Source organism: Cibotium barometz, chromosome 16, assembly GCF_041138505.1.
Source record: "Cibotium barometz isolate CiBa-2024 chromosome 16, ASM4113850v1, whole genome shotgun sequence".
NCBI classification, from domain to species: Eukaryota; Viridiplantae; Streptophyta; class Polypodiopsida; order Cyatheales; family Cibotiaceae; genus Cibotium; species Cibotium barometz.
The window spans coordinates 8,533,192-8,677,370 of NC_141061.1; the positions used below are offsets into that span (position 1 = coordinate 8,533,192).

Consider the following 144,179-nt stretch of genomic DNA (forward strand, 5'->3'; position numbering starts at 1 on the left):
AACAGATCTGTTATGCGAGTTGGTGAGGACCAAGCTTTTGTTGCCAATCAGAAAGACAAAGGTAAAGCTTCTTCGCATAGTGGCTATAAGCCAAATCACAATCCTTAGGTAAGGATGCAGAGAAAGAAGGTGATAAGCCTAAAAAGAAGGGCAAGTGTCACTATTGCAGGAAACCACGGCACTATATAAATGAGTGTAAGAAAAGGCTAGAGAAGGAGAAAAAGAAAGAATCAGCAGGCATGGCTGGTTGATGCATCTGCACCAAGTGCAGAGAAGAAGGAATCTACAAGTTTTGCTCAAGATGATTGGGCATGGACTGTACATTGCATTTATGACCCTTATGTTCATGATGTATGCATGTCAGTGGCATAATCAGATGCTTGGTACTTTGACAATGGTGCTAGTAAGCACATTACTTCACAAAAAAATTTGTTCTCATCTCTAGAATCTGTCCCAACTCCAGGAGCCATCACATGTGCAAATGGTTCCTCGTATCTTGTCAAAGGAGTTGGTAGAATTGTGCTCACTGCTGCAGATGGGGGCGCATTTACTCTTTCTAAAGTTTTATATGTGCCAGGCATTAAGAAGAACTTGCTGTCTGTTTCAGCCTTAGCCTTGTCAGGCTTGACGATGAAATTTGTGGATGACAGATGTACAATTCAGGATAGAAATTATGGTTATTCTATCATTGTCTTAGGTACCTTGTTTTATGGCCTATACAAGATGGATGCATTTGAGAAGTTGCAGCATGATGCTTGCTCAGTCTTTACGACTCGTATTATGAGTGATGCAAAATTATGGCATACACGATTTGGCCATCTAAATTATGGTAGTTTGTTATGCCTTCAAAGGCATGATATGGTGTCTCAGTTTGCCAACTCTTGAGACCCCTACTAGATATGTATGTAGAGTGTATTCTTGGTAAAATGCATCGGGCATCATTTCCAAAGGATGGATCTGTGAGAGCTGATAAGAAATCACAGCTTATACATAGTGATGTATGTGGTCCTATGAGGACACCATATATTGGGAGATATCTCTACTTCGTCACTTTTATTGATGATTACTCCAAATATAGCTGGGTGTATCCATTAAAGCAAAAGTCTGAGGTTTTTATATGCTTTAGACACTTCTTATCCATGGCTAAAAATGCATGTGAATGTAAAGTTGGCACCCTATGTTCAGATCGAGGGGGGGAATATATGTCCAAGAAATTTCATGCATATATGGCTAAAAAAGGCATAAGGCATCAATGTACAGTGCCATCCACACCTTAGCAAAATGGTGTGGCTGAGAGGAAAAATAGGTCTCTCATATGGAGATGGCACGATGTATGGTGAAAGCCCAAGATTTACCTCATGGTTTTTGGTTAGAGGCAACTATGTGCGAAAACTATGTGTTAAACAAATGCCCTACCAAGGCCTTGAAGTCTAAAACTCCTTATGAAGCTTGGCATGGCAGGAAGCCTTCTGGGCTCATTTGCGTGTTTTTGGTTGTCTTGCTTATGCTCTTGTGCATGAGCAACAATGCAGTAAGCTTGATGATGAGGCTGTTAAATGCATATTTGTGGGATACAGTTCAGAAAGCAAGGGATATAGACTCTACCATCCAGCCTCAAAGCGGATTTTGGTAAGTAGAGATGATATTTTTGTCGAAAAGTCAGTTCAGCCCATGCTTTCAGGCAAAAAAACAGTAGAATGTATGCTCACAGGACATGTTTGATTCATTTCTACCTTTTTTAATGGAGGGCAACCATATGTAGAGCAATTGAATGCTCAACCAAGTGCTTAAATTCAGCCTTTGTTGTAGGTGCAAAATCATCCCGCAAAACAACCTTTTGATAAGGAAATTATTGAGGATGTAGTGGATGAGGAGAGAGCAGCCATAGAAGAATCAAGGGATATGCCAAAATGGCTTGTGGTGCAGACATTGAGGGATAGCAAGTTGGGAGCTCCTTTACCTAGCACAGAACTCGTGCAAGTTCTCATCATGCAAATTATTCTCATGTGGATCATGTTCTCATTTCTACTTTATGTAACGAGAAGGAACCTATTTCCTTCGAGGAAGCATAGGATGATGATCATTGGATGCAGGCTATGCAGGATCTCTTCAACTAGCTCACGTCTGTCCCTCTCTTCTCTCTCTCCTACACTCTCTTCTCTCTCTCTCTCCTACCATCTCTCTCCCTCTCTTCCCTTCTCTCTCTCCTACCATCTCTCTCCTTCTCTTCTTCTTCTTCTTCTTCTTCTCTCTCTCTCTCTCTCTCTCTCTCTCTTCTAACACACTCCAAGAGAAGTTAGAAGCCTTTCACAAAGCTTTGGGATTATTGCCATTTGGGGATTGATTAGCTCCATGATCCTTGCACATGTTCACATCATCACTATAGGGGGGATTTGTAACCATTTATATGGTAGGCAATGTGTGGACGTAGGCTAATAATGGGCTGGGCACTTTTTCCCTCATGAGTTTTTTTCCTTGAGTGTGTATTCACACTCTTATAAGTGAGTGTATAAGTGACCTTATCATATCAACCTTATCATGTCACTTCACTTATACTTCACTAATTTTATTATCAATCTACTTTGAGTATTGTGCTTCCCTGTATCTGTCCTTACTTGCTGCATATCTATGTGGCTACCTTTGTCTCCACTCTAACTATCGCTCATTATTATTATGTATAAGCTTGGTGATCCTTAGCTTCCATATATTTCCTATTTCTTTTCAAAACCCCCCTCCCAAAAAAGAGAAGCAAGCATGTTTAAGGGGGAGTGTTAAGCATTCTAGTTTGGACACTAGACGGGATCATTATAATAAGCATGATAGTATATGTCTCCTTAATCAAAAGATGGTTGGGTTGAATACATTGTTGGACAAGTTTCATAATCAAGTCTTATTCATGGTTAGAGGGGTGCAACCCTCTAACACTGGGTGGATTGAATACATTGTTGGACAAGTTTTATAATTGAGTGTGCCTCGTTCACAGCGGTTAGAGCCTTGCCCAGGCATTGCAGGGCCGTTTGCAAGTCCAAATGATATTGCATGTTGGAGGACTTGCCTACGGGCCGTTTGCAAGTCCAAATTATATTGCATGTTGGAGGAATCGCCTACGTTGTTGTTGTTTGCATAAGGAGACTCTCTCTCTCTCTCTCTCTCTCACACACACACACACACAAGACAAAGTACAAGAGTTCTCATAGCATAAAGGGACATTGTGTATTTCTATTATGGGAAATTACCTTATATACAAGTGGCCCTTATTCATATGTGGTACCAAATCCAAAAATTAAGGATCCGGAATCTAGATATTTAGAAAAAACCAGATAGGGTGGGGCGGGCCAAAGTGTGGGGTGAAGTGCAAAATGGGATTCTGACAAGGAGGTAGTGGCCGAGGTGGACTTGAGAATTTATATATTAATATACGAACGATAGAGTAACGCCAACAATGGAGGGAGCCTCATGCTACGTAAAAGAAGAACAATATCAACTCCTGCGTCGCCCATGGAAGATTAGTTTTTATCTCCAAGAAGGCAGAGCATATACCTATTTGGGAGAGCACAGCAGAAGGCTACTGCCCTCGTGTACAAGATGAAGGGCTCCGATGCCCCTCTCCTGCAGAGCCAGTTCTACAAAGAAGGATGCCCTGGTTGCCTGCTGGAGCTCAGAAAGGTTGCTGCCAAAGACGCCCCCCTCAAAAAAGAGCTCTGCTTCGTTGCCTTCCTGGTCCTCTGCAATGGTGAGTACTATCATCACCTTACCCTATGCATTCACGCAGTCTGCATGCTAGCCAGTTATCTTTAATTCTTTCCTTTTTTCACTATGTAGATAATGCTATGCTAATCATACATCTTTGTGTGCTTCTCACTGCTCAAAGCTTCCTTGATACGCATCCAAGCAAGGCATACATCTGTGCCCCATACAAGCAAAGCATACATCCATGTCCATTACAAGCAAGACATACAATCATGTGGATACGTCGATGTGACCGAACTGTTCTTAATGCTTTCGAGTCAGCTTACCTTAGTACACAATCATTCTGAATCTTTTTAGTATGTAATATGCACACCCCCCCCCCCCCACCCCCCCCCCCCCCCAACCTTTTGAATGGGACATGCTCGAGGAGCACTGCTATCATCAAATGGCCAAGGTGACATGCCAGAGTTTGATTCTGTTTTCCATTCCCACATCCCACCAGGCTGGACATGTATGGTCACCGGAAAAAGGCTTTCAGGGCAAATTACCCATTTCCATCACCCATGCAGAACACCATGTCCTACGTCTTGTAGCTCTTTCTGCACACAATGCCGATTATCAACACCTACCCTAAAACACAAATTTTGTCAACGGATGCATGATGCAAGGTCTTCAAAAATAATTTCTAGAAGCATGCCTAGCCACCTATAGCTGATTATCCAATAGGGTTTTAGGATGTGATGTTGCTACAATTCAGAGACTTGAGTCCATCAGTCAGTTATTTGTTTCCTCTTTGAGGACTTTGTTGTTTCCTTAGTCTTCAAAATATAAAGATTTTCATCTTTGAGCCGTGAGGACAGTACCCTGTTATCCACTTTCCTAGATGCCACTAAAAGTTGACCCGCATGCATGCATAGTATCCATGATGCAGTGTTAACCAAGTTGTTCATAGTGAACAATAGACAAACATTAGCAAATTTTGCATTTTCAGTAATCTTTTGGTGTGGCAATCAGTGACGCCCCCAATGATATTCCACCAAGTTAAACACCTTCCCTTCTGCCCCAAATACCAACCGCACGCAGAGGGGCATTGAGTTTGTCAGAAAAGCACCCACCGATCTGAGAGTCAAGACTCTTATCTCCAACTTATATACCTTCATAAGATTGGATTATATCCAACCTTGTATTCAAGATTTTTACTACTTAGGTGCATAAAGGTCATCAGCACACGTTTCTAATGGCAGATTTGTGTTTGATTGTTGACAGTACTACCGATTGCGTTGATATTCCCATTTATATATTTCATGGTGAGTGGGTTGGCAGGTATTTTTTGATGTTAGACATGAAAGGATAGTCAAGGTGGTTGGCCTTACTATTATCTGTCTGCAATGTGTTTGCCTTGCACATGAGAATTTGTGGAGGAGTTATTGGTCATTTCTCTAAGAAAGGCTGCAACATTGATCACAAGTTGTTTCTTATTAAGATGTGGGTGAGAACTGCTGTGCATTTTTCGAACAGGTGAGAGATTTTGGGATTGCAAAGTCAGACACAACCATTGGTACATTTGCTGGCTATATAGGTGAATTTATACCTACCATGCACATAAAGTCTTGTATAGAATTGCATATACAGTGCACATTCTTATGTAAAGGAGTTAGGAGACTTCTAGTATAAGTGCGTGCAAGATTTGGGCTTCCAAGGTACTGGCTGTGTTTGTGTTTGTGTGCCTTAAGTGTTGTTTTGTGTGTATTCATTTTGTCCATTTTCTCTCTCATATCTCATTTCACCCTTCTTTTTGGACTAGTTTTATTAAAGTATAACGAGGATTTGTTTCTTAAAGAAAAGAGACTTCTATTAAGTAATATAAAATCATACAGCTTGCTTCTTTGTTTTTCAATCATTGGAACATTAAATTCGAAGAAGTTTTGTTAAATTTGCGGAGGTGATGATGTATGCAGGGGCAGCAATTATGCTTGGGCGCTTCTTGAGCTCATCACCATGGGGCATAGTGGCTGATAGATATGGTCGTAAACCTGTCATTATTTTGGGCACTGCATCAATGTAAATAATGAAACTTTGAATCCTTTGTTTTGATGGAATGCTCTTCTTAGACCTCAATTTGGTGATTCAATATAGTTTTATGGTTTTTTTTTTTTGTGCGAAAAAGAGACTTCTATTAAGTTTGAAAAAAATTTACAAAGAGGGATGGTTTCACTTTTCCGAACAAGAGTTCTATTAAGTTTGAAAAAAATTTAGAAAGAGGGATGGTTTCACTTTTCCGAACAAGAGACTTCTATTAAGTATGAATTTTTTTTACCAAGAGGGAGATTTCAAACCAAGCAAGGAGGAAATCTCAACCAATTGGGTGCCTTGTGCTGCCAGCGAGGCCCCATATGAGAGAGAGTGAAAAAAATGTGATGATCCCATTCTCTCATAAATTGGTCACATTTTCTCTCTGTGGCCCTCGAAGATCCCTGAATCCTGGCCCAAATGGCCATGAGCGTGTGGATAATATCACACCAAATCCTGCAAATGCTGTAAATCATAAACCAAAGTGCCCTCCATGGCCTCAGTGCATCTAGCCTTCCAGATGGCCTCCACTCGTTTCCCTATACGAGTGCCACATCTCCACCAAAAAGCTCCCCGAATGTCAAGGGTGATCCCACTTCCTTGGAGGAACCCATTTTGTGTATCATGAATAACTCTCTAAAGAGCAGGCTGAAGCTTCATACTCACTGCCTTCGCTAAGATTTTGTAAGCAGACCCAAGCAGTGTTATGGGCCTCCACTGTCTAATATTGGTCTTGCCCCCACCTTTCGGGACAAGGTGGATAAGACCCTCCATGATAAAAGGGGGCATCATACCAGTACACCACCTCTCCTGCAGAGAAGTAGTAACATCATCATTAATGTAATCCCAAAACTGCAAAAAGAAGGATGGAGAGAGGTCATCATGCCTGGGCATTTTCCTTTCAAAAGGGCGTGCAAAGCATGTCTCAGTTCTTTCTCCGAAAAGGGGGCATCCAAAGAGGCACACATATCATTTGCAATAATAAGCTTGGGCATGCGCTCCCAAACTTTCTGCAACATCTCTATCCAAAGAGTGGACCTCTATAGAGAGCAAGGTCTAATAAAAATCTGAGGCAATACTCCTCACCTTATTTGGATCAGTATGAAATTCTCCCTGAGAATCTTGCAAGCATCTCAAACTGTCCCTATTGTGCATAGGTCCATGTGCTAAGAAAAACGGTTTGTTGCATTTGCCACCCATATGTGTCCAAAATGCTTGATTAGCATGAAATGCAAACTCAGCCCGCCTATCCATGGCCACTTGTAACTCAGCTCTAACAATGGACAAGAGGTCGGGGATCCAAGAGGATGCAGGATGCTTCTCGTGTTCCCTCTGAAGCGCAACCAACCTGTGTCTGATAGTTCGCTCCTTGTCCAAAGCCTCTTCTGTCTTGGCCAAGGAAACATAATAATAGTGCTGGCTAGTACTCTCCAGGGCCAAAGCAAGCCTCTCCCGGGCATCAGGTTGATCACAAAGTCTCTAAATCTCTCTGACCTGTAGGAAGGTCTCTCCATCTTGATAGAGAGAGTTTGGGATGTGGGCATGGGGTACACCCTTCTGGCTCCCAAGTTCCCTAATGCACAAGACAACCGGGCAATGATTTGATTTGGTAGTACCTGGCAAGATGGCAATAGAGCCTCCTCTATCCAAGCCCCAGGCATCCACATAAAATTTGTCCAATTGTGCAAAGATGCACGCTTCTACAGTTATGCCATGAGTAAGATAAAGAGTTAGGTCTCCTTTGGAAATCTTCTTCTGTCCAACAATCCCTGCCATAGAAGGAAAGTATAAATCTCTCCCAAGAGGCTCTCTTGAAGGGGTGTGTTCTATCCTCACGGCCACCCTTTTTGTCCAATGGCTGCTCAACCATGTTGAAGTCTCCTCCAACACACCCCTTAAAGAGGCTCTCTTGAAGGGGTGTGTTCTATCCTCACGGCCACCCTTTTTGTCCAATGGCTGCTCAACCATGTTGAAGTCTCCTCCAACAATCCAATGATCAGCCAGGGGTAGTAGTTCTGTGATGGTGCCCCAAAGGGCTACCCTCTCCCCACACATTAGGCACATAGATATTCAAGATACCCAGCTTCAACCATGGCCAATAACATGAGGCAAAAGTGATACTGATACTAAAATGCATACCCCACCTTTGGTCCTTTGTGCACAGGTTCAGAAAGTGTGTCCAGAGAGGATCTTACCAGTTTTACCACATTGGAACATATCCAATTTGTGCACCTGTCATGGCAATGTGGAGTTGATCCTTAATAGGGCGCTTCCTACTACACGCGGGAAGTCTCCCTAGACCCTACACATTTCATGAGATAATCCTCGTGGTAAAGATAGGGTTTTGATTCCGGACCTAAGCAACCGCTTGGCCGGAGTCTGGACCCGCCTATTGTAATGTTGAGAAGGGGGAAATCCTTGGAGCAAAGTCCAATGTCAGCATGTTCACTCTGTCTTGGACTTTGCACAGTCTCTACATACGTGCACAATGCATGGGTGTCTTGCGGGACACTGTGACATTAATCTTGTTGCACATCCTGCAAGGCCTCATAAGATGGCAACATGCCCTTTGCATCCATACCAAGTGCATCCTGCATATTGTCCATCCCAAGCAAGGAGGACTCAACATATTCATTCTGCCCTGATGCAACATCCTTCAATGAGGATGACTCTACAAACTCATCACTGTGACACAAAACATCATCACTATGTACATTGTCTTTGGGAAGGGCCTCATCTTGTGCCCCAGCGTTCCCACTTGGAGGGCGGCTGTGAGAGGCGACCCACAACTCCTGGTGAATAGCTGGCCGAGGTGGAGCAATACGCTGTGTCGCTTGGGAAGCACGTTTGTGCTGCCTCCTACGACCCCTAGCCCTAGGGAAATCCCGCACAAAGTGGCCCGCCTGGTGACAGACCTGGCAGTGGTCAGGTCTGTTGGACGTCTCCATAAGTTGCTTCAAGGGAAATAGGTTGCGGAAGCAGCACAAAATCCTCAAAGGGCTCACTGTCACGAGCCAACACCATAACCCTGGGAACGGCATTAGACGAGGCAGTGACTGTCTGGGCAGAAGAAGTGGGAAAACCTGGGATGGTGGGCACCTAGGACCAGCCCAAAGGCTGCCCCAATGGCCTCCAACAATGGCCAATAAGCATGAGGAAGGCCCAGGAATCTGAGTGTGATAGGGTAGCAGTTCCGGTCTTCTTCAACAGGGTCGAAGTAGCTAGCGTAGGGTAGGAAGAAAATCTTCCTTGGGTCCAAAGGGAAGGGACTGCCCTTACTTCTGAGGCTGCCTCCTTTGCATCAAAGTCCACGTGGAAGAATCCTCTCCCAAGTAGCCTTACATCTTTAAAGTGGAGTGCGGAGTCGGAAGGCAGCACCGCTAGTACCCAGTCCCGGGCTTGGATACAGGAGGGGTGAGAGCCAAAGATTTTCCCAATGAGTGTCATCTTGGAAACTTTCTCAATTTCGGCAAAGAGGGTCTCAAGCTCATCTATGAAAAATGGATGGTTTGCCCAGACAGAGGGGGTTGATTAGCCATGATGCTAATCAGAAAGAAAAGCCGACTAGAAACCTGTTAAAGAATATTCCATTCTTGAGCGAGGCAGAGGAAGGGCAGTGAGGAGAAGGTGGGCGGAGGGGAGAGCAGGAAGGACAGGAAATGGCAGCGAAGAGGGCGGGGGTTGAAGAGGAGGCCAGGCAGCGTGGGCAACAGGGGAAAGCGGGGGCAGCAAGAAGACGGAGGCAGCAGGGAAGTGGGGGCAGCAGATGCAGGGAGGAGGTGAGTGCAGCAGGGGCAAGGGCAACTAAACGGGGAGGAGGGGAGGGGGGTGGGGGGGGGAGAGGAGCAGCAGGGAAGCGGGGGCAGAAGGAAGGTGGGGGCAGCTAACCTGCAGGAGGGCAGGCTCGCTGCAGGAGGGCAGAGGACAGCGGAAAGGGTGTGAGGTGGGTAGTGAAGGCGGGGGGCACAGTGCTTCTTAAATAGTGTTATGGTTTTGACTTAACGGTGTGACTCTTCCTCCTCATGATTTCAGGGTTATCTTCAACACACTGTTTGGTTTTAGCACAAACTTCTGGTTGGCACTAACATCAAGATTCCTTCTTGGCATTGGCAACGGAATGCTAGGGACAATAAGGGTATGCTACTTTTCACTGCTGGTGGAGTTAGTAAGGAATGCTCTCAAGATATGAGAATAAGCAATGCAATCCTTTATCATACTCTTAGTTACCACAAATGCGATGTTGAATGGTCTATAATGGTGTGGTGATTTTCCCATAAATGCCATGCTGAATATTTTTTAATGTTGCAGTGATTTGGACAATAGGGGCCTGCATCTATTACTGATAATGTAACTTTGATAGACAACACCTTTAGAAACTTCACAGGCTAAAAGAACATCAAAATATCATCCTTACAAATTTCAAGCTTGTTTGGTTTTTGTACTGAAAAAATCAATTGAACTTTTTCAGGCCTATGCTTCTGAAATTTGTAGTGTGGACCATCAAGCGTTGGGGCTATCACTGGTTTCACTCTTTCCATAGACTCTTATTTTTTCTCTTCAAGTCGGTTTACCTTGTGTAATTCAAAAGCCTAGATTTGTCTTCACAGGTGGGAACACTGTGGGGCGTTGGTCTGATTGTGGGTCCAGCCATTGGAGGATACTTGGCTCAGGTGTGGACATCTACTTTTGAAGCATACTTGCAAAACTCTTTTCATGTTTTGTTGATTTAGAAGAACGGTGTAGGGGTAGTAAAAATGTGCTGGAAAAATTAGCTCAGCCGTACAGACTGCACTCATCATCAGGGCCTCTAGATTTTCTTGCACTCAGCAAATCAGTAGTCTTTTTCCAGAGTTGTAAGATTGCAATGGCTTCCTACACAGTGGCCAAGGAGATATAATTGATTTGCACTGTTCCTAGATTACAACAAGAACACAGAGCTGGTGTGTTGTGTGCAAATTCATCTTATTTTTGGCCGATTTGTACATAATCTTCTTTTTTCATTGTGCCTTTTAATTCTGGCATGCAAGGAATGAGGACAAAAGGCCCTCCTTTTTTTTCCTTTTTCTAGGAAGCTTAATGTTCTGCAAATGCCAAGTTGTTGATTTGGTTGAGTCTTTTATACATGTACCTTTTGATGCAGCCCTCAGACAAGTACTCTACAATTTTTCCAAGCGGTTCATTGTTTGACAAGTAAGTCTTAATCTTGCAAATGCCTCATTCTAACCAAATGTCTTAGAGTTTTCTGGTACTGTTTGCTTGTTGAACCTGAGTATTTATTGTAGGTTTCCATATGCCCTACCTTGTGTATTCACATCTGCATTTGCAGTAGTGGGACTTTTGACAACCTTTTGGCTTCCGGTAAGTGTGGTTTGAGTCAGCTTACACATGAAGCTGATTTGTATACTGTCTTCCACAAATACTTGGTAAAATGCATGGTTTAGTATGTGCAAGTGGGGTTCATTAAACTAGAAAGATTAACTATTTATATACCTTCTACATGTTTTTGAACACAAAATCTTGGTATTAATTTCTTTTTCCAGCTCTTTAACGAGACTAGTAACATGCTTTTCATCAAAGTTGCACCTCAAACTACAACACAGGACAAATGTATACTTCCCTTAGTGCTAGGCTTCATGATGGCTGAGTCTACCCTGCTTCTCCGGAGGTTTGATAGAAACTCAGTACGAAGGGCTTTGTGTGAATATATGCTCTTATGTGTGTGTGTGGAGTGTGTGTGTGAGAGCATATCTTGATACAGAGTTCTACACCCACTATTGGGCACTGATGACGTTAGTGGGGATGTCGTAGTATCTAGTCCATACTATGCATAATGGAGTTGATAGTTATAGTTATATAGTCTTGTGGGTTGACTACCATGAGTATATAACATGCACGGTCCTAAAAGGTGAATTTGGGCTTGTTCCTGGATTCATCTAGGTATATATATGTATATGATAGGATTTTGTCCTAATACAATCAAGGTACTACCTCAAGAATAGGTCTACCAGCACATATGTGATGGGATTTTGTGCCTGAAGAGCCTCTTGATAGATTCATCACTCTTCAGAATTAGGTGCCTCGAACAGGTCTACCAGCACATATGTTTTGCTATACACAAGAAAATTTAAGTTGTAGAGTCTTGAGTGAACCGGATTTCCTTGTGCATAGTGTTGTTAGGTACTTTCGCTACAATATCTACTGGTCCATATTTGTTCATTATTTTTGTCCCATTAGCTCTCATGTGGATGCTGTAGGAAACTCCCACTCTGTAATTTTTGAAATGATGTAGTAAGTTGTACGTTTTTTTTTAAAATGTATAGATCTTTCTACTAGTACAAAGACAGGTACACCATAGAGATACACCATAGAAATTTGATTGCAATTCTCATTTGAACTGATTACATCCCTTATCTTAGGCATGTGATGAGAAGAAGTGGAAAGGAGGATGGGTAATATCACCGTCTGAGCCTTCGGTAAATAAGGTACCTACCCTTGTGGGTTGACTACCATGAGTATATAACATGCATGTTCCTAAAAGGTGAATTTGGGTATGTTCCTGGATTCATCTAGGTATATATAAGGTACCTGCCCTCCAAATACAAAGAAGAATTCCCTAAAGGCATTCCCAATGGCTATGTAATGTGTAGAAGGGCATGCACCGGAGGGTAGTGGGTGTGCAGGCCGGCTGGTCCCAGATTTGCCATGGTGTTAGGATGCTTATAATCTCCCACCTGAAAACCTGCAGCATGGAAGGGTTCCCAGGGTGTTGGGATCCAGGTGTAGGGCCATGCTTGTGTCGTCATCCTCATAGTGTGGGATGGGGTGCATCTCCATGGCCCAGGCTACAGTCCCAATGTGATGAAACAAGTGTAGGTGCGACCTTGAGTGAACATGGTTGCCTTGAAACAAGGCGAGGTGAAGCTATACCTCATGAGCGGATTACTGGCACATTCTACGATCAACATCATCTTAGGTGGCCGGGAGTTTTCTCCAGGAAAGTAGTGCCATTACTGGTGTTAGCCTTGTTGGATCAGGATGAGGAGGGAGATCATGATGAGGAGGAGATAAAGACAAAGAAAGATATTTTAAACATCTACTAAAGACCCAATGGGCCTATGAGACCAAAGTGTTTCAGTAATGTCCATGGCCTATCTCATCATGGAATGGAAAATAAAATAGAAACAAAACAAAACTATCTCACTGGAGTGATACAAAACTGTCCATGGAAATCTCATCATGGAGAGAGAAAGAAAGAAAGAAAGATATATTAACGTCTTCAAAAGGCCAAAGTGACCTAGGAGACCAAAATAATTACATCAAGTCCATGTGATACAATGTCTGAGTTACATAAAAAAAATGGAAATGCTAGGAACTAAAAATGAAAAGCTAAAGTTGGTACTAGAATTGAGAGCATGTAACTCTCTACCCTCAATCGGGTTGTGGAAGAGGCCCCCGTGGGCGAGGGCTGCAAAGCGTAGTGGCTTTGTCTAGTCACACTCCTCTGGATCGGGCTCGAACTGCTGCCCTTGAGAGAGAGAGAGAGAGAGAGAGAGAGAGAGAGAGAGAGATTTTATTAACGTCTTCCAAAAGACCGAACTCGGCCTATGAGACAAATCAGTGTACCTGTGTGGGGTATCCTCTGTCATCCCAACAAAATGAAAAAGTACTGAACTAAAAGCTGAATCAAAGAGAGAGAGAGAGAGAGAAAGAAAGAAAGAAAGAAAGAAAGATTTTATTAACGTCTTCCAAAAGACCGAACTCGGCCTATGAGACAAATCGGAGTACCTGTATGGGGTTATCCTCTGTCATCCCAACAAAATGAAAAAGTACTGAATAAAAAAGCTGAATCTGGGTGTGCAGGGGATGGAGCTCTATTACTAGGAGAATGCAAAGCTATATGCATGGAGTATACAATCATGATATGCAACCTAGCTAGCTCCATCCTGTACCATACTGGGGGTATAAAATGGTATACATCAGTGAAGGGGGTGTCCACAGCTCCCTGAAGAACATGCCTGGGTGTGCTCTGAAGCGAGCCAGTCGCTCCGCACCCTCTCTGTGAAACTGAGCTCTGATCTCTGTCATCTCTCTCTGGTATAGGCGTGGTGTCCGAAAGCCAGGTGTCCTCTGTCTCCTGCGGGCTCTAAGTGTCTCTGCTCTCTGGAGAGTAATTCCCTGCCGTGTAGGGGCTGGGAGGGGTATGGATCTCTGAAAAAATGTAGTAATCTGTGTCTGTCGCCCCCCCTCTGGAGCTGTCTGAGCCTGTAATAATGTCTCTCTGTGGCGCTGTATGTCTAGAATGTATCTCCCCAGTATGCGCTGGTCTGCTGTCTCAAAGATCTGGCGTAGGGAATGTGGCTCTCTGAATAAAATGGGATATCTCTCTCTGATGGCTGTATATGCTCTGCATCTGCATACATAATGCTCCTCACTCTCCACCTCCTCTCTGCACAATCTGCATACCCTCTCCTCTCGGGGGATCCGTGCTGCTCTGCCAGTCTCAATCTCCAATCGGTGTGATGAAACTCTGAGCTGACCAATAGCCACTCGGGAGCCGTGTGGTAAAAAGCCCTCCATGTATCTAGGCCTCTCTATAAATCCATCATCAGTGATACTCATGAAGTGATCTCTGTAGTATAGCATCTTCGGTGGAAGAGGCTGTGTAGGCGATATCCATGTCTCTCGTGTATAGAGCTGCCATAGATCCTGTCTCAATACTCTGTTCCTCTCACTATGAGAGAGACGGATATGTGGTGCATCCCTGTCATACTGGAATGGTGGTAGATGATCCATGTCTAGGCCATGCTGTGAGAACCAATGTGTGACCTGTGCATACCATGATCCTCTGTCTCCTGCCTCAGCCAACTGTCTAGATGCCTGAAAAGCTCTGTATGATAATCTGTCCTGTGGCATCTCTCTGAATCTGTCTAGCAGGCATATAGTCTGAAATATGGCCTCTACCATCATAGGAGGCGTAGCAAACTCTGCTCGGATAATGTCATGAGGTACTGACGGTTTGCTGCGTATCATGCGTGCCATCATGAGAGCCTGTGGTCTCTCTATCTGTGTCCACCAATGGGTAGCAAGGCCTGGCGCCCATACTGCTGCTCCATACATCAATGCCGGTGTGACTAATGTGTCAAATAGCCACCCCTTCGTCCGGGGCTCCTGAAAATGCGCCTGGTGGCACTGTCTCTCTAGCATAGCCAATGCTGCATATCCCCGTGTCAATCTAGCTCTGGCTGCTGAACCCATGGTAAAGCGTGTGGCTGCTGCAGAGAAGGTAACCCCTAGGTACACGTATGATGTCACCACCTCCACCTGGCATCCGGCGAGAGTGAATGTCAGCTGACTCCTGCCCTGTCTCGATGTATGAAAGACCATAACCTTGGTTTTCCCAAGGTTCACAGTAAGACCCCTCTGTGTGCAGAAATCATGGAGTGCATGTAGATGCTGCTGTAGACCACCTGGGGACTCAGACACTAATACAATATCATCAGCATAGAGCATAATATGTACTGAGGTACCTGCTAAATCAACTCCATCTCCGCCTCCCCGTGTAATGAAGTCAGCCACCTCATCAATGTATAACCCAAATAGCGTGGGGGAAAGTGGGCATCCTTGCTTCACACCAATGGTGCTAGCAATAGTCTCGGACATACCTCCTGGACATCTGACTCGCCCAAAAACCTGCTCATATAATGCATAGATGCCCCATGTCATATCTGCTGGTATGCCAAGAGACTGCAGGCGCTAAAAGAGCCTCTCTCGTGGTACTGTGTCAAATGCCTTGCGGAAATCCACAAAGCAGCAATAGAGCTTTCTCTTCCTCACTCTGGCCTGATCAATCATACATCTCAAAGTGAATACATGGTCAGTGGTAGAGAAAGCTCTCCTGAAGCCTGCCTGCCCTGATGAGCGTAAACCTGCTCGCTCAGCATATAAGCTAAGCTCCTGCTCCAGCACTGCACCATAGAGTTTGGCCAGCACGTGGCCAACCATAACCGTCCTGTAGTTGCTCGGATCGAGCATATCCCCTGTTTTGTGAATCGGCACAATGGTGTGCATCGTCCACTCCGCAGGCAAACCCTCTGCTAGTGCCCTGTTAAACAGGTGTGCAAGAAAAGGAGCTAAAGAATCTACTGCATATATGAGATGCTCACCCTGCAGGCCCATATGGTCGGCGGCCCGTCCATGCTGTAGGCGGCGGATAGCTTCCTGTACCATCGAGTGGGTAAAGAAGCTAGCTGTGGTAGGTCGAGGCTCCTGTGGCTGAGGTATAGGTGGCTGCTGTGGGGCATGGTATAGACCCTCTGCATATGTGTGCCATGTCTGTGGGTCTGCAATAGGTGTCGGGGTCCGGGGCTCTCTAAAGTGCCGCCATGAGACAGGGCTATCTCTACTCATGAAGAAATGAAAGATCTCTAGCTCCTGTATCTCTGCGAAGGCCCGCCTTTTGCGGCGAGTAAGTCTCCTCATCTCTCTCCTCGACTCCTGCTCTGTGATGGCTCCCAAAGCTCTCTGTATGCGGAGTCGTGAGTATAGGGCTCTGCACTCGTCATCATACCATCTGTTCTGGGGCATAGTCCCAGGTCTCACAGGCTCTCCTGAGTGTACACGATGTGGGAAGCTCTGTAATGCAGCCGTGTGTAGGAGTGATGCGAGCTGGGCTGTAATGGTATCCATAGATGCCAGGGGATCCATGAGTAGGAGCCCATCCTCTACTCTGCCAGTGTATATGTCTGCCATGTCATGTGTGAAGTAGATGGTAGTGTGTGGCGTCGGTATGTGGGGGACTGGTGATACTGGTGATCCGGCTAGTGAAAATGCCAAGTATGTATGATCTGCCCCAATAGGACGAGGTGGAATGGAGAATGAGGTGACAAGCTGTGATGCCTCCAAAGACCCCATAATGTAGTCTACCACCGTGCCTCCGGTCCGTGTATGACCCCCATGTGGGAAGCATGTCAGCCCTCCTGATCCCGGCCACTGTAGCATCCCGTTATAAATAACGAGACGATGCCTGGCTCCCAACTCTAGTAAGTGGTCCCCATAATGTCCTCTGTCTGGTCCAGTGTCCTCTGATGCCCGACTAGCCCCTATCTCCTCTGGATCCACAGGGTGGAGGATCTCCATGTCATCATAGTCATACACCTCACACTGTCTACTCTGTGTGTGGGCATTGAAGTCGCCCGTAAGAAATACTTCCCCTAGTGTAGAATAATGCATAATCTCCTCTGACAGACAAGTGTATGGCGAGGCTCCTATCTCCTCCTCCTGTGGCATGTCCTCTGTAATGACATAGGAGGATCCTGATGGAGAAAAGTAACATAGAGCTATGTATATAACCCTGTCCTGTGAGAGCTGTAAGCTGATCCACATGTATCTGGCTTCTGGATCCTGTGCTACCACTCTCAGTCTCCCCTGTAGCTCCCGTCTGAATAGGACTGCTACTCCCCCCGACCCTCTCGAGGTACCCTGGCGTGTGGTCCTCCTGTATGCTGACTCCCACTGGAATCCCTCTACTCGAGGTAGCCCTCTCTCTGGGCTCTGATGTGTCTCTGTCAGAAGTATGATGTCTCTCCCCACCATAACATGCTCCAGTCGTCCAGGCTGCACCCATAATGAACCATTACAGTTCCATACTGCTATGTGTATCTCTGTCAATGGCCTGGTCTGTGTCCCATAGGCCCCAAACCGCTAATCCATGGGCCGGCCATCAATGATGACCCGACCATCTCGATAGAAGGCCTTCTTGCCTTCTCTCCTCGCGTGTAAGACTCGTGGCATGCAAGTTCTCCTATGCTCAAGCTGCATCCTCGTGAGATCATCATCCAAGAAAATAGGAGCACCCTCTAAACCCCGTAGTATGACCCTCTTCCTCATGAAGGTGACCCTCTCCGTCTCTCCTGCAAACTGTAGGATGAGGGCTCGCTTGCGTGTTGAGTCTTTCCCGGCTCTCCATGCTTTGGTGAAGGGGAGAGGGTGCTCTTCCTTGTAGCCGAGCTTCATGCATAGAAGCTGTCCATCTTTCTCGGGAGTGGAGTCGGGTGTCTCGGCTATACCTGTGACTCGAATGTTGAGGCGGCGGGCATGCCTCATCTTCTCCTCCTCAATGGTGGTGTGAATGATTTGGTTTTCTTCCCTTTGAGTTTCCTCCCTCACTTCTTTACGGATGTTCTTCTTCACCACCTCGACCCATCCTGACTGCTTGGCTTCGAGCTTTACCAAAAAAAAAAGAGAGTCTACTAAGGCCTATGTACATTACCTTTGCATAACATTATGTTCTTACCTTTACCAAAAAAAAAAGAGAGTCTCTACTAAAGACCCAATGGGCCTACGAGACCAAAGTGATACAATAATGTCCATGGCATGTATGGAATGGAAAATAAAACAGAAGCAAAACATAGCTATCTCATTCGGGTGATACAAAACTGTCCATGGAAACTCATCATGGAATACCAGGAACATGAAACGTGAGAGGAGCATCAGCCCAAAATAGATGATATACCACTCTCCAAAATATCAAGCATGGGGCTAATGAGTATGGCCAAGAGGCCTCCCTTAGCTACGTCACGTGGAAAGGTAGCTCGGTGGCAGTGGAGCATGTCTTGGATCTGGAGCTGATGAGGGGATTGTGGCCGACGTCTAGGGGGCCAAGGGCATCGGGCACGCTGAAATGCAGAGGCCCGGGGTCCAAGGTAACTCCTCTCGGGCAAGGTGGGTCCACAAGATCCACTGTATGGGTGTCCTCCACCTCCCAGGTCCAGAAGAAACTGGTGATGGTTGGCTGGCGAGGGAGGGGTCAGGGTGGTTGGGGCTGAAGCTCTCTCAAGAAAGTGTCCCTGTGTCTATAGAGCTCAAGCAAGAAGAGGCCTAGGCAACGTTGGTTCGGGAAGTCAATGATCCTGGAAAGTTATATGAGAACAAAGTCGTACAATAATGTCCATGGCATATCTCATCATGTAACGGAAAATAGAATAGAAACAGAAGCAAACTATTGTCCATGGAAATCTCATCATGGAATACTAGGAACATGAAACAAGAGAGAGAGAGAGAGAGAGAGAGAGAGAGAGAGAGAGAGAGAGAGAGAGAGAAATGAAAATGAAATGATATATTAACGTCTGCAGAAGGCCAAAATGACCTATGAGACCAAAAAGGTTACAACAATTGGTGGATCTGATACAGTGTCTGTGTAAGAAAAGCTAAAAACAACTAAACAACTAACTGAAACTGAAACAACTATGAGGAAAAGTAAGGTACTAGGAGCTCCTAATGGATAACATCTAGGAGGAAAACTCTAGCAACAAAGGTAAGCATCATACACATCACTATCCAAAGATGTCTCTCATCGGTCGATGGCGGATATCCTCAATGTCCTCCATGGTGAGTACTCTGACTGGACGTCTCCCATGCCGTGCTAGTATGGTCCTGATCCTCTGTTGTAGACTCCGCCGATGTCGAGATGGGCCTCTCATCTTGGGGCGCCTGGACCGCCCCAGCTCTATAGCCCGATCAATCAGTGTACCTCTGGTGTGGCTATACTCTGGGGCTATGCCTGCTGGCGTGAGTTCTCAATCTCTGGTCGAAAGAAGTCTGTAATCTGCCTCTGTAGGTGTCTCTCCCTCTCTGATCCCCTCCCTCTCAAGAGACCCTGTCTATGTCTACGTAGCTCCAGCAAGTATAATCCGAGGCATCTCTGATCCTGGTATCTCATGACTCTAGAAAGTGGTCCAAAACCCTCTCTGAAGAGGCAGTGAAAACGGCCTCGTATCTCATAATATAGTGGACAGTGACATATGTAATGTAACTCTATCTCTGGCTCCATCTGGCACAGTTGACAAATCTTGGCCTCAGTTGGTACTCTTCTGAATTTGCCAGTGTCAATCTCTAGCTGGTGTGAGGATGTGCACATCTGACCAATAGCACACCGTACCCCATGAGAAAGATGAGTATCCATGTAGCTGGGTCTAATCACAAACCCATCCTCCGTGAGCTCGAGAAGATGATCTCTATAGAAAGAGAGAGAGAGAGAGAGAGAGAGAGATTTTATTAACGTCTTCCAAAAGACTGAACTCGGCCTAATTGAGACAAATCAGTGTACCTGTGTGGGGTATCCTCTGTCATCCCAACAAAATGAAAAAGTACTGAACTAAAAAGCTGAATCTGAGTGTGCAATAAGTACAATGAGTGGGGGAGGGGATGGAGCTGTACTACTAGGAGAATGCAAAGCTATATGCATGGAGTACACAATCATGATATGCAACCTGGCTAGCTCCATCCTGTACCATACTGGGGGTATAAAATGGTATACATCAATGAAGGAGGTGTCCACAACTCCCTGAAGAACATGCCTGGGTCTGCTCTGAAGCGAGCCAGTCGCTCCGCACCCTCTCTGTGAAACTGAGCTCTGATCTTTGTCATCTCTCTCTGGTATAGGCGTGGTGTCCGAAAGCCAGGTGTCCTCTGTCTCCTGCGGGCTCTGAGTGTCTCTGCTCTCTGGAGAGTAATTCCTTGCTGTGTAGGGGATGGGAGTGGGGTGGATCTCTGAAAAAATGTAGTAATCTGTGTCTGTTGTCTCCCCTCTGGAGCTGTCTGAGCCTGTAATGATGTCTCTCTGTGACGCTGTATGTCTAGAATAAATCTCCCCAGTATGCGCTGGTCTGTTGCCTCAAAGATCCGGCGTAGGGAATGTGGCTCTCTGAATAAAATGGGATATCTCTCTCTCATGGCTGTATATGCTCTGCATTTGCATACATAATGCTCCTCACTCTCCACCTCCTCTCTGCACAATCTGCATACCCTCTCCTCTCGGGGGATCCGTGCTGCTCTGCCAGTCTCGATCTCCAATCGATGTGATGAGACTCTAAGCTGACCAATAGCTACTCGGGAGCCGTGTGGTAAAAAGCCCTCCATGTATCTAGGCCTCTCTATAAATCCATCATCAGTGATACTCATGAAGTGAGAGAGAGAGAGAGAGAGAGAGAGAGAGAGAGAGAGAGAGAGAGAGAAATGAAGTGATATATCAATGACTCTAAGAGGCCATAATGGTCTTGGAGACCAAAACTGAGAGTACATCTGAAGTTAAGTGTCTCATCAAAGAGAATAAGCAAATGAAACTGAAAAGTACAATAAACTGACTATCTTACAGCTATAAGAACTGTAAGTAAGACTCCTAGATGATACTGCGTAGAAAATACTTGAAAATGTATATCAAGTAGATCCATGTATGCTGATCAGTTGAAGTACTACCCTCTCCTCAGATCAAGTATCTCCGCCATGGGACTGTCTAGAATGGAGAGGTCGTAGAAGCAAGGTAGGCGCCTCCGATGTCGAGCAATAATGGCTCTGATGTGGCGATGGTGAGGATGCCGTGGTCGAGATCTTGGTGGGCGTGGCCGACGAGCATGACATAAGACGACCGCTCTATCAGTGGTGACTCCCTGGGAGCGTGGCTGGTGCCTTGATGGCCCGATGGAGGAGGTATCAGGAGGTGTGTGGGTTGGGGTGCTGGTGCTGGTGCTGGTGCTGAAGAAATTTGTCAAGATCCTCTGTCTAGGTACATCATGGCTCTGTCTCCTATCTGCCAAGAGGGTCTCTTTGTGTCTCCTGAGCTCAAGTAGGAACAATCCCAGGCATCTTTGATCCTCAAACTCCATGACCCTACGTAACGGCCCAAAACCCTCTCGAAAGAGGCAGTGATCTCCCTCGGATCTCATAATAGACTCTACAACGGCAAATGTAGTGCTCCTGTAATATGCGGAAGCTTCGGAGAAGAATCGGTAACTTCAATACTCAGAATTCAGCACTCTTTTCGCGACGGAAATTAACGCACAAACTGAAAGGAGAAGTGCAGAAAATAGAGCGAGAGAGGGAGAGATGGAGAGGACACAGTATTGGGTCCCAATTACCCTCTGTAGGGCCCCCACCACGGATGGTGTATTTTCTTTATTAGAATGATGTGAATCTAAAAAGAAAATACAGAATTCTTGACCTTTCTTGGCTGGAAAATCCCTGCCCTTGACCTTCAGTTCTCCACCCCTTTGCTTGGCTACTCCCTTGGCTTGTCTAGCCCTTGATTTGCTTGAGCTCTTGGTGAATAATGAGATGATTGAATGGGATTGTGGCCTCCACTATTTATACTACTTCCCAACAGCAGTCGGCCAGTAGATAAACAGGCGGCCAGTTCTAAATGTCTCCCACGACTGAGATAACAGCATTAAATGCTGGAAAAATCATCTAAAATGCTGCATATTATTCCCTAGATGAGTGGGCATCATGCGCTTGCTTCCAGAGGGCTGGGCACAGCCTTTGCCCACATTCCAAGGGCTGGGCAGCCTGTATGGGCTGCCCCATACCTGCCCTACAGCCATGTAAAGGCTGTAAACTCTTGGAATTTGCCTTATTCTTGCCCTAGGGCTATCCCACAGCCCCTCCATGGCTGGTGGGTTCAGCCTAGGCCTTCCTGGCCCTCATGGGGGTGGTTCCACACCATTCCCATGCCCATGCTAAGATCCGGGGTAGCCCTATGAGCTGGCCCCTTGTCCTAAACACTAACTACTCAGTGATCTGGCATCCGGTACCATACCAGATACACAGAATCACTGACATCATTCTAGAGGGAGACTCAGAGCACAGATTGGCACTGTTTCATGTGCAGGACAGTGCACACCTGACCTTGGACTCCTGTGTAGGACAGTGCACACCTGACCTCGGACACTGACCTCGGACAACTGAGATGGATCCCTGGCTGACTCGTCCTGGACTGGGCTCACATGGGACCAGTTCACCATCCCAGGTCCTGCACCTTCTATACAGAAATGTCTACGTGGCATCCAAGTGCGGGATGCACGTGACATCCCCTTCTGCTTAACTTGACGGAAGCTGCATAGCCTCCAAATAATCCGTCAATAACGCCAGATAGTCTTCGAAAAACTCTTTGTCGAGCCATACCGCTTCATGGGTTCCTCGGTCCTGAAACTTTGTGAGGAACTGTCGTAGTCTTCGGCCTGAGCCATGCTTGAAACGGTGCAGAAGGATGTGTTCTGGAACCATAACTTCTGCTTCATCAACAATGTCTGGTTCCGTTTCGTCTTTGACCTCTGAAGGGGGTGGACCTGCATATGGCTTTAACCAACTGACATGAAATACATCGTGCATAGTCCAGCTCGGAGGTAGCTTTAACTGCATAGACACCTCATTAATCTTTTTCCTGATGGGAAAAGGTCCGAAGCTCGTGAAAGACAACTTTGGGCATCGCTTGCCCACCTGTTTCAATCTTTGCTTCATAATCTGAAGATAAACCCAATCCCCTTCCGAAAACTTCATATCCCTTCGGTCTTTATTGGCATGTCGAGTGTAGGCCTCTTGCGCTTTAGTGAATCTGTCTTTTACTGACTCTAAAATCTCCTGGTAAGACTTCGTCACTCTGTTCGCCTCCGGTACTGAAGACGAAGTCCTGGTCAACAACGACTGGAAAGGTCTTCCAAACGCTGCCTCATATGGAGTCCTGCCAATAGCTGAAGAAAAAGAATCATTCAAAACAACTTGAACTAAAGGCAAATACGATTCCCACTTACCTTGCTAATCGTGGACATAACACTTTAGCACATCAAAGGCCAACTGGTTGTATATCTCTATCTGGCCATCTATCTGTGGGTGGAATGCTCTGGAAAAATTCAACTTAGTACCAAAATTATCAAACAATGCCCTCCAAAAATGACTGGTAAACTTGGCATCTCGGTCAGACACTATGGTCCTAGGAATCCCGCCAATCGGGTACCAATGCCGAATGAACAACTGGGCAACATCCTCGGCGGTCACATTGGCCCTGCAAGGAATAAGCATAACAAATTTGCTAAACCTATGTTAAGCACTGCGTATTACGCTTACTCGGACTGGGCTGAACGACTTCATGACACATAGTCGGTCTTTGTAGAAAAGCCAACCATCGCGTATCAGAAAGTGGCAAACAAGGCGCTTCTGATAAAGCCACCTTGAGGTTCTGGAATGCCTCCAACGCTCGTGGAGTTATTCGAATCTTTTCTCTTCTTGCTTTCACTCTCTTTAGCAAGTTGGTGAGATCTGCTGCGAGAGGTCAGAAAACTTGTCGATGTGAGTGGAATATGCCTGGCATATACCCACAAATGATCTGATGTCATAGGCTGTCTAAGGTACTTCCCAGTTGACAATCTCGGCCACTTTAGCCGGATCAAGTCGAATGCCTTCAGCACTAATTATATATCCCAAGTAATGCACCTGGAACAGATAAAATTCCGACTTCTTTTCATTGACATAGAGCTCGTTGCTTTCCAACAACTTAAGGACTTTCTCCACATCAACGTCATGCTGCTCAATCGTAGCTGAAAATACCAGTATGTCGTCCAAAAATATGAACACACACTTTCCAATCAAATCCCGAAAAACACGCATCATCATGTGGTTAAATGTAGCTGGGGCGTTCGTCAAGCCAAATGGCATGACCACAAATTCATAGTGGGCCCGTTCCGTACGGAAGGCTGTCTTGGGGATGTCCCCCTCTACAATCCGTACCTGGTGGTACCCACTCTTTAAATCCAGTTTTGAGAACACCTTTGCTCCATTCAGCCTCTCGAGAATATAGTCAATTTGAGGCATCGAGAATCTGCTCTTGATAGTCAGCTTGTTGAGTGCACGATAATCAACACATAAACGGGAAGACCTATCTTTCTTCTTGACAAATAAGATCGGTGCTGCAAATGGCGACACATTGGGGCGGATGAAGCCAGATTGCAACAATTCTTGGAGTTGGCGGTCCAACTCCGATTCCATTGCCTTGGAAAGGCGATACGGAAACTTGCTCGGGGGTTCCGAGCCTGGGAGGAGGTCAATCTTGCGGTCCTCCGGTCTGGACGGGGAGAGCTGGGGAGGGAGGCTGTCCCGAAGAAAAATCTTTTGGAACTTTTCATGGAGAACCGAGTACTTCTCGGAAGCAGTGGCCATCGTTTGGGCTATCTGGATGTAAATCATCGCACACTGTACGCCTTTCTTGACTGCTCACTTAGCCTGCAACAAGTGGCTTATGAGCGGAAAGTTCGGAATTCTTGGCTCACACTTAATGGTCTCTGGGCCGTTTGACACATTCCGATTGATCTGGAACATGTGCTTGTCCCACTTGACATCAGGAAGAAACTTGTAAAACCACTGAATACCCAAAATTATGTCTGCTCCTACAAGAGGGGCAACCATAAAATCACGCACAAACTCTATGCCCTGAATCACTAATTTAGCACCTAGAGCGTCATACTTGACGCTCGTTGTCATGCCTGTGCTAAAAGCCTCAACCTGTTTGTCCACCGAAGTCAGATCGAAACGGGCATGCCTAGTGGCTTGTTCAAGCGGGCCTCCTCTCCGTAATGATGACTCGGCCATCTATGTATAGCGCCCATTTCCCCTCTTTCCTTGCCTCAAGGACACGCGGCATGTGTTCCTTCCGGTGTGCTATCTGTGCCGGTGTAAGGTCCTCATCCAAATAAATCTTTTCTCCCTTAAGGGCCATCCTTTTGGAGAGGAAGGCCTTCTTCTTCTCCAAGTCACCAAACGTGATGATCAATATCTTCGGCCTGGTTTCATCTCTGCCTACTCGCCATGCTCCGGTAATGGGTACATCGGTGGCTCCAATTTTTGTTGCAAGAGCTTTTGCATTCTCTTGGAGATTTCCCTTATCTTCCCACCCAACTACGCGTACATGTAAGGCACGTGCCTGTCTCTTGGCTTCCTCTTCCAATGTAGCATTCATCACCTCTACTTTATTGACTGGTGTATCCTTGTGTTTTTTTACTACTTCAATCCATGGGTTGGCATCCTCAAATTGTTTCTTTGTGGCACTGGCAATTTTAGTTGCTGCCTTGGGGGCCTGAGCAAGGGTGGGTAGGAAACACGCACCGCTGCCTGCGCACAAGTCTGAGCAGAGAGGCGGGCAGCTGCGTGCGCACAAGTCACAACAGAGATGCGGGCTACAGAGGTGCGCATAGAGCAGAGGCGCAACAGGTCATCTCAACAGAGGCGGGCTACAGAGGTGCGCATAGAGCAGAGGCGCAGTAGGTCATCTCAGCCATGGGAGTAGGTCGTGCTAAGAGAGAAAGAAAGAAAGAAAGAAAGAAAGATTTTATTAACGTCTTCCAAAAGACCGAACTCGGCCTATGAGACAAATCGGAGAGAGAGAGAGAGAGAGAGAGAGAGAGAGAGAGAGAGAGAGAGAGAGATGAACGTCTCTAAGAGGCCATAGAGAGAGAGAGAGAGAGAGAGAGAGAGAGAGAGATGAACGTCTCTAAGAGGCCATAGTGGCCTATGAGACCAAAACTGAGAGTACATCTGAAGTTGGTGTCTCATCAAAGAGAACAAGACTAAAAAGTACAATAAACTGATTGTCCTATAGTTATAAGAACAAAACTGCAAGACTCCGAGATGATACTGAGTAGAAAATACTGGAAAATACTGGAGCCCTCTCCTTCGATCAAGTATCTCCGCCATGAGGCTGTCTAGAATGGAGAGGTCGTATAAGCGAGGTAGGCGCCTCCGATGTCGAGCAATAATGGCTCTGATCTGGCGATGGTGAGGATGCCGTGGTCGGGATCCTGGTGGGCGTGGCTGACGAGCACAACATAAGATAACTGCTCTATCAGTGGTGACTCCCTGGGAGCCTGCTGGTCGGTGCCCTGATGGCCCAATGGAGGAGGTGTCAGGAGGTGTGTGGACTGGGTTGCTGGTGTTGGTGCCAAAGAAATCTGCGAGGGTCCTCTGTCTAGGTACATCATGGCTCGGCCTCCTGTCTGCCAAGAGGGTCTCTCTGTGTCTCCTGAGCTCAAGTAGAAACAATCCGAGGCATCTCTGATCCTCAAAATCCATGACCTTGCGTAACGGCCCAAAACCCTCTCGGAAGAGGCAGTGATATCTCCCTCGGATCTCATAATAGACTGTACATCGGCAAATGTAGTGTTCCTCTGTCTCTACCTCCTGGTAGCATAGCTGACAAATGCGGTCATCCACGATCTGATGCACATATCGCCTTGTCTCAAACCGCAGCTGGTGTGATGAGGTCCAGATCTGTCCAATGGCACAACGTATCCCATGTGATAGGTGTACATCCATGTACGCCAGGCGGGTGATAAAATCATCCGGTGAGAGGTGTAGAAAATGGCTCTTGTAATGAGTCATTTTCGTGCCCAAGGGCTCAAGGGGGCTAGTCCATGTCCTCTCTGTGTCCACTCTGATGATATCCATCCTGATCACGCGGTTTTGCTCTGAGCGGGTGAGATCCAAAAATGGACAATCCAGACTGTACTAAAAGGGTGGTAGTGCCTCTATCCGCAAACCATGTAGGTCAAACCATGATCTCATCTGAGCGTACCAACAATGAGTGTCTCCATCCTCTGCGAGCTGTATGGATGAGGTCAATGCCAATCGGGAGTACCTCTGCTGAGGGAGCTCCCATAGCCGCTCTCCCATAGCCGCTGTAAAAAGGTAACTGCCTGGAATAGGGCCTCGGTTACTATTGGTGGGGCACCCAGCTCAGCCCGAACAATCTCATGTGATACTGATGATTTGCTCCGAATCATACGAGCAATCATCATAATCAGTGGTCTCTCCATTTGCCTCTATCCCTCATCTGTCCCTCTCTGAGATCTGTGATGTATACTGGGCCCCCAAATTGGAGCTCCGTACAGGAGAGTCGGTGTGACAAGCGTATCAAATAGCCACAATTTGGTGCGTGGCTCCTGAAACTGTATGTGTGCACACTGCCTCTCAAGTGCCCCCAAGGCTGCATGCCCTCGAGCTAATCTAGCTGCTGCTGCCCCCTTCAGGGAGAAACGCGGTCCTGTGTAGACATATGACCTAACGTACTCTACCGGCTCCCCTCGGAAAGTGAACTGAGGCTCTCAAGTAACTCCCAAGTAGACATATGACCTGACGTACTCTACCGGCTCCCCTCGGAAAGTGAACTAAGGCTCTGATCTCGTTACCCATGCCTGTGTGGTGTTAAACACCATAACCTTGGTTTTCCCAAGGTTCACTGTCAGATCTCTATCCGCACAGAAAGCCTGTAATGTATCCAGGTGTCTCTGTAGTCCCTCTGGGGAGTCTGAGATTAGAACAATATCATCAGCATATAACAAGATGGGTATCAACACCCCTGCCAGGCATGCCCCTGGGCCTCCCAATCTGTCTACATAATCGGAGACTGCATCAATGTACAATCCAAAGAGGGTGGGCGATAGCGGGCATCCCTGCTTCACCCCTATCGTGCTGGTCACCCTATCAGATAGTCCGCCTGGAGCTTGGACTCTGCCTATCACAAACTCATACAAAGCATATATCCCCCACTGCATATCCTCGGGTACCTCAATGTCATGCAATCTGTGCATAAGCTTGGCACGTGGTACGGTATCGAAGGCTTTGCGGAAGTCCACAAGGCAGCAATATATCCTTCTCTTCTGTGCCCTGCCCTCTTCAATAAGTGCCCGAAGTGTCAGTATGTGATCCAAGGTAGTAAATCCTCTCCTGAAGCCAGCTTGTCCATGTGCTCGATGACCATGCCTCTCTGCCCATCGGCTCAGCTCCGACTCCAATATAGAACCATATAATTTGGCCAAGTAATGACCAATCATGATCGTCCTGTAGTTGCCTGGTACCATGGGGTCCCCACTCTTAAAGAGTGGTACAATGATATGCTCTGTCCAGCTTGTCGGAAAACCCTCACAAATGGCACGATTAAACACATGTACGATGAGCGGAGCCAAAGTGTCTCGTGCATATGAGAAGTGCTCTCCAACTAGCCCATCATGATCCTGTGCCTTTCCATTCTGTAACCTGTCTATCGCATCTAGCACCATCCGCATAGTAAAAAAGGTGCTGCTAGCCGGTCTAGCTCCCAGTGGAGGGGGGGTGGGGGGCTGTCGTGGTGCATCATATAGCTCTCTAGCATAAGTATGCCATGCCTCAGGTGCAGTAATCGGAGTACCAGGCTGTCTCTCCTGAAACATCTTCCATGCCCTCTTGCTGTCCTTCCCCAGGAAGAGTTGGTAGATCTCCTCCTCTAGCTTATCCAGATAGGCTCGTTTCTTCCTCCGCACGAGGCACCGAAAGATCATCCTGGCCTGTCTATGCGTGTGAGACCCAATGGCAATCTCACGATGTAGCTGTGCTCGTGTCTCACGACACTCATCGTCATACCAACTGTTCTGTGGGGCAGTGCTGCGGGGGTGGGTGGAAGGGATCATAGTGCAGGGAAAAGCATATGAGACGGATGCATGTAGAATACCTGCCAATCCTCTCGTGATCTCGTCCAGAGAGCTATGTGGGTCTAAAGCGAACAAGCCATCAAATACTGCATCGCGATAAACCCCAACTGTCTCACGTGTAAACTGATATCTCGGGTATTGCACCAGAGACATGGATGATTAGTAAAAACAAAATGCAAGATAGGCCTTGGTTGTTAATGCATAATGTGTTTTGAAGCTCACACTTTGAGGAGGTCAATGGGAGGCTATGCTAGTCCTAAGTCATAAGCTAGCTATAACATTAAACAAGCAAGCATCCCTTTTTAGACTGATTCTTGGACCTTCAGTGTTGGGACATAGTTGCAATTTAGCTCCAAAATCATAGTAGCTAGCAAAAGGGCACTTATGACATGGATGAGATCACAAGGGATGTCTCCTCCCTAATGGTATACCTATTGGCTAGAGCATTTGTGGGTGAGAAAGGTTTTAAACAAGCCATTGAGAGCATAAGAGAGCAGGCAAGCTTTGAGTTCTTCTAATAGATGAGTGGCTGGCCCATCTCTCGGGGATCTACCTACTAGTGTGAAACTCAGGTATGCATGATCGGCTACTATGCCAATGGGCCTACTGGAAATCGTGAAACCCTGCACATCAGGTATCAATGAAGGAGATCCCATCAAGTAGTCCACTGTGCTCGCTCCCCCTTTAGAGTTCCAGTGTGTGAGAGCATCTGATCCTTGCCATCTCCATAAGCCATTGTATATGACCAACCCATGTGCACTCCCGAGTGTGAGAAAATGCCTGCCATAATCTGTAATCTCCCCCTCATCCTGTGCTGATCTCTGCAACCCTACATCCTCTGCCGCGATCTCCCGGTACATAGCCTCTTGAGTATCATACAACTCTGTCTGCTCTGAGAGAGAGAGAGAGAGAGAGAGAGAGAGAGAGAGAGAGAGAGAGAGAGAGATGAACGTCTCTAAGAGGCCATAGTGGCCTATGAGACCAAAACTGAGAGTACATCTGAAGTTGGTGTCTCATCAAAGAGAACAAGACTAAAAAGTACAATAAACTGATTGTCCTACAGTTATAAGAACAGAACTGCAAGACTCCGAGATGATACTGAGTAGAAAATACTGGAAAATACTGGAAAATGTATATCAGGTAGATCCATGTATGCTGATCAGTTGAAGTGTGGCCCTCTCCTTCGATCAAGTATCTCCGCCATGGGGCTGTCTAGAATGGAGAGGTCGTAGAAGCGAGGTATGCGCCTCCGATGCTGAGCAATAATGGCTCTGATCTGGCGATGGTGAGGATGCCGTAGTCGGGATCCTGGTGGATGTGGCCGACGAGCACGACATAAGATAACTGCTCTATTAGTGGTGACTCCTTGGGAGCGTGGTCGGTGCCCTGATGGCCCAATGGAGGAGGTATCAGGAGGTGTGTGGGCTGGGTTGCTGGTGCTGGTGCTGGTGCTGGTGCTGGTGCTGGTGCCGAAGAAATCTGTCAGGGTCCTCTGTCTAGGTACATCATGGCTCGGCCTCTTGTCTGCCAAGAGGGTCTCTCTGTGTCTCCTGAGCTCAAGTAGAAACAATCCGAGGCATCTCTGATCCTCAAACTCCATGACCCTGCGTAACGGCCCAAAACCCTCTCGGAAGAGGCAGTGATATCTCCCTCGGATCTCATAATAGACTGTACATCGGCAAATGTAGTGTTCCTCTGTCTCTACCTCTTGGTAGCATAGCTGACAGATGCGGTCATCCACGATCTGATGCACATATCGCCCTGTCTCAAACCGCAGCTAGTGTGATGAGGTCCGGATCTATCCAATGGCACAACGTATCCCATGTGATAGGTGTACATCCATGTACGCCAGGCGGGTGATAAAATCATCCGGTGAGAGGTGTAGAAAATGGCTCTTGTAATGAGTCATTTTCGTGCCCAAGGGCTCAAGGGGGCTAGTCCATGTCCTCTCTGTGTCCACTCTGATGATATCCATCCTGATCACGCGGTTTTGCTCTGAGCGGGTGAGATCCAAAAATGGACAATCCAGACTGTACTGAAAGGGTGGTAGTGCCTCTATCCGCAAACCATGTAGGTCAAACCATGATCTCATCTGAGCGTACCAACAATGAGTGTCTCCATCCTCTGCGAGCTGTATGGATGAGGTCAATGCCAATCAAGAGTACCTCTGCTGAGGGAGCTCCCATAGCCGCTGTAAAAAGGTAACTGCCCAGAATAGGGCCTCGATTACTATTGGTGGGGCACCCAGCTCAGCCCGAACAATCTCATGTGGTACTGATGATTTGCTCCGAATCATACGAGCAATCATCATAATCAGCGGTCTCTCCATTTGCCTCTATCCCTCATCTGTCCCTCTCTGAGATCTGTGATGTATACTGGGCCCCCAAATTGGAGCTCCGTACAGGAGAGTCGGTGTGACAAGCGTATCAAATAGCCACAATTTGGTGCGTGGCTCCTAAAACTGTATGTGTGCACACTGCCTCTCAAGTGCCCCCAAGGCTGCATGCCCTCGAGCTAATCTAGCTGCTGCTGCCCCCTTCAGGGAGAAATGCGGTCCTGTGAAAGTAACTCCCAAGTAGACATATGACCTGACGTACTCTGCCGGCTCCCCTCGGAAAGTGAACTGAGGCTCTGATCTCGTCACCCATGCCTGTGTGGTGTTAAACACCATAACCTTGGTTTTCCCAAGGTTCACTGTCAGATCTCTATCCGCACAGAAAGCTTGTAATGCATCCAGGTTTCTCTGTAGTCCCTCTGGAGAGTCTGAGATTAGAACAATATCATCAGCATATAACAAGATGGGTATCAACACCCCTGCCAGGCATGCCCTTGGGCCTCCCAATCTGTCTACATAATCAGAGACCGCATCAATGTACAGTCCAAAGAGGGTGGGCGATAGCGGGCATCCCTGCTTCACCCCTATCGTGCTGGTCACCCTATCAGATAGTCCGCCTGGAGCTCGGACTTTGCCTATCACAGACTCATACAAAGCATATATCCCCCACTGCATATCCTCGGGTACCTCAATGTCATGCAATCTGTGCATAAGCCTGGCATGTGGTACGGTACGAAGGCTCTGCGGAAGTCCACAAAGCAGCAATATATCCTTCTCTTCTGTGCCCTGCCCTCTTCAATAAGTGCCCGAAGTGTCAGTTCCCCCTTTGTCTTCCACCCTTCCCCCTCTTCCCCTCCCCGCTCCGTTTTTTCGTGGAGCTTGGCTCTTGCAGGATCCTCCGTTTTTCGGTTCGCCCTGGACTCAGCTTCAAACTCTAATGGAGGGAGCGTGGTGGCTCCGTTGGCATTCTCGCTGGCACCTCTTTTTCAAACCATGCGCCAGTTATTTTGACACTTGAGGAGAGGACACAGGAGACCAGCTTGCAGTTGAGGATCCCAGAGAGGATTCTTACAGATCCCAGTCTTTTTGAGGACATTGAGAGGATATGGCATGATAGCCAGAGCTCTGACCTAGATGCAGCAGGTCAGTGTGCCTAGGGACTCATCGAGCTCAGCTCTTTTTTGCACGCTACAGCCTTGACACGGTTGGGAGAGACACGAGAGCGGGAGCGTCGCTTGAGACGTAGCCTTGCTTCGCTTCAGCGTCTTCAGGAGCAGCTGCCTACATGTGAGTGGGTGGCGTCCCAGCTGAGCCAGGCACGCTAGGAGGTTAGAGACGCAGAGGAGCAGAGACACAAGTTCTACTATCATCGCCAGGCCTCTCAGTGAAAGCAGCTTGTGACTGGGGAGTTTTTTGAGATCACCGGACCCCGCCATGCTCGAGCAGGAGTACGCCAGCTCAAGAGGCAGGACGGTTCGTTAGCCACTGAGCCCGGGGAGATTAGAGCTATTGCCACTGAGTTCTATAGATACCTGCTTTCAGCGGAGCCAGCCACGGAGGCACGTGATGCTTGCAGACAGACTGTGTGGGCCCATGTGCAGAGGAGGGTCACAGATCGTATGCGCACAGTTTTGGGTGAGCCTCTTTCAGAGGATGAGCTTGTTGAGGCTTTGAGGGTCCTTCCGCGTCATAGTTGCCCTGGGGAGGACGGATTGACGCCTGCCTTTTTTATGCGCTATTGGGACCTTTTGGGGCCAGGCCTCCGCAGGGGCTTTAGTATGTTTTAGACACTGGGGTGATGCCACAGAGTTTTTCAGAGGGCTTGATCTTTCTTATCCCCAAGGGGGAGGGAGTGTCAGATGATATTCGGCATTGGAGGCCTATTACGATCCTCAATACTGTCTACAAGGTCCTAGCAAAGGCCTTGAGTTTGAGGATCCAGCCCTTCCTTGGGGAGTTGATTCATGCTACCCAGACAGGATTCGTCAAGGAGTGTAGTATCCTTGACAACATTTTCACCTTCTGGGAGGCGACGGCCCGAGCTAGATTTCTCGGTGAGGACTTGGTCGTTATGCTTCTCGATTTTGAGAAGGCACACGATAGAGTCGATTGGGGTTTTCTAGAGGGCACTATGCTTCGCCTGGGTTTTGAGTCAGACTGGATTCGAGGAGTGGCGGCTCTTTATTTCACAGCTCGTAGCCAGGTGTTGATGGCAGGGGGACGGGGGCCGAGTTTCGAGTTGACCAGATCAGTCCGTCAGGGATGCCCTCTCGCCCCGTTCCTTTTTCATTTCTTTGCAGAGGCTATGAGCATGTATCTGACAGCAGAGGAGGTTGGTTTGAGAGGACACCAGCTTCCAATCCGGGGTGAGGACCTGCTTGATTCTGAGTTTGCTGATGACACGGGATTGTTTTTGCATGGCCTGGAGGCCAATCTACAGAGGGCAGAGCAGTCGCTACAGGTTTTTGGTGTGGCTTCGGGAGCATTGATCAATTGGCGCAAGACAGTGGCTTTTTGGATCAGTAGCGCTCCCACTCCGGCATGGAGCCCAGACCCGGGTTTTAGATGGATTCCTCCTGGCACAGCAGTGCGGTATTTGGGATGCCAGATTGGACTTGATTTGTCACCTGAGCAGCAGATCGCCCCGCTTCTTCTGAGCATTCGGAAGAAGCTTTTATATTGGAGTACAGCTCGGCTATCCTTGGCTGGGAGGGTGGTGGTGACAAATCAGGTGCTTTTAGCGACTATGTGGTACATCACGTCTTGCTGGATCTTCTCGAGCTCTTGCATCAGCCAGGTACAGAGGCCGATCAGGAACTTTCTTTGGTCTGGGCGGGATGGTCAGCCAGCCCGGGCTAAGGTTGCTTGGGCAGTTATTACTCTTCCGCTGGCCCAAGGGGGCTTGGGCATTATAGATCCTTCTGATCAGAGTAGAGCCTTGTTGGGTAAGCTTATTGTTCGGGGGCTGCTTCCAGGCGCTGAGCCTTGGAAGGAGCTTCTTTTTCAGCGGGGCTGCAGGCTAGAGCTCCCCCAGCAGGGGGCACTTGGGCACCAGAGATACGGTGGATCTTCATAGAGATGAGGAGGACAGGCCTCAGTAGAGGATGGGAGGACAGATTTGCCTTGAGCATCCTGCGAGCTTGGGAGTTGCTGAGACCGGGGCTTTCTCAGAGACCTCCCACTTGTGATGAGGAGCGGGCCAGACAGCCGCTCATCTGGAGCCCCGTGGTACGCACAGAGCAGGGTCATATGCTGGGTTCTCGGCCTCGTCTAGCCTGGGGACCATCGGCGGCAGGCCCAGCACGCAATTTTGGAGATTAGCAGGCCTTTTGCAGTCTCCCGGAGGAGATCCTGGCGGAGAGGCTGAGTCACTTCAGAGGGGGGCTGATTATGAGGGATGACATTCAAGAGGCACTCACTGAGGAGTGGTTGACGCCTTTCGAGCCAGCGGCCCCACGGTGGATGGGAGCCTTTACACAGTTGGAGATCCTGATTGCTGTTAGAGCTTGCACTGAGGATGGTAGATGCCTCTACTATGAGATACAGGATGAGGGCAGACTTCAGAGAGTGGAGGCGGAGTCGCCTTTGGTTGCAGAGTACATCTTTCAAAGGATACGGGTAGTGGCCGCCGCTTCTTGGAAGTGGCATATTGATCGAGACCCTGCAGATGTGGACTCTGATTGGCGCATATGGGCATATGCTGCGCGCCCCTTTTGCGCGGCTCCACTGGGACCCTGGCGAGTACGAGTGGCATGATCCTTATGCGTCCCCCGAGGCCACAGAGATCACCTTTTTCCAGTACACTGTTCGGTTGGGGAGGCATATTTTGACTGCGAGGAGGATGGTCTCTCCAGCTACATCAGAGCATTGGCGGCTACAGGGACTCTCACAGGAGTTCCTGGAGGATTTTTGGACCAAGCTCTGGGCTAGCCGACAGGCATGCAGGATCTCCGCTTTCTTGTGGCTGGTTGCCCACATGGACTCTACAGTTGGCACTTGGCTTGTCTAAAGTGGCCTTCCGCCGGCCTGCGTCCGATGCGGCCACCCATTGGAGACACAGAGACATTGCCTATGGGACTGTCCACAGGCGCAACAGATTTGGCTGAGGATGCTGCGCGTTTTGGTCCCCCCTCTCTCCAGAGGGCATGTATACGTGGGGAGCCGCTGCTTGGTCGACTTCGTCAGGGCCAGCTCTGGGATACGAGACGGAGCAGGACAGCCAGGCCATCAGATTCATTAGGGGCCAGCCTTGCCTTGTTCCTTCACCGGATTTCTCGACAGCCGGCTGGACACATGAGAGGGATTTACGATGGGAGCTCCTCAGCAGCCTCACCATATGGTTCACCTGGAGAGCCCGTTGTTTCAGGGCCTTTGAGGGGAGACTGGAGCCACCAGCAGACACTGTTCAGGCTATCTGGCAGGAGTTGATCCACACCCTGCGAGGACAATATGACCGCATCCGGGGCGACTCGGATCAGGCGATCTTGCGGTGCTAGGCCTTCCACACCACTTGGCGCAGCAGCCCTTTCTATACTCTACACGCGGGTACCCCCCGCTTGCACTAGAGGCCACCTGTTTGGATTTTCCCCCCTCCTATTGTATGATATAGCCTCTCAGTTATTTGTACTTTATATGTACTTTTTTGCACCTAGGGAGAGTCTCCCTAGCAGCCTTGATTGGATCTCTGCTCTTCCTTCTTATGAGCAGGAGAGGGTTTTGTAGCCCAGTGGGCGTTTTTTTCTATAACTAATGAAAGGATCTTTTCTCGGGAAAAAAAAAAAAGAAGCTAAGCTCTTGCTCCAACACTGCACCATAGCGTTTGGCCAGCACGTGGCCAACCATAACCGTCCTATAGTTGCTCGAATCGAGCATATCCCCTGTTTTGTGAATCGGCACAATGGTGTGCATCATCCACTCCGCAGGCAAACCCTCTGCTATTGCCCTGTTAAACAGGTGTGCAAGAAAAGGAGTCAAAGAATCTACTGCATATATGAGATGCTCACCCTGCAGGCCCATATGGTCGGCGGCCCGTCCATGCTGTAGGCGGCGGATAGCTTCTTGTACCATCGAGTGGGTAAAGAAGCTAGCTGTGGTAGGTCGAGGCTCCTGTGGCTGAGGTATAGGTGGCTGCTGTGGGGCGTGGTATAGGCCCTCTGCATATGTGTGCCATGTCTGTGGGTCTGCAATAGGTGTCGGTGTCCGGGGCTCTCTGAAGTGCCGCCATGAGATAGGGCTATCTCTATTCATGAAGAAATGAAAGATCTCTAGCTCCTGTATCTCTGCGAAGGCCCGCCTTTTGCGGCGAGTAAGTCTCCTCATCTCTCTCCTCGACTCCTGTTCTGTGATGGCTCCCAAGGCTCTCTGTATGCGGAGCCGTGAGTATAGGGCTCTGCACTCGTCATCATACCATCTGTTCTGGGGCATAGTCCCAGATCTCGCAGGCTCTCCTGAGTGGACACGATGTGGGAAGCTCTGTAATGCAGCCGTGTGTAGGAGTGATGCTAGTTGGGCTGTAATGGTATCCATAGGTGCCAGGGGATCCATGAGTAGGAGCCCATCCTCTTCTCTGCCAGTGTATATGTCTGCCATGTCATGTGTGAAGTAGATGGTAGTATGTGGTGTCGGTATGTGGGGGGCTGGTGATACTGGTGATCCGGCTAGTGAAAATGCCATGTATGATCTGCCCCAATAGGACGAGGTGGAATGGAGAATGAGGTGACAAGCTGTGATGCCTCCAAAGACCCCATAATGTAGTCTACCACCGTGCCTCCGGTCCGTGTATGACCCCCATGTGGGAAGCATGTCAGCCCTCCTGATCCCGGCCACTGTAGCATCCCGTTATAAATAACGAGACGATGCCTGGCTCCCAACTCTAGTAAGTGGTCCCCATAATGTCCTCTGTCTGGTCCAGTGTCCTCTGATGCCCGACTAGCCCCTATCTCCTCTGGATCCACAGGGTGGAGGATCTCCATGTCATCATAGTCATACACCTCACACTGTCTGCTTTGTGTGTGGGCATTGAAGTCGCCCATAAGAAATACTTCCCCTAGTGTAGAATAATGCATAATCTCCTCTGACAGACAAGTGTATGGCGAGGCTCCTGTCTCCTCCTCCTGTGGCATGTCCTCTGTAATGACATAGGAGGATCCTGATGGAGGAAAGTAACATAGAGCTATGTATATAACCCTGTCCTATGAGAGATGTAAGCTGATCCACATGTATCTGGCCTCTGGATCCTGTGCTACCACTCTCAGTCTCCCTTGTAGCTCCCGTCTGAATAGAACTGCTACTCCCCCCGACCCTCTCGAGGTACCCTGGCGTGTGGTCCTCCTGTATGCTGACTCCCACTGGAATTCCTCTACTCGAGGTAGCCCTCTCTCTGGGCTCTGATGTGTCTCTGTCAGAAGTATGATGTCTCTCCCCACCATAACATACTCCAGTCGTCCAGGCTACACCCATAGTGAACCATTACAGTTCCATACTGCCATGTGTATCTCTGTCAGTGGCTTGGTCTGTGTCCCATAGGCCCCAAACCGCTAATCCATGGGCCGGCCATCAATGATGACCCGACCATCTCGATAGAAGGCCTTCTTGCCTTCTCTCCTCGCGTGTAAGACTCGTGGCATGCAAGCTCTCCTATGCTGAAGCTGCATCATCGTGAGATCAACAAAAATAACGTTGTATGATGCATGTGTCTCAGACATGGAAAATTCATTGTTGCAGAGAGTTCAAAGCAGCATGCTTACATGATTGGAAGGCACTTTGGGGATGGTCCAAACTTTGGAAACTTTGGTCTAGAGGGCGGCCACCCACACCACCGTAGGTTGCACGGATGGTGCATAAAGCAGTGGCAGGAACATCAGTGCTTGAAGAACTAGGGACTCTTCAAGGAAACTTTCCAGAGGAAGAGAAGTAAGCCTTCAAGCAACAATGTGGCCAACAGCTCGCACAGACCAGGGTACGTGATGGAGACTAGAGATCATAAGCACAGAGAGGATGGCCACGAAAGATCAGGTTTAAGAACGAAGATGCACGGGTAGTGGCACTGCGGCTGCTCAAGGAGTTGGTGCCCAAGGGGGGGAGGCCATGCCCCACCATAGGATCAATATGAATTCCGACATACACCAATGCCATCGCCATTGGGGCAAGTGAATATTCCCTTTCTACTATGAGAGGTGGATCCGGCGCTGGGAGCTCCAAATCCTCAAATGATGTGGTTCTGCCATGATGATGTCACCTACACATGGCACATGGATCCTAGTATTGTGTACAAGCCTAAATTTCCGAAGGTGTGGAAGGTAGATGTAGGAACAAATCTCACATCAGCAACCTAATAAATGCTGGTTTCAGACTGCAAACACTGGACCTGCTCCTGACTGGCTGCAATTACCTTACACTCTGTGATGAGGATTTCTGGCTTCTAGCCATGATTTTGTATTGATTCTTTCATACTTAATAGAAGTCTCTTTCTTGGAAAAATAAAACCATGTTGTAATGAATGCTGATGATTCAGTCAGTGTGGTGGCTCCACTCTTGATATGAGGCAGTGATTTTAGAGTGCTGACTGTGACGAAGGCCATGGTATTGTTAGCCCGCTTTCTGCCACTCCTCTGCTCTGCCTCCTTTAGCCCTCTCCATCTTGTTGTACGTGGTGTCTAACCTCCTCCTCTGCTTATTGATTAGGGGGTTGCAGAAGGGGGAAGGGTGGGAGGTATTAGTGGGAGGGGGTCCTGTCCTTGTTAAACAGGGTAGCTGGCACTGGACTGCCTCTGTTGTTGTGAGCATTGCCTAACGAGGTGCCCCATATGATGAAAAAAAAGCGTTGTTTAGGTGCCTTTGTGAATTTGATGCTTCATAGGAAGTTAGATCCATCCAAGTGGAGAGAAATATTTTTAAGGAGCACCTTTGGAGTGGGAACAATCAACGTGGGTGATAAGATGCAGGCATCCTCCAATGTATCTGCTCCAAGAGAAGACTCCAACTCAACTTTTGCATGAACAAGCAACCCTGTTTCAGCCTGTTCAGTAATACGAAACAATCAAAGGTTTTATCCCAGACCACTTTGTCAGAGGGGCTGAATTTCCTCTTCAAAGCAACCAAAAATAGAACTAGCAATGGAACTAGCTCGCCTTGAGTTACAGTTCCCCTAAAATCACCACTTAACTACGTGGCCCACCTTGCTTGACACACAGTACACCAGTGGCACGCAGGGTTACAACGTGTGAATTGGAGTTCTTATTAGAAATTCTAATGCTATTTTCTGTAAAACTGAACAGGAGAGTTTGCATAATCACACAACTCGTTTGGAAAGAAGTGATGAAAAGGCTCATGTTGACGATGAAAGTAACGCCATTGGAATTGAGAATTCGCCAGAGCATGTGGATGACATGTCAGACAACGAACCTCAAAGTGTCAAGATACCCTCTTTGGAAAAATTGGGGGATGGTGGCTGCTATCTCAGTTTATTGTCTTTGGGGATTACATGATATGGCATACTCGCAGGTTGGAACCTGGATCTATCCCTTCAAACTTTTATGTACACGCGGAAAAAATTGCTTCCAATTCTGCTCACTTTTGTGTGTTCATAGGTCTTTACTCTATGGGCTGTGAGCCCTGCGCTCTATGGAGGACTCGGCTTAACAACTCCGACGTGGGTGCTGTGCTTGCTTTAGCTGGTAAGATCGGATATGATAGAAGGCTGGCCGCAAGCTCTTAGCATTGTGTGATTGATTGCATGTTCTATTTAATTTTGTTCTTCCTGAAAGTTCAAATTGTGTATGTATTTTGTTGCTTTGGTTTGAGATGTTTACCTGTATAATTAGTGCTTGTGATCATCAGGGGCTGCACTGCTCCTGTTTCAGCTTTTTATATTTCCCAGGACTCGCAAAGATGTTTGAAGTTATCCAAAATTACATGGGTGCCAACGGTAATATTCCTTGGCATTTCATATGTTCTCACTCTAATCAGAGTAGGGTTGTACGCCAATTGAGAACATCCTCCTTGTTTTAATGCTTTTTGCTACATTCTTATAATGCATTGAGTAATGATGTACCGAGATATCAAAAGTCAAATGTTTATGAAAGATTCAGGAACTAGCTCTTTCTCCATATTGTGAATGTTTGTAGTAATTTACATAGAATACATCAACCAAAGTCACAATGGGGCGGTAACACCACCTGAAGTGGTAAAGTGCTTGTAATGAGCAATGGAAATGAGTGCTTTGCTTAGTAGCAATAGCAAACTAGCGGGATCCTACTTAATGTAAGAAATTACAACTTGTGTGTTAACGCAAATAGCAACGAACAAGAACTTCAGCAAATAAAGATGGAGGAAATTTTCAAATTACTGATGCAAAGCAATGTTAAAACAATGGCTGCTGCTTTTCCACCCATGTGTTCCAATGATGGAGCAACGAACAAGAACTTCAGCAAATAAAGATGGAGGAAATTTTCAAATTACTGATGCAAAGCAATGTTAAAACAATGGCTGCTGCTTTTCCACCCATGTGTTCCAATGATGGAGCTTGGATGGTGATCCAGAAAGACACTGAATCGGAGGACTGAATGCACTATGCCACTATGAATGAAGAGTGCACAGAGCAATGAAGATAGATCTCAGTACCGATAACCTCTATGTTATGGAAGCTGCCGAACCCATCTATACATAGTACCCTTAGTATGGTCCGATATGGGTATATAATCCCACTCTTGCATGTAGCCTACTTGACATGCTGCCAAGCCTACCTAACCCGTCTCTTAATTATTAGACCACATATGGCCTTACCCAGCTGTCCAAACCAGGCTCTGCTTGACATGTACCCTACTTGGCATGCTGCCAAGCCTACCTAAGCTGTATCTCAATTATCCAACTACATATGGCCTCACCCTGCATGTAGCCTACTTGGCATGCTGCCGAGTCTTCCTAAGCTGTCTCTTAATTATCCGACCAAATATGGCCTCACCCTGCTGTCCAAACCAGGCTCTGCTAGGCGTCCATGCTACTCTATGATGCAACGGCTTCTCCCCATAAAGGGGACCCTACAATGTAGAGCTAGTAGCCGGAACCTGCACAGTCGAACATGATGAGGGTGGAGCATTGATATAGTCAACATGACGAGGGTGGAGCATTGACATATTCAACACTTAATACGTGGGTTTCTATCAGAAAGGGAATTTTGCACCATATATAAAGGAAATCTACTTCGTGCTTCTTGGTGGCACAAGAGTCGCCCCTTTATGTGCCTGTCACCATCCGTGACCATTTAATTCCTTAGAGCTATGAGGAGGCTTCTTTGATTGGCACGCTTCACAGTGTAACAAAGATTTGGACATCACCCGTGACCAAATCTTTTCCATCAGTTTAGGTGGACTCCATTATTGGAGGAGTAAGGCACAATCGGGAAGTAACACCACCTACAATCGTAGGTGCTTGTGATGAGCAATGGAAATGAGTGTTTTGTTTAGTAGTAATAGCAGACTAGTGGGACACTACTTAATGTAAGAAATCACAACTTGTGTGTTAACACAAATAGCAAAACCTTCACAAAACAAAAACTTCAGCAATTAGAAATGGATAATAATTTCAAATAACTGATGCAAACCAATGTTACGACGACGGCTGCAGTCCACAATTTAATAGAGGTGTGGAGGATAAAAACAGGAGGAAAAGCAGCCCCCCACCCATAAAAAGAGATTAGCCCCTTCATCACCATCATCTTCCACACAACCAGATCTTCATCACATGTGGCATGAGAACATACAACCACCTGCGTAAACTGTAGGGCGCTCTGACAGTGCTGCATGGATGTTGTATATATTTGGGCTTTTTTCGGCGATTTGCTTCTGTTTGGGCTGGTTGGGACTGTTTTTGGCAGTTATACCGTGGAAGGTTCTCTTGGAACACCAGGAACACTTGGAGGGACGGGAGTCCAGCAGCCCTCGCGAGACTACAACTGCAGTTGAGGGGGGAAACTCAAGAACCTGTCCAAGCACGCAGCCAATCATTGGGAGGAGCACCAAATACTCCTTTGGAAGCCCTGGGATGGTGACTGGGAAACCGGTCACTCCGGCCACTGGATCCAACTCAGGAGCAAAGCCATGGCTTCAATAATCAAAGAAGACCTGTGCCTCCCAAATCGCAATTCAGCTCCGCTATAAAGTACTCTCTCCTAGGGCCAGTGTGTTAGACTTGATCCTGGTGAAACCATTGCCCAGGAATTGGACATGGATGATCCACCTTGCCCATGGTCCCCAACAAGGGCTATTTGAAGGAAGTCCTGATCTGGCTGCATCTGGCCACGCGCTGTCCTGCTACCGAGACAAGCTTGCAGACAAGGATGGTCGCTTCCAAGGAAGACACTGACAAGGCTAGGAGCTTGAGGTCTGCTTCAGAGAAAAAGAAGCTGGGAGCGGCCTCCAATGAGGGTGGTGGAGCAGCTGCCATGGAGTCCTCCGAAATGGAAGGGTTCAAGGGCGGCATGGCAGCACCTAAAAATACAGACCAGAAGCACGGGAACCTGTCGGAAGGAGAAAGATATATTAAGTGTCTACTAAAGACCCAAGGGCCAATGGGCCTATGAGACCAAAGTGATACAATAATGCCCATGGCATATCTCAACATGGAATGGAAAATAAAATAGAAACAAAACATAGCTATCTCACTGGGGTAATATAAAACTGTCCATGGAAACTCAGGTCAACAGGATCCACTGTATGGGTGTCCTCCACCTCCTGGGTCTGAAAGAAACTAGTGATGGTTGGCTGGAGAGGGAGGGGTTAGGATTGGCTCAAGAAAGTGTCTCTGTGTCAAAGAACTACACTTTGCTACTCAAGGACATGTATGTTTCATGTCTTTGTCTAGGTGGAAGAATGATTATGTAACATATATAAGAAAAACATGCCATTGAATTGTTGATTTCAGATATTGTTTCTAGTGATTTATCTGCTTCTTTTCAATCTGTTGTGCTGTTTTCTCTCATTTTTCACTTTTTGGCTTTAAAACTTCAATAGGTTTTGACAATGCCTTTGGTTGCTATCTATCCGTTGATGGCGAGGCTGAGTGGGGCCACACTTTGGGCAGTTCTGATCTCTGCAGCTGTGATTAAGAACATATTCTCTGTATGTACCTCTCTCTCTCTCTCTCTCTCTCTCTCTCTCTTTCTTTCTTTCTCTCCTGCTCCCATGGCTGAGATGACCTGCTGCGCCTCTGCTCTATGCGCACCTCTCTGCTGCGCCTCTGCCCGCCTCTCTGCTGCGCCTCTGCTCTATGCGCACCTCTGTAGCCCGCCTCTCTGCTCAACTCTGTGCGCATCAACCTGCGCACCTCTGCCCGCCTCTCTGCTCTGACCTGTGCGCCTTGCCCCCCCCCTCCCCCCCCCCCCCCGTTTCCCACCCACCCTTGCGCTGCACGCCTCTACCCGTCTCTCTGCTGTGAGTTGTGCGCAGACAGCTGCCCCCTGTTTCCCACCCATGGCTGAGATGACCTGCTGCGCCTCTGCTCTATGCGCACCTCTCTGCTGCGCCTCTGCCCGCCTCTCTGCTGTGCCTCTGCTCTATGCGCACCTCTGTAGCCCGCCTCTCTGCTCAACTCTGTGCGCATCAACCTGCGCACCTCTGCCCGCCTCTCTGCTCTGACCTGTGCGCCTTGCCCCCCCCCTCCCCCCCCCCCCCCCCCCCCCCCCGTTTCCCACCCACCCTTGCGCTGCACGCCTCTACCCGTCTCTCTGCTGTGAGTTGTGCGCAGACAGCTGGCCCCTGTTTCCCACCCACCCTTCCTCAGGCCCCCAAGGCAGCAACTAGTGGAAAACATGTCTCAACCCCTGGAGGGAGAACAGGATGGTGAGACAACCTTTCACACCCCCACGAAGGCACCAAATACCTACCGCAGAAGACTGAGGGAAGGGATCATGTCCCCTGGCTCACGAAGGCTTGCGAAGATGGCCCGACGAGATGAGGCCCCTTATGAGGAGTTACAGCTTCACATAAGGACAGAGATGAACACCATGCGACAGGAGCTTGAAAAGGAATGGACCGAGCAGATGCATGCCCAAAGGAAAGTGATATACAAAACGTTGAAGGAAGAGATATATGTCCAATTGAAGGGAGAAATGCAAGCCCAAGTACGGGTTGAGATGGAATTAGCCCAAGCCTTGATGCACACGGAAATGAAAAAAGAGATGCAGAAATGGAAAGACGACAACCGGATTCATAGCAACACCTCAAACAATGGGGCGTCTGCCTAACCACCGGCTTTGCCCTGCTCTGCCAAGCTTACGTATGCCATGGTTGGGATTAGACACTATACCGATAGTAGCTCGGCATCAGAAATCTATAGGTTTGTGAACACCTAGGAGTGACCGCGCAATACATTATGTATTCTCTTTCTCAATTGTTTTAGCTTAAACTCCAGCAGGGACCGACCGGAACCGAAACTTGATACTCCAGCAGGAACCGACCCGATACTACAGCAGGGACGGATCCGATGTTATGAATGAGAACCTCCAGCAGGGACTGAACGGACCCGAAACCAATGTTCCCAGCAGAGACTTATTTAAGTCTTCAACCGAAACCGATGTTTCCAACAGGCCAAAACCGATGTTCCCAGCAGGGACCAAACCGATGTTCCCAGCCAACAGTGTCTTATTCTTGTTTTCTGCTGGTCTTCGCGTTGTCCTATCAATCACAAATTGAATCAATTCTACAGAAGTGGGACACTATAAAGGAAGAAGGTGTGGTGGTGGATTCTGCCTACTCAAATAATGTCAATGTTGGGCGGAGTGAGACTGATGGGGACCTACCGGAAGATTGGCACAACAGTTGCATCGTACGAAGGCACTTTGAAGACATGTATGGCTGACCGCGAAAAAGACATCACAGAAATGCAAAACACTTTGGAATCATGTAAGGCAAAAGTGGCTGCAGGTGAGAAGGAGATGCATTCATGGGCTGAAATTGCCAGTGCCACAAAGAAACAAATTGAGGAAGTCAACCCATGGATTGAAGTAGTAAAAAAGCAGAAGGAAACACCAGTCGATAAAGTAGAGGTGATGAATGCTACATTCGAAGAGGAAGCCAAGAGACGGGCACGTGCCTTACATGTACGCGTAGTTGGGTGGCAAGATAAGGGAAATCCCCAAGAGGATGCAAAAGCTCTTGCAACAAAAAGTGGAGCCACCGATGTACCCATTACCGGAGCATGGCGAGTAGGCAGAGATGAAACTAGGGCGAAGATATTGATCATCAGGTTTGGTGACTTGGAGAAGAAGAAGGTCTTCCTCTCTAAAAGGATGGCCCTTAAGGGGGAAAAGATTTATTTGGATGAGGACCTTACATCGGCACAGATAGCACACCGGAAGGAACACATGCTGCGTGTGCTTGAGGCAAGGAAAGAGGGGAAATGGGCGGTATACAGAGATGGCCAAGTCATCATTACGGAGAGGAGGCCCGCTTGACGGTGCGCGGCCTATGAGACCTTGCGATTCACGGTGTGGAATTGCAACGGAGCCCTTAGAACAGATGCAGGATACTTTCAGACACAGTGATATTGCTATGTATACGAAGACCCATCAATGCACAAACAAGAGGCTTCCTGACGTGCGGGGTTATAGGTGGGAATCAGTTTTCCGCTCAGCCACACGCATAGTGGGAGGTACCAGAGGATCTGGAGGGAGGAGCTTCGTGACAAAATACATGTGGTTCATAGAGATGCAGATGTGAGGTACATCTGGGTCCGAATATGCAGACAGGGGCTCTACGGGCTATATGTGGCGGTATGGTACTTTCCCCCAGCCCACTCCAGGTTTGCACCATCAGGAGAGTCGCCCTATACACCACTATATGATGATATCATGAGGTTTGCCAGCATGGGAGACATATTACTATTGGGAGACTTTAATGCACGTACAGGCACAGAGCAGACAGAGCTGTATGATACTCAAGAGGCGATGTACCGGGAGATCACGGCAGAGGATGTAGGGTTGCAGAGATGAGCACAGGAGGATGAGGGGGAGATTACAGACTATGGCAGGCATTTTCTCACACTAGGGAGTGCACATGGGTTGGTCATATACAATGGCTTATCGAGATGGCAAAGATCAGATGCTCTCACACACTGGAACTCTAAAGGGGGAGTGAGCACAGAGGACTACTTGATGGGATCTCCTTCATTGATACCTGATGTGCGGGGTTTCACGATTTCCAGTCGGCCCATTGGCATAGTAGCCGATCATGCATACCGGAGTTTCACACTAGTAGGTAGATCCCCGAGAGATGGGCCAGCCACTCATCTACCTAGATACCCAAGATATCAGTTTACACGTGAGACAGTTGGGGTTTACCAAGATGTAGTATCTGATGGCTTGTTCGCTTTAGACCCGCATAGCCTCTGGACGAGATCATGAGAGGATTGGCAGGTGTACTACATGCATCCGCCTCATATGCATTTCCCTGCACTATGATCCCTTCCACCCACCCCCGCAGCATTGCCCCACAGAACAGTTGTTATGATGATGAGTGTCATGAGACATGAGCACAACTACAACGTGAGATTGTCATTGGGACTCGCACGCATAGACAGGCCAAGATGATCTTTCGGCCCCTTGTGCGGAGGAAGAAACGAGCCTATCTAGCTAAGGTAGAGGAGGAGATCTACCAACTCTTCCTGGGGAAGGACAGCAAGAGGGCATGGAAGATGTTTCAGGAGAGACAGCCTGGTACTCCGATTACTCCACCTGAGGCATGGCATACTTATGCTAGAGAGCTATATCATGCACCAAGACAACCCCCCACCCCCCCTCCACTGGGAGCTAGACTGGCTAGAAGCACCTTCTTTACTCTCCGGATGGTGCTAGATGGGATAGACAGGTTACAGAATGGAAAGGCACAGGATCATGATGGGCTAGTTGGAGAGCACTTCTCATATGCACGCGACACTTTGGCTTCGCTCATCGTACATGTGTTTAATCGTGCCATTTGTGAGGGTTTCCCGGCAAGCTGGACACAGCATATAATTGTACCACTCTTTAAGAGTGGGGACCCCATGGTACCAGGCAATTACAGGACGATCATGATTGGTCATTACTTGGCCAAACTATATGGCTCTATATTGGAGTCAGAGCTGAGCCACTGGGCTGAGAGACATGGTCATCGAGCACATGGACAGGCCGGCTTCAGGAGAGGATTAAATGCCTTAGATCACATACTGACACTTCGGGCACTTATTGAAGAGGGCATGGCTTAGGATATATTGCTACTTTGTTTACTACCGCAAAGCCTTCGATACCGTACCACATGCTAGGCTTATGCATAGATTGCATGACATTGAGGTACCCGAGGATATGCAGTGGGGGATATATGTTTTGTATGAGTCTGTGATGACAGGCAGAGTCCGAGCTCCAGGCGGCCGGACTATTCTATATGGTGACCTGCACAATACAGGTGAAGCAGGGATGCCCGCTATCGCCACGCTCTTGCTATACATTGATGCGGTCTCTGATTATGTAGACAGATTGGGAGGCCCAGGGGCATGCCTGGGAGGGTTGTTGATACCCATCTTGTTATATGCTGATGATATTGTTCTAATCTCAGACTCCCCAGAGGGATTACAGAGACACCTCGATGCATTACAGGCTTTCTGTGCGGATAGAGATCTGACAGTGAACCTTGGGAAAACCAAGGTTATGGTGTTTAACACCACACAGGCATGGGTGACGAGATCAGAGCCTCAATTCACTTTCCGAGGGGAGCCGGTTGAGTACGTCAGGTTATATGTCTACTTGGGAGTTACTTTTGAGAGGACTGCGTTTCTCCCTGAAGGAGGCAGCAGCAGCAGCTAGATTAGCTTGAGGGCATGCAGCCTTGGGGGCACTTGAGAGGCAGTGTGCACATATACAGTTTTAGGAGCCGCGCACCGAATTGTGGCTATTTGATTTGCTTGTCACACCGACCCTCCTGTACGGAGCTCCAATTCGGGGGGCACAGCATACATCAGAGATCTCAGAGAGGGATGGATGAGGGATGGAGGCAAATGGAGAGACCGCTCATTATGACGATTGCCCGCATGATTCAGAGCAAATCATCAGCACCACATGAGATTGTTCGGGGTGAGCTGGGTGCCGCACCAGTAGTGATCGAGGGCCTATTCCAGGGAGTTACCTTTTTACAGCGGCTATGGGAGCTCCCTCAGCAAAGATACTCCCGATTAGCATTGACCTCATCCATACAGTTGGCAGTAGAGGATGGAGATACTCATTGCTGGTACGCTCAGATGAGTTCATGGGTTGACCTACATGGTTTGCGGATAGAGGCACTACCACCCTTTCAGTATAGTCTGGATTGTCCATTTTTGGATCTCACCCGCTCAGAGCAAAACCACGTGATCAGGATGGATATCATCAGAGTGGACACAGAGAGGACATGGACTACCCCCTTGAGCCCATAGGCACAAAAACGGCCTCTGGATTGTCCATTTTTGGATCTCACCCGCTCAGAGCAAAACCACGTGATCAGGATGGATATCATCAGAGTGGACACAGAGAGGACATGGACTACCCCCTTGAGCCCATAGGCACAAAAACGGCTCATTACAAGAGCCATTTTCTACACCTCACCAGATGATTTTATCACCCTCCCGGCGTACATGGATGTACACCTATCAAATGGGATATGTTGTGCCATTGGAGAGATCTGGACCTCATCACACCAGCTGCGGATTGAGACAGGGCAATATGTGCATCTGATCTTGGTTGACCGCATTTGTCAGCTATGCTACCAGGAGGTAGAGACAGAGGAGCACTACATTTGTTGAAGGCACAGGAACGGAATGAAATGGAAATGAAATGACAATACAAGTGCAAAGCAATGATAACCAAGAGTACTCACATGTAGGCCAAGAGAGCTTGATTGTTGATTGATATCCCAAGACTAGAAAGTACATTGCCTTTATAGAGTAGGCACACACACTCTAGGTGACATGTATATGGGATAAGTCCCATAGTGACACGTGGCACACTAGGATATAAAGTAGTCTAGTACTACTCCAGAACTCAATAAAACACACTAGAAACACTCACTTTGGCTTCATGTTCCAACACCCCCCCATGAAGGCAAGGTGAGAGATTACTAGAATGGAGCCAAGAACATGACATGGCATGATGAATCTACTAATCTGTACATCCCAAATAGCTCAGAGGCTCAAAAGAGAAGCATGGCTACCTGACCCAACAAAACGGTCTAGGGAGTGCACCAACATCCTAGAACTCGGCCAGGCCTGATAACGAAATCCATCAATGCCAATAATAGGACCCCCATAGTACATCCCCCCCTGGCTTCATAACATGAAGTGGTAGGAAGCCACACACAAATAAAGTAAAAGAGAATAACATCATTTTAGGAAGACTATCCAAGGCTGAGAACCTTTATTGACTCAACACATGATTTATTTGCATTCATTTTAGGGGGACTCCCAAGGCAGAGTACCTTCGACACACTCAAAAAACAAAGTCAAGATCATCCGGTGCATAGACCTCTTCATCAAGAGAGAGATCTTGGATGTGAGCAGTGAGAACATGAATTGGAGTAGAGGTGTCTGCATCGTCTTCGTCTTCGTTGGATATAGTCCCAACCAAGTTGGCATGGTCTTTAGATTGTTGTTTGGCCAGCTTCTGGAAGCAACGATCTTCGGTGTGACCAAGCTTTCCACAGTAAGTGCACTTGAAAGGTTTGAAGTTACCTTTCCCTTTAGGAAACCTCCCTTTAGAAAATAGTGCATTGGCGTCAGGAGTATCAATATGCCTTCTTTCATGATCAAGAAGCATAGCAACCATGTCATGGTAGCTCATGCTTGCCACTCTTAATGCTGGTATAATCTCCCGATACTTAGGAATTTCTTCAATGCTCGTGAGGAGCACCGCGACTTGGTCTTCATCCCCAACTGGGGCCTTCAACGCAGCAAGTTGAGTGATGAGAGACTCCATATGATTCAGATGAGCGAGAAGAGAGTCCTCATGCTTCATCTGGAGTTTGAAGAATTCTTGACGGAGGAAGACCTTAGAATTGATTACCTTATTGCCAAAGAGACCTTCAAACTTCTCCCATAATTCTTGAGCAGTGGAATCAAAGTCAAGATGATGAATAACTTCATCACCCAAACCCAAACCAATGAGAGAAAGGGATTTGTCGTTTAAATTCTCCCAGTGTAGAATTTTCTTCTCATCCGATTGTGGCTTTTTATCCTTGCCACAAACAACATTCCACACCCCGTCTTTCATAAGGATAAGACGCAACTTTGTTTGCCATGTCGGAAAGTTCTTACCAGTGAACTTCTCAATAAAGGTACTCGATCTCAAAGACTCCATGGCAGACAGATCTGAAGTAGAATAATGTGCAGCAGTTGTATGCGCTGAAGAGCTTCTCCACGCTGCAGGGTGCACGCAGGTATATCTGGAGCAAGGAAAATTGATATGGTGAGGAGGAGCTGATGCTGGAGCAGCAGAATGGAAACTGGTGTGCGCAGAACTGAAACGAATAGGAGCAGCAGGAGATGGGGCCGTCAGCAAGATGCAGAGTTGCGCAGGAAAATGACGAGCATCGGTAGATTGTGGGCAGCAATTTCTCTTCTTTCAGTAGATCGTGATGCAGATGCAGCAGGGCAGCGGCAGTTTCTGAACATTGAGGCGACCAGCTGCATGTCGATAGGCAGCAATAGGGCAGCCTGAAGAAGGGGCAGAATGGCGGCCTGTTGAAGGATGCTGAACAGAGATATGCGGGGCAGCATGTATGCACAGGAAAAGAGCTTCAGCACGGGCAGTAGGAGCAGGTCATGCAGAATCTGAGCAGGCAGCAGCTGGAGCAGAATCGTGGGCTTCAGCACGAGCAGATTGACGGGCAGCAGGAGCAATTTGTGGAGCAGAAATCGGGGCAGCAGCTGGAGATGGCCTTGTCTTCAAGATGTTGGGCAGCAAGTCTTCAAGATGGAGGAGAGCATACTCTGTTGCACTTAGAGAAAGAGAGAGAGGGCATGGCTTCTCTTTTTGGCCTCCCTCTCCTCAATCTCTAGGAGCAAAGAAGCAGTGGCTCTGATACCACATGAAGGCACAGGAACGGAATGAAATGGAAATGAAATGACAATACAAGTGCAAAGCAATGATAACCAAGAGTACTCACATGTAGGCCAAGAGAGCTTGATTGTTGATTGATATCCCAAGACTAGAAAGTACATTGCCTTTATAGAGTAGGCACACACACTCTAGGTGACATGTATATGGGATAAGTCCCATAGTGACACGTGGCACACTAGGATATAAAGTAGTCTAGTACTACTCCAGAACTCAATAAAACACACTAGAAACACTCACTTTGGCTTCATGTTCCAACATTTGTCGATGTACAGTCTATTATGAAATCCGAGGGAGATATCACTGCCTCTTCCGAGAGGGTTTTGGGCTGTTACGCAGGGTCTTGGAGTTTGAGGATCAGAGATGCCTGGGATTGTTCCTACTTAGCTCAGGAGACACAGAGAGACCCTCTTGGCAGACAGGAGACCGAGCCATGATGTACATAGACAGAGGACCCTGACAGATTTCTTCGGCACCAGCACCAGCACCAGCACCAGCACCAGCAACCCAACCCACACACCTCTTGATACCTTCTCCATTGGGCCATCAGGGCACCAACCATGCTCCCAGGGAGTCACCACTAATAGAGCAGTCATCTTATGTCGTGCTCGTCGGCCACGCCCACGAGGATCCTGACCACGGCATCCTCACCATCGCCAGATCAGAGCCATTATTGCTCGGCATCGGAGGCGCCTACCTCGCTTCTACGACCTCTTCATTCTAGACAGCCCCATGGCGGAGATACTTTATCTAAGAAGAGGGCAACACTTCAAGTGATAAGCATACATGGATCTACCGGATATACATTTTCCAGTATTTTCTACCCAGTATCATCTCAGAGTCTTACAATTCTGTTTTTATAACTGTAAGACAATCAGTTATTGTGCTTTTTACTCTCATTTAGTTGTTCTCTCTTAGTTTTGGTCTCATAGGCCACTATGGCCTCTTAGAGATGTTAATATATCATTTCATTTCTTTGCTGTTTTGATTTTTTCCAGAAAATGTAATGCCCATTGGGTGTTTAGTAGACGCTTAATCTCTCTCTCTCTCTCTCTCTCTCTCTCTCTCTCTCTCTCTCTGCTGTTTTGAGTTTTTCCAGAAAATGTAATGCTAAAAGCTTTTATTGCACTTTATTCTAATCTAGTTTCATGTCATTTGAAGAAGGATGCTGTAATTATCATATGCACGATCTCCAAACAAAGATTAGTTTTATTAAGAGGGGAACTTTTACATGATGATAAGGTGCACAAGGTGGGAATTGTTTACTTTATATGATAGAGATGTTCAGCACAAATGTGGAGGAGCACAAGCATGGGAATTTTCACTTTATATGATAGACAGGTTCAGCACAAATGGGGAGGAGCACAAGCATGGGAGCACACGCATGGGAAACAGCAGTGGCAGCAATGGCTTGTGCAATGATCCTTCTCATCATCATTATCTACTTAGATCATACCATTTGATGTTTAATTCGCTTCTTAATGTCCAGAACATGTTATCTCTTCAAGACAAGGCCATACACATCAATTAAACCTTTTGTATTGCTGCAGGTATGAGAATACACTGGCATGTTCTCATTCTGTACAAGAGATGAATATTTTATCATATCACGTTTGAATAGAGCCTTTGTTTATCATTCAGAGAGTGATCTTTTTACAACTGTGATGGGAGCTCACCATATCGTCAAAGGACATCCTGGATCTGCAGCTGCTGGTTGGGTGGAGGGATGAGGCCTGTGAGGTCTAGGGCCTTTGGCTCTCTAATGGGATCACGCACGCTTACCAGTGACATCCCGTGTACATGCAGCTAGAGGATCATGCTAGCATGTAGGCTGTTGTAGACCAGGTTGGCCATGCTGCTGCTCCTGTCGGGGCCACTATAGTCACTGGCTGACCCAAAGAAATCTGTGATCTGGGGGCAATGGCTCTATCTCACGGAGTGCTGCCTCAGAAATACCTCTATGTAACAATGAGGCTCCGGTAAATACATGCTCAAACGTCTCTAGTCCTCATACTGCATGAACCATGAGAGGGGATCGAATCCATCCCAAAAGAGTCGATGAAATCTCCCTCGAATCTCATAGTAGAGTCGCCATGTGAACAAATAGTTCTCCTCCACCTCCTCACTAGTGGTGCTCACTCTGCATATACGTGCATCTCATGGGATGAACCTCGGCTCTGCGAGACTCAACCCTAAGACCATGAGAAGATACCCTCAGCTGGCCAATTCGTAGCAACATGCAATGCAACACATCCATCTGTAAGTACCATGGGCTCTCAATGAACCCATCGGGTGAAAGTCTTTTAAAAATGCTCTATAAAATTGAGGTTTCGTGGTGAGTGCTGGTTGGGACACCCATGTCCAGCTTGTGTGCAGACCTAGCAAGTCCATCCGAATGAGATAGTTGATTTCTTGTCGTGAGAGATCCAGAAACAGAGAATCCAAGTTGTACTGGAAGGGAAGAAGACAGTCCCATCTGCAGGCTGTGCCCATCAGACCAGTCAACCACCTAATTGTACCATGTTTTTCCATGTTGTCCCAAACAATGACGACTCAAGGGCATTCATAAAGCTGCCACTTGAGTATGGCATTTTCTTCTCGGAGTTTACTTATTTGTTTGAGCAAGTAGATGGACCACTGGTTTTGTCGAGTGGCCGGGTGTCTTCTTGGCAATGCCAAAGCACCAATATAGGAAAGCTTCAGCATACTTGGACCATTGCGTTCCACCTCTTGAACCATCTCTTTGTGTGTGTGTGTGTGTGTGTGTGTGTGTGTGTGTGTGTGTGTGTGTGTGTGTGTGTGAGAGAGAGAGAGAGAGAGAGAGAGAGAGAGAGAGAGGATGAAAATGCGGCATGTAATCTATTAGTTCTATAGGGATAGCACTGCCCATTGTATTCTTGGTAAGGATATTTCCAGACATTGGACGTTGGGAAGATCAGTAAGACAAGGTTTCCCTCTCAGTGCATTGCTATATGCAATTACTACACATCCTTTGCTTTTGTGCATTGACAAATTGATGCAGACAGGACAACTTTGTGACCTGCAGAATTCGGATGGAACTCACTCTATGGCACAGGCCTATGCAGATGACTCTTTCTTCATGCCTAAAAATGATCCAATCCATCTCACATGCATCATGGGTGTTTAACAATTGTTTGGTAAGTCTTCCGGACTTTATATCAATTTTGAGAAGTCAAAGTTGATTCCATTGCATTGTATGGATTGGCATCTACTTCTATGGTCAAGACAAATAGTTCAGCCTAATCAAATCGTTAGGCATCTATTTTTTGCTCGCTGAAGCTCCCGCTCCCCCCCTGCTCGCGCTGCTGCGTGCACGCCCTCCCCCCCTTCTCGCCCACGCGTCTGTCCCCCCCCCCCCCCCCCCCCGCCTGCCCTCGCGTATGCTCCCCCTCCCCCGCCTGCGCGCCCCCCCTCCATTCTTCAGTTCCCCGCCAGCCACCGCCCTCTCTTCCCCCCCACCCCCCCCTTTTTGCATTGCTTCCCCCCCCCCCCCCCCCCCCGCGGGGGTTTTTTGGTTGTTTTTGTTGTTTGTTGTTTGTTGTTTTTGTTTTTTTTTTTCTTCGCCGCCGCCTTACCCTCCCCTTCTTTCTGTTTTTTCCGTCCCCTGGGGTTTTTTGCCTTCTGCCTTCCCCCTCCGCCCCTTGTGTGCAGCTCGGTTCTTGCTTTACTTAGTAAAGCTTTAAAGCTATATTGCTCAAAGCTTATTAAAGCTATTAAAAGCTTTAATACCATTGTTTATGGGGATGCAGGGAAGCACAGAGGGTTTGGTCTGCGATTGCACACCTCTTTGGTAGGATTAAGAGGGATGCTATCATTTCTTTTGGTTCTATCATTTGGTTGACACAGTCTAGGCCACAGTTGAGATTCGAGGGGACTGACAGGAGCTTGGCCATTATGGTTAGGCAAGGAGTTGCTCGGCAGTATTGTCTTCAGGATTTGCCACTTTCACACTTTGTCCCTCTGGCACAGAGGTTAGACAGTTCTTGGGAGATTATTGCTAGCATCTCAGCCTGGAATATCTAGAAGGCTAGATGCACCGAGGCTATTGAGGGTACTCCCATTCTTGTTTCTCAGTGTCTTTGCAGGATTTGCAGTGATATTATTCACACCATCATGGCTACCTGGGCCAGAATCCAGGGATCTTCGAGGGCTGCGGAGAGGAAGCACGGCCAGTTTATGAGAGAGTGGGACATTGGTATCTTTTTCACGTCCTCTCATTCGGGACACTATTGGGAGCACAAGGCTTCTGATTGGTTGAGATCTCCACCTTTCTTGGTGTGAAATCTCCATTTTGTAAAATTTTTTCATACTTAATAGAAGTCTTCTTTCTGGAAAAAAAAAAAGCTTATAAAAAGCTTTCTTTATAATCTCCAAAATCTATTTAAATTCTCTCTTTTTTTAAATCCTTTGCTCATAGGCCAACTCAACTTTTGCAGAATTTTTCCAGTGCTTAGAAATTTTCAGAATTCCAAGAATTATCTCTATTCTCCCATAGCCCATTTATTTGTCCAAAAATACCCTTTTTTAGTCCAAAAATTTATATAAAAATTTTAAAATTTTTGATAGTTTTTCCAAGCGTCTAAGCAAAATTCCTACCACATAACTTAACCAATTCAAGTCTCTTCATCACAAACCCATGGATTCAAGAGTCGATTTTAACCAATCCATCAACGACACCACTACCAATGCAGATGCCAATGCGTGAGATGGTGGAATTACAAACTCACCACTTCGACCACCAACTTTTGAAGATCACATTCGACTTCTCGAGCAACTACTTCAAGACGAACAACAAAAGCGCCTCGCCCTCGAACAACTACTTGTTGTGGTAATGAAGTTTCTTCTCCATAATCTAAAGATGCACACATTGCCAAAATCATCAAGGCTGCTTTGGATGCCCAACAAACAAAAAAGGGCAATAAGATTAGCCATCGTACTTTCTCTTTTATCAAATTTGATGGCAAAAAGAATGCTTGTCATGTACTTTCATGCTTCAGTCAATCGCACGATTATTTTTCTAAGAAGATCTTTTCAAAAAGGGATAAGCTCAAATGTGTTGCCAACCACATGGTTGACCGTGCATCATTATGGTGGAATGTTCTTCGTAAAAGCAGTGACAAACTACTTGGGTGGAATTTCAACGTAAAGTGAAGTCAAGCTTTTTCCCACCCCAATTTACTCTCAAAGCACGTCGTGCATGGGATACTTTGGCTACGTTCGATTGTGAGATGATATCACAATACACGGAGTACTCCAAGTACTAGTCAGGTAATCTGGAGCCAAGTGGACTATCACATGCCATAAATCCAAGCATTGTCCACACATCAAAAACAGCACACAAAGTCAAAGAAATTCAAACATACATCAGTATGGAGTGCACAAGTAATGATCCTCTTGTTCATGGATTGTCCTGTCTGGTTTCATCGAAATCATGCTGAGCCATCTGGTCACTAGGACCGCTCAATAGTCATCTGGCCATCTAGTCACATTGACCGCCCAACTATGAAATCCAATACATTCATCTGGATTATCTAGTCGCAATGACCACTCAACAGCGAAATCCAATACATTCTCATCTAGGCCATTTGGTCGCAATGACTGCCCGACTGCGAAATCCAATAGAAACATTTAGGCCATCTGGTCGCAATGACTGTCCGACTACGAAGTCCAATATAGTCATCTAGGCCATCTAGTCGCAATGACCGCCCGATTGCGAAGTCCAAGATATCTAGCATCGTTGCCGTCAATGGGTCATCTGGCATCGTTGCCTCCCATATACGAATCTCGTTCGGGCATCGTTGTTGTCCAATGGGTCATTTGACATTGTTGCCTCCCATATACAAATCTCGCTCCTTGGGCTATCAAGCATTGTTGCCCACCCAAACTAGAGCATGTCCAAATAATCATTATATAAGTAGGATAATGATCAATTCCAATCCAATATATATACAATGAAAAGGGCTAGAGATACAATCCCTCCCTCTTGAATATGTCTTGATCACAAGACGTCGATATACCTGTACTTCAAATATATCTGGACAAACTACTTCCTCATAAGCTCGTAGTATATCTGGATAGTCCTTGAAGTACTTCTTTGGCATCCATTTCGCATCCAATAGAGAGAATAATTCTTGAATTCCAAGAGCAACTTTCTGACCACTGTCTTTCCTCTTTTTCTCACAGAATGAAACTCAATCTATTCTGGCTATTCCACCCCTGGTGGATCCTTCAATAGAGGCTCCTCTTGTACATGGTTTTCATAAACTGACATGGAAGGCATTATACATCCTCCAATGATCTGAAAGGTCTAACCGATGACATACATGGTTGATCTTCTTGGTAATCCGAAAGGTCCATATACCATCATTCCCTGATTTTGGCAATCCAAAGATAAAATCCATAGCAATGTTCTCCCATAGAGCATTCAATGGGTGCAATAGTCCTGCTGGTGTTTGTCAATCAATCTTGACCTTCTGGCAAACCAAACATTCTCGAATCATAAAGTTCAATGTCCTTTCTCATAGTATTTCAATAAAAGTAGCTCTCCAAAGCTTGAAGTGTAGTCAAGGTGTCTCTATGCCCCATGTAGGAAGAAGCATGACACTCTTCCATTACCTTGGCCTCAATTCCTTGTGTCACACATAACCTGGGTTTGCATCATAAGAAAACCCTACTTGATGACATAAAAAAGTCACCAAATCTCTAATCTGCATTCTATTTCAAAACATCTTTGAAATCCTCTTTGGTAGCATATGGATCCTTTATCAAAGTGACATCCATATGGTAACCCACAGAAACCGCATAGCTCAGGGAGTCTCCAAGATAATGCATCTGCTTCCTTGTTGTCCTTGACATTCATAGGCCACAACATGGCCTGCTTGATTCAAGAATGCTCCAATGCAATCGCATCATGTTCAACGACAAAAAAGGTCAGAATAACCAACACCGGTCCTTTGCTAGCATAAAGTCTCGGTGCTTCAAAAGAGTTCTGTTTCAGCTTTGGTCCACAAAGATTCCACAGCTTTATTTGTTGAAACATGCAATGGGCTAAGCACCACTGCAAACCATTCATCGAACTTCCTGGCATGATGTCAATCTGATGATCTTCCAATCTCTATGGCTTCTTTGCCTTCCTTTCCGTTGCCTGTCCTAAGGAAACTGCATCTAAGAGAACATACCTAGGAGTAGCTTCCTTGTCTCCTCTATGAGAAATAGAGCAGGTAGCTCTAGATCCTTTTGCAATGGTGACTCCTTTGGCCCGAAGATAGGCTTTAGTAGCTTCAACCCCTTCGGCTTCGGTGGCTCAATCCTTCATGAAATCTTCAAACATTCGAGTCCTTCTTTGGTCCTTTTCCTTCCTAGCTCTCCAAGCTATTCTTCATCTTGGAGAAACTATTTGAACTGTTGAAAGTCATGGTACTCTTCTGATGCCATGACCGTGGTCTCATGAGGTAACGGATTGACAACCCTAGTTCCCATCTTGAAGTTCTGCATTGGTCTCGTAATTATTCCCTTCATTGGGCCCTTGGTCTCCCTCTGCTCTCGACATGGCTCTGTCACCGCAAGAAAGTTTCTTCAAGAGAAATCCTGCTCTGATACTACTGTAAGCCCAACTGGGCGTGCCGTGTCAGACTTAACCACGTGTCCAAGAGATAAAGATATAGAGAGAGAGAGAGAGAGAAGGGAATAGGGATCTTGCACAATACACCACACTAAGCGAGGAACAAGCCCAGCTCCCTTTCAAGAATTTATTCAAGAACAATCCACGGGCACGCTAGCCAAGATCAATACAATCAATGAATACAAAATAAACAGATATGCCGATGTAGGATATCCAAGTTGATGTTGATGTCTATGTCTAGGCACGAGATCTCTGATGCCGAGCACACCACGAGGATGACCACCCAAGTATCTCTCACCGGGCTAGTACCAAATCTAATATCCAAATCCAAAGAATCCAAGTCCCATGAATCCAAATCCAAATCCAATGAATCCAAATCCAAGTACAAGTCCAAGTCCAAGTTCTAGTTCCAATCCAAGTTCTAGTCTAATCCAATGATCAAGTCCAAGCTCTAGTTCCAATCCAAGTCCTAGTCCAAGTTCTAGTTCCAATCCAAGTTCTAGTCCAATCCAATGATTAAGTCCAAGCTCCAGCTCCAATCCATTGATCAGGTACAAATCCAAGTCCAAGTCCAAGTCCAAATCCAAGTCTAATTCCAAATCCCAAATCCAAGTTCCAAGTTCCAAGTTCAAACTCCAAGTTCCAAATCCAAGTCCAAGTCCAAATCCCAAGTCCATCCTCCAAGTTCCAAATCCAAGTCCAAGTCCAATCCCAAGGCCAAGTTCCAAGTCCAAGTTCTAGTTCAAATCCAAGTTCTAAGTTCCAACTCCAAGTCCAAACTCCAAGTTCCAAGTCCAAGCTGCAAGTCTAAATCCAAATCCCGAATCTCAAAGTTGGGCGAGTGGCGGCAGAGGCTGGGGGTGAGGGCGAAACTAGGTGGAGGCCGGGCAACGGCTTGGCAAAGTTGAGCGGCGGGCTGGCTGGGCTGGGTGATGGCCGGGCTGAGCGGGGAGGCGGCAGCTCTAGGGCAGCTGAGCTGGGTGGCGGTCGGGCTGAGCTAAGCGGTAGCGGTCACGAGTGGATGAAGATGAGGGTCTCCTTGCTCTCCATAAGCTTGATGCCCAAAACAAGAGGGCTCTAGCTTCTTTTATACTTGGGGAAGGCCTTGCTTTTTGCCAAAAGCAATACTTTATGTTTTGCTTTTCTCTTTTTGCTTTAATATTTTAGTAATAATAAAATATTGCTCATCTTTTGCCAAAGTTCTTGATTTATGCTTTTCTAGCTTTAGGGCCTTGGAGCTGCTTTTTGGAAAAGCGGCCTTTAGCTTTTTCGTTCGGCTCAGTCTCCTCTCTCCAGTGGTACCCTTGGCTCATAGTCAACTCAATTTGACTTTTCTACTTTTCCCTATTTTTAACCAAAATTGGTGCTTTTTCCTGTGCCAACTTCATGAACCTTGTTTCCATGCTTTCATCAATATGTCCATGTGTCTAGGCATGTGGTCCATCATGTGAAAAAGAGCTAGGAGGGCCAAATAGTTACACCAAAGAGATATCGATGCCCACCTGGCATCCGATATAGCGGACTGGAGCGCCCCTCGGGATCCATTGGAAAGCCTCAACTGGGCACCAAGTCAGAACCACTTGATTTTTGCTAGTTGATCTTCGCTCCTGATGAGTGACGAAACACCTCAATCGCCTCAACGAATCTCTGGAGATTCCCCGCATCTCCGGATAGGTATGTTGATGTGTCATCTACAAACTCTAAGTCCAACAGCTTTTCCTAAGCACGGAGGGGGAGACGCAATCCTTGGAGTCCCATCTCCTAAGCGGAGAGGAAACTGCTCATGGCCTCGGCAACAAATAGGAAAAGGTGGACAGCACTGCCGGACCAAGCGAGAAAGGGGGAATCTGTCACCTCGGGCTCCCTGGGTGAGAACCTGATTGTGAGAGGCTGAGTAAAGTCCTAAACACCACGGATCCTCTCCACTGGGAACCCCATCCAGTGCATCGTGCAACTCCAGAAAGCTCCAATCAACCCTATCATAAGCTTTCTCAAATTCTAGGAGGAGCACTATGAGGTCCTGCTGCTGTAGCTTGGTCGAGCTGTCGCCTTCTAGAAAGTGAAGATGTTGTCTAGAATGCTCCAATCCTGAACAAATCATGTCTAAGTGTCATGGATCAAGTCAGGAAGGCAAGGCTAAAGCCTCCGGCTGATGGCCTTGACGGCTCTCGCATGGGGGGGTTAGAAACAATAGTTTCATCGTGGCCTCGCAACCTACGAAGACCACCTCTCGGCCTATGGGGGGCTGCAATCTCTCAAAGAAGTCCCCCGTGACTCTATCTCTAGCCTAGATCCAAAAGGAAGCTCTGGCATGGTACCTGTACTCCACCCTCCTCTCCTCGATGGATCTGATCTCGGTACGGGCAGCAACAAGCTGACTCTCAATCCACGAACTATGGGGGAACTCTCCTAAAGCCGCTCGAGAGAGGCAAGAACCCTCCTCGGACTTCTCTCCTACTCACGAAATCCCTCGAATTTGCTCCGTGCTGCCTCCTACAAAAATCTGTTGATCTCACCAAGGCCCACATCCAAGGTGCTCGTGGTAGAGCCTGAAATAAAATCCAATCCCACCCATATCTGCTTTACCTTGTTGAAGATCTCCAAAACCTTATATGAGGCTGTCCGGAATCCTAGTGCTTGAGCCTTGCATGCCTGTCTTGCCTCCAAGGGTCCTCTAAAGACAGAATAACCGGAGTGTGATAAGAAAAAGTGGTGCCCGCTAAGATGCCGATCATACCCCCGCGACCGCAAGACCACTCATCCACATAGAATTTGTCAAGTCGAGAGAGGTTGAGGCCGATGCTCCTCCTATCGGACCGCAAGAAGCACAAGCTCCTGGGGTTGTGTCCAAACTCTAGAAGATGCCAAGGGTCTTGTCCCGTGAGTGCCAGGATCAACTCCTCCCATGCAGAGTACTCTGTGCATGAGATTGTAATCGTGCCTCCTCCAAGTCTGTCCTTTGCTGACTTGATCGTGTTAAAGTCTCCACCCGTGCACCAAAAGTCAGCCCAAGGAAGGGCCTGCACACTGTGCTCTGGAAGATGGCTCCACCTGCTGCGGCGTTCGAAGCATAAACATTGAGGGAGCCCACACAATCCTCTTCAATTACAATGGTAACCCACTACGCTCGCCCAGAGACTATGACACATGAGCTTGTCACTGTCGGCAAGAGCTGCTCACTGATAGAAATACAAACTCCTCCCTGCATCCTCGAGGGACCGAAAGAAGGAGACAAAAAAGTGTGGCTCCTGCCTGGTAAAATCTTCTTGCAGCAACAAAGGGCTCTGGAGGCAAGAGAAAGTCCCTGTCGCATACCAAGGAACTCGTGGCGAAGGTGTGGAAGGACAACATGTGCTTTGAGTGCAACCAGCCCGGCCATCACTATAGGGATTGTCCAAAGAAGAAGTCTTTGGGGGGTAAGACCTTGGTACACATTACGGAACTGTAAGGTAACTCTTTGATCTGTTCTGTTGAAATTCATCATCTGGATAGTAGTTGTTGCCAAGGATGTCAAATTAGTGAGTCTGTCTTTGGTCCACATGATCTCCTCCAAGCAAAGGGATCTATAGGTGCCCATCAAGTGCAGATTCTAATTGACGATGGCTCTACTCACAATTGTATTTCTTCACGTTTGGTGCAATCACTCCGGCTACCCATGGTGGTAGTGATCACCGTTATGTGATCAATCTTGCCAGGGTACAGACATGGAAGTGTTGGATCAATTGGTGCCTAGCTGGCAGTCCAAATTCAGGACTATCGGGAGGCATTGTACTTCCACATCATGAACCTTGACAGGGTGGACGTGATCTTGGGAATGTCTTGGTTTTTTGGTAAGAGCGAGACGATGATGTTGGATTATCAGTCTCTCAGGCTTTCGTTTGTTCATGACAGTGAACTGTAGATAATCTGGGGTGATGTTCCTCATGGATTTTGTGATGTTAACTCAACCTAGGCTTCGGCTGAGTAAATATATAAAACTCTTTTTAATCCTAATTGTGAACCATATTGTTGTTTTCATGATCTTTTCAGTTCTGAAATTTTTTTAAGATCATGTGCGTGTGAATATAACTCTATCTCAAGAAGTGAAGTTTCTAAAGAACAACAAATTTTATTGTAAAAGAGTTTTGTGATGCATTTCAGAGTGAGTTACCAGATGATCTGCCACCCAAGAAGGACGTTCATCATGTGATTGAGCTATTGCCTTGTAGTAATCCCATCTCCCGGCAACCTTATCAGTTTAGCCATGAGGAGGAGGATGAGATTTCTCGGCAACTTCAAGATTATCTTAATAAAGGTTTTGTTCGGTCTAGTAAGTCTTCGTGGGACGCTCCTGCTAGTAGCATGTGCTTCTGTGTAGGCTTCTATGTAGATTACAAAGGCTTGAATAAACTCACTGTTAAGAACAAGTATCCTTTGATGACCTAGTAGATCGTCTTGAGGGTGCTAAGTATTTCACCAAGATTGATCTATGGTCAAGCTATCACTAAATAAGGATTAAACCTGGGGACGTGCCTAAGAGCGTGTTTCGGACGCGCTATGGCAACTATGAGTTTTTGGGTTGACCAATGCTCTTGCTACTTTTTAGCAGGTGATGAATGATTTGTTTCATCCATATCTGGGAAAGTGGATTATTATCTTCTTGGATGACATATTGATTTATAGTAGGTCATTGGAAGAGCACATACAGCATCTCAAAGTCGTCTTAGAGATACTCAAACGAGAGAAGTTGTATGCGAAGGAGTCAAAGTGTGATTTTTTCAAGTAGGAACTCTTGTATCTAGGTCACAAGATCTCTATTGATGGTGTAAGGATTGATCCAGATAAGGTTTGAAAGATGATTAGGCAGGTGAAATCATTTCTTGGTTTCACTGGCTTTTTCAAGTAGTTCATTGAGGCTTATGCCAAAATCGCTACCTCTTTGACTCAGCTTTTAAAGAGGGTGAGAAACAAGAAGAAAAAAATAAGTCCTCTGCTGGCTTGGAGTGACCGGTGTTTTAGAGCACGGAAGGAGCTAGTCACCTCAACACCTATATTGCAAATCGTGGATCCTAATAAACCTTTTGTGGTCGAAACGGATGCCAATGATTATGTATGCAACAAGTGTTGCCTTGTTCTAGGATGGGAGGCCCATAGCCTTTGAAAGCAAGATGCTTTCAGATGCACAAATAAGGTATCCTACCCGAAAATCTGGAGACACTATTTGTATGGATCTTGATTTGTGGTCTGGACGGATCACCATGCATTGAAGTTTGTTTGTGATCAACCTGACCTGAAGGGTTGAGAATCGGAAAGCCAAATAGGTTGACTTGATGCAAGATTTCGACTTTGAGATCCGTTACCGTAAGGAAGCAACTAATCGGGTTGTTGATGCCCTTAGCAGGATCCCGAGGTCAATACTATCTCTTTTACTGAGATAACGATTGACTTCTATCTTTCTCTCAATGGGTGTTACCAATATGATTCCTAGTTTGGTCGAATCTGGCAATCGGTCCAATTCGATTACATTCCATGAGATCCCAAGTGTTCCGAACACTCCGATGAGTGTTGCTAAGAGAAAGATATTGGAAAAGTGTTCCATTAGAGGTGGATTACTATCCAAGGATGGCAAGGTTTGTATGCCCAGTGATCTGGACGTCCAATCTTTGATATTGCATGAGTGTCATCACACCTAGTGCAGGACACCCGGGCATATGTAGAACCTTTGCCTTGGTTGGCCGGCATTTCCATTGGCCACACATGAAATCCTTTGTTGAGGATTATCTTTGGAAATGTAGCCAATGCGAGGGTAATAAAGTTAAAAGGCTTAGAGCTGGAGGGTTATTGCATCCTTTGCAAATTCCTAGAACAAGTGGCAAAGTGTCTCAATGGATTTTGTAGTTGGATTACCCCGGACTAGTAGGGGCCATGATTCAATCTAGGTCATTGTTGACCGATTGACGAAGGTGGCTAGATTTATCCCTGGTCGTCGGTAAAGAGTCACGAGTTGACTCAGCTCTTCATGGAGCAATTGTACAAACTCTATGGATTGGATGAGGAGATTGTCAATTACCGGGATCCCAAATTCACTGCACAATTCTAGCAATCAGGGTTTCCCAAAGTGGAAACACACTTGAGCATGTCATCTTTGAATCATTCGGAGTTGGATGGATAGACCAGGCTATGGAGGATATGCTTAGGGCGTATGTCTCCAAGAGGCAGTCTGAGTGGGAAAGGTATCTCCGATAGATTGAGTGCTTATAACAGTAGTAAGCATGAGGCTGCTGGTTTTAGCCCATTTATGCTTATGTACAATTATCAGCCAAAGTCACCCATTGCTGTAGGACTACGGAAGGTCAAGTTGCAATCAACAGTAGATTTCTTGCATGATATGTTGGATATGCTGAAAGTTGCAAGGGAAAGCGTAAAGAGTGCTCAAGATCGTGCTCAGGATTACACCAACTAGTGACGGACCTCGAGAATCTTACATGAGGGCATGTGGGTATATCTCAAGGTCCCAAAGGCCTCTAAGATGATGAGAACTGGAGAGCATTACAAGTTATCTTTTTGATGTTGTGGTCCTTACGAGATCACAAAGAAGATTATTGATGTGGCTTACCAGTTAGCACTACCACCTTGTGTTTCACATCAATGTTAAAGGAACGTCTGGGTGAAGGGGATGAGATTGTGCCAGTAGAGGAGATCCCTAATCTCAAGGACATGACCAGGTATATTCGAATCGAACCTGATTTGGTTCTAGATCAACGTACTAGACGGTCTTAGCATACTATCTATTCAAAGTACTTGATCAAATGGAAAGGATGGTTTGAGGTCAAGGCTACATGGGAGTCCAGTGCGTAGTCTAAAGAGTCGCTTCCTTGGATTTATTGCTAAGGACATCAATGGTTCTTAAGGGGGGAAGTATGTTATGTCCCAAGGCTAACCAAGGTTAAGACCTTCATGTTAGGTTAACCATAGGCATATTTATTGGGGGTAGGTAGCTATTATGAGACGTGTGCTATATTTGGCTCCTAGTTTATAGGAGTCCTATATAAGTGACTTTATGAGTTAGTTTGAGAGAGAGCTCCTCAAATGTGGACTCGAGGCCTTGAGAGACTACTCCATGCTTACATCCAATGGGTGAGTTCTGGTGGTATGGGATGCCAGCAGGGACTTTGCACATGGAGCCATATCTCTGATGCTACTATCCCCCTGTGCTTGGGGGTGAGCTTGAATGCCTCTCTGGTTGGGTGGTGAGCTAGGTGCCCGAGTCTTTGTGTTTTTTTCCTATTTGTTAATACTTAATCGCAGGGTCTACTAGCCTGGGCTTGACACTCCATATGCTGCAAATACAATGGGTGTCATGAACATGAATACCCTCGAAAACTCAGCGGAGGTGTTGTGTATCGGAACTGGGGGATATCCTAAAGCAAACATCTCTAAGCTATGCCCTGATGGAAAAGTATAACAGGATCTGCTCCCCTGCCCTCAAAAAGAAGCCAAGGGCCAGACTGAGTCAACCATGCAATAGCACCCCAAGTAATATAGATAGGATCACTCCTCAATCTGCCCAAGAGCTGGGCTTTGGTAAATTCTAATACCTTTTGGTTTGATATCTCTCTTTGTATGATTTTATTTTACTTAATAAAAGTTTCTTTTCTGAAAAAAAAATATATACAATCTGCATTGGTCTTTTTTTTTAATGTCACTTTCAAGACAATTTGTGTTACTTTTAAATCGTAAGTTTGGTATGTTTCATGCAGGTTTGCGTAGTGACTGGGACATTCATTTTGATCAACAATTCTGTGGTAATCTATCTTTTTCAACCCTTTTTGAAGTCTAGGCATCATTTGTCTCACCTTTATTTTAGCATACAAGGCATAAAATTTCCCACTAGGCATATTGAGTTTGCTTGTATTAGATTATGTTTCACAAGATTTATAGCTTTTTTAATGCATTTTACTTTTTGTTGAAAGATAGCTCTGTACAGGCATATATTGTTAGACTCAATAACGTGAATGATACTTTGAGTATAAGGGAAGGGGAGCAATTTGTGCTCAAAGTAGAAATCTCTTCTTCCAGGTGACTGCCGAAAGAGAAGGGGGGGAGGGTGCTGGACTTGAAATGATGCACAAGAGCTCAACAAAAGCGGTTTTGTGGAGTTAGAGACAATATATGTATTCAAGGGTTTTTTCAATTCAAAACAAAGGAAACGTTATACGGGAGGAAACTTCAAATGTAGGGGAGTATCTTGAAAATTTTAAAATCCATAGAAAGGGGTGTTTAAAACACCCTAGAATGCAGATGTTGTATGAAGTTTTTATTTAGTGAACACCCGGGGTCTCTTCTTGAGAGAGAACAAGGCAACAGAATAGCTCATCAATCAAACATGACATACTTAATCAAGTTGCAAGTAGTGCCACATGTTACTGCCCCTTTCTTAAAAGAAGGGGATGTGGCTTCAAGCATTCAGGAACTTGTGAAATCTAAGATACAATAAATAGGCTATAATGGGCCCTCGAAATGGTAGACTCACCGACCTATGTAAGGTAGTTATCCTAAGGGAGAGTGAATGCACAGATCTAGTCCCCATTGCTCCGTATCTCTTTGGCACAAATATGACAAAATATGACAATATACTATACTTTTAATCTAATGCTTTTTTACCTATACGTTGTTGGTAGAACCTTTAAGTGGATGCTATAGGCATCTCTGACTACATCACTTCTTATAAGTTTGTACCGTATTAGGTCTCATGGGCCTTCACAGACAATATTGTATCTATGATGTTGGCCTTTTAGGCACCTTCTAGTACAGTAACACATACACATTTGGTCTAAGACATTTGGACCTTCTAAGTACCTATGCACACCGACACGTAGGTGCACTTATAAAAAAGGATCTACATAACAAGTAAAGGAATTTTTTCTTTGAAAAATTAGAAATTTCATTACGACAACACTTGGGAGTCTGCCACTATATCAGCCAATAAACTCGACTTTCTTTCTTCATAGGTGTCTGCTCAGCGTGGCGTTGCGAATGGCATTTCTATGACCTTTATGTCACTTTTCAAAGCCATCGGTCCTGCAGTTTCAGGAGCCTTGTGAGTAGATCTTTCTTGTTTTCTCTCTTCACATCAGGTAATTTTGTTTAATTTTTTTGTTACATCTGTATGCTATTTGTCCTCATGGCAACCAATACCCCAGAAGAATATATATATATTTTTAAAGTTTGTTTTTGCCTACATATGGAGCCACATTCATACTTCGGACATGTAACAAATATTTTTACCAAGTTTTTAGAATATAAACACATGATGGCATACAGAGACCAACATTGTTTATGGGTTGTGTAAGATGGCATTCCCACGGAAAAGAATATGTAGCTTTGGAAAGATCAAATAGGCTGTCAGAGAACTTGGCATTTAAAAAATGTACTTGTGGTAAATGTGCACTTTTTTCCCACAGGGCTCAACTGATTGGACTTATAAAACTTAGCCATAGTGTTTGTACCTGGCACAGTTATGAATTTCTCACAAAATATGGCCAAAATGTCATGATGACACTTGCTCAAGTCAAGAGCTTACCTTAGCCTTTGCTGAATCATGTGTCGTTTGGCCTTTCCTTAGAGCCGCAATTACAACTCCCAATGTGGGTGCGCTAGCTCAGCCATCGAGTCCTCACTACGTTGTCACACAAGAATGCTCCTTTGCCAATGGAGTGAAGAAAGAGCTCTCTTCGCTTAGATAGAGGATTGTCCTTTGTGGGTCCTCTCCCACAAAAGGTGGGGGAAAAAGAAGCTAATGCAAGAATCTAGCATACATGAATCCAATAGCATACAATTAAGCAAGAGTAGAGAAGAGAAGAGCTCACGAGTATTCTATTGCAAGGGAATAATTGTGTATTGCTTAGTGTCAAAAATGACTTGTATACTAGTGGCTAGTTTTCACACTAGGCTTGCCTAACTTTAAAATGGTCCGGCCACTATTAATAGTCTTAAACAAGTATGTACATGCAGTCATTAGACTTTTCCTATTTGACATTAAGCTCATGGTAAGGCGACTTTATATGTTCTAGCACTGTCTTACAAAAGATAAGTGCACATTCGAGCAAGTAAGATGGCAAAGTGTCTTGCGGTAGGTCGCGCGAGTGATATCATGTTAATCCATAGAGTGGTTAATAAAATCCCCTTCCTAAAGGTGACTATGTCCTTATGTCGCCCAACTCGGTAGTGAAGCTGTTGTCAGGGTGGAAAGGTGTGGATGATACGCCATGAAGTTGGCGTGCAAGGTTAAGTGGTATGGTTTGGGACCAATCCGCAGCCGGATGCAAGGCATATTGGTGATAAGCTTTGGGTAGCTCTGGTGGTAGGCAACTTGTCGAGTCGGCATGAAATCCAGATACAAACATAGTCACAAGAAACGTTTCGAGGTTTTTGGGGTTTTGTTTTGAAAGGTTTCGTTCCTCGGCTTCGAAACCGCGAGGTTTCGAAAAATCAATAATTTCATAAAGTATAAATACTTAAAGAACTTATAGTAGCCATCTAAAAACATTGTGTAATTGTACTAATGAAAAGAGAAAGAGAAAGAAAATGCACGCATAATGGAGTACCACATGCACTCAAGGGAGTATCACCATAGCCATGGAAGCTTGGAGCTCCAAGAAAGTATGATTGGATTAGTCAAATAATTAGATGTCCCTAATTACAATTTGTTCACTTTTATACTTGCCCATCTTTTCACACTTAGTAATGTTGGGCTCCCATACTTTCTCGGCCATATCCATGCCCATGGGCTTCCCTTATGTCCAAGACCAAGCCCCCTTCATTACAAACCATCCCCACCCAAAGGTTTCATCCTCGAAACCATGTAGAGAACAATGTATGGACTATGAAAAACCTTCTTGTCTTCAAGCATGAGTGTGGAAGTATATTCTTTGCAATCCAAAAGGCATTTCGCACAAAAGAACTCCATGTAAAGCTGTCCACTTATTTTATGTACATATGGACTGCTCTCTATGATACCCATAAGCCCATGGAGTCTTGTTGCACCTTGCTTTGATTGACGAGTGATGAAGCACACCAATGGCCATGGCTGTTCATACAGTAAATTTACAACAATGACACTCTTCATACCATCATCCCAATCCATGCATATAATTGTCCAAAGACACCATACAGTTGTACCCACTTTATCCACTATGATCCCTTGCTCAATGCTTATAGAAGCTCCGGATGGTCTTTCATGAAGCCTTCGGACTACCAAGAAGCTTCTTCATTAGGTAAGCCTCTCCACTTCGCAAGGTACTCAACAATAGACCTACTACGAAGGTGTCTTTCCCTCATTCTTATCACCTTCTCCGCCACATATTGAATCATTCCCTCTTCATCCATAGGAGGCAACTCATTAATTACTTCCAATTGAGGTCCCACATACTTCTTCAAATGTGACACATGAAACACATTGTGGATCCTCATGGTAGAAGGTAACAACAATTGGTAGACAACCTCACCAATTCTTCTCAACACCTTGTAAGGTCCATAAAAGCGATGAGCAAGCTTTGTATTGGTGTCTCCCTTCAATGAAGCATACCTTGTCGTAGGGATTCTTAAGAATACATAATCCCCTTCTTTGAACTCCACATGATTCCTTGACTCATCGGCATATTGCTTCATTTGGTTTTGTGCCTTAATCATGTTATCCTTGCACCTTTGCAATATTGCACACATCTTTTCAATCTCCTCTTTGGCTTGAGGATTCACCTTTTCCTCATTGAATGTAATAGAAGGTACATGCACCTTATACCTATACATGGCTTCAAATGGAAACATACCAATACTCATGTGATAGGTGTTGTTATGACAACATTCAGCTCAGTGCAACCATCTATCCCATGAAGCTTAGGTGTCATAACAATAGTGTCTCAAATAGATTTCGAGCCACTTGTTCACCCTCTCGGTTTGGCCATCTGTTTGTGGATGATAGGCCGTACTTAGAGTGAGTGTAGTCCCCATGGAATCAAAGACACTCTTCCAAAAATGGCTCATTAACTTGACATCCCTATCACTTACCACTTGCTTAGGCATTCCATGCAACCTAAACACATGCTCCATAAATTGTTGAGCCACCATAGAAGCTGTATATTTCATCTTTGTGGGTATGAAATGAGCCGCTTTTGTCAATCTATCCACTACAACATAGATGCTATTTCACCCTTACTTGGCAGTGAGCAGCCCGGTAATGAAATCCATGGTTGTGTGTCCACTTTCCTTCCAGAATAGGCAATGGTTGCAACAATCCTCCCGGCAATTGGTTGGGATCCTTGTTTTGTTGGCAAGGCAAACACTTTTGCACATAATCATGCACATCCTTCCAAAGTCCTTTCCAAAAGAAACTCTTCCATATCTTATCATAGGTCTTGAACACTCCCAAATGACCCGCCAATGGTAAAGAGTGCATCTCTTATAGGATTCTCAGCTTGAAGGATGAGTGAGGGACCAAATAGACCTTTCCCTTGTACCAAAGCAACCCATTTCGCACCTCAAAATGTGGATATTCATCACATAACCCTTACTGTAATTTCTGAAACATTGGACTAGACATGTCATCCACCAAATACTCCTCTTGTATGTATCTCATGAATCCAATCATAATGCATCTCCGAAATGGCATGTATAGTGCAAGCCCACATCCTAGAAAGTGTATCCGCCACAACATTGTCCTTTCCCGCCATGTAAGAGATCTCGAAATCATAATTTTGCAAGGTAGCAAGCCATCTCTTTTACTTTGGAGAAAGGTTTTGTTGGCTGAGGAAGAATTGGATTACTCGGTGATCGGTCCTTACTTTGAAATGTCCACCATACAAATGGTGATGCCACTTCATATTCATCTTGATGAGAGGAACACTCCTATCACCCTCAATCACCACTTTGAGCACCCCGATACCTCTCTGTTTTGACTTTTAGCTGAAAGTCAACTATGTGAGGTTGGCCACCCAAACGGTAATGGAATTGGGAGCTTGTTGGCTCATTTGGAAGCTCTTAGGTAGTGCTCTTCGGCTATGTAAATACCTTGAATTCAGTCCACACTGTCTTGGACTGAATTGAAACTTTCAGTCAGACCAAACTAGTGTCCTTTGTACCCTGAAACGGTGTCCAAATCAACCACTTGATGACTTGTTAGATTTGCCTTAAGATGCCCTCCCTTGAGAGATCTTGAATGGTTTGGAACCGTTTGTATTCACTGCAGAGTGTAGGAAAATCACAAAAATTCAGCCATAATCCCCCCACAATACGGACCAAATCTCAATCATAATCCATTAGCATTTGCCCAATGTCCAATCATGACATAATGTCCTCCTAAGTAATCACAACCAAAAGCATACACTTGCCAATGCAACTTTTATGCTTTAATCACTACCAAGTGTTGATAGCATGCTCAATCAAGTATCATTTGGCTTCAATAGTCTCGGCATGCTTGTCCTTTGTACCCTGAAACGGTGTCCAAATCAACCACTTGATGGCTTGTTAGATTTGCCTTAAGATGCCCTCCCTTGAGAGATCTTGAATGGTTTGGAACCGAATTGCACTTTTGTATTCACTGCAGAGTGTAGGAAAATCACAAAAATTCAGCCATAATCCCCCCACAATACGGACCAAATCTCAATCATAATCCATTAGCATTTGCCCAATGTCCAATCATGACATAATGTCCTCCCAAGTAATCACAACCAAAAGCATACACTTGCCAATGCAACTTTTATGCTTTAATCACTACCAAGTGTTGATGGCATGCTCAATCAAGTATCATTTGGCTTCCATGGTCTCGGCATGCTTGCAATGTAATCAAGTTATGAGTCGGAAGGAGCGCTTTATGCTTGCCGATCTCCCAGCCAAGCCTTCCCACCCTCGTACCTAGTCCGAATCTAAGCACAAGTTGGGGCTAAGTCTTCACATCCAATGTACCTAATCCTTTGCCACTTTTCCAAAAGCACTCACGACAAGGAGAGTTCATGCCATGCTCTCCCCGGGCCTCTCCTCCAATGCCCGAGGTACCCTCACAAGCATACTAGATGCTAGGAAATTGAAGTGAGAGTACAAGTCAGGTGTATGTGGATGTAACTTCAAAAGAGAAGGTAGGAGCACTTACAATGTGTTTAGCATGACTCATGCTATTTTCATATTATCAATTACAATGAGCATGTACTCATGCTTTCCTTCAATCACCATAGTAGCTCCGATACACCAAATCACATCCAAATAGCATCCAACACCATGTGAATCAAAAGGCACATGATGTGCAAGAATTAGCCCAAAGTAAAGGCTCCCAAGATTAATGCAATCATAGGCTCATGTAGGCACATACATGCACTTGCTTTAGGCCAAGTTTTGGCACTAATATGAAATCACATACCACTGTTTTCATGGACAGCACTTCAGCCCTTTGCCTTCACTCCATAGCCATCATTAACGAGCAAGACAATCATTCAAATGGCCAATAGAAGCTTCAATAGACCAATGGCTACATAAGATGTGATGCTTGTTTAATGCCAAGCAAAGGCACATGAGAAGGCCAAAATTTTTCATAAATTTCAGCCCAGCTGTACCATACTCTTGCATCCCCAAATCACCTCAATAGTAGGCACATTGATCATGCAAAAGCCTTCCAACTCATAGGCAATGCATACCATCATTGCATGTGGCATTCAAAGACGTGAAGCAATGGCATTCCAAAGATGAAAGCAATGGCATTCCAAAGATTAAAGCAAGGGCACTCCAATGAGCTAAAATGCAGCCTTAAGCATTCAAACGGCGCACATTTGAAACCCTAGAAGAAGAAACGGCCAAACCTCTGCAAATCATTGCTTACATCATGGTCAAATCCGCCGCCCCGTCATGTTGGAGAAGGTGTTGTTGGAGCCCATAGTAATGGCGATTCGTAGGTAGAAAACGTGCTGCTCACAGTCCTTGTTCATATAGTTGTCGCCTGCTACATGGAGCTCTCCTTCTTCACCTTGCGAGGAGCAGAGCTAAGAAAACGCAGCAACAGTCCTTCACAGTCAAACAGCGCTAAGAAAAACGCAGCAACAGTCCTTCACAATCAAATGGCACCATGAAAAAAAAAAAGGCAGCAAGCAAGCCTAAAATACGTGTAATTAGCGGCGATTGAAGGCTATTAAAGTTGATTTTCCTATAGAAAAACGGGCTTTAGAAAACGTGAAAATTTCCATGAAATTGATGGTGAAACAAGGATTTCTTGTGATCAAGTTGAAGAGGGGATTGATTACTACCAAAGCCTTAGGGTATTGCTAGTTGATCTCTGAGGTTGAAGCCCTAATTTCTCCTACATCAAACAAGAGGAAGACGGAAAAGTAAAACGTTTTTTATTAACTCCCTAATCAAGATTAACAGTTTTTTCCCAATTTTGGTTCCCTCATTCAAATTTGGAGTGGCGGCCTCAGATTTTGGTCCACAGTGACCCATAGCCCCCAAAAGCTTAGAACAATCCAAAAATCAAAGAAATTTCTATCATCCCACAATCACCATATCCATTTCTTGATCAAGAAATCAAGAAAATCAAGAAAGTAATAAAAATTTTCAAGAAACTCAAGAAAGATCAAGAAAAACAAGAATTCCAAGAATCTCTCAAATTTTCTTGAATCTAAGATGGAAATGAATCAAAGACATGGCTCTGATACCATTGTAATGATGGAAAGAGAGAGAAAGATAATGCATGCACTCAAGGAAGTACCACCATAGCCATGGAACCTTGGAGTTCCAAGAAAGTATGATTTGATTAGTCAAATGATTAGATGTTCCTAATTACAATTTGTTCACTTATATACTTTCCCACCTTTTCACACTTATTAATATTGGGCCCCCATACTTGCCCGGCCATATCCATGCCCATGGGCTTCCCTTATGTCCAAGACCAAGCCCTCTTCATTATAGTAATGATGAAAAAATGATCTCTTCTTACACATCTCGACAAATCGTCCTTATTTTGGTGAGACATTATGGCAATTTTTCTTGATTAGATGCCAGAAGTGGTTCAATCACGGACTCTTAAGAAATTGAAGAAGAGAAGGTAGAAACTGAGAAAGATTTAAGATGTTGAAGGAAGAAAAAGGGGAAAGAAGAGAGGAGAAGACGAGAAAGGGAAGGAGGGAGGCTGGAGAAATTTGGGTGAAATTGCTGTACTTGAGAGATTTCAAGGTTTTTAAAAACCATTTCAAAGTTTCAAGATTTCGAAAGCTAGAATAGGTTTTTTTGTTATTATGGATACAAAGTAGAAGTTTGTCATGCGAGGCCTCCTTTTGTGGAAATGTCTTGGGTGCTTCAAATGTAGGTGGTTGTTAGTAGAAGCAGCACGCGTCGTGTGAGTAGCGAAATGAGCACCCCATGGATTATTTGCATAGGTAGATGGTGGTCCGGATCTTCTTGGCGCAACATAAGATTATGCCCCAATCTCATAGCGTGATGCCTAGAGATGGGGCTTCTTCGTGGCGAATACGTCGGCCATGGATGGTGGTGAATTGGAGTCGAAGCAGAGAGGTTATATTACCTAAAGCGCTTTGGAGATAACTACAAGATCATGGATAGTCTGTTTCTGGATAGTCCACCGAATGCTCTGGAAAGGTTCCTCCAAGGTCGATTCAGTGTGGTAGTGTTATGGTGTTACAGTGTGGCGGTGTGGCGGGGTGACACCTAGAGATGAGTCCGGCCTAGTGCAGTGTGGCACCCCTTGATGGCTACGGCCCACCATGGTCTCTCCATCCAAGAATGTACCTGGACAGTTAACACAGGTGCCTGAGATATTGGTGACAGAGTCTTTGTGTATATTACATGTGTCGTGCATGGGCATTGGGCTAAAGGTATGCCCGTGTAGAAGCTTCTTCCGGTGAAAACTCCTACCTGCCACTTTCTTTAACACTTATTTGTCTAATTTCTTCAACTTTTACACCTGGTTTGGGGTAGAAAAATGAGTATTGATGTGTTATGAGGCTAGCCAATGAGGCGCTTGTGAATGAGATTGGGTTGTCCATGAGAATGGAAGAATTTAAGACATCCAATATTGCATGTACGTTGGTAAACTGCGAGCTATGGGTGACTTGCCGGACAAGGCCGAATGGATCCGGGGGCTTCTTGAGCCTCTTCTTGAAGTGTTGGTGGTTGATCGGTCGTCTTGCGTGAGCATGGTGATGTCAGTGGAAAGAAGTGAAGCATTACAAAGCGGCTTGGGGGTGAAATTTTAGAATGCTAGACAATGCCGACCTTGGCGTGTGCCTTTGCATTGAACCTCTTGGGCGTCTCTACCTCGCTTGATTAACATGGTTGTAGGCGTGTTTTATGCCTTGGAGAGATGCGGAGCCCAGTTGATTCTTGGACTTTTGTTGGCTTCGGTTACATTGCTGGCTCCTCTCCTTGGTTAGTTTTTCTTCATGGTTCTCTTCTTGGGGAGAGATTCTCTCTCTCTCTCTCTCTCTCTCTCTCTCTCTCTCTCTCTCTCCACATTTTCCTCTTGATGACTGGAGGAACATCATTGTTCTACTTGTTTGTCTCATAGGCCAATTTTGGCCTTTTGCAGACGTTAATATATCCTTCCTTCTCTCTCTCTCTCTCTCTCTCTCTCTCTCTCTCTCTCTACATGGCACTACCTCCATTTCAGTATAGCAACATTGTGAGACTAGATACTAAGAGGACTTGGCGTTCACTCATTCAACCCCTAGGGACGAAGATGGCCTTCTACAGAGTCATCTTCTTTGCTTGACAAAGGACGATTGAAGAGCTATTGTTTTGGCTATTGTATATGCAGATTGTTACTTAAGTTTGGCTTGTGTGTAGCCCCACTATATTATATGAGCTTGGCCACCTTCCGGAGTGTTGTACTTGCATACCCAACTCCTTTTTTATTATTGTAAATAGAGCTTTAGCTCTACGCAATGGAATTGGAGAGGTTCTTCTTCTCACTAGCTATCTAACTTCTTTCTCTTGCTTTTAAAAGATCTTATAAATGCACCGAAGACCAAGATTCACTCCCTCTCTCCTCCTTTTCAACTTCCATTTCTGCGTATTAACCATGGACAACCAAGGCATAAGGAGAGGAGAGAAAAAAGAAATCTTAGATTTATAAAAAATAAGAGGATTTTTAAAATCCTTTCGATTGACCTTTTGGATCGTTTGTATTCGATTGACCCTTTGTATTCCGGCTTCCATTCCTGCGTTTCGCTTCTTAATGTCTTTTACATATACCACAACAACGCACAAGGTGAGTACTAGTATATATATATACATATATGAATATATGTGTGTGTGTGTGTGTGTGTGTTCATATTACCTAGGGGTTTGCATGCAATGATTGGACTACTGATCACTCTTTTAAGTGGGTCCAAAGTCATGTTATTTGGGGTACTATAGCCGGTGTAGTAGACACCGCCCACTGATGATGGACCTAACATCAGAGGGAATATTCCCTAGGAATATTCTAGGGAATATTCCCTTAGGACCCCAGCTAACGCTCGTATCCCTGACCATCTACTAACCATCATCAATGGTCATAATAATGATCCCATCGGCGTCTAAGCCGGGGCTCCCACTAAAGACATATGCACCATGGCTACTCCTCATAATGGGGGCCTAACAAATGTGCATTATACATCAAAGTGAGATACATGCTGAGAGGTGGGCATTGAGTGTATACTAACATGTCTAGCCCTAGGGCCATTCTTGGGTACATGGCTTGCAAGAATTGCCTTGGGGCCATTCTTGGATGCCCCAGGGCAATGGTAATTCCAAAATGGCTTTGAAACCATTGTAGCATGCAAGAATGGCCCTAGGGCCATTCTTGGATGCTGAGGGAAACTCTATTGTTGCCAGCTACTTTGGATGTAATTGAATGCGAAGATCCTAATGAGATCCTAATAAATTGAGAAAGACGGGATGCTAAACGCATGACCTAATCCAAGCTCTAACTATACACTTGCTATGGATGATACCATGTTAAAATTCATAGTGCCTACGGTGGCTCATAATAAGTAATGCACAACAAGATTGAGAGTAAAGATAATTAAAACTTGACTAAGATATTTAAAAGCAAGAATAATGAGCTTATCTCGAGCTTATAAAGTCACAATCATCATCTCATTACATTAGAGTTGATTCAAGTACATCTTTTTATAGCTCTCATGGAGCTCCCGAATCACAAGCTATGTGCATCCTTGTGCCATCCCTTGAGTTAGGACCCTTAGTCTTTCTTCCTTTCTAATGTGCATACTCTCCCCCTTACTCTACTCATGTTGTACCTTCACACATTTCTATTTCAATGGCCTTAGGCTCAAGATCCTCTCGTAGCTACCTTTTTTCATCGCTCATAGCCCCCACCCCCTACCTAATATGCACTTTTTTACATCCGCACGTAGGCAATGCTGCAAAGGAAACACCTTTGTCGAGTGTTTAAAACTCGGGACCTCTTGCCTGTACCACTTGATCTATCCCCTGATTGGCTAACTATTATATTTTTTGCACTTGGGAAGGTCCAACTTGCAAACAAATTGAAATTGAAGGAACACAGTTTTTTTTTTTTCAAAACATGAATTTCTTAAAGGAAAACCTATATCATGAAGAGCAGCTGTTAAGTTTTCCTCCGCTATGTATAAGGTCGAAAAGTTATCAGACCCTAGTCATGATGAGCTAGTGAATTCTTGAGTTAACACTGTTTAATTGTGAAAGCATCTTACGATCTCTGACCTTTTGGATTGAGTCCTTATTGAACCAACTATGAAGGAGCCCTAACACTGGCGGACAGCTTTCGGAGCATGTCAACGCATTCCCTCCTGCGCTTCTCCTCCTCGCTTAGCTGGTCGGAGGGTCCGGCCAAGAAGTTCTGCACCACTTGGCCAATTTGCAACCGAATCACATGAAGGAGAAAGCCTTGCCAAGAGCTTTACTCCTTCTTGTGCTGAAGAAGAAGCGAAGCTTATTTGTTGGCTGTAGACGCATTTTCCATCCGGATCTCTTTCTGCCACGATAGTGAGAAGAAGAAGAAGAAGAGCCGCCCAGCCGAACTGTACTGGTTGTTTTGTTCGCTGAGCTATTATTAGTATTGGTGATGGTAGTGGGAGAAGCTAGGTTCAAGAGGTCTTCCTGATCCAAGAGCTTGGTGTATAATCTCCTGTTTGAAGAGGTATACGACACACTCAGCAATCTGAAAGCACACAGGGCCATATTAACAGTCGACCAATGCAAGTAGAAGCAATGAGAAGCTTGCACAGAAGTACACACTCAATTATACAAAAAAAGCCTCCCTGTTGCAGGGAGTTTTTTTTTTAATTATTTGTGGGAGAGAGAAAAAACAAAACTCTAGACACACAACACACACTCAATTATACAAAAAAAAACTCCCTACAGCAAGCCACACCGGCGCAGCCTGCTGCATGGAGTTTTTCTTTAATTATTTGTGGGAGAGAGAGAGAGAGTAATCCCTAAAATACACCTTCCATAACAAGTCATGGGATCTGTGTCAATCTGTGGATCATTTCATGACCAACTTCAACATAAAGCTCTCTCTCTCTCTCTCTCACACACACATACACATCACACACTCACAAAACTCTTCAAAAAAAAATTGCGGTCAATGAGCGGGAGAGTGAAAGTGAGAGAAAGATATTGAGAGTTAGAGCTTTATAAATTAGAAGTAATGTCAGCATTTACACCCTCATTAATGACCTCTAGGCGTTAAGTACCATTGATTGTTTTCGTTGGGTAATGCCCCACATTGAATTCGAATAACATGATCCCTAATCGTGCCTTAATATTTTTTTTGTACTCAGTATGGCCTTTTCCTTCTTCTTTTTTTCTTGTATTAGAATATAAAGTTTAACATTCATTTATATAAATCTTTTTTTTAACACAATTTATATTTTTATATAAATCTTTCTTGCTAATATTACAATTCAAGAGTATATTTATTAAATACTTATTTAATATGTGTATAATACATTTGAATGGTTAAATTTCTATTTGAATTATTTCAATTAGTAAATTACCTCTCTCAAAACTATGTCATGTTGATTAAAATAAATCAAAATTTGAGATGGGCACATAGGGAGGTGTTCCGCATTCAATATTTCTATATTTGAGGCTACCAGCCATATTTGCCAACAGATACTTCTTGTTAGTCACGACCAGCTATTTGCCAACAAATCCTTCTTGTTATTTGCCAACAGTTCTTTCTTGTTTCTTCTTGTTGCCCTGCCACGGATTGCTCAGACTGCACTGCAATTAGTAGAAAGATCGCAATCTTTGGTCCGTCTGCTGGCCAAAAACTGGTTCTTGTTTTTCATGAAACTAGGAACAAAGCATGGTGCGTCATACAAACAAGTGGATATGACCGTCGTACCAAGAGGATCATAAATTGTTGTGTCGTAAATGGAGAAATGCACCATCAGAGAATGCGGCCGAGATATGCAAAAATGAAATTAGAAAATTTTGGCTATCAGGTCATGCAGTACAAGGAGAGATTCCGACCTTGGAGACTTGGTTGGCTTGGTGGGATGTAAGGGCATCTCATTGGGGTGCGTGGTTCGTGACTCAAGATGCTTTTGGTTTTTTTGTGCTGACCACAAACCTCGCCAAAACTAAACATGCAAGCATGCGAGCTTCTGTGGGGTACAAGTCTCATATCTCATTGTATGAAGCTACGGGTGCAGACATGGCATTGACCGTGTTGCAGAGTGTTAAGTATAATGCATACCTTAAAGGGTTGCGAACATCAACTGGGCTGAGCATTCATGATTTGACGGAGAGATTTTTCAATCAAAATGTGGAAAGTTCATCTGGCAAGAGATTAGTGGACATGACACATTCATCAATGCAAGAGATGGGCATCAATAGTCCAGAGATGAATCGTGCAAATATCAATCAGCATAGTGTTCGCAAGAAAAGACCAATCTTCGCTGATCCTCGTGTGATCTTGGAAGATGATAGTCATAGACCAGAGTACGAAGCCCTAAGTGGGAGAAGATGCAATGTGGCAGCATGACGGAGTTGATATGGGATTTGGCTATTGCTGTCAAGTAGATTTTGTTGTGGCAGCCTAATCATATGCAGTAGTTTTGCTCGGAAGGCATGGTAGTATGGTTACAACTTCTTTAGTTATCAACTCCGGTGTTATGCTAGGTGGAGTGTGCCTTTTGTGATGACATATCTTTTGTTGTGCCGTCTATGTTATTTGCGTCTACTTTCTTTGCGACAATGTAATATTGTGATGAACTATTTTTTGTTGTGGCATCTATGACATATGGAGTAGTTTTGCTCGGAAGGCATGGTGGTATGGTTACAACTTCGTTAGTTAGCAACTCCGGTGTTATGCTGGGTAGAATATGCCCTTTGTGATGACATATCTTTTGCTGTACCGTCTATGTTATTTGCGTCTACTTTCTTTGCAACAATGTAATATTGTGATGAACTATTTTTTGTTGTGGCATCTATGTCATATGCGACACTGTTGGATGAAAATCATTGTGATAAGGTTACGACTTCATCGTTTGGAATGTTTCGCTTGGAGTTTTGGGTTCACTCGGAAAATCTCGCTCGGGGTTTGGGAATCCCTAGACAGGATATGCCAACTTTGTCATACAGAGGCTGAGACAGAGGCCCACTATATATGCCGGTGTACTATGAGATCAGGGGGAGGTTCCAATGCCTCTGCCGAGACGGATTTGGACCACTTTCCATGATCCCATATGGATTTGCCAGACCAGAGATGCTTGGGGCTCTTCCTTCTGAAGCTCCGCAAACACAGAGACTCCTTATTGCGGCCGAGACTAGCAGCACCCACCCGAGGACCAGCGCAGAGCTCTCACTAACTTCTTCCAGACTAGAGCTCCGAGAGCAGATCCACCCACTACACTCGACCTCCAAGTTGATGCACAAACCTGGCTGAGAGAACTGACACTAGACAGAGCCATCAAGCTATGCAGAGCCCGACGCCCCCAACCCTGAGGCCCCAGCCCATGCTCGCATCACCGCTATCATTTCCCACCACCACAGGACTTTCTCCTGTTGACTCAGCTTTACTACATTGGGTCCCATGATGCAACGCCCTACACAGGATATTTTAGGGTGATGTGAGAGCTCAACGCTCCTTGTATTGGGATCGGCTTTGGCATTTCAGCTCTTGTTCCTTTCTTTTATTTTTAGTGCCCATGATGATGTATTCCATGGACATGATGTAATCTTTTGGTCTCAATGGTCATTTTAGGCACCAGAGCCCACCTAAGGGAATCAATTGTCTCCGTAGATGCAGGATGGACGGGAAAAACAATATACATTGTCCAATCAAGCTGTTTTCTCATGAAGAAAATACAGCAGAATCCAGATTTGTACAGGTCACACCTTTTGGAATTCGATCTTGCGATTTTGAGTTGCTGGAAAGCATTTTGTATATCTTGGAATCTCTTCCTGCAGAGCTGAGTTGTCACTCACATGCTGGTCAGTCTAGCCTGTTCTTAAATATCCATTTTGCAGGCATGGTAGGGTTTGAGATGGCTCGTAAAGCGTTAAGCTACTAGATCAGTGTCGTTTCCTCAGAAAAAGGCTCCCAGCTGAGACATTCAATTCCTAGAGGTCTACAACCCACTTTTTGTCCTCGGAATTGAACGTGGGAAGATTAATGATATGGTAGCCATCATTTGGTCCGTTCCACTTTTTGGGGTTGAAGCACTAACCATTGCATTAAGTACGCGTAGTTAATCCTCCAACCCATATGGCAATCATGGTACTGTACAAAATGCCCTGCACCGGTGCTTAAAACTTCCTACTCGGAGGTGCCATGTAACGTGTGGCCATGAACTGAATATGGTGTATGCAAGGATGTGTGTATGTGTGTATGTATCTTAGTATAGGTAGTGTATTTAACATAATTACAACTTTTAAAACTCTTAGGGATTAGGGGATGGCTTCTTGGAGGCCTTTCCCTTTAGAAAATGGTTAGCCCAGTTAGGAGTGAGCCATTTTCTAAAGGAAATAGCTGATTAGGGGCCATGCCCAGCTGTCAAGGATTTGCTGGCGACCCGAGGAGCAATGTGCACCACAGAAATCAGACTACCCTAACAGTTCAGAATTGTTGCAGACAACACTGCAGAAAGTGCACAGTTGAACGTTGACCGTGGAGTTTCCCAGACCTAACACATCAGCATGGTTCAGAATGTGCACAGTTGATGTTGACAGTGTAGTTCGCTCAGACCTCACACATCAGCATCGTTCAGAATGTTCAGGGATTCCGTTTTTTTATGGCAATAGATTGTATGGCTGGCATTGCTCCTCCGCTGATCCTGACCCTGACGAACTAGAGACTGATCATGTGGACACCTGTTTTGCATGATTGGTCACCTGCATTAACCAGAAGTGCGCAGAAGTGCATCATTAAGAATGGGTGGAGGTACCTACAACCTAGGGACATGGATTCAGGCTATGTAAAGACCATTTTCTACTATCACTCAGTAAAGATGACCACCCTCTATCAATTGATAAAGCTTCAGGCTACATAAAGAACACTTTCTAACACTCAGTAAAGTTGACACTTTGAAACTCATTTTCCATGTGCATTGACATCCACAGGGCACATTCAGGCCTGATCACAGAGAATATTACCTTTCAAATATCTCACTAACATTGTGAAGTTGGATCACAGATTCTCATGGGCGCAGGGACGAACTGATGCTTCTTTCCTTCCAGGTGAAGTTAACCAAATTTTTCTCTATGTTTCTCATTGTTGCACTACAAGCCTAGGGTCTTGCAGCAACAAAGCAAGGTGAATTGACATGAAGAGCATTTGTTTTGTTTTGCAGGCATGTGGATGATTTTTTCCATTTTGAATGTTTTCTGCTTGATCGCGCTTGTGGCCACTTTTGATCCAATACTTCCACGCTCCTTAAACCACCCCATAGTTGAAGGGCCAGAAAGGAGACAATATGGTGAAAATCTGGAACGAGTTCCTTCTTTCACCTTGTAATAGGCCATGATCAGTCACTTCAACATCCAAGGCAACTCTTGGAGGTGAAGGTTGCTATGAGACTTTCAAGGGAGGCATTATCACAAACAGTATGTATGAAGATTCATTTACTTCAGATCATTTAATCTATGGATGGCCCACCCAGCCATTCTTTTTGTTGCAACCACAAGGAGTATTTTATTCAGATTGAATCACTTCACAAAAGTTGTGTTCTATTGCTACCCATTCATTCTTTTGGTTGTTGTAAAGACCTTGCATGCCCCAATTCATTGAGTGGCCAATAATTTACAACATTAGTCCACTTGAACCTTTCTTGGTATTTAGAATGTTGTAGATGATGCCTTCTTCCTCTTAAGTATACTAGTCAAAAAGCGATATTTCTGTGTTTTGAAAAAAGCACCTCAAAGCAATTCCATCCTCCCCTGACCTTTTGTGTTTAGAAAAACCTTGGCTGTGTTTAGTCCATATGAACTATGTCAGTAGCAAAGTGTCAAATTATAAACAAATAAGTCTGTATAAAATATGTAAGAAAAAATATCGAATGCAATCACACTTGCCCATTGAAAATGTCCTTGTCTTTGGCTTTAATTCTTTAGATATCTTTGGTATGATGGAGTCACATGTTGTAACTATTCATGTTCTCGAGTGTATATGTCTCTCTAATACAAAGCAACCCCTCTCTCTCTCTCTCTCTCTCTCTCTCTCTCATAGACCCAGTGGGTCTTGAAGGGACGTTTAATATAACTTTCTTTCTTTCATTCTTCTTGCTTTGGGGGTCCACTATGATATAATGCTTTTGTAGATAATTAATATATTCAAATAGAGAGCTTTTTGTTTGATTTTGGAAAAAAAGATTCTAGTGAGTCTCCTAATCCCTTCCTCTCTCTCTTTTTTTTTTTGGGGAGCGGGCGGGGAGGGGGGGGGACCCTTAGAAGTATGTAAGATACCACATGAGATTAAAATAAGAGGTCATAATGTTAGCGGACACTTGCCTTTGTGGCTTAGTTCATCATGACCCATAGGGTTCAAACCCTGACACCATAGGGTTGTGTGTGTGAGTGGTGTGGCTTCTAGCTCGACTACATCCCCTCAAAAGGGGACTTTTAAAAAAAACAAGAGCTCATAGTGAAACATTTTTAAAGACAAGCTTGCAAAAAAATATGCTAAAAAGGGAGTTTCAAAAATATATTCGATTTCTCCTTCCCTTCAATGCATAAAAGGGGTGAAGAACATGTATTTTTTCCTTCCTTGCAATAAAAAGAAGAGATTTTTCTAATATTGAAAAAATGTTAGTAGACAATAACCTTCGAGACATGCGATATATATGATTTTTTAATGTCCAAACCTTAAACTTCTCTCTCTCTCTCTCTCTCTCTCTCTCTCTCTCTCTCTCTCTCTCTCTCTCTCGTTCTCTCACAGTGAGAGAAACAGAGTCCTTCGGCAAGATTTATGGCAGCAATACACTCAGGAGACTTAGATTACACCCAGTTAGCCTCTATCGTCGAAGATGCTATACTATAGAGATTAGTTTTGCGTATCTCAGTGGATGGATTCATTCAACGACCTGGATATATGGATGTGCACGAGGGGGGATTGGTGGCTAGCTCAGAGTGTCATCACACCAGCTTGAGATTGAGGCAGGTAGGGCAGCATGGATCCCCAGAGCAGAGAGGATATGTAGACTATGCCAGGAGGAGGTTGAGAGTGAGGAGCATTATGTATGCAGATGCAGAGCATATAGTGACATTAGAGAGAGAGACACCACCATCTTCAGTGGACATCCCTCACTCCGCCAGATCATGGAATCCGCAGACCAGCGCAGATTTCATCAGTTCTTGCTAGCGACACAGTGCCACAGAGGAACTGATACGGACTCATACCACAAGGAGAGGTGGGCAACAGTTGCAGCTCACTGATTTCTTTCAGAGATCTATCCCAGTGCCTACCTTGACATAGAAGGGGGTTACACTTCAGCACGCTGCAGACCTCGGAGCCAAACGGAGACCGAGAGCACCAAGCTACTAGACTCCCAGACTACATCAGAGGGAGATCATAGAGATACGGGCTCGACATCAGTATCATATCCATGAGCGGCTAGCTCACTTACACTCACACTCAAAGATCATGCTCCGAGGGATTTTTGCCTCGCCATCACCTAAGTATCACATATTACACCCCCATTATGGTACATGTTGGAGCTAGACATATCTACATTGCATTCTTATATACCCTACGCATATAGGTTGCATATTGAGCCTCTAGCAGTAGTGCGTCATCCATCACACCCCCTCCCCCACTAGCTCAGTACTTTCATAGTTTATTTCATGTTCATTTTGTCCTTTTTTTTAATCTAGACAGCCAGAGGACATTAACAGTTGTACATTGATTTGTCTCATAGGTCGAGTTCGGCCTCTAGTAGACGTTAATACAGCTCTCTCTCTCTCTCTCTCTCTCTCTCTCTCATGCTCATGCACACGATGAGGAGAATCCTTTTCTTGTTGTCCGCTAAATCGCCTATGCTTTCTGGGCGAGGGAAGTTTTTTCTGGGTTTGGTTTTGGAAGGACCGCCGGATTAGTCTCTTGTCCAGACATTCGTGGTGGTAAAGGCCCCAAGTAGATGGCTCTGCCCTGCGCGCAAGGCTGCTACTTCCGCTACTTGCTAGCACTCCCCAGAGTTCGACGATGCACAGAGGGGGTAAGGGTCTCACAAGAATCTCCTTATCGCATAAACCATGCTTCCAAGAATTGATAACAATGCATTACATTTCATATGGAAATTATGAGAAAATGCCATATTTTGCCACAAGAGACCTTGCAAAACTTCCATTTGGAATATTCATGCTAGACAAATCTTCTATTCCCACTTGTCATCTTGACTTTAATCTGAATTGTGGAGGAAAAGTTATAAAAAATTTATTTGCCTTCATATCATTGGAAAGCTCTTGAAAACTAGATTTTATATTATCCAATTTGCAACAAGTTTGGGGGTTCCAATCATGAAATAAAAGCTTTTTAAGTGTTCAAAAGGTGATCAAATGTTTATATCTAGCCACAAGGCATCTTGTAAGTATTAGTTTCATGATAATACAAGTTACTTTCAACAAATTGGCTTTACATGTTAACAGAGGTTCCAAAAAAAACTAGTCTTGCACAAGACTAGAATAGGTAAAGTCTATCAATAGGTGAGAATGACTTTGGAATCTCATGTTTGTGCATGACATTCTTGGAATGCGTACATAAGTTGTGCATGGTGTTTATCTCTAGGATAAATACTTCATCTCTAGGCCTTTTTGTAGCCACCAAGGGTGCCTACATGGATTGTCCACCACAGCAATGGACCATCCACTGCAACGGACCATCCACCGCAGTAGACCGTCCACCATCGCAACATGACTCAACAGAGATGCCAAGCATTGGATCATCAAGTGGAAACACACCACAACAACGGACACAAGGAGGTACATTGAAGGCACCAACCAGCACTAACCACATCAATTGACACTCCCATCACATCTCCAGTGATAGGAGATTCCACCAAAGACTATGCTGCCATCCACGGCATCCACCAAAGATAGAAGATGGAACCAACTCCACCTCACGCATATATGGCTCCTTGTTCCATCTTGGACGACATCATTATTTGGAAGCCCTATCTCACTTGGAGGACATCCTTATGCTCATCCTTCATACCACTTGTACATGTTTGTATCCCTTGTTCAATCATCAACTGGAGCTATGTCATCCTCTTCACTCTGACCTCTGCTGGGTGTGCAAGCACAGTACAGTGAAGGACATGTATTAGTGTAAGTGTTTTCATTTCTTCCACAGTCTTGTCTAGTAGTACAAGTGTTTTCGTTCCTTGTGTTGTGTTCCACTGCATAGTGTGTTCTGTGTTGCATCGTGGACATCGGGGACTCTGGACATAATGTCTAGAGAACTTCCACCACTTATCCCTAACCCTCATGCACCAACCACCATGGCAGCAACCCCGATAAACCACCCTATTCGCCCTCCCCAACCTCGCAATCGTTCCGTTCTTTGCTATAGATGTGGGGAATACGATCATTACCTCTTAGCTTGTTGGTTGTGGGACCATCCTACCCTCCTCGACCAAGCTGGTGTCTTCTTCCAATCCTATAAGGATGTCTTTGCATGGACATACAAAGACTTGGAAGGTGTTCCAGCTGCCATTGGTGTCCACACCATTCCTCTTAGCTTCTTGGTTGTGGGACCATCCCGCCCTCCTCGACCAAGCTGGTGTCTTCTTCCAATCCTATAAGGATGTCTTTGCATGGACATGCAAAGACTTGGAAGGTGTTCCAGCTGCCATTGGTGTCCACACCATTCCTCTTAGCTTCTTGGTTGTGGGACCATCCCGCCCTCCTCGACCAAGCTAGTGTCTTCTTCCAATCCTATAAGGATGTCTTTGCATGGACATACAAAGACTTGGAAGGTGTTCCAGTTGCCATTGGTGTCCACACCATTCCTCTCCAGGAGGGCACTCGGCACATTCATGGGTGCACCTACAAGCTCAACCCAAAGTACGCAGAGGCTATCAAGGTGAAGCTAGAAAAGATGGAAGACGCTCACATCATTTCTCCAGTAGAACACTCGGAATGGCTTTCTCCCCCATGGTAATCTCGTGAAAGAGGAAGACCAATAAGATCCATGTCTGTGTGGACTTCCGATCTCTCAACAAAGCTACTATCAAGGATGGATTTCCACTTCCATTCATGGATCGAGTCTTAGAGGATGTGGCCGGGCATACCCTCTACAGCTTTATGGATGGGTTTAGTGGTTATTCACCATCCACTCGGATGATCGTGCCAAGAACGCTTTCATCACCCAATGGGGTAACTACGTCTACAACCAAATGTTCATCGGGCTGTGTAACGCACTAGACACTTTCCAATAGCTCGTCACCAATATCTTTAGGGAGAACCTCCTCTGCTTTCTTCGTACTTTCATAGATGACTTTTCTAATTTCACAGGCACTCAACTTGTTTCTAGACTAGAGCCCTTTTCAAAGCATCTCTCTCATTTAGCTTTGGTCTTTGCCAAGTGTCACTCCTCCCAACTCCGCCCTAACCCCTTTAAATGTCATTTCTTAGTGGTCCAGGGCACCCTCATAGGTCACATCATCTCTTTTGAAGGCTTGGTTCCCAACCTTGACAAAATAGTTGCCTACGCCTTCCTCCCCCAATCAACCCCAAAGGCACCTAGGTTTTCATCGGACACACCGGCTACTATCGTCATTTCATCAACATGTATGCCGATGTGGCCCTTCCCCTCACCCGCCTAGTCAAGCCCTCCACCATCTCCCAGTGGTCCCGACCCAGCCTCTACTTGCATTCTCATATCTTAAAAAGTGACTAACAGAAACCCCCATTCTCATCATCCCACCCGATTGGACAATCATTTTTCATGTCCATACAAACGCAAGTCTCATTGCTGTGGGCGCGGTTCTTACTCAGCCTACTAAGAAATACAAGATGAACAGACCCATCAATTATGCCAACCGCCTTCTCACACTAGCTGAACAAAACTACACCACTACTGAGAGGGAAGGTTTGGCTATCGTGTATGTTTGCCAAACATTTCACCACTATCTCTTGGGCTCCCACTTCATCATCATCTCGGACCACCATGCTCAAAAGTATCTTCTCAATAAACCACAAGTGGTTGGTTGGGTGTGGCGGTGGCTGCTGCTCTTCCAAGAATTTGACTTTGAGATCCTCCTTCAACTTGGCAATTAAAATGTCATGGCGGACCACCTTTCTCACATCGACAGGGGATCCTACAAGTATTGAGGATGACCTTCCTAATAGTGTTCTTTTCAAGGTTGATGTTGCCCCGGACTCGTATGTGGATATCCTTGCTTTTCTTTCCACATGACGCTTTTCGGTGGGTGGTAGCCCCAAGGACAAGTGTCGGCTTCTGGTAAGAAGCTGCCTCTTCCAAATCATAGCTGGCCAACTCTACTAGGCTGGTCATGATGGTGTTTTACGCAGGTGCGTCACTCCTCATAAAGTGCCACACCTGGTCAAAGATGCACACTCCAGCCCTCGTGGACGATCACTATCACAAGCGTCCTTCTGTTCCAACATGGCCTATGGTGGCCCACCATGTTCAAAGATTCTATTCAGTTTGCAAAATCTTGTGACACTTGCCAAAGGTGCGGGCCCAAACCAACACGTCAAAACCACCAGCCCCTTCAAATTTCCCTAGCTTAGTCTCCATTTGAGAAATGGGGTCGTGATTTCGTGGGACCCATCGACCTAGTGGCGCACCCTAGAAGATGTAGATATATTGTTGTCGCCACCTATTACGCGACCAAGTGGGCAGAAGCCCAAGCCATCAAGGATTGCACGGCCAACACGGTGGCTCGTTTCTTATATGAGGACATCCTTGTTCACTTTGGTTGCCCCTTGGAAATCACTAGTGCAAAGGTTGCCACTTCGTCAATGAAATCATCACCATCTTACTGATGAGCAACTATAAGATCTTCCACCCGCAAGTCATATGCTTATTACCCCTGGGCCAATGGGCAAGCGGAAAGCACCAACAAGGTGCTCTCTTACTTTGCAAGATGTGCCATCAACATCCTAGCCACTGGGTAGAGTCCCTTCTCAGCACCTTATGGACTTATAAAACCACTTTCAAAACCACCACATGCCTCACCACTTTCAGCTGGTTCACGGCTTAGAGGCCATTCTACCCTTCGAATTCAACCAAGGGTCCTACAGGGTAGGAACCTTCCGCCCTGAGGACACCACCCACAGTGCATCAGTGCTCCGCTTGACCATTCTGGATGAAACCCGGGGACTAGCCAGCTAGGCTTTGGAGGTGGAACAAAACAAAAGGAAAGTATGGCATGACCGCCATATCAGGAGGCCCAGTTTCAAAGCAGCCAACTGATCTTGGTGTACCAAGCTCGTTATTTGAAACGGGCAAAGAAGCTTGTTCCAGCTTGGGAAGGCCCATACTTCATTCACCAAATTCTTCCTCACGGAGCCGTGAAACTCCGAACCTTGGACGGTCTACTTCTTCCCTAGTAAACAGCTCCAAGATCAAAGCTTATCACCCTGCAACCCCCCTGCAGCCTTTTCTTCCCCATAGCTCAACCCCCCCAAAAAAACCCAACCCGATTCATTCACAAACCCCTTTGGTTCGTCCATCAACCCTCATTCCCCCACTAGTACCCCATCCACCAACCACTCCTTTTCCCCTCCGTGAGGACATCCCACTCCAATTTTGGGAGGTCCTTCGGATGATCCGGTTCCACTCAGTGGCACCATCAACTAATAACCGAGTTCTACAGCCTTCTCCTTGTCTTATCCTTTCGTTCTCTCTATTCATCCCATTCCATCCCCTTTGTTCATCCCATTCTTTCGGCCTAATCACCCCTCCCTGCTGGCAGACATCCTCCTTGGTGGACGTCCTCTCCCTTGGGACATCCTCCTAGGTGGACATCCTCACCACCACGAGACGTCCTCACTAGTGGACGTCCTCTCCCTTGGGACATCCTTGCCGCGGCACAGCCTCGCCACCTCACCTTCCCTGGTGGACATCCTCTCCACCTCAACTTGGGGCATCCTCACTGGGGAACATCCTCGCCACCCACCTTCCCTAGTGGACATCCTCTCCACCTCAACTTGGGACATCCTCGCTGGGGCGGACACCCTCAACCACAGGACATCCTTGCTGGGCGGACATTCTCAAGGCTTCTCATCCATCACCTATGGTGGACGTCCTCCACGGCCTTCAGCCCATCTCAACCCCCCCTTACCTCATGGATGCCCTCTCACTATCGCCCCCTTCATCGACTACCCATCCCCTTCATTGATTTTCCGCCCCAACCAATACATCGGCTATCCAACCCCACTCATGATTGTCCGCAGCCCAATCTCAACCACTCACCCCTCCCTCACGGACGCCTCCCCCCCCCCCGCTCCCCCAAACCCTTCCTCATGGACGCCTTCTCCCCCTCTTCCTCGATTGTTCGTCCCACCCTCTTAATCGGCTGACTGCCATGCTTCTCATTTGTCTCAACCTCATCGCCTTTCCGTCGAACCCCACCCTTTGCCCTCTCCACCTCACTCCCTCTCGCACAGCCATCCTTTCACCTTCCCCCTCGATCGTCTGCTCCCCCCTCGCAGCAACTTCTTACCACCCCTAAACTACCCGTCTCTCCACTTAATCCTACCCCCTCTCACGACCCTTTACTTCCTTGATCAACTACCCACCAAACCCCACCCTTGCCTCTACGTCGACATACCCTTACCAACCCCCTCCCACACCCTAGCCTCTTTGCTGATTTCCCACTTCGCTCCTTCATGGCAACCTCTCTCCCTCTCCATCAACTACCGCTTTCCGTCCCTCCAAACCCTCAACCGCTTTTCGTCACTCCATACCCTCACCCCCCATTGCGCCTACCCTCACCCCCTGGCATTGCACCAACAGCTCCCCATTGCGAGTACCCCCTTCGCGGCAACCTCTCCCCCCTTTTCTTTAGACTAGCCCCCTCCCTTTTTGGGCATCACTCATCACTCTTGTGATCCCATTGTAATCTCGTCGCGTGTCGGCATTTTATCAATACAAGTTTTGGGTTGGAAGTACCCCCTTCGTGGCAACCTCTCCCCATTGCGAGTACCCTCACCCCCTTCGCGGCAACCTCTCCCCCCTTTTCTTTAGACTACCCCCCTCCTTTTGGGCATCACTCATCACTCTTGTGATCCCATTGTAATCTCGTCGCATGTCGGCATTTTATCAATACAAGTTTTGGGTTGGAAGCCCGCATTTGGGTGACACCGTTTTCTATTGCCGGTTGTACGTTTTTGGTCATAACTCCTTCATATAAACTCCGTTTTCGAAGTTCTAGTACTCAAAACGATCGGCTCGTCGTCCTCTTCGAGACGAGCTATAGGTCTTTGGATGCAAGTTTCAGCAAGTACTCTCTGTTTTCACTTTTGTACTAGATTTTCTAGTCCCTAGCGGGAACTCGCGTCCAGAACGCGACCCGAGATCACCGCTCCGTGACACCCACCCCCTTCACGGCCACCTCTCCCCCCTTTTCTTTCGATTACCCTCGCACACCCCTTTCACGGCCTCTTTACCCTTGCCCCCCCTTCTGCACGGCAGCCTCTCCCCCCTTTCCCTCAACTACCCTCCCACTGCCTTTGTAGCAACCTCTTCCCCCTTTGCTTCGACTACCCTCACCGCCGCCGCCACCCCCCCGGCCTCCCTTTGCGGCCACCTCTCCCCCCTTTCCCTCAACTCCCCTCACCCGCTCCTTCGCGGAAAACTTCTTCCCCCTCCCCCTCGACTACCCTCACCGTCTCCTACCTATTCCCCCTCGCAGCTCACCCCCTCGAAGCACATCCTCTCCCCTCCCCATACCTTCCGGCATCCCCTTTTCCCCACTGCTTCATCCTCTCCACGGTTACCTTCCCAACCAATCTTCCCAAAACAAAAAACAAACAAAACAAAACAAAAATCCCTTCATTTCCTTCCTCTACCTTGTTGCCAATCCTTTCTCTTATGAAGTGATGGGGCTGACAATTTACCTCGCCACCTTGTGCCTTACCACACTCCATTGCTTGCTTCCTCCAGCCGCTACGTCAAGCCCCGATTCTCTCCTCATCATTGTGTGCATGAGAGAGAGAGAGAGAGAGAGAGGTGATTAAGGTTTGAACAGTAAAAAATCATATATATCGCATGCATCGAAGGTAATTTTGTTTACTAACATTTTTCCAATAAACTCTTCTTTTTATTGCAAGGAAGGAAAACATACACTCAACGCCTTTTATGCATCGAAGAGGATGAGCTAGCACACCCATATAGGGATGTTGCAATTCTGACTATAAGGCAATGCCCAACAATGACATATGTTTTGGCAAGCCTAAGGTAAGCTCGAACCTAAACATAGACTCTGTGTGTTTTTGTAGATTCCTTTATTTGAGAAGCTTTGATAGTTGGGCATCTTTCGCATGTCGAAAACTGTAGCAGGGCTGGCTGCCCGACACACTACGTGGTGGCTCTTCTCTGGACAATATGTCTGGAGTTCTCGATGCCCACGGCGCAACACAGAAGATACTATGCAGCGGAACACAACACAAGGAGAGACAAGACTGTGGAAGGAACGTAAACACTTGCACTACTGAGAGAAAACTGATACATGTCCTTTATTGTACTGTGCACACTGAGGAGAGGTTATAGTGAAGAGGACGACACAACTCCAACTGATGATGATAGAACGAGGGATACATATAGGTACAAGTGGTATGAAGGATGAGCATAAGGATGTACTCCAAGTGAGATAGGGCTACCAAATAATGATGTCGTCCAAGATGGAACGAGGAGCCATATATGCTTGAGGTCGTGTTGGTGGCATCTCCTAAATTTGGTGGATGCCGTGGGTGACAGCGTAGCCTTTGGTGGAATCTCCTATCTCTAGAGATGCGGTGGAGTGTTAGGCGATGCTTTCAATGCACCTCCTTGTGTCCGTTTTGGTGGTGTGTCTCCACTTGATGATCCAATGCTTGGCATCTCTGTTGTTGAATCACTGTTGCCATGCAATCATGTTGCGGTGCACGGTCCGTTTGCGGTAGATGGTCCGTTGCAGTGGATGGTCCATTGCTGCGGTGGACAGTCCACCACGTGGGCATCTTGGTGGACAGTCCGTGTGGGCACCCTTGGTGGCTATAGGTCGCCCACCACTAGAGTGCTCACCGTCCTCGCCGAGTTAGTTGCCTTGAGGGTTACATATGGAAAGTATACATGAGGGGGTTATTGCATGCCTTTTATCTTCCTCACCGTCCTCGGTGAGGAAGATAAAAGTTAGTTGCCTTGAGGGTTACATATGGAAAGTATGCATGAGGGGGTTATTACATGATGCTAAGATGTAGCTATGTATTGATTACATTATGTGTGAGCACTGATTACATTATGCTGAGTACAATGATGAAAGGAGTGCAGACAAAAATAACATCATAGAAAGGTGGTATATACAACTGAAAATGTCCATCATGAAATAACATCATAGAAAGGTGGTATATACAACTGAAAATGTCCATCATGAAATAGTGTATCTAAATACTGCCACAGAAGTAGTGCTAGGTGCGCGAGAAGAAGTGCTAGCGCCAGCCGATGAAGAAGTGGGAAGACTAGTGAGACGGAACTGCAGAGGGCAGAGAGATGCGCATGGGGTATCCAACTCGGTAGCCTGGGCTCATAAAGAGACCAGCTCTCAATTTTGCTGCTCCATGAGATCACGTAATCCGATCACCTCGTCAGTGCTGTGGGAAGATGAAGAGCAGAGGTGGGTGAGCTCGGACTGTGTATCCTACAGCTCTAAGGTGGAGACTTGAGCCTGGAGACTGCGGATGGTATCCGCAACGTGGTGGGTGTAATCCCGCTGGATAGCTTAAAAATATAGTCGGTGAGATATGCTGAGTAGATGCGAAGATCCGCCGAGAGGTTGTCAAGGCCCCGAACAATACGACGAGCTCGACGAGGATGTGGCACTTAGAGCTGCTCTAGGGGGTCGGGAAATCAAAGGCATGGAAGATCTCCCACAGAAATGTCTGGAGCACTGTAGGAAAATGGGGAATAAGGAAGATCGATGTGCTCCATGTTCTCCTCTCGATCAACATGGAATACCATCTCATGCAGGGCTCCGAGATTGGGAGCACACAATGATGGCCCGCTAGAGGCGATCGTGGAGGTGATGGTGGCAAGGATGGTGGCAATCACCGTCGAGGGTGTTGCCTGAGCTGCTAAAGGAGCAGGGAATGTGGAGAAGGGGAAATCCTCCGATGTAGAAGATGGTGTGGTGGGAGCAGCAAGAAATAGCCGAGGCCAAGGGTGGTGGTTGGCGGAATGAGGTAGGGCTGCTGTTAGTGGGATTAGGTGGAATGGGTGGCGAAGCGGGGAAAGCAGTGCGGCGGCGAGAGGATGGAGGAAGATTACGCAGCACTCTAGTATTCGCCCACTGTTGTAGAGTTTCCGTCGACGCAATTCTCCACTGTTGTAGAGTTTTCGTCGACGGGATTCTCCACCACTGTAGAGGTTCCGTCGTGATGGCCATGACAAATGCTGACATAGAAGCTTGGGTTGTGGAAGGCTTGTTGTCTACTAAAGATGCAATATATTTCATATGGAAATTATGTTAAAATGCCATATTTTGCCACAAGGAACCTTGCAAAACCTCCAATTGGAATATTCATGCTAGACAAGTCTTATATTCCCACTTGTCATCTTGGCTTTAATTTGAATTGTGAAGCAAAAGTTATAAAAAATATACTTGGCTTCATTATCATTGGAAAGCTCTTTAAAAATAGATTTTATATTACCCAATCTACAACAAGTTTGGGGTCTCCAACCATGAAATAAAAGCCTTTTAAGTGTTCAAAGGGTGATCAAATGTCCATATTTAGCCACAAGGCACCCTTGCAAGTAATAGTTTCATGATAATACAATCAACCAAAATGTACATAAGATCCCAAAGATATTTTCATAGATGAGAATGACTTTGGAATCTCATGTTTGTGCATGACATTCTTGGAAGACGTACATAACTTGTGCATGGTGTTTATCTCTAGGATAAATACTTTGTCTCTAGGCCTTTTCTACATGCGAAAGGTGTCCCACATTTTCACACTATCAAAGCTTCTCAAATAAAGGAATCTAAAAACACACACAAAGTCTATGTTCAAGTCAAGAGCTTACCTTAGCCTTGCCAAAGCATATGTTGTTGGGTATTGTATTATAGCCGGGATTCCAACTTCCCTATGTGGGTGTGCTAGCTCGTCCCCTTCAATGCATAAAAGGGGTGAATAGTGTATGTTTTCCTTTCTTGCAATAAAAAGAAGAGATTTATTTGATATTGGAAAAATGGTAGTAAACAAAATTAACTTCAATGCATGCGATATATATGATTTTTTAATGTTCAAACCTTAAACCTCTCTCTCTCTCTCTCTCTCTCTCTCTCTCTCTCTCTCTCATGCACACAATGATGAGAACTCTTTCTTATTGTGTACTAAAGATGCATTACATTTCATATGGAAATTATGTTAAAATGCCATATTTTGCCACAAGGAACCTTGCAAAACTTCCATTTTGAATATTCATGCTAGACAAGTCTTCTGTTCCCACTTGTCATCTTGACTATAATTTGAATTGTGAAGGAAAAGTTATAAAATTTTATTTGGCTTCATATCGTTGGAAAGCTCTTGAAAAATATATTTTATATTGCCCAATCTGCAAAAGTTTAGGGTTTCCAACCATGAAATAAAAGCCTTTTAAGTGTTCAAAAGGTGATCAAATGTCCATATCTAGCCACAAGGCACCTTGCAAGTAAAAGTTTCATGATAATACAAGTATCACTTTCATCATAATATAATCAACCAAAATGTACATAAGATCCCCAAGTTACTTTGAACAAACTAGCTTTACATGCTAAGTTAATAGATCTTCCAAAAGAAACTAGTCTTGCACAAGACTAGAATAGATAAAGCCTATCAATAGATGAGAATTGACTTTGGAATCTCATGTTTGTGTGTGACATTCTTGGAAGACGTACATAAGTTGTGCATGGTGTTTATCTCTAGGATAAATACTTCATTTCTAGGCCTTTTCTACATGCGAAAGGTGCCCCCCATTTCCACACTATCAAAGCTTCTCAAATAAAGGAATCTAAAGAAACACACAAAGTCTATGTTGTCAACTAAAGATGCGTTACATTTCATATAGAAATTATGTTAAATGTCATATTTTGCCACAAAGGACCTTGCAAAACTTTCATTTGGAATATTCATGCTAGACAAGTCTTTTGTTTCCACTTGTCATCTTGACTTTAATTTGAATTGTGAAGAAAAAGCTATAAAATTTTATTTGGTTGCATATCATTGGAAAGCTCTTGAAAAATAGATTTTATATTGTCCAATCTGTAACAAGTCTAGCCATGAAATAAAAGCTTTTTAAGTGTTCAAAAGGTGATCAAATGTCCATATCTAGCCACAAGGCACCTTGCAAGTAAAAGTTTCATGATAATACAAGTATCACTTTCATCATAATACAATCAACCAAAATGTACATAAGATCCCAAAGTTACTTTGAACAAACTGGCTTTACATGTTAAGAGATGTTCCAAAAGAAACTAGTCTTGCACAAGACTAGAATAGATAAAGCCTATCAATAGATGAGAATGACTTTGGAATCTCATGTTTGTGCATGACATTCTTGGAAGACGTACATAAGTTGTGCATGGTGTTTATCTCTAGGATAAATACTTCATTTCTAGGCCTTTTTTACATGCGAAAAGTACCCCATATTTCCACACTATCAAAGCTTCTCAAATAACGAAATCTTAAAAAAAAACACAAAGTCTATGTTCAAGTCAAGAGCTTACTTCAACCTTGCCAAAGCATGTCATTGTGGAGCATTGCTTTAGAGCCACAATCACAACTTCCCTATAAAGGTGCCCTAGCTTATTCATCACTTCCTCACTCTGTTGTCACACCGGAATGATCCTTGCCGATGGGAAGGAGAACTCTCTTTAATAAATGAAGGCAAACAAAGATGGTCCTTCACAATGGTTCTCTCATAAAAAACGAGGGATAAAGAGGAAGCTAATATAAGTAGACAAACCTACAAGCGAGAACCTATTCAAGCAAGCATCCATTTAACAAGCATGAATCCAATAGTATACAAGCTAGCAAGAAGAGGAAAGAAAAGAGCTCACAAGTATTCTATTGCAAGGAAATGATTGTGTATTGCTACTTATTATATGAAATGACTGATATACATTACTTTTTACACTAGGCCGACAAAACTAAAATTGGTCCAACTAGTCTTAAGCATGTACACAAAAGTCTTAGACTTTTTCTATTTGACATTAAGTACGATACATGCCTAATGGATAAAACCATGTTACCCTACTAGGCTCATCTTCACAACCTCCATATCTATTTAGTCATAGTTTTTTAGAATTGGACATAAGCGAAGGATACCCAAAGAGAGACAGAGAGAGAGAGAGAGAGAGAGAGAGAGAGAGAGTATGTGTGTGTGTGTTTACTATTAACATCTACAAAAGACCAAATGATCTATGAGAACAAAGTATTTGAATGCATGTCAAAACTGATTGTATCAAAAAACATTAGAGAGAGAGAGAGAGAGAACTTGACTATTTTGCAGATAGTTAATACAACCTATCGGTTTATTGGTTGCACTTCCATTCCTTTACATTTTTTAGGTGGTTAAGTGAACCTCTTGGTTTAATGGATACATTTTCCTCTTGCCATTTTCACATTGAAACTTTGGCGCATGAAAGTGCATGCTAAAATCTCTACCTTTCAATGGGAAATAACTCTTTGAACATGCATGCTTACATAGAATTTTTACAAATGTCAACACATGAGCAAATTGGTGGTGATAGATAGTTCATAACAATTGTATAAGCTCACATTTCATTCTTCATTCAAGTGTGTTTTAATGTTGTCACAACCAAATTAGGTAACTTTGAAAGTACCAAAAAAAAAAGAATGCATAAGGTAGACAGCAAGTTATGTATGATGTGTTAAAGAATGCATATCTTACATCACAAACTAGAAACCCCTTTGTTCTTTCAATTCAAAATACTAAATATACTTAAACAGTTGAGAGAATTTACGTGCATTACCTTAACTAACCTAAGGTGATTATAATCAAACGAACACTAGTACATACATGTAACTCTTTACTTCAAAATTTAGTAGCATAGTAGCATTTATGATCACATTAGTGAAGGCATATAAAAAATTTATTGGGATGTTTTTTGTACTCGCCCCTTTTTCATCCCTACCTTTATGTTAAACCTACAAAAGCGGTTCCACCCTTTTTAATAAAAGAGGCTCAGTTTTTTTTTTTTTTTTGGGGGGGGGGGGAGAGAGAGAGAGAGAGAGAGAGAGAGAGAGAGAGAGAGAAAAATATGACTGACTGCTGAGTTAACCTTCTCCACTTAGCTTTTCTCAAATCCCACAAGTAATTTGATCTTGAAAAGAGAGAATTGCAGATAATATAATGAAAAGAAGACCTCTACACAATGTGAAACACAGGATGTGTTCATGTAACATGCAGCAAAAGAACAAGATATAACTGCTGCATATGACAGATGAATCTCACACACTCTGTTGTACACAGTGCACAACCATCAACACAGCTGACGGTGGGCGGCCTCATGCCGTAGCCTGGTTTGCCACACGGCCTGAACAGATGGCTGGAAGCCTGAAAGGAAAACTGTTCCATGTTTCAATTAAGCTTGCACATAGAAATGTGCAGGTTCTTCAAAAAAAGAACCTTACACATCAAAGGTGTATGTTTATCAAAAAAGAGACCTACCTAGAAACCGCAAGTGCACTCAGAAGGTGAAAGAGAGAGCACGCTTGAACTTAAGATCATCTTGGACCCCTTCAGGTATGGGGTTGTCAAGAGCTCGAGGTAATATCGGTTCGAATGTCTCAATAAAAGCGGCCAAGCAGACCAGGCTCAAAATGAAGAACACCATCCACATGCCTGCAACATAATTAAAGAATATGAACGTCGTCAGAGCTGGGGTTGGACATTTGTTATAACAATGACAAATCTCATGGAAACACTAAGCAAACATAAAAGATTAAGAGAACTCATGAGCAAAAACCTGGCAGTAAAGAACTATCCCGTGCCTGAGCCCAAGAGAATCTGTGATCCATCTTCACAAAGTTAATGCGCATGCAAAGAAAATGAAGGCCTCTGAATGTTTGATTTGTCATACCCTCTAACACGCATGCATGTTAACAAAAAGGCATTGTGCACACAACGAACATCTTGGGGAATGCCTTGCATGCACATTTATCGCAGCCCCAATCTTCCTCGAATACAACAGCCAGAAAAATTATGCAGGCAGGCCTCAGGTGACCCAACGTTACGGGAGATGCTAGCAAATTCAACAAAGGATGGGATGTATGCCAAAGGACTGGACAGAGAGCACCAGCAGATGTAATAACTCAACATCCACTTATGCCCCTGAGACAAGATCAGAAAGGAGGTATAGAACTTCGTAAGACCCTTCAAGCAACCAACCAAGAAGTTCGGTAAGGATGGAATTGATTCTCTTATTCAGGAATATTCTGTGACCCTGTGTTTCCTCACGTGATGACTTTGGCATGTCTAGCTTGTAGGATCTGTAGCATGCAAATATTATTTTGATATTACATAGTGGGAAAAGAAGAAGAAAATCATCCAGACGAGGTCGAAAACATCAAGCAGATGACTGCTAGTTTTATGGAAACAAAGCATTGGGCCATGTCCATATGAAAAAAAAGCATGGGGCAATGTGTACTTAGAGATCCTTTTGCCTGCCTTAGGGTGCTCTTAAAGTAGTATAAATACTCTCTGATATGGTACAGAAAATGTGGATGAAACCTTTCTAAACCAAGCCAATTTTCAGCAAGCAAAGTCCTGACTTTTCTGCTAGGGACAGCTTGCTATATATTCTAGCCAATAAAGCTGTCAATCAATGCAAGGATACCAACAAACCTAGTACTAGAAACAACCAAGAGGATTGAGCAAATACAATGGCAACAAAGGCTAACCATAAACATGTATATAAAAATAAAGGCATCATCTCACAAAGTAGAAGAATTTCACGTACAAGGCTCCTGCACTCGCCGGACCAATAGCTCTAAAGAGCGACATTGCACTCATAGAAACACCATTTGCAACTCCTCGCTGTGCCATCAACTGTTAAACAAATAAAACATGACCATCAATTTTTTAAAAATATCTTACACATTTGGCACACGTGTACAAGAGTGCTCCAGTGCATACACGTGCACATGTATATGTTTGTAGCACATGTGTATGCAAGCTTGCATGTAAGCCAACAATCTATGATAGAGATTAAACAACATTAACAACCATATAAGGCTGGACCCCAAATGATACCAAAAATATGTAGAGATGCTAAAGGCAAAGGGTTTCTCCATGTATGCTAAGTTGTCTCATGGACAAAAGCATGTGAAGAATATTCTGTAATCCTCTAAGCATGGCCTACCTCACCCGCTTCCTCTGTAGCTTGAAAATAAACAAGACTCGCCTGCACAAGTAAGGAAAGTGATTGTGGTGCATGCAGCACCCATGTCTTGTGCATAGATATGACCATTGAAGGGGTCCTCTGATGACCCGATTTATTTCTTTGGTTAGTCTGGCCTCTTGTCACCTATATATTGAATAGAGGTGGCACATCTATGAAGAGCCCTGCTCCCAAGAGCCCTGCTCCCATAGTTGAGACAAGACACAGAACATTCACAACCTTATCTTTGGAGCAGGCACCCTCAACCCTCTAACAGGATATAAGTGACACGTAGACAAGACACAGAACATTCACAACCTTATCTTTGGAGCAGGCACCCTCAACCCTCTTTCGCTTTACCATCTATGCTATGGTGACTCCATGTTGGAAGGTGTTTGTGCAGAATGCAAGATCTTAAGAAACATCGACATAAGGCAGTTGCTGATAAATGATGGCCAGAAAGATGGATGCTATGGCAAGCGAAGGTAACTATCAGAAAGCTACCTTACTCCAACTTATGAGAGTGAGCGATATCAATCCCAATGTGTAGACCAAGGCTCAATTAACTATTGAGAGATATATTGGCCTATTGAGGGCACACATACATACATTCATGCATGCATACATATGTACACACACACACACACACACACACACACACATATATATATATATATATATCACACACACAACAACAACAACAACAACAATAACCACCACTACCACCACCACCACAACAACTACCACCACCACTACTACAACCACGACCACGACCACGACCACCACACACACATTTGAGCTCTAGATCTTGAGACTAGATATGCACGAAATTGAATAATTTTAAAATAGAATTTTACCACAGAATTGTTGATCAGAAAAAACGTTCCAGTCACAATGCATACCTGCATAAACAAAAATATGCAAGGTACATGAAGGATGATTAGGAACTACAAATTGACCTTGTATACCGACATTCCATGTGTATAGTTACTCAAATGTCATGTTCCTCGTTCAACAGAGAAAGCCTTTAAAAAATAGTCTGTAATTGCCAACTAATCAACAATTGATGCACCAATCATACACCACAAATTAAGCCCCATGATACTGTGTCAGAAGCAGGGGGCTCCCGCACCCCCCCCAGCTGCAGCTCCAGAGGGAGACAATAACGACTTCAACTCACCTTACAAATTTTCTTCTTTGCCAAAGGGTATTGTAAATTCCTTCACGTATTATGCCACAATAGTCCATTGCACAGTCATTGCCACTCACCTCATCAACCCTTCACTGTCTCTAATGCCTCTACAGCCATACACAAACTCCAAAACGGTTGTGCCCAGGACCATGAGAGATTACCAACAGAGCATGTTGCACACGCATGTGACGCTCTTGCCCCTCTATCGGCACACATGTTCAACAGAGCTTTATGTCGTCGTTTCCCAGCCTCCTAGTCCACCAAAACCATCAGCCCCATCCCCAAAGCCTGGGACCCACCAGATCCCAGCAACTAGAGGACTCATGATTGGTCACACAGTAGCCATGCTTTATTGATTGGTGCTACAGTCAGAGCTTAGCTCCATGGCAAAGATGCATGGATACAGAGCCATAGGGCAAGCCAGTTTCCAGAGGACATACTCCACATCTCAGGGCCATGATTGAGGCGGCCGGATCACAGGGACACCGTGTTTACTGTTACTTTGTAGATTTCCATAGAGCTTTTGACACAATTTCCTGGACATGCCTCCTCAGACATTTGCAGGATTTGTATACCATCAAAGATGATATGGGGCATCACGGAACTTTATGAGTCAGTTATTGCTCCCTGGATCAGACCTCCAGGAGGTATGTCACAGAGGCACTAGGATGGATTACACCTTCAGATTCAGCCGAGTGATTACAGAGGCAATAGGATGCATTACAGCTTTTGTGGGCAACGAAACCTCACGGTTAACCTTGGGAAGGCAAAGGTTATGATCTTTAACACCTCTCACTCCGTAGCTTCCCGCCATCAGTTTACCTACATGAGAGACCCCGTAGATACTGTCACATCATATGTATACTTAGGAGCCACCTTCTCTGGTCCAATTTTCACAATGCACCTTGGCTTCCGGGAGCCCAAGCTAGATTAACAAGAAGTTACACAGCTCTGGCCCTCCCGAGAGGCAGTTCTTCTAGAGACACTTCCAAGAACGTAGTACTAAAGAAATGGCTCTTTGACACCTTAGTAAACCCAATGCCAACAGTGATGTATGGGGTCCAATTATATGTGGCCATACCTCCGTGAGGAGGATTGAGAGGCTCTAGGTCAAGATAATCTCCGGCATGATATAGAGTAAACCATCGGTACCACACCCTCGCGTCCTGGCATAGTTTGGGGCAGCCCCCCCTAGTGGTAGATGCACTTTTCCAGACAATGACATGTCATTGGTTACCAAGGCTTAGCAGAGCAAGAACATGATTGAGTATGGTATGCTAAAGTCAACTGTTGGTTCCTCATACGGGCTCCATATGGGTCGCTTATCACTTTTCCAGTACAACCTAGATGCCCCCTCCCTCCGTCACACCCATCCAGATACCAACTGGAACATTCAATCTCATCTCCTCAACCTACACACCCACACCACTTGGAAGTTGGCTCGCACCCCTTAACACTAGTTCTGTAATTGGACACTTAAGTGTCCTGAGACACTAAAGTGTCCTGAAAAGTTCTTGAATTTTTGTGGGCAATCTATTAAGAGTTTTGAAATGCTTAACATCCATAGATGTTCCTCAAGACCCAAAAAATCCTTGAGATTTTTTAAATTGCACTTTTCTTAGCTTTTGCAAGGCAATATTTTAATTTTCTTAGACACATGCTGATAAAATGCATGATTTTTGCTGTTTTCAAAAAATAGTAGTAATTTGGACAACTTTTAGAAGGGACATAGTTTGATCATGAAACTTGGCTTGATGGAAAGCCCATGATATAAACTAAATCCTAGAATCATCAAACGACAATTATTGGATAAATTTTTGACTCGCTAATATTGAAATGACGTTTTTTATATACAGGTGGAGCATGAATTTTTCTCCTTCCATATGCAAGCTAATAATGTAAAACTTGAGGTGCACCCATGTTATATAGGGTAAATACTACTTTGTTTTGAATTTTCCAAAACTTTATAGCCACTTTTTGGGCCTCTTCTCATACATGGCCTTTTGCGCAACTTGTTTTTAATACATAAAATGTCTAATTATGAGCCTAATTTTGATTTTCATCAAAGGGAAAAGCTGTGTAAGTGCATTATTTGTTGTAACTATAGGTGTAGACTACTTGTGCAAGCATAGTTATGATTAGTTTTTGATAAAAGATGATCAAATTTTGCATTTTTATTTTTTACAGTTTTTTTAGAACTAGGCGATAAGAACCTACTTAAGTGGAGGCTAAGTTAGTGTCATACACATCAAATTATGGCTTATTTATCTCATCTCAAGCATGAAAACCAATAATCAACATTCTCATTGATAGGGCTACATTATCTTTTAGTGGCGTGATTGAGTTTTGATAATACGCGTTACTTTAGCTGATTTTATGCAACTTTTTTGGAAAAAATTCTAGGAAAGGAAAATGATTTTTTTGGTGAACTTCTATCTCCTTGGACTGATGTATGCTATCAAAATATATTGGAAAAAATTGCTATTGATATCATTGGATTTTTTTTTTTGAGAGAATGATGCTTGCATATTTGGAAAAATCCTGAAAAATGTTCATTTTCAAGACATATGCTACTTTGTTGCTTATGTACTTCCAAATAAAAAGGCATTTTATATGTTTAGCATTTTTTACATATGCATAGGGTTATGTTCTACATGCCCAATGAAGCATTTTGGTTTTTAAAGCCTACATTAGGAGTTTGATTTTTTTTCGCAACCCCCAAAAAAGGACACTTAACTGTCCTGTTTTGGTACCAAACTAGTGTTAAGCTACGCAATCCTACAGAGCTCACTTCTTGAGGGTCTCAACAGATAAACTCATCCAAAAGCTGTCATATCTTCACAAACATGTCACATGCCATGCAGTCGTGATGGGATTCATCCAGGCCTCGTCTTCTGGCTTGGTTCTCATCTTACCACCTCAAAGTGGAGACACAGAGAGCAAAGGGTATTGCCCGAGAGGATATGACCTGTAGACTACTCTCTTCGGAGGTCGAGACAAAGGAGCACTACATTTGCCCACACTTTATGACTATACACAGGTAGAGGAACACCAGGAAGGGTAGGTATAGACCCTGGTGTCTGTTCTAGGCATGGTTTAGTACATGTGGAAGGACTCCATGGAAGGATTGAGATCCTAGTGTGAGCTCCTGGTATGAATGGTTACATGTGGAAGGGCTTCATGGAAGGGTGGATACCCTGGTGAGAGTTCCTGGCATGCTCATGAAGTCTCATGGAAGAGTGGACACCTTGGTGAGCATTCATTTAACCTGTATGGGTGGTGCCCGAGAAGGGTTCGGAACAAGATGAATAAGTTGGGAGATGGAATCCACAATATTATGCATAAAGCATTTGAGTGTGTTTTGACATCCATGAATGACTTGTCTCGACTGCCTGGACAATGCCTGGTATTTCTGCTTGTGATTGTCCATGGGTTTTGGGGACGCCTGGAAACCCTATGGACGCGTGTGTGCACACCTGTTTGGGACTAAGACGGTGATCTTATGGGTTTTGCAAGTGGTAATTGACCCCAAACTCAATTTACAGCTTATATTTTACTATATTAAGGTTTATGAGTACGGGTGTTCACATACACAATTTTGGCGGACAAATTATAAAGTGTTCACATACACTGCAGCCCATCAAGCCATAATAAGATCCACAAGTTGCTATTCTAGGAGGGGAGGGCCAAAATCAACTAGATGCCTCCCCTTTTCAACTGTTTTTGGAGGTGGAACACCTTGGGCTTGAGGCTCTTTACACACAGCCTAACGGCCACCTAAACGCGTGGCGTTGGACCAATGGGGTGCAGCACCATGCATTGGTGCCTTACACACCACCATGTCTCCTAGGTGCTCGTCTGCCACCGTGGCCTCCACCTCCTGCCCCTATTTCGCGAGAGCCTCGGTAGCCCAGCTTGACTGCCCAAACATGGGCGCACCTACCTCCATCCAATCACGTTGCACTTGGTGGACCATGCCATCGATCCTTCCCGCCATTCTGCAACAATATATCGAGGTTCTTGGTTCTGCGTTTTTTCCAGCACACTGCGCTCTTGGTTCTGCGTTTTTTTCAGCCCTCCACAATCGATTTGCAAAGCGAAAATCATCCAGGTATGCTCTGTGTTTTTCTCTTTCTTGCTCCTCAAACTCTGCGTATATATCTGCATGTTATTGCTTTTTTGATGTATGTTGTATACTCGTTTTTGTATACTCTGCGTGTACTCTGCATTTATATATATCTGCGTGTACTCTGCGTATATATACACCGCCGGCTCTCTGCCAGTATATACTACTCTAGAATCGATTTGCAGAGCGAAAAGCATCCAAGTATTCTCTACATATTTTTCACTTTCTTGCTCCTCAATCTCTACGTGTATATATCTACATGTTTTTATATTTTGATGCATGTTGTGTACTCGTCACTTCATGTTGTGATGCATGCTGTGTATACTCCGTGCATATAGTTATTGCATGTATATATACTCTGTTGTGATGCATGTTGTGTATACTCTGCATGTACTCTGCGTATATATATCCTCATGTATATATATCTGCATGTACTCTGCGTATATATACTCTACGTAGTCTCTGCGTGTATATACTCTGCGTATACTCTGCGTGTACTCTGCGCTTGTATACTCTATTGCATGAATGCATGGCGCCTGGAACAGTGTGTAAGGCATGAATGCATGGTGCATGTTACAAATGCAGATTGATTTTAATGTAAAGGGTCGTATTTGCTTGTATATATTTGCATTTGAATCAATATTAAAATCATGGGTTATTAGGAGTTTAAATTACTTGACATTTGGTGTAGATCACCACCTTGGCCGCATCTTGTTTTAAATCCCAATGGAATGACAAGATGTCTGATTTTCCGATTTTTTGTCTTTATGGATAGTGGTAGGTAATAGCCTTTCCTTAAGCACCTCATAAGAACTCTGCATGTTATGTATAACCCCGTATATTCTGTAGTTTCTCCATGTTATGTATTCCCGCGAACAGAATTTCCATCGGAGTCGGACCAAAAATAGCAACTCTCCTAAATTTTAGGAGTGTGGTCCTTTGTATTCTAGGATAATCCCCCATTCCCAAAGCTTGTACTTTCCAAATATTTAGACATCTTGGAGTCCACCAGACCCCTTTCATACTAGGAAATGTCGAGGCTCGTGACAATACCCACACCAAGCAAATTGATTGGTTACTATCCTTTGAAGGTATGGTAGCTTTGAGAAATCTATTTCTTCGACCCAATCTGGTAATCAATTATCACTTACCCACATAGTAACATGCAGGCACCCCGTAACTTACAAGTTGCTCCCAAACTTCATCAATACCCAAGTAATTTCCATCCATACAAATAGAGAGTTGGGGACTTGAATCCCATCACCACAGTTATTGTGGCTACACCATGCTCTCTTCGAGAGGAGAAGAGGGAATGAAATAGATTTATCTGACAATACAGAACAAAGATAATACAGAACATGCAGAACAAAGAGATACGGAATACCGCATTCATTGGTCCAATCTACACGAAGGGATAATTACATCTCGAATTGAGATGATACCAAGAGTTGGCAAAGTGCCTATATGACAGAATGTCTATCAGTTGGGATATTTTTAGAGATAAAGTTTATGGAAGGACCCATCTCTTAGATTGGGACATGTGGCAAAAAAGTGGACCAAAGTGAGACAAGTGGCCTGACACTTGTTACAAAGTGGATCAAAGTGAGACAAGTGGCCTCACACTTATAACTTCAGCTATTGTGCGGCTCTCCACTTGTCATTGTAGCCCTCTCTTGCCATTTTAGCTCATGGGAGGCCCAAATCTATAAATTGGAGCCCTCTCTCTTCATTAATGGAGGCTTTCTTGCTGCACACTAGCCTCTGCCACCGTTACAGGCTGCCCTAAGGATGGCTACTCTCTTTCTCTCTCTAGGCTGCCCATGAAGAATACCGACTGTTGGGGACTGTTTTGGAGGCTTCCATCCCGAAGAAATACTCAAGGCAAGGATATTTAATCGTTTATTATGATTTCTAGCCATTGTACTTGTTGTACCAACCCTTGTACTTGCTGTACAAGCCCTTGTACCTGTTGTATCAGCCCTTGTACTTGTTGTACCTGCTGTACCAACTATAACAGCCACTGTGCCTACTGTACCAGCCACTATTCTGGCTGTACCAACCCTTGTACCGGCTGTACCAGCCACTGTTTTGGCTGTACCAACCATTGTACCTACTATACCGGCTGAATGGAGAGCTGAACCTGTTGTACCAGCTCTATTGCATAAAGACCCATGGTTTTTGGGAAAGAATCAGTACCCACATGGAGGTATATGGATTATATTGTTGGCTCGGCATTTCTACAGCCTGTGTTCCAGCTTGGTAGCCTCGTGTTGGGCTGTGTTATGGCATTTGTATATGGATAACCCGGCATCTCCCGTGAGGAGAGTAAGGCCCTCAAAGCTTGTGCATGATATTATTCTCCTTGGGTAATAAAATACTCCAAGGGGGGGGGGGGGGTCGGCTCATTCCGGCCTCTGTGGTGTCACATGTGCAAGCTCCATTTTCAACATTTGTGGATGTTTTGTCCAACTTTATGTTTTATGCAAAGTGATGATGGATATGTGTTAAGGCTGTGGCCATGTTTAAATGTTTTAATATGCATTGATGGTATCAACAAGTGTGTCAAAGGCCCTAGTCCCTCGAGCACCGCCACGAGTCACAGGTATACATTGAATAGGTTGGGGTTGTGAGTCCAGGTACTGAAGCAAAGGCCATCATGGTGAAGAGATATTTGTCTATCGTGGCTTTCAACAAGGGATTGAGTTCAAGGATTGCATTTGGTAAGAGATTTGTAGATGGTGAAGGCAATGTTGATCCACAAGGGATTGAGTTCAAGGAAATTATAGCACAGGGGATGAAGCTTGGTGCGTCTATCAAGACGCCTGAGTTTATACCATGGATAAGGTGGATGTCCCCCCTGCAAAGTGTGGAATTCTTGAAGCATGGCACACGACGCGACAACCTAACAAAGCTGATCATGCAAGAACACACCATTGCTAGAATGAGAAGTGGTGAAGCTAAGCAGCACTTTGTTGATGCCCTCCTTACACTGCAGAAGCAGCATGATCTCACACACACTCACATCATTGGCTTGCTTTGGGGAAGTGGATTTAATGTGTTAGGAATGTGCAACCACTTTGCTACGTTGTTTTCCAGGACATGATTACTACAGGGATGGATACAACAGCTATTTCTGTCGAATGGGCTATGGCCGAGCTGGTTCGCAACCCTTGTGTGCAGCAGGAAGCCCCAGAGGAGCTCGACCAAGTTATCGGCATTGAAAACGTCGCCAAAGAAATAGATTTCTCAAAGCTACCATACCTTCAATGTGTGCATGTATACACAAGTTTTTATGGATGGTGGAGATGCACGAGGTCATGTTGGGCGGTGTGTAAAGGGGGCGCCCATGCATGGGCAGTCAGTTTTTTAATAAACACAGGCATGGGCAGTTGGTGTGTAATGGGGTACGCCCATTCAAGAGTGCACAAGGCACTTCTTGGCTGCCCACATGTTGGGCAGTATTGTTCCACCCCAAGGCGGTCTGTATCTAGCCTGAGACAAATGTCAATTGGCAGCTTGGGAGAGCTGGTCGACTACTGACAGGGCTGATTTATAGCTGGTCGTTTCTCTCTCTCTCTCCCTTGAAGCAAGCAACCCCTTTTCTACAAGGCTGGTAAACTGCTATACAGCAGGTTTCCGGGCTGAACTTTGATGCTCTGAAGGCTCGGGGTTCAAGGCAAACAACAGGGCACCCATCTCATCTCTTGGGGTGACCTGTACAGCATGTTTGTGGGCTGAAAACAGTGCTGTTCAGTCCAATTCAGCAAGGTTCTTCGCGACAGATTTGAAGGCAAACTGTCTCTAAACCTACGTGAAGCATGCAGCTCTAAGGGTGGAACCTTCGGGTGGCCAATGCCAAGGTTTTCATGGCTGGTTATTTGAGACAGCACCACTGCTAGAGGATGGGATCAGGTACGAGAGTGTGGTTGTGCCCAAGGAACTCTTGGAAGCTTGAGTTTGAGGACTCAGGCAATTGTTTGATTTGTTTTCATCTTATTCTGGATGTATCTGGTGCCAGTCTAAACACTGTTTACTCTCTGGCACCCGTTCTCTTGTACTCGAACACTCTATTGGTAATAAAGATACCTTGGGGGAGGCTGGCCAACTTCAGCCCTTAGTGCTGTGTTTTGTGCAGGTTTTCATATTGTTGTTTTCAGTGGTTTCAAAGTATGATGATGATATTCTCAGATACTATGTATGATGCCATGCTGTTATGTATGGGATAAGGTCTCCTGTGCACATGCTTCCATATTTGTGATAGTGGTATCAGAGCTTCGGTTCTCTAGTCTGTGGTAAATCCCGTTGTTGAGGGTAGCAGATAAAGCGTTTTGAGCACAGAAGATTACAGTGTCGGTAGAAATTTTTGATCTGCAATCATGGCTGATCATGTGAGTAATGATAAGCATGTGATGAATACACCCGACAAACAGATGCAAGATGAGGTGCCCAGGGATGTACAAAACACCCCACTTGCCGCACCACTTACGGATGTATTGTCTGAGTTGGAAACTCTCAGACGTCAAGTTAGGCGATATCGCGATGAGACTGCAACACTGAGAGCCATACAGGAAGATCTCGATGTGCATAGGGTTTTGCAGTCTAAGAGAAAGAGAGATGCAGATGGTGAGGTCTTCAAGGCCATGGCTGCCCAGTTGGGACATCCGAATCCCAAGGAATGGCCAAATCTTACTTGCAAGAAAGAGGAGAGATGAAGAAGGATGTGTCTCATCATGCCACTCATACAAACTCTAAGGAGTCTGATGATGCTTCCTCTCGGTCTCATCATGCCTCTCGGAAACGGGAACATTCCAAGCATGAAGGCTCTTCTCATTCTCGGAGTAAGGGAGACAAATCTGTTTCTCCTGGCAGGTTACGTAGCAAGAAGAAGACCCGAGAATTCAAATCGGGAGATAAGCCTTAAGGACATAAAATTTGAAAATTTCCATGGAAAGATGGATACTACAAAGGCTCTTTCTTTTGTCGGGCAATTTGAGATAGCCTTTTGTGCCGGAGACTTCACAGAGAAGTCTAAGCTGCAACATGTGGGCATGCACTTGAAAGATACGGCCAGTGATTGGTCGATGGCAAAGTTGTTGGATGGCATTGCAGCTCTCTCTTGGACTGACTTTAAGAGGCAGTTTTATGCACAATTTTTGCCACTAAACTTTGCTAAGAATGTGAAGAAGGAATGGGATTGGCTTAAACAGGAAGAAGGAGAGTCTGTGCAGACTTATGTGGGCAAATTTTAGAAGGTGCTGCTGAAGGTAACCCCCTTCATGTCTCTTGATGAAGAAGAGAAGAAAAGAAAGTTTGAAGCTGGCTTGCACTCTGTAATACAGGATAGCCTTGAGGTGTACCAAAATCATACTCTTCAAAAGCTCATTCATTCGGCTACTGTGGCGGAACGGTTGCATGTTTTGCCAAAAAACATACCATTTTCGGGGTCCATATAAAGGCAAGAAGAGGGCTGGTTATGACCAAAAAAAGGAGGGGCAGCCCCCTAAAAGTGACCAGAAAGGTTCGTCAAATAGTACAAGATAGGAAATGTTTTGGATGCGGTAGTAAGGACCACTTGTATCTTAAGTGTCCAAAGAATCCGAAGAATACAGGAGACAAAGCTGAGAAGCCTAATGTGAATGTGATTCCCGATGTTCAAGGAAATACAAGGCAGCCTACTGAAAACAGAACCATATGCAAGGCTTGGGAGCAACTCAAGGATCAGCACGCCCTTTTCCTTTTTGATGATGCATCCACAAATAACTTCATCTCTGAAGAGATGGCTGCAGTTATTGGGTTACATGTATTAGATTATGGTATGCAAATGAATGTTGATGCTGCTTTTGTTGGTAAAGGGGTTAATGTAACTCCTATCATTGGGAAACTTCGCATTCATATCCAGGGCTATCTAACTCATGAGATGTATTGTTGGGAATGCCTTGGCATGCTCGTATGGAGCGGAAGGAGGACTGTAAGTCCAACAAAATTTCCTTTTCGCATAGAGGTAGGGAAGTGGTTATAGATGCTTGTGTTCCAGGAAGCACCATACCTATTGTCAGTCATGTACAAATTCGCAAAGTAATGAAAAAGTCTACTTGTTCTTACTTGGTTTTTATCAGAGATGAAGTTGAACATGCTCAAACTAATGTAAATGTGGATCATTTGACGCATGAAAGATTAAAGCTTTTGCATGGTTTTAGCGACTGCTTTCGTGATGCTTTGCCTGGTGAGTTACCACTAGAGAGACCCAAGGATCATCGCATTGATCTAATCCCGAGTAGCTCTCCCCCTAATAGACCACCTTATCGGGTGAGTGCCAGTCAGCAAGAGGTGATTATGATGCAACTTAATGACTTGCTTGAGAAAGGGATAGTGTGCCCTAGCTCTTCTCCCTATTGTTCGTCACTTTTATTGGTAGTTTTATTGATACAGAAGAAGGATGGTTCGTACCGCATGTGTGGATTATCGTGCCTTGAATAAACTCACGATTAAGAACACGTTCCCTTCTTTTTTTTTCCGAGAAAAGATCCTTTCATTAGTTATATAAAAACGCCCGTAGGGCTACAAAAAAATCTCTCCTGCTCATAAGAGAAAAAGAGCAGTGAATACAACATGGCAACCCGGGAGACTCTCCCTAGGTGCTGCAAAATACAAGCATCAGCACAAAGGACTGAGAGGCTAAATCATACAATAGGGGGGGGGAAGAGCCAAACAGGTGGCCTGTAGTGCCAACAGGGGGATCCCGTGTGTAAGGTGTAGAAGGGGCCACAGCGCCAAGTGGTGTGAAAGGCCTGGCGCCGCAAGATCACCTCATCCGAGTCTCCCCGGATGCGGTCGTACTGTCCTCGCAGGGTGTGGATCAACTCCTGCCAAATCCCCCGTACAGTCTCTGCTAGTGGCTCCAATCTCCCCTCAAAGGCCGTGAAGCACCGGGCCCTCCAGGTGAACCAGATGGTGAGGCTGCTGAGGAGCTCCCATCGTAAATCCCTCTCCTGTGTCCAGCTGGCGGACAAGAAATCCGGTGTCGGAACTAGGCGAGGCTGGCCCCTAATAAATCTGATGGCCTGACTGCCCTGCTCCATCTCATAGCCCATCGCAGGCCCTGACGAGGTCGACCAAGCAGCGGCACCCCACGTAAACATACCCTCTGGAGAGAGGGGAGCCAGAATACGCAGCATCCGCAGCCAAATCAGCTGCGCCTGAGGGCAATCCCAAAGGCAATGTCTCTGTGTCTCCATAGGGTGGCTGCATCGGACGCAGGCCGCCGAAAGACCGCTGTAAACAAGCCAAGTGCCAACTGCTGAGCCCCTGTGGGCGACCAGCCACTGAAAAGTCGAGATCCTGCGGGCCTGTCGACTAGCCCAGAGCCGAGCCCAAAAATCCTCCAGAAACTCCTGTGAGAGTCCCTGTAGCCGCCAATGCCCCGCTGCCGCTGGAGAGACAATCCTCCTCGCCGTCAAAATATGCCGCCCCAGCCGAACAGTATACTGGAAAAAGGTGATCTCTGTGGCCTCAAGGGATGCATAAGGATCATGCCACTCGTACTCCCCGGGGTCCCACTGTAGCCGGGCCAAGGGGCGCGCTGCATATGCCCATATGCGCCAATCCGGGAGCACATCTGCAGGGTCGGGGTCAATATGCCACTTCCGATAAGCGGCGGCCACTACCCGAATCCTCTGAAAGGTGCACTCTGCAACCAAAGGCGACTCCACCTCCACTCTCTGGAGTCTGCCCTCATCCTGAATCTCATAGTAGAGGCAACTGCCATCCTCAGTGCAAGCTCTGACTGCAATCAGGATCTCCAACTGTGTAAAGGCTCCCATCCACCGTGGGGCCACTGGCTCGAGAGGCGTGAACCACTCCTCTGTGAGTGCCTCCTGAATATCATCCCTCATAATCAAAACCCCCCTCTGAAGTGACTCAGCCTCTCCACTTGGATCTCCTCTGGGAGACTGCAGAAGGCCTGCCAGTCTCCAAAACTACGAGCTGGGCCTGCCGCTAAAGGTCCCCAGGCTAGCCGAGGCCGAGAACCCAACATATGACCCTGCGCCGTGCGAACCGCTAGGCTCCAGATGAGCGGCTGTCTGGCCCGCTCCTCAACACAAGGAGGAGGTCGCTGAGAGAGCCCCGGTCTCAGCAGCTCCCAAGCTCTCAGGATACTCAAAGCAAATCTGTCCTCCCATCCTCTACTGAGACCTGTCCTCCTCATCTCTATGAAGATCCAGCGAATCTCTGGTGCCCAAGTACCCCCTACTGGGGGCGCCCGAGCCTGCAGCCGCTGCAAGAGGAGCTCTTTTCAAGGCTCAGCGCCTGGAAGCAACCCCCGAACAATAAGCTTCCCCAACAAGGCTCTACTCTGATCGACTGGATCTATAATGCCCAAACCTCCCTGAGCCAGCGGAAGTGTAATAACTGCCCATGCAACCTTTGCCCGAGCTGGCTGACCATCCCGCCCACACCACAGAAAGTTCCTGACCAACCTCTCTACTTGGCTGATGCAAGAGCTCGAGAAAATCCAGCAAGACGTAATGTACCACATGGTCGCTAACAGCACCTGATTTGCCACCACCACCCTCCCAGCCAAGGATAGTCGAGCTGTACTCCAATACAAAAGCTTCTTCCGAACGCTCAGAAGAAGCGAGGCAATCTGCTGCTCAGGTGACAAATCTAGGCCAATCTGGCATCCCAAATACCGCACTGCTGTGCCTGGAGGAATCCATCTAAAACCGGGGTCCGGGGTCCATGCCGGAGTGGGAGCACTACTGATCCAAAAGGCCACTGTCTTGCGCCAATTGATCAATGCTCCCGAAGCTGCACTAAAAACCTGGAGCGACTGCTCTGCCCGACGAAGATTGGCCTCTTGGCCATGCAAAAATAAGCCCGTGTCGTCTGCAAACTCAGCATCAAGCAGGTCCTCCCCCCGGACTGGGAGCTGAAGTCCTCTCAAACCAACCTCCTCTGCCGTCAAATACATGCTCATAGCCTCCGCAAAGAAGAGAAAAAGAAAAGGGGCGAGGGGACACCCCTGACGGACTGATCTGGTCAGCTCAAAACTCGGCCCCCGTCCTCCTGCAATCAACACCTGGCTGCGAGCTGTGGAATACAGAGCCGCCACCCCTCTGATCCATCCTGGCTCAAAGCCCAGGCGAAGCATAGTGCCCTCTAAGAAACCCCAATCAACTCTATCGTATGCCTTCTCAAAATCGAGAAGCATCACGACCAAGTCATCGCCAAGAAATCTAGCTCGGGCCGTCGCTTCCCAGAAAGTAAAGATGTTGTCAAGGAGCGCAGTATCCTTGACAAATCCTGTCTGAGTAGCATGAATCAACTCCCCCAGGAAGGGCTGGATCCTCAAACTCAAGGCCTTTGCTAAGACCTTGTAGACAGTATTGAGGATCGTAATAGGCCTCCAATGCCGAATATCATCTGATACTCCCTCCCCCTTGGGGATAAGATAGATCAAGCCCTCTGAAAAGCTCTGCGGCATCACCCCAGTGTCCAAAACATGCTGAAAGCCCCTGCGACGGAGGCCTGGCCCCAAAAGGTCCCAATAGCGCATAAAAAAGGCCGGCGTCGGTCCATCCTCCCCTGGGCAACTATGTCGCGGCAAGACCCTCAAGGCCTCGGCAAGCTCAATCTCTGACAGAGGCGCACCTAGAACTGTACGCATACGGTCTGTGACCCTCCTCTGCACATGGGCCCACACAGTCTATCTGCAAACATCTCAATCCTCAGTGGCTGGCTCTGCTGAAAGCACGTCTCTATAAAATGCAATGGCAATGACTTTGATCTCCCCGAGCTCAGTAGCTACCGATCCATCCGGTCTACCAAGCTGGCGGACTCCTGCTCGCGCATGACGGGGTCCAGTGATCTCAAAAAACTCTCCAGTCACTCTATCACCAAGCTGCGTCCACTGAGAGGCCTGACGACAATAGTAAAACTCATGTCTCTGCTCCTCTACCTCTCTAACCTCCTGGCGTGCCTGGCTCAGCTCGGACGCCACTCACTCACATGCAGGCTGCTGCTCCTGAAGGCGCTGTAGCGAAGCAAGGCTGCGTCTCAGCCGATGCTCCCGCTCGCGAATCTCTCCCAGTCGTGTCAAAGCTGCATCGTGTAGAAAAGAGCGAAGATCGGTGAGTCCCTTCCTGGTCAGAGCACTGACTATCATGCCAGATCCTCTCAATGTCCTCAGCGAGACTGGGATCTGTAAGTACCCTCTCTGGGATCCTCAACTGCAAGCTGGGCTCCCGTGTCTCCTCCTCCAATGTCAATATAACTGGCGCATGATCTGAAAATGAGGTGCCAGCGAGAATGCCGACGGAGCCCCCTCGCTCCCCTAACCAGTCGCCCACATAAAATCGATCAATCCGTGATAGATTAGTCCCTCCCTGCCGACGATCCGACCGAGAGAAACTAAGACTGTCCTGAGACCGGGAGAAAGCCCCATGCTGCCATGCATCAGTGATCCTCAGTGACATGCAAAACCGGTCCCAAGCTGCAAGCTCCGTGCCGTGCACTGTGACATGACTGCCTCCCACCCTATCTGCCGGGTCCTCAAGCATGTTGAAGTCTCCCCCAACACACCAATGTGCGGCCTCTGGCAATGCATCCGCGACCTGGGTCCAGAACTCTGCTCTGGCACTAGCATGATTGGGCGCATAGACGTTGAGCACAGCCAATAGCTCATCATGCATCCTCAGAATGACATACTGTGCTCTACCAGGCACAATGATCCCTCGATCCACAATGGCCTACCGCCAAACATCTGCAATGACCATGCATACTCCTCCTGTCCACCCAAAGGACCAAACCCTGCAGACCAAAAAGTGTCCCATCTACCAGGCATCACCGAACCATATCTCCGGATCCTGCTCTTACCCAAGTGGTGCTCCTGCATCATCAAAATATCAATGCTGCCACCAACCAGGCATCTCTGAAGCTCCTGCCTCAAGCAACCACGATAGCGTATAAAGTGTGCTCCGCCAAGGCCCTGTACATTCCATGAGATGATCCTCATGGATGCCCTGCTGAGGTGGATGTTGTCTCAGCCGTACGGCGGGCCTTCGCAAGCGGCTTGGATGGAGAGTAGTGCCCATCCAAGCGACTGCGAATCTGCCCACCCGGTGTACTGCAAGAATCCCGGATCAGGCGCCAGTGGCTGTGGCCCATGGCGACTGCCTCCCGCTCTGACAGAGCAACCTCGTGTATACACACATATCCAGGGTCGCGTGCTAAGTCTACCACTATGCGCACGACCAAATGCCGAATCCCTGAGGTATCCACACTCCCGGGATCCAAGAAAAAATGAGCCAACTCCCAAAGTCGGCCTATCACATCTGTCACCTCCAGATCGCTCATGTGATGAGAAAACTCAACTGCCTGAGTCTTCAAAGTGCTGGCTGAGAGCGAGCTCTAGAGTCCACTCCCAGTCACAAGGGCCACATAGAGGGAACGAGAAGGCCACCGCTGAGTCTAGTGCCTCCTCCCCGCGGGCCGGAGGTATCACTACATGAACTCGGATGGGTGCTGGCTCATGGGGGCCCTCTGCTCCAAAAAGCCGTGTGAAGGTATAATCAAAAGCCTCCAAGCGCTGTCTAATGCCAAGGCGACTCAGCCGACTGCGGATAGATGTAATCCGTGAAGCCCTAATCGGCATAGGTCTCCTCTGTGATGCTCGAGCGAGGTCAGTGCTCAGCGCTCTCCGGACTGCAGGTGAACGCCAGGGAACTGCCAGGGCCTCCCGGGAAGGTGAGGCGGGAGGAGGGGGAGGAGGGGGAGGCGAGGGGGGTGGAGAGGGAGCCGCTGCCGAAACCGGAGCGGAGACGGGAGGGGGCGATGGTGGAAGCGAGGCGGTGGGAGGGGACGGGGGTGGGGGGGTGAAGGAGGGGGTGCTGGCATCTCCTGGTCCTCAGTCGTCGCCGCGGGGGTCTCCTCCTGGAGGGGAGAAAAGCTGTTCCTCACGGGAACCCAGTGAGGCTGAGACTGTGGCTGCTGCTGCAGCGGTCTCTGGGCGTGCTGCTGTGGCTGTCTCCCTCGGCGGCGCCCCTGTCCAGGCTGCCACTCCGAGGTCTCTGTGGCCTGAGCAGGTGTCTCGGAGGCAGCCTGCCGAGCCGAATCTGTGGGCGGGCCATCAGTAGCCTGCTGCTGTGGTGAGGGTCGGGGTCTCCTGCGAGGGCAGGCCTTGGCCAGATGACCGACCTGCCTGCAAATGAAGCACTGATTCGGGAGCCCCGAGAACTCCACTCTCTGATCTATCCATCCCCCCCCTATCTTAGGTAGCTGAATGACCTTAGGAAGGGAGGAGATGTCAGACACCAACACTCTGACCGAAGATAGCCCAACTGCTCTGGCCACCACTGAAGCTGCTGAGGGGCCAATCTCTAGTACCGAGCCCACCAATGCTCCGAGCCTGGAGAGGAGCGGAAGATACTCCCGGCGGAGTCCAGGCAAGCAAACTGTAACATGGAAGAGGCGCTCTCCCTGCTCCGCCGCTGCTGGGTCAAATCCATGTTGCCAAGGTCTGAAGAAAGCCCGAGCACCCCTGATGTCAAGGGGACTCATGGCAAGGACCTTGGCAACGCTCTGGGCGGCCTCGAACTCAATCTGATAATGTCCCCGGCCCAGGAGCTGTACATCCAGGATCTTGCCCACATCTGCAAGAAGGCGGGCCTGAAGAAGATCCCTGATCTCCCCTCTGCTGGGGCGAGTGCCGACTATACGGCAGATGGTGGAATGAGCCTGGAGGCGTTCCACCTCTGCGGTGAGGCTCACTTCCTCTTCTGGCGAAAGAGAAAGCCTGATGGGGGTGTCCTCAGGGGCGGGCGAGGGGGCTGCGGATGAGTCCCTCTGAGGCGGGGCGGGAGGAGCCTCCATCAGAGTCTGAAGCTGCGGCGAAGGCGAGGCGAAGGCGGGATCCTGCTGGAACCGAGTTGCACACAGAGAGGCGGAATACGGAGCAAAAAAGGAAAACAAAACCCCCAGGGGGCGGAAGCAAGAAAAAGGAGGGAGGGGGGGGGGGAGCAAGCGAAGGAAAAAACCTAAAAAGGGGGGGGGGAGGGCAGGGGCTGTGCGCAAGAGGGAGGGGCGGAAAGCGAGCTGGCGGAGGGGGGGGGGGGGGGGGGGGATAGGCGCTGCAGAGGGGAGGAGGGCGCGAAGACAAGGGGGGGAGGCGCGAAGGAGAGGAAGGTGGCGAGCAGAGCAAGGTGGCGGCAGCGAAGGCAGGCGGAAGGGGGGGGGGGCGCAGTAGCGAATGCAGGCGGGGGGGGGGGGGGGGGGGGGCTAAAAAAAAAAGGCAGCGGGCAATGCAGGGAAGGCGGGGGGGCAAGGAACGAGGGGAAGGCGAGGGGGCGAGCAAGCAGGGAGGACGCTGTGCAGCAACGCGAGCAGGGAGAGGGGGCGGGAGCTTCGGCGAGCACCGTTGGGTTCCCCGTAGAGGTAAAAGTTGATTGAGAGCTTTTGAGAACACGTTTCCTATTCCATGCATAGATGATATTTTGGACAAACTGGGAGAAGCTGCTTGTTTTAGCCGCATTGATCTCAAAAGTGCCTATCATCAGATCAAAGTGGCACCTCAAGATGTTCATAAGACGTCTTTCCGAACTGCTTTTGAGATATATGAGTTTTTGGTAGTGCCTTCTGGCCTTACTAATGTTCCCCGCATTTAATCGAATGATGGACCGCTCATTCAAGAAACACCGGAAGTTTACTGGCACGTTCTTTGATGACATTGTCTTCTCAAAGAACGAGGAAGAGCATAGAGAACACTTAGCGACAGTTTTTGAAGAGCTTAGACAACATAAGCTCTACATAAATGGTAAGAAGAGTGAATTCTTCTTATCTGAGATTCATTATCTTGGTCATATAGTATACAAGGATGGGGTACGCATGGATCCAAGCAAAATATAGGCTATTCAAGATTGGCCACAGTTGAAGTTGGTTCACCAAGTCAGAAGTTTTCTTGGATTATCGGACATTCTTTATACTTGTATGGGCGGTGCCCGAGAAGGGTTCGGTACAAGATGAATAAGTTGGGAGATGGAATCCAAGATGTTATGCATAAAGCACTTGTGTGTGTTTTGACATGCATGAATGACTTGTCTTTGAACGCTTGGACAATGCCTGGTATTTCTTCTTGTGATTGTCCATGGGCTCCGAGGACACTTGGAAGCCCTGTGGAGGCATGTGTGCACACTTGTTTGGGACTAAGACGGTGGTCTTATGTGTTTTGCAAGTGGTAAGTGACCCCAAACTCAATTTACAACTTATATTTTATTATTCTAAGAATTATGAGTGCAGGAGTTCACATACACTTAAATTTGGGCGCACAAATTATAAAGTGCACATACACTTAAGTTTGGGTGGACAATTTTTAAAATGTTCACATCAAGAGGACCAATTTTTAATAAAACTTGGCAATTAGTCAAGGTGGGCAGCCCATCACCATAAAAAGATCGAGAGAGGAGGGCCAAAATCAACTAGGCGCCCCCCCTTTCCAGCTATTTTTGGAGGTGGAACACCCTGGGCTTGAGATAGATGTCAGTTGGGCATACAAAATAGCTTGGGACAGCTGGTCAACTACTGACAAGGCTGATTTATAGCTGGTCGCTTGCCTCCACAGCTTCTACAGGCAAAAGCGATTCTTCTCTCTCCCCCTTGAAGCAAGCGACCCCTTCTCTACAGGGCTGGTCGAATGTTGTACAGCAGGATTCTGGGCTGAACTTTGATGCTCCAAAGAACAACAGGGCACCCATCTCATTTCTTGGGGTGACTTGTACAGCATGTTTCTGGGCTGAAAACAGTGCTGTTCAGTTCAATTCAGCAAGGTTCTTCGCGACAGATTTGAAGGCAAACAATCTCTAAACCTACGTGAAGCATGTGGCTCTAAGGGTGGAACCTTCGGGTGGCCAGAGCCAAGGTTTTCATGGCTGGTTATTCGGAACAGCACCACTGCTAGAGGGTGGGATTACGTACTAGAATGTGGTTGTGCCTGAGGAACTCTTGGAAGCTTGAGTTTGTGGACTCCAGCAATTGTTTGATTTGTTTTTTCATCTTATTCTGGATGTATCTGGTGCCAGTCTTAAAGAGTGTTTACTCTTTGGCACCCGTTCTCTTGTATTGGAACACTCTCTTGGTAATAAAGATACCTTTTGAGGGAGGGGGGAGGGGGCTGGCCCAACTTCAGCCCCTAGTGCTGTGTTTTGTGCAGGTTTTCATATTGTTGTTTTTAGTGGTTTCAAAGTATGATGCCATGATGTTATGTATGGGATAAGGTTTTCTGTGCACACGCTTCCGTATTTGTGACACCCTGACTAATGGAGCTGAGCACGCAGAGAGACTCACTCCTCAGTATAGCTGTCTGCAGACCCCAGCTTTGAGATACCCCACGACTAACCATTACTCACTTTTTCGGAGTACAGGATGGCAGCACCAAGCAGCAAATCACAAAGGTACCGAAGCCCGGAGACCCACTCAAAGGGACCAATCACCCTACCACATCGCTCCGCAACCCACCTTTAGCCTTCTACACGGAAGATCCACATCAGGGAGTGCGGACTCACACACACAAAGGGGTCAAGTATTAGGGTTAGGGTTTGCTGCAGGACACTACACAGAACTTGCAAAGATGCACAGAGATAGAGAGACACCAAGAGTACACCGAGAATGTGTGGAGGGTGAATGTGCCATTCAACCCTGGCACACTTTAACATCCAATATAATATCCAAGTACAGAGGATATGCCAAAGTGTCCTTTCACACTAGATATCCAAGCGGAAAAACCACATGGGAAAAAGTGCCCTTGGTTAAGCTCCTATTCATACGTAGCACTACCATAAGTATGCATTTGCCCTGTAGTGTAAATATGAACCTGTACAAGGTAGCAAACCACTCTTTGCATGAAAGTAAGCCTAAAGCTTTTCGGAAAGCTTCAAACTTCTCTCTAGGCAAAGCTTTTGTAAATAGATACATTATCCTATGTAGGGCACTCCCCTGCATGTAGTCTCTCCCTAACATAGTGATAATGGATCTCAATGTGCTTGATATGTGCATGAAATACAAGATTCCGTGTCCCACGTAACACTGCAGAAGGGGACCCAATCCATAGTGAAGATGCGAAGAATCCACCAAACCTATTGAGCCTTCCAGCAATCCCAAAGATGATGACGTTGGGAATCCTGGGGGGGATGGCCACACCTCAAATAGATTGCTCGCCTACCTCCAATGGCCAGCCAAGTGCCAATCGCCAAGCTCCGATGTGCTAGCTGCCACAAAAAGAGAGAGATCTTTCGTAGCCGCAAACTATCCCACATCCTCTTCCAAAAGTTTGAGAGAGACTGAGAGGAGAGGCCCTGGGACTGCCAGTGTCTTGCTGTCTGCTGCTTGAGTGCCGTCACCAGCCTCGACATTTCTCAGTATGAAAGGGGTCTGGTGGACTCCAGGATGTCTAAATATTTTGGAAAGTACAAGCTTTGGGAATGGGAGATTATCCTAGAATACAAAGGACCACACTCCTCAAATTTCGGAGTGTTGCTATTTTTGGCCCGACTCCGATGGAAATTCTATTCGCGTCATTACATCTGGAATTGAGCAGATACCAAGAGTTGGCAAAGTGCCTATGACAGAATGTCTACCAGTTGGGATATTTTTAAAGATAAAGTTTATGGAAGGACCCCTCTCTTAGATTGGGACATGTGGCAAGAAAGTGGCCTGACACTTGTTAGAAAGTGGATCAAAGTGAGACAAGTGGCCTCAGACTTGTCACTTCAGCTATTGTGTGGCTCTCCACTTGTCATTGTAGCCTTCTCTTGCCATTTTAGCTCATGGGAGGCCCAAATCTATAAATTGGAGCCCTCTCTCTTCATTAATGGAGGCTCTCTTGCTGCACACTAGCCTCTATCATTGTTACAGGCTGCCCTAATGATGGCTACTCTCTTTCTCTCTCTCTTGAAGGCTGCCCATGAAGAATACCGACTGTTGGGGACTGTTTTGGAGGCTTCCATCGCTAAGAAATACTGAAGGCAAGGGTATTTAATCATTTATTATGATTTCTAGCCATTGTACTTGTTGTACCAACCATTGTACTGGTTGTAACAATCCTTGTACTTATTGTACTTGCTGTACCACCCATTGTACCAGCTATATGAGCTTATGTACTTGCTGTACCAACCATTGTACCTGCTATACTAGTCATTGTACATGCTGTACCAGCATTTGTACTTGATGTACTTGCTGTACTAGCCACCGTACCGACTATACCAACCACTGTACCTGCTGTACCAACCATTGTACCTGCTGTACCGACTGAATGGAGAGTTGTACTTACTGTACCAGCTCTATTGCATGAATACCTGTGGTTTTTGGAGAAGAATCAGTACCCACACGGAGGTATATGGATTATGTTGTTGGCTCTGCATTTCTACAGCCTATGTTCCGGCTTGGTAGCCTCGTGTTGGGTTGTGTTATGGCATTTGTATATGGATAATCCGGCATCTCCCGTGGGGAGAGTAAGGCCCTCAAAGCTTGTACATGATATTATTCTCCTTGGGTAATAAAATACTCCAAGGGGGGGGGTTGGCCCATTCCGGCCTCTATGTGGTGTCACATGTACAAGATCCATTTTCAGCATTTGTGGATGTTTTGTCCAGCTTTTATGTTTTATGCAAAGTGATAATGGATATGTGTGAAGGTTGTGGCCATGTTTAAGTGTTTTGATATGCATTGATGGTATCAACAAGTGTGTCAAAGGCCCTAGTCCCCCGGACACCCGCCGCGAGTTACATTGGTATCAAAGCATAGGCTTTCTTGGAAGCGGAGGCTTCCTTCTATCAATAAGGAAGAGAAAAGATCTCGAGTGGGGACCAAACTTACCATCATTGCTATTAAGCATGGCCAGCCACTTCAGAGCCTATGAAGCAAGAGCATGAGCAATAGACAGCTTGGTCTAAGGATTTATGAATTCACAAAATTTATCTTAGAAGTATGGAGTTGGCTTTATGTGCACACGTTTAGCACTCTTTCCATATGGATATTGTGCATATTGCAGTATGCTACTTCCCACTAAAATACTCAAGGTTTGCACGCAGTGAGACAAAAGTGGGGAGTCCCCATATACACCTCTATTTATTAGCATTGCACAGTTCTCCCAACAAGGGAACATACTTCTACTAGGCGACTTTCATGCTCGGACAGTAGGCAACCAAGTGTTGTGGTTTACCACAGACAATCGCATTAAAGAGAGATCCCAAGTTCACTTAGCATTTTTGGATAGCATTATTTGATAACTTTAGGTTACAGTTGTCTAGTGCATTTCATCCACACACAGATGGTCAAACAGAGATTTATAATCAATTGGCCTTTGATGTTCTCATCATATTGCCATGACCAACAATCGAAAAGGAAAGAGTACCTTCTCTTGGTGCACGCTATCTTGAATGACACTGATTCATCCAGTATTGGCCAGACTCCATATGAGGCAACATTTGGACACCATTTCTCATCTCTTCTTGCACGGATGGTGTCGCCTTCATTGGAGGCCAACAAAACCATAGATACATTTTCAGAGATTATTGAGTCCATGAGGACGCGCCTCTCCAAAGCACAAGAAGCCTACACCAAGCAAGCCAACAAGTCTAGAAGAGATGTCAAGTACAAGGAAGGGGATTGGGTATTTTTTCACATCATGAAGGAAGAGTTGAAGCAAGTGGGCAAGTGTTGTCCCAAGCTCTATTTCCACAGTTTTAGCCCATTTCCCATTGTGAAGAAGCTCAATGATGTCTCCATGAAGTTGAAGTTTCCGGACAATACCACTCTACATGATGTCTTCCACATCTCACGGTTGAAGCCGTATGTTGGACAATATTTGCAAGAGATTCTGAATGAGCAGCAGCCTGAAGTGGTCGACGAGGCAAAAGAAATCGAGCCCAAGCACATTCTCCTCCACAAATGAAAGCATGTTTCCGCTCGAAGTCTAAGACAAGTCCACAACAAGTTGAGCTCGTCATTCCAATCAAAGGATCCATAGACAACTGTGAATCATCTTTGAGTTTTGTTTGGATGATTCTATTTGCTTTGGCAAGAATAATGATTATGATTATAAAATTTTCTTTTACGTTCTTGTATGGTAATTATGACGCTATGTGAGCAATGTGTAAACAAATAAGTTCGATTGTTTAGATTAGTGTATGTGATTCGTAGATTACAAATTTGATATGAAAATGAGTGCTTTTATTTTTATTAGCATCTTTGAATAAATCATGTTTTTCCAACTCAAAAATCGTTCAATTTGCTGCCTAAAAATGGTGTTTTATTCCCTGGCTCAGATTTGAGGCTGATTTTGGAAAACCTCCCTATTGCTCCACAAGCAATAGCTAATATTGAAGTCAAGGCTAACAGATTGGGACCAATCTTGCTTGATTATTTGTAAAAGTGGAAGATGTCAACTACTGCAAAAGGTATCCAACCTGTCTACTTGGTGCAATGGTCCAGGATGTTTTAGGCTATGATAACAGAATTAAAATAATGGCTGTGTCTTTATTCTGCTATCCCTTAAGAACACACTAGTAATCATCACCATAAAAAGCCATGAAGATCACTTGTCTTAAAGGAGATTTATACATGACAGAGAGCAAGTAAGAAAGGATACATACAGAAAACAAGTTCTTGATAACAGCTGCAGTAATAAGTACTCCCCAGAGAGCAGCCCCACTGAGCCTTGCTATGAGTGGATAGACCATAAGAAGTGGTATGGTCAAAACCTATTGCATTTCAAGGCCATTAGAAATGACAAGTTAGAGACAACACAACAATATCGTATTAAAATAAAATGACAAATAGCCATAAACAGATCACATCATCTCAGCAACAGTTCAAAAATTTATTCTAACTTGATACCCTATATCAATGCAAGCAAAGACAGCCATGATGGCTGCCAATGATCTCAGTAGAGACCCTCCTGCCCCAATTCGAAAAGGCTCATTGTGTGACAAAAGTTTTGAACCAGTCTTTGTGTGCACCCATGAGCAAAGGTAGTCTTTCTGATGAAAGCTTTGTTGGGTATTTTGGAGCTTCACGTTTGTAAACCATCCCGTCTGTGACCTGTCCCCAATTATGTGTATCCATGTGTGTATTGCCCCCAAAGGGTTATGTGTTCGTATGTATGTGTGTGTAACCTTATTCATATATATGTGTGTGAACAGCAGCTTAGGTGTGAACACACTGGACAAGATAAGTGTATGACATGTGTCGTATGCTTATATGTGTTTGTGATTTATGTGAGTCAAAAGATAAGGTTTGCAACCTATAAAAGCATGTACTTGATGTACTTCCAACATATCAATCAAGTATTCATGTACTTGGTGTATTCATTGAGTCGTGCCGATACTCTCTCTCTCTCTCTCTCTCTCTCTCTCTCTCTCTCTCAGGAGGAGGTGGAGGACACCGATAGTGTGGATCTTGTGGACCCTCCACGAGCTGCTCTGGACCTACCCCGCCCGAGAGGAGTTACCTCGGACCGAGCCTCTGCACTCCAACGTGCCCAATGCCCTCAACCCCCCCGTCGGCCACGATCACTTCATCAGCTCCAGATCCAGGACATGCTCCACCGCAATCGAGCTACCTTTCCACGCGACATAGCTGAGGGAGACCTCTCGGCCATACTCGTCAACTCCATGCTTGACATTTTGGAGAGTGGTATACCATCTACTCGGAGCTGATGTTGCTCCCATGTTTTTATGTTCTTAGTATTCCATGACAAGTTTCCATGGACAGTAGATGAGCCAGCCGAGCCGCCGTAGACCATAACGAAATAACATATGCATCCAGTAGCTGAGCTGAGAGAAGAGAAGAAAACTGCCAAAGCAGCAAACCGCGGATACGTAGAATGTGCCCATGTATTCCAGACAAGGAATCAAAGATGAACCCATTCCGTGTAGTCCAAATATGCCAAAGTCCTATCCATCTAAGGAAATGGAATATCACAAGGTGACTGTCCGAAGTAATGACTTGAGGACAAATCCCAAATATCCACTGATGAGCCGAAACAGTAGACCTCTCTACTGCCTCCCAAACGCGAGAGACAAAAGACCAAATCTAAAGGGCCACTGGACAACTCATGAACAGATGCATAACTGTTTCAGTGCATGTCGTGCAGAAGAAGCAAGAGGCCAATGTAATTTTACGACGGCTGAGCTGATCCCGTGTAGGTAACCCTCCCACCAACATCCTCCAAATGAAAACCTTACCTTGGTAAGGAAGTTTAGACTGCCAACCACGCATAAGAGTTTTCTGCCACCATGATTTAGACTTGTGCAATCCCCACACCTTATTGGCCTTGGCTGAAACCCAATCTTTCTCTGATACGAGCTTATGATAGACCTGGTTAGCTGAAAGTAATATCAAGTCACCAGATTTACATAGTGTCCAATCAAGCCAAGGCTGATCTGCAGATGGCCGAGGCAATGGAGTAAAAGACTCAACTGCATGCATGATGTCAACACATAGTGGCTGAAATGTCCGAGGAACCCTAAAGTGCTGCCGAATACGACGAAACGAATATGGCCTGTCACGACCAGGTATCATAGCATCTCGGATTCTAACCAAGCCTAACCTGACCGTGCGGTTGAGTCATATGCGTGAAGCATCTCTATCTGGCCAAACAATGACACGCGACTCCACAAATGTTTCTAACTGCAAAGAGTTCAAAAGTAGTCTTTCATGACCAAGATCCCACCGAGCCAATAGTAGAACTTCATGCCAAGAAAGGAGAATATGCGATAAAATGTGAGATGAGCGAATACGGACAGGATGAGCCGCATTCACAATGTCCCACCATGAAGCCTGCACACGTGTCCGTCCATGTGACAATCCCTCCAACTCAATCAAGTCACGAGCCATGAATACCCAAGGCTGCTCCTGCAAACACATATCCTGAAAAAGCGCCCACCTACGCGCCACCATATGCAAGCGGACATCCAGTAAAGCAGCCCCACCCATTCTTTTGGGCGTCGTAATGTGATTCCAAGCTATCCATGTTTGACCCATAATATTTCCTTGCCTCTTCCACAGCATAAACCGAATGGGAGCAACCAAACGGAGAAGAGATTTGTGCGTCCAAGGTAGCAAAGGCAAAAAATAGGAAATCATGGTAAGCATAATAACCTGAGCTACCTTAACCCTCACGTGCATAGGCCACCCTTGAGCTTTCCAATACACAAATTTATCCGAGATCCGAGCAGAAATCCAAGCAAGAAGCGCTTGGGGGTCCACATCCACACCCACCGGATACCCAAGATGACGAACAACGTCTCCTGTATGCACCACACGGCCTTGCCACCCTAATGCCTCAAGATCAAATTCTGTGCATACAATGAGGGCTGATTTTGTTGAATTTATTTTCAGCCCAGAAGCCAATGCAAAATTATTCCAAGCTTCCATTGCTCGATCTATATTGGCTTTTTCGGCCCTGAGAAACATAAAAGTGTCATCCGCAAGGGCTTGAGCAACCAATTGCTTGCCATGAGGGAGATGCAAACTAACCACTTCACCATGGGATGCCATAGCATCTAGGCGAGATAACATAGGATGAGTGGCAATGGCAAAGAAAAGAGGGCTAAGAGGACAACCCTGCCGGAGAGAACGGGTGAGAGAAATACCATCCAAAAGTCCTCCATTGAGCATAATCCGCGTGATAGAGCCAGAGCTAGTAAATGCACCAAATTAGCCATTTTGGGACCAAAGCCCATGGCTGTCATTAACTGAGAAAGGAAAGACCAGCTAACATGATCAAAAGCTTTTTCAAGATCCAACTGCACCATCACAATCTCTTGCTTCTTTGCCTTGGCATAATCCACTCCAATTTGAACATTAAGAATATTATGCAAAATATTCCTGCCATACACAAATCCATATTGATATGGATGAATAAGAGTAGAAAGCACCTTCTGCAAGCGATTGGCAAAAATCCTTGTAAAGATTTTATACGTAATCCCCATAAGTGAGATTAGGCGCCATTGAGCCAAAGAAGTAGATGAAGGGACTTTGGGCAACAAACGAAGTATGCCCAACTTCCAATCGGCAGGCATATATCCCTCATCCCAAACACTTTGACAAATAAGCGTCAAAGGCTCTGCAAGCTGAACAGCATATTTTCGAAAAAACTCATTTGTCAAACCATCCCAACCAAGGCTCTTTCCCATGGGAAGTTTGGAGAGAACAGCTTCCACTTCCCCTTGAGTAACAGGAGCATCAAGCTGAGCATCAAGCTGAACCGCCACATCAGGGTCAACTTGATATCGTACTTCAGCAAACAATGACTCCCTTGCAGCCAGGACAGCCGGCGAGACATCCTCTCGAGGGTTAAGTAAATCTTCATAAAACCTAATGCAATGCTGAATAACCTCAGAAGGTTGAGTAACAAGGTTGCCTTGGGCATCCATCAGCCTAACAATATTCTCACGCATATGTTTTTGATGTAACTTATCATAGAAGCGATGAGATTGACAGTTAGCATCCCGCAAAGCATCAAGACGTGCAAGTAGTTTAAAGCGAACATATTGTGCTTCCTGCACCCTAGATAGCTCCTTTTTCAGCCATTCTATGGCATCCACAACTTCAGCATCCATAGAGTCAGTAAACATGAACGCCTGCAAGTCCTTTAAAAGCGACTCAAGAAGAGCCACATGCTGTTTTTGTATAGAGGCATTAGCAAGACCATAATGCCGTGCCAATTTTCGAGTGTTGGTAAGGAACACTGGCCAAGCATGATAATCAGCCATGGACACTCTTGTGGAGAAATGTCGTATCAACTGACGCATATAAACATCAAAACTTCATGCTCCAAAAAAGTGTGATTTAAGCGCAAAGGCAAGCGTCCCAACAAGCCTTTATATGCATCCACAGGATGATAGACCATTTCAAACACAAGCGGCCAATGATCCGACAAAACCTGTTGCTGATAAACCATCATAGTAAGAACCTCTGGCAAAAAGAGATCTTGATGTAAAATATACATCCTATCCAATCTAGCATAAGTGCCCCGAAACTGTTGTGAGCCATAAGTGTAACCCCTTTCATCTGGATGCAACCAAGACCACATGTCTTGTTTTAGCGACCTTGCTGCAAAAGCTTCCCACGCGATTCTCTCTGGGCCATCCATTACAGAATGAGGCGACGTGGCTTGCTCCCCGGAGACACACATATTAAAGTCTCCCATCACAAAGCCAGGATGAGAGATTGAAAGAGCACACAAGTCATTCCACAGCAAACGGCGTACACGAGCATTATTTGGAGCATACACCCCTAACAACCATAAAGGCATATCATCCCAAACAATCTGTATCACTAGAAATCTTCCATGAACATCTTGAATCAGAAGAGAAGGCTGAAACTGCGAACGAACAACAAACATAACACCTGACTGCGAAGCAGGATGTCCGCTGTAGAAAACGTGAAACCCCTTATATACATAGGCTTTGCCAGCCAACTTATGCTGCTTATGTTCAACTGCACACAAAACATCCCAACCATGATAAAAAGTTGTACGCCAAAGCCTGAACTGCTTTTGGCGCGAAGAAATACCCTTTATATTCCATTGTACAATTTTCATAAGCCTTCCCAGAAAAGGAATCAACAAGGCCGTGTACTAGGCCCAGGACAATCTGCCAAATCACGAACCTTTTGAAGCATTGCATTTTTAGACATGGTATTTGTGATCTCAGATTGCCCTTGGAGTTCCCGAGCACGTGCCAAAGGGTAATGACCATCCCATGGCGAGATGACCTCACCCTTCGAACCAAGCAAACATAAGAGGCAATTGTTGTTGTGCTTCTTTTGTTAGGCGACTTCTAATAGGATAGCGTTCTACTCTATCCACCCCAAGAGCCCCTGTACCCTGAGAAAGTTGGCCTCCCGGCCTCTCAATCCTGGTCTGTTGCTGGGCACCTGAACCCAAAGGGCGACGAGCATATGTATGTAAGGGCCCCTGATGAGTACGCAAAGGCCCCCGCCAAACAGCATCTGAGAAACCCCCCCGCGGGGTAACAAATCGTGTCTTTTTACCACGTACTTCCACCCATGGCTGCTCAACCTCATTCTGAACATCCACATGTACATCCATGTGCTGGGCATCATGTAAAGGAGCATCATGCTCATCTTCCACGGGCAACTGCCCATCAACGATATCCTTGGTGGCAACAACTTGTTCTTTCTTAGGACATTCGGAGACAAAGTGGCCCATCTTACCACATTTGAAACACTGGCCAGCAAATGTATCCCACCTCAATTCATACATTAAAGGTTGCAGCCCAGCCATATTGATACACAAATGTGTCGGCCTAGGTCTCCCAGTATCCCATAACATGCATAGACGATCTCAGTTTCTAGATGTCATTCGAGGCACCACCAAGACATCAACGATACCTTGTATGAGATCTGGTAAAACACGCCAAAACATTGGTGGGAATTGTTTCACTTCAACCCAAACTGGGCAAGCCTGGCGCAACATATCTTGGTACTCTGCCATAGGCTTCCACGGAATCACATGAACCAACTGCCCATCCAAAAAGAGTGGCACCTGCTCCAAGACTGCCCTACGGGCTTCCGAAGTGCGAAAAAGTATTTCATAAAAGCCTCTCGGACCATCATAAATCTCCTCAAGTGCCTCAGGCGACACCAAGCGGCCCAACCATGCTCTAAGACGAGGCAACAACGGAATACGCCCAGTAAAGAAGAAGATAGCAGCACGATCATGAAAATCTGCTAGCTGTTGTAGCAACAAAGGAGTCTCCATGCATACATCAGCCACACCACCATTATCTACTGCAGCCATTTGCACGCTATTTGCCTTCACATATTCTTGCAGAAGCTCACCAGTGATCTGCAGCAAACGTGCAAACTCCGGAGAAGGTACCTGAGAACTTTCCTCTGCATTCTCTCCAACATTCACCAGAGTGTAGCTTGCATCAACATCAAGCCTTTGACGTTTTTGTTGCTCGAGGCATCTGAAGCATAATCCACATCCTTCTCGATCATCTCCTCAATAAGATCCATGTTAAGGCTATTGGCAGCCATGCCACCAACAGCAGCAGCCGGGTCATCCAAATCCATGTACAAAAGCAAAGAAAACCCTTTCTTTCAAACCCTAATTCAACACCTGAAAACCCTAATTCAGCACCTGCAAACCCTTAAATAGTTGCTTGAACCATTGCTGCACCCTTGAGAAAACCTGCAAACCTGAATTTTTTTATTTTTTATTTATTTTTTAATCTTCTTCCACTGCTACCTGAAACCCTAGAGCCAGAAACCCTAGAAACGAAAAAGAGTGAAGAAGAAGGGCTAAGCGGAAAAAAGCCAAGCAAAAAGCCCCCCTCCCTCTCTCTCTCTCTCTCAGGCACAGTGCCACCTTCCCACGCCCGGTGGATGTGCAGGGCCTTCTACAGGCTAACCCCATGCTCGATATCCTTGATGGCCCCCTCCCCCTACCGGAGGTGAGCTCCATTGGTTGTATGATGATGATGGTCCCATTTTGTATCATATGGCTCAGATTTGACATTCCCAGCTGTTTTTTGTTTTCTTTTGTACCATGATGAGATTACATGGACACTATTGCATCACTTTTGGTCTCGTAGACCCACTCGGTCTTTTGAAGACGTTTAACAACTTTTCTCTCTCTCTCTCTCTCTCTCAGCCATGGAGAGATTTCACCTGCCATAAGCTGTCTGTGCTGAAACCCTAGCAGGCTGGACTTACAATTGGTATCAGAGCTAAGTTTTAAGGAGTTCATTTTAGGGTTTAGCTGAGTATTAGGGTTCTGCACCTTTAAGGTTTTTTGCCTGCTGCTCCTATTACTGTGCGTTTCTTTTCATCTTGCACTCTGCAATACCGTGCATAGCACTTGCAGTCACGCAGCTGTGCTGCCTCACAGGCCAGCCCTTAGTGCCTCCTCGTGTTGTACCCCAATGCCACTGCTCTACATTCACCTTCGCCTTTTGCCCACCTGTGTGCTGGCTGTCCATGACTTCTTCCACGAGCTCTTGCCAGACACATAGCCTTAGTGCTAAGGTTTACTTAAGCCTTAATCTTGAGTATTTCTCTTTGTATCTATGCGTTGAGTACAGAAATGCCTTCCGTCAGACCACATCGCATTGTATACATTATACTACCACTAAGAGGCTTTTGACAATTGTGCTGACACTTTCAATGCCGCCTGAACCAAAGCCGCCCTTCATATCAGAATTCTGATGCCATCAAATCGACTTCAACAAAAATCTCAACAAAACAGAACCTGTAGACGCAAATAAATTCACCTAGTAAATACTTGGGGCTTTTTTGCATTATCACTTCAACCTCAAAACTAAAGTCTACAGCAAGCCAAACATTTGGGGATTTCTCAAAAATCGGAGAAATTAGCGCAAATTGAAGCCCCTGCCCCATCAACCAAAAATTATTTTAAGGCTAATTGACGCTTCTGCAACCCGGTGATTGGTGGTGGTATCGAGAGAGTGATGGAGTCCCCGCTTCGGCCCTCGCTCGAGCGGCTAGGATTCCATATATGTAGCCTCTCCGGAGACAATGCCGCATTGCGTATCTTTTCCTTGCCTCCGGGGAGACCCCACTCTACAGAGAGTAGAGTACTCTGGCCTCCCAGGCCAATGCTTCATATGCAGGTAGATGAGAAATCTCGCTAGATCTTGTCCTTGTCCCAAGTCCAGAAGACCCCCCCCCAACACCCCCCCCCCCCCCCCCCCGGGCGCAGTCCTAGCTCAAATCCTCCTACTGGAGCTGGGAGGGATACATGCCCTCAGGCAGCAGAGCACCAAGATCCGGCCACGGCCGACACTTATGCTGGAGAGTTGCAGACCGGTAGCCCCAGAGCCGCCTATTGACTTCCAAAGCTGAGCGGCGGCACCTAGCGTGCCATGCTAGCAAAGCACAGCAAGATACGGTTCTATCACTGAACCATTTCGTGCATTTATCGCAACATCCACTTGACGATGAGGCCCCCCCTCCACTGTTGCACTCATCTTAGCTGCTGCATTGGTACTAGCACCCGTTGATAATGCTTGTGTTGATGCTCGTGTGACACAAGCAAGTGCCATCAACTCCACATACCACATGGCATATATGTCGCGCTCCTCCTGAGGAATCTCTGGGACATCTTTCACCTTCTCCATGTCGATTTTATCGACATTGACCAGGCAAGGCTCTATCAGATTGCCCAACTACTCAATTAGGCTCTATCAGATTGCCCAACTACTCAATTAGGCGGCGATTGCAATGGCAATACACCAACCGCTCCAATTGGTGTGCAGCAAGTGAGCCTCCATTAATGAAGAGAGAGGGCTCCAAGTTATCAATTTGGACCTCCCATGAGCTAAAATGGCAAGAGAAGGCTACAATGACAAGTGGAGAGCCACACAATAGCTGAAGTGACGAGTGTGAGGCCACTTGTCTCACTTTGATCCACTTTCTAACAAGTGTCAGGCCACTTGTCTCACTTTGGTCCACTTTCTTGCCACATGTCCCAATCTAAGAGATGGGTTCTTCCATAAACCTTCTCTCTAAAAATATCCCAACAACTGGTAGACATTCTGTCATAAGCACTTTGCCAACTCTTGGTATCTCCTCAACTCGAGATGTAATGACACGAACAAAATTTCCATCGGAATCGGGACAAAAATAGCAACTCTCCTAAATTTCAGGAGTGTGGTCCTTTGTATTCCAAGATAATCCCCATTCCCAAAGCTTGTACTTTCCAAATATTTAGACACCCTGGAGTCCACCATACCCCTTTCATACAGGGAAATGTCCAGGCTGATGACAGGTACTATGGTGTCATGTGCATGCACATGGACGTGCTAATCCCCGTTTTGCAGTAAAAAGACTTAATTCTAGAGCTTCGGCCACTGTCAGACATGGAAGGGTATGGATGTGGACCACGCCACCTGTCGGCCAACTAATAAGCCTCTAAGGGCTGCAACAAAAGGGATTTCCAGGTCCAAGGAATTGGCCGACAGTAAGTCATCCAGTTCATGCACTCTTCAAGGGCCTATATAAGGCAAGCACTGGCTCCTAGGTTGTTATCTAACACTTGATGGTGTTAGGTCACAGAATAGCTTAGGTACGATAGTTTTCCACCTTTTCATGGGCATGCCTAGGGCTGCAAAGGACATACCCTTTTTTTACTATATGAATATACTGAAAATACAGCTATCTCTCTCTCTTCTCTCCATCTCTTCTTTGCATTTTGCATCTATGTGTTCCTATGAAAGGTGCTTAGGGTTGAAAGAAGACACAGCTTCCGCGCATGTGACACCGTGCAGCTGAGGACAGATGCAATGCAAGTAGGGGGATAGAAAGATTGAGTTGAGATATTTGCATTGAGACAGGGACTTTTCTTAAATAGAGGCCGAAAGGATACAAGTGAAGAGACACATCCCTGGGAAGGGGTGTGGCTCTTGAGTCAACGGTTATGTCCTTTGGACTTAGGGGTGTGTCTTTTAATGAATAGACATGTCCTTTGATAGTGACCCATGTGTAAGGGTATGACCCTTCACAGGTGTCCTTTCAGTTAATAAGGGATCAAGGAGTAATTAAGGAGAGATTAAGAGAGTTAGTCACAATCGTGACATTCCCTCCCACTTAAAATAAGATCCAGGGGTAGTTGTTGAGACTCTAGAAGAAGGGAAATGATTGAATTGCTTCTGCATCCAAAGCTCTAGCTGCTACATCCCATGTCATGGCATTATTGTTGACCATAACAATCTTGCATATACCAAACTGAATATTAACTGCATCTGCAACTTGTCTCATCTTTACCAAAAGCATGAGAATCATATCTGTAACTTGAGTAGAACTTTTGTTAACATCATTGGTAACTTCGAGCTTTGTCCAAGAAAAGACTGAATCTTCATTTGCCTTTAGAGAAACCATAAGCAAACTGTCTTGAATCTCCAATATCAAGGATTGTGTCACCAAACTTTGCATTTGGTTAGTGACCATCATTTGGAAATCTGAAAGGGATTCCATTGGCTTGTCTGTAACACGGATGTCTTCAAGGGTTGTCGTAGATGAAGAAGAAATATCTTCCATATGGTTTTCTTTGCTTAGAAAGTTGTTCTCGAGACAAGTGATGTCCAAAGATTCATTTGCAGCGACTGAAGTGATGCTGCAAGAGTCTGCGTCTGATTTATCCTTTGCACCACTGAAGGTAAGGACTGGAGTCTTCATTTTTGAAGAAGAATCATCATTCACCACGGCGTCAGGTATCTGGTTAGAGAATGGAAAGTAACAAAAAGGTAATCAGAGTCGGTGGTCTTCCTCAAGGTTGGGATAGGGCAGACATAGCTCAAGAGCTTCGAGAAGACTACATATTAGATACAGATGTACTTACAGCACAACTGAGCAAAGTAGTCCCCTTCGTGGACTTAGGAGACCCTATCTCTATTATAGTAAAGGGTACACAGGCAAAAGTCTCCTATATGGACAACAATGAGAAAATAGCAGTGATGAAGCAAACAAGGTCTCTCCAAGGAACAAAGGTATGGATAGCTGATGAATTCACCCCGCTACAACTCAAGAACAAATCGACAGAGCTGAATAAAGTTAAAGAAGCAAGAAAGAATGGCAAATGGGCAATATACAGAGGAGGACAAGCAATCATTAAAGAATTCCGTACCCCACCCCCTCCAAGAGCAAATCCATCCATGGATGAAATATAGCTATTTTTATTTTGAACCTCAATTTCGAACTAGATGCAATAGAACCCATTGTAACTTAAACTCTTAAGAGTCTTAAGAGTTCATTTTGAGTTTTTTTTTTTTCAGTTTTATGCCTCTTTGGCATCGATACCCAGAGTGGAATGTAAATGGATGTACCTGATCTGTCCCATAGGTCGGATTCGGCCTCCCGTGGACGTTAATATAACTTTCTTCTTTCTTTCTTTCTCTCTCTCTCTTGCGCACCCTGTACCCACCCTTCCTCACGCTTGTGCGCTAGTCCCTTTGCCTCCCTTATCCCTCTCTCTCTCTCTCTCTCTCTCTCCCTCTCTCTCCTATGTTCACCTGCATTCACCCCCTCTGTGTGGAGTCCCCCCCCCCCCTCTCTCTCTCTCTCTCTCTCTCTCTCTCTCTCTCTCTCTCTCTCTTGCGCACCCTGCACCCACCCTTCCTCACGCTTGTGCGCTATTCCCTTTGCCTCTCTAATCCCTCTCTCTCTCTCCCTCTCTCCTGTGTTCACCTGCATTCGCCCCCTCTGTGCAGTCCCCTCTCTCTCTCTCTCTCTCTCTCTCTCTCTCTCTCTCTCTCTCTCTCTCTCTCTCTCTCTCTCTCTCGCGCACCCTGCACCCACCCTTCCTCACGCCTGTGCGCTATTCCCTTTGCCTCCCAAATCCCTCTCTCTCTCTCGCGCACCCTGCACCCACAGATTCAGCTTTTTTATTCAGTACTTTTTCATTTTGTTGGGATGACAGAGGATACCCCATACATGTACTCCGATTTGTCTCATAGGCCGAGTTCGGTCTTTTGGAAGACGTTAATAAAATCTCTCTCTCTCTCTCTCTCTCTCTCTCTCTCTCTCTCTCTCTCTCTCTCTCTCTCTCTCTCTCTCTCTCTCCTGTGTTCACCTGCATTCGCCCCCTCTGTGTCTGCAGCCCCTCTCTCTCTCTCTCTCTTGCGCACCCTGCACCCACCTTCCTCATGCCTATGCGCTAGTCCCTTTGCCTCCCTAATCCCTCTCTCTCTCTCTCTCTCTCTCTCTCTCTCTCTCTCTCTCTCTCTCTCTCTCTCTCTCACACGCTCAAGCCCTCTCTCTCTCTCGTTATTTATAACAGGATGACTCAGTGGCCAGATTCAGGTGGGTTGACTTGCTTTCCAGTGGGGGGTGGCAGCAGTACAGTGGACTATGTGATGGGATCCCGGGAGGCAGCAAATATGGTGTCCCGTGTCTCACTTTACCGTACCACCATGCCCCATTGGGGCGGATCATACATATCTATCCCTCACTTTCAGGAGCTTACTGGAGACCCACCCACCCATCATACAGCCACCACGCATTATTTTCCACTTCACTCACGACCTAGCCGATGCGTATGACTATCATGTTCATGATCAGCTATTTGCCTTAGACCCATCGGCACCCATGGCTATGCTCACCTCTCAGCGCTCACATGTACTGCACTCCGCAGCCGCGAGGAGTTTCCCATACCACATACAGACAGGATAGCCACCTACATCTGGGAGCATGCCCGAAAACCGATGGTATGATGATGAGTGCAGAAACCTTTACCGCAGTCTCCGAGTGCAGAGGGCTCGCGGGGAGATCACCCAAAGACAGGCACACAATGGGATGCATACTCTCACCCACCGCAAGCGGCGAGCTTATGAGGAGGCTCAGTATTGGGACACACATCACATGCTCACGAGCAGAGATGCTGCTGCTGCTTGGAGGAGACTCAGAGAGCCCCGTCCTCCCACACCTATTACCGATCCTCAGACCTGGCAGACATATGCAGAGAGACTCTATGATGTGCCTGCACAGCCCACAGAGCCATGCTCCACAGTCTCCACCTTCTTCACCCCACCTATGGTTAGGAGGGCCATATGCCGACTCCAACATGGACGGGCAACAGATCATACAGGATTACAGGGAGAGCATCTCATCTATGCTATTGATACATTGGCACCATTTCTTGCTCATCTCTTCAACAGATCTCTGTCAGAGGGGTTTCCGGCTGAGTGGACGATGCACACTATTGTGCCGATCCATAAAGCAGGAGATGTACTAGACCCCGGGAACTACAGGACCATCATGATTGGCCATATATTGGCCAAACTATACGGGGCAGTTTTGGAGGCAGAGTTGAGCACTCGTGTAGAGGATGGGGGATTGAGAGCAGCAGGCTAGGCAGGCTTCCGACAAGCCTTCTCAACCATCGACCACATTTTTACTTTGAGGTGCTTGATTGATCAGGCCAAGGCACGGAGGCAACAGCTCTATTGTTGCTTTTAGGATTTCCGCAAGGCATTTGATACTGTGCCCAGAGAGCGCCTCTTTCGGCGACTACAGACACTAGGCATACCCTCAGACATGATGTGGGGCATATACATGCTATATGAGCAGGTCTTTGGGAGAGTCCGATGCCCAGGAGGCTTGTCCGACACAGTTGCTAGCACCATTGGTGTGAAGCAGGGGTGCCCGCTCTCCCCCATGCTCTTTGGGCTCTATATTGATGAGGTGGTCGATTACATCACACAGGGAGGAAGCTCTGGGGTTGAGCGATCAGGTATTACTGGCCATGTTATGCTTTATGCTGAAGACATCGTCTTGGTATCCGACACGCAGGTTGGGCTTCAAAGACACCTTGTGGCTCTTGATGACTTTTGCGCACAGCAGGGGCTCACAGTGAACCTTGGGAAAACCAAGGTTATGATCTTCCACACCTCACCCGCAGTCAGGATCCACACTACTCTCACATTAGCAGGAGGGCGGGTCGAGGTGGTGAGCTCTTATGTTTACCTTGGCATCACATTTACTAGCTCAACTGGACGCTTCTCCATGGCTCAGGCAGTCCGAGACAGAGTGACCCAGGGGTATGCAGCTCTTGCTGGCCTTGAGCGTCAGTGTCATCAGGCACATTTTCAGGAACCCCGCACGAAAAGGTGGCTCTTTGATACATTAGTGACACCAGCCTTGATGTATGCAGCAGTGGTTTGGGCACCAGGGCTTGCAGCCTCCACATGGGTACAGCTGGAGAGACCACAGATCTTGATGCTCTCGAGGATGATACGCAGCAAACCATCCGTCCCGCACGACATTGTTCGAGCTGAGTTTGCTGCACCACCTATGGCAGTGGAGGCATCGTTCCAGACGATCTCCTTTATATACAGGATGAGGGAGATGCCCACGGAGAGATTATCCCGCCGAGCTTTTGAGGCATCCAGACAGCTGGCCGAAGTTGGACACACTGGATCTTGGTATATGCACAGATGCTACAGTGGTTCTCACATCATGGGATAGACATTGAGCGGTTGCCACCTTTTCAGTATGATCAGTCTGCTCCACGGGGTTACTTCTCTCTCAATGAGAGGAACTGATCTCCCCCGAGACAGATATGAACGCCTCGCCCTTGAGTCCTCCCGACAGTTAGCTTTATAGGGAGACACGGCTTGTTGGTATGGACAGATGACATCTTGGTTCCAGGCACATGGTTTTAGCATGGACAGATTGCCTCCCTTCCAGTATTCTCTGGAGGCACCCTCTCTCACTCACACGGACAGAGATTACCAGACTCATCCGTAGTTCAGCTAGACATTAGGAGGACATGGATACAGCCGACTGAGGAGCTAGGCACGAAGATGCTTTCTACAGAGAGCATTTTCTTCAGCTCACAACAGATGGTTTTGTGATCAGACCCAGTTACATGGGTACACTTGTCTCATGCAGTACGATGTGCTATTGGTCAGATTCGCACATCCTCACACCAGCTTGAGATTGAGATCGGCCGATATAGAGGTATACCAGCTGAGGCCAGGATATGTCGAGTATGCCATGGGGAGCCAGAGACAGAGCTGCATTATATATGCCATTGTACTGCATACTATGAGATACGTGGTCGTTTCCACTGTTTATTCAGAGAGGGTTTTGGACCACTTTCCAGAGTCATGGGGTACCAGGACCAGAGGTGTTTGGGATTGTTCTTGCTTGAGCTGCGGAGATATAGAGATAGCTTGCTTAGGCGCACAGAGAGCCAGACTCAGAAGCACATGACAGATTTCTTTAGTCCAGCCATCACTGCGCCAGATGGACCACAGCAGCAGCAGGACATGGATACCGCCCACACCAGCGGTACACTGATTGATCGTGCGATTGAGCTTGGGTGGTCCAGACACCCACGACTACGGAGGAGGGCATCCCAGCATAGACGGAGGTTGCAGCGGCGGATTCGGATTATTCTTGCGAGACATGCGGGACACCCAGTCAGGGTGCTGACCAGAGAGAGAGAGAGAGAGAGAGAGAGAGAGAGAGAGAGAGAGAGAGAGAGAGAGAGAGAGAGAGAGAGAGGGATTAGGGAGGCAAAGGGACTAACGCACAGGCGTGAGGAAGGGTGGGTGCAGGGTGAGAGAGAGAGAGAGAGAGAGAGAGAGAGAGAGAGAGAGAGAGAGAGAGAGAGAGAGAGAGAGAGAGAGAGAGATGAAATGAAATGAAATGTTATATTAACGTCTTCAAAAAGGCCATAATGACCTATGAGACCAAAAAGTTACATCATGGTGGATCTGATACAATGTCTGGATAAAAAACCAGAAAATGAAAATTACAGATAATACTACTGGCACCTAGAAAATGAAACTGGAACTGGAAGGGAAACAGAAACCCTTATAGGGTGTGAATATAGTGAAGGGGGGGGGGTACGCTATGGAGGTGAGTGGAGTACAGTGAGGGGATACAATATCATGTGGGACGGGGGGGTACACTATGGAGGTGCCTCCATCTCATAATATGTGCCGCATCGGACGCTGGCGGATCTCCTCAATAGCATTGAGAACTTCACAGTTGGATCTCGGCCCATTGGGGTAGTAGTGGATCATGCATTGTTGACATTGACTATCTCTTTTCACTTTACCACAGCTCAGAGGACACGAGGGGCAGATCACACTCGATATACTTTTACCTCAGAGACTGATGCTGTCTACACAGATGGGATTTATAGACGTCTGTACACAGAGGAGCCAGGGAGACCTTTGGAGGAGTTGACCCATATACTGACAGAGACTTTACATGATGCAGCGAGAGAGGCATATCCACATACTCAGCCTGGACAGAGACAGCGTTCTAGATGTATGCCCCAGAACAGTTGGTATGATGAGGAGTGCAGAGAGACCAGAGCCCGACTGCAGCGAGAGGTTGCTTTGGGAGTCACTACTCACCGACAGTCACGTATTGCCTTCCGACGCCTTGTGCGAAGGAAGAAGCGGGCCTTCCTTGCTCAGCTAGAGCAGGAATTATACCAGCTGTTCTTGAGCCAGGATTCGAGGGAGGCTTGGCGTCTGTTTCATGAGTCCTCCCCTGCTTTGGCCATCACTTCTACAGAGGTCTGGGGTAGTTATGCAGCATCTCTATATACAGTTCCTGTACAGACACCTTTTCCTGACCCGCCAGCACCATGCCCACAGACATGTACTTTCTTTACCGCAGAGATGGTAAGGAAGGCCATTGAAAGGATGAAGACTGGGAGAGCATATGATCATGATGGATTGGTCGCTGAGCACTTTATTCATGCGAGAGACATGCTGGCAGAGCTTCTAGCAGTGATGTTCAATCGTGCTATGTGCGAAGGCTTACCCGAGACTTGGAGTAGGTCCACCATCGTGCCTATCTTCAAGTCAGGGGACCCTATGGAGCCAGGTAATTATCGCACTATTATGATTGGTCACACACTAGCACGATTGTATGCATCCATTCTTGAGCAGCAGTTGAGTAGATGGGCAGAGAGAGTTGGCATTCGAGCAGAGGGACAGGCAGGGTTCAGGAGAGGTTTCTCTACTCTTGACCACATCTTGACTCTACGGGCCATTATTGAGGAGGGCAGGTCGCATGGGCGACGGATTTATTGTAGCTTTGTGGACTTCCGCAAAGCATTTGATATAGTGCCCAGAGCCAGATTGATGAGGCGATTACAG

At 46.0% G+C, this 144,179-nt stretch overlaps 1 protein-coding gene and 1 pseudogene across 8 annotated transcripts in view; one reads left to right on the forward strand and one right to left on the reverse strand.

Annotated features, from left to right (window-relative positions):
* Window positions 1-3,360: 3,360 nt before the first annotated feature.
* Window positions 3,361-84,412, forward strand: LOC147630335 (protein ZINC INDUCED FACILITATOR-LIKE 1-like; annotated as a pseudogene). The gene is made up of 19 exons (XR_015267623.1): window positions 3,361-3,733; window positions 4,957-4,997; window positions 5,209-5,269; window positions 5,649-5,751; window positions 9,793-9,895; window positions 10,229-10,282; window positions 10,368-10,430; window positions 10,901-10,950; window positions 11,043-11,118; window positions 39,651-39,748; window positions 39,792-39,876; window positions 39,963-40,049; window positions 40,213-40,247; window positions 40,289-40,300; window positions 43,383-43,490; window positions 66,866-66,910; window positions 68,117-68,205; window positions 83,791-83,834; window positions 83,948-84,412. The product of XR_015267623.1 is annotated as a protein ZINC INDUCED FACILITATOR-LIKE 1-like (transcript).
* Window positions 84,413-100,135: 15,723 nt separating this feature from the next.
* Window positions 100,136-144,179, reverse strand: part of LOC147630336 (protein ZINC INDUCED FACILITATOR-LIKE 1-like) — a 66,333-nt gene continuing 22,289 nt past the window's right edge. For 4 of the 7 annotated variants that reach the window (XM_086810174.1, XM_086810170.1, XM_086810175.1 and 1 more), the window contains 5 exons: window positions 127,158-127,265; window positions 103,057-103,101; window positions 101,780-101,868; window positions 100,787-100,827; window positions 100,136-100,662 (listed from right to left, as the gene is read on the reverse strand). In XM_086810174.1, coding sequence (XP_086666300.1) covers window positions 100,508-100,662; window positions 100,787-100,827; window positions 101,780-101,868; window positions 103,057-103,101; window positions 127,158-127,265 — 438 coding nt within the window. In that variant the 3' untranslated portion in view covers window positions 100,136-100,507. The remainder of the gene's footprint in view (window positions 100,663-100,786; window positions 100,828-101,779; window positions 101,869-103,056; window positions 103,102-127,157; window positions 127,266-144,179) is intronic. The other 3 variants (XM_086810172.1, XM_086810176.1, XM_086810173.1) reach the window with 2 other exon arrangements.